Source organism: Zeus faber (genome assembly GCF_960531495.2).
Source record: "Zeus faber genome assembly, chromosome: 7".
Classification (NCBI taxonomy): domain Eukaryota; kingdom Metazoa; phylum Chordata; class Actinopteri; order Zeiformes; family Zeidae; genus Zeus; species Zeus faber.
In genome coordinates this window covers 34,190,107-34,304,212 of record NC_137203.1, presented here as the reverse complement: position 1 = coordinate 34,304,212, position 114,106 = coordinate 34,190,107, and the positions used below count along the sequence as shown (strand labels likewise).

Sequence of the window (114,106 nt, the reverse complement as noted above, 5' to 3'; positions counted from 1 at the left end):
TACACCATTTGACTTTTAGTTAAATCATTCCGTTCTGCAGCTTCCTCTGCTGAACCAATATCCTACTAAAATGACTTTTACACTCACTTTGCTCCAAGTTTCATACTAAACAAAGAATCCCAAATGCATCACTAGGAAACTTTCCCACTTTCATTGTCATTGTCTTTCACATCTCAACTTCCCTAATCCTTTCAGTCTATCATTACCTTTACAGCTCTCTCTCGCCTTGTTATATATAAAAAATATATATCAATTTTTTTTTCCCAAATTAATTTAAAAACTTACGGTATCCTTTCTAGCAATCCTACCAGATATTTTAGGTTATAATGCTACTTTTACACCAAGCACTCATGTGTGAAACTAGTTGACATGTTATGTACAGCACACATACCACGCTTATCTTGCATTTATACATTCGCTTGTTTCATTGAGATTTGTATCAACCAGAAGGCTAAACATAGCCCAAGCAACTGATAAACTGATCTCTCCACGAACTCATGTCATCTATACATTTTTCCAGAGTCATCAATCGGCCAGACTCCAATCTGTATTATACTGGAAATAGAGTCACACAATAGGCTCTTGAATGCCGTCCTTTTCCTAACTATTTAAAACTTACTGAAACTAGTTAGAAAGTAAGTCGCATAGCTGGATTATCAATACATCCAAAATAAAATAAAAAAATAAAAAATTGTAAAAACAATAAACAAAACAATTATTACAATCATAATAATAACAATTATTATTATTGTATTTGATTTGATTTTATTCCCTTTTTTTTATAATAAATTTTACTCTAGTTATTAATTAATTTTATTGTATTTCTACAACACCAGAAGTTTTACACCAAATCTCATCGCTTCTGGAGGAAACGAGAGAAACATTCTGACTTTATTTATTAATTAATCTAATGTATTCTTGACAATAACAGAAGCATCTTACCTATTCCCTACACTTTGTTAGGAGGGGTCAACAATACTCTATAATATTATGTTTTCAATAATTAGGACTTATTATTGAATAAAAAAATATATCAAAAATAAAGATACACAAACAAAAACCATGATTCTCTTGATCAATGCAATATTGGCCACTTCCACGGTCCTCCAGACCGACTATCCACTGCCCGTTCTGAACCTAAGTGGCCGGCAATAGGTCTATCTGAGGGGGGGAATTTCTGAGTTTTAACAAAGCTTCTTCAATCCTCTAGATCCGTACAATCTTTAAGCTTACTCAGAGCGTCCTTCACAATAGCTTTTCCTTCGATCTTTTTTGATCGCTACAGTATCTCAGTTAGTCCTCACCTTAATTTGTTTGGGATCTCTGCTGGATCTGCCAGTCATGTCCAGATGACTCCTTCTCGGATTTCCTTACAGTCGGTTCCTGCCTGTTGTTGTGCACACAACCTGGGCATGAAGAGGTCCAACAGAGCCAAGCTGAGATCCTGCCAACAACGCCAAAACTGTGGAAGAAATTCTTCTGCATAGATCGGTGAGTTTAATCTCCCGCTACAAGAAAACAAAAAATGAGAATATTCAAGATATTTATTGTGCAGAATAAAGAGAAAAATTCAGTACTGCTCCAAAGCAGTGTTCTGACCAGTCTGATGTTATGTTATTTCTGATGAAGAGGGCTTTGTACAAAAACAGAGGGTGTGGCTTGCGTCTGAATTCATTTACAAGTCTGTGCACCTCAACTGTCTCCCTGGCTGTTACCCTCAGACAGGGAATTCACAGGAACTTGTAAACTTGACCTGGCAGACACGGATTACAATCCCTTACAATGCACCTCCAAGCTCCCCTGTGGTTATTCTTCATCTCCATAAGAGGTAAACAGGACGAAATGTGATCTGGTTCTTCCATGTTAGAATTGACATTGTAGAGAGATGGAACATTTCTCTTTACAGAAACTCTGGGGGGCTCCTGGAAACACAGAGTCAATGTTTTAAAAAAAACCCTTCTACAGGTAGAGGCTTTTGTCCTCATTCAAATGCATTCGTATGCATTTTTTTCTCACAGAGCCCGCAAGGAAATCGGGGGAAGGAGGAGTAATCTATAACTGTATATGGAATGCATGTAATCAAGGGCTGTACCCGACTCAGAATCGGAATTCAGAATAGGAATCAGCTGTTCAAAGCAAATACAGGTACTCTTCACTTAACGACCCAGTTCCGTTCCTACAACCAGGTCGTTAAGCAAATTGGTCAATAAGCGAGGACCTGTATTATTTAATGGTAAAGGGACGCGGTGATTGTTAACGCTAGTGTAGTGAATACTGACACACTGCGGGAACGAGACTGAGAACGAGAACGGTGATGTGCAATGAGATGCTTGATGCTGGGACGCTGTGGTATTGTACACAGCATACCATACCAACTTGTCGGAGAGCTGGTCGTAAGTCCGAATGGTCATTAAACAGGAAGGTCATTAAGTGAGGAGTACCTGTATTCGACTATTCAAGGGTGCACAATGCTGGTATTAAACGTAGGGGTGCAACGGATCACAAAAATCACAGTTCGGATCGTATCACGGTTTTGAGTCACGGATCGGATTATGTTTTGGATCAGCAAAAAAATTTATAAAAGAAATTAAAAAGGGAGACAAATATAACTTTGTTTTCCAATTATTCACTTAAAGCAAGGAACTTTTGCCCATGACCTTAAATAAAAACAGCATCCAAGATGTCCAATGTTAATGTCAATAAAATCTCAAAATGTATAAAATACTCAACACTCTATTGTTAAATCAAAGTGCAATACGCATGATACGTTCTTCCTTTAAACATGGTAGTGAATGAAGAAATATGATTAGATCCGCCCCCAGTAACTGAATTTAATTCCAGTAACAGTAACATGTATCGTGTTCAATTTTTCACCTTTATAACAAACTAAATTTCATGAAAATTGGTTCAGAATAGAGCAAGGTAGTAATTTTTGTAGAGAAGTCTGCGTCTCTCAATACACAATTTGATTCTCAATTTAAACATGTATCTTTTTCAGCACTAACCCTAAACCTATCGAGTCTTGATTTGCAAAGAAAACACTTGTTTCTGAATAGAAAAGTAACTCTGAGTCCAGTCACATTAAATCATTATAAATAATGTTTTTTTTTGTGGTGGAATATATATAAACAAAAAAATTCATACAATTTCGTAAATAAAATAAATGCTTGAGAGCGTAAGAGACAAACTTTTTTTTCCTCGTCCCTTTGTTACAAACGACACACCCCCTTTCTCGGGGCGGTCCCTCCTTTGTTATTTCCCATCCCCCAAGTATCTAGTTTCAGACTCTCCGCTGTATGTGCGCCAGATTAACCGTTTCAGTGCCGGTTTCTAACTGGTTGCGTAGTTACACCAAGTGTCTTTATACATGTTTTAATTTTGGCTCTGACTGATCAATGAAACTGTATTTAATAATTACACAAAATATGAATGATGGTAATGTACATAAATGAATTAATGTAATGTATACTGTCGTATACACACATATAGTTTTGCTATCGAGGATTAGTTCAATCTGTAATGTTATAGTTATAGTAGTATAGTTATATGTAGTATGTTATAGTTATAGTATATGTATATATTTTATATTTTTTTTTTCTCACAATACTTCGCTTCTATGATCCATATTTCAAAAAATAAAAATAGCACAGCTTAGCTCTTTACATCGCCAGTGTTGGAAGACCTTCATGGATAGTTTGATGTATGATTTGTTTGAGTAAGAATTGAGATTGTTACAGCGATGTAAAGACAAGATTTTCTAGGGGAAAATGACCAAATACTAGAGTGTGTTAATTATGTGTTTTTAGTGAGTGTATGGGAGAGTGGAAAAAAACAACCTGCGAACAAATGCCTATAGGGCAAAAACTATACATGCTCTCCGCGCCTTCTTTCTTTTTGGGTGCTTCAACAAAAATCCCTGTGTTTTAATGTATAATTTATATCTGTGCGTGCATAATTGTGGCCGCTGTGGCAGGATAGAAATTTGGGTTATTTGGGGCAACAGCGCCTCTTCCACTCTAGGGTCCCATCTGCTCAGCATTGACCAAAGAAATGTAACAAACTGAAATTTCAAAAAAAGTAAAAGTCGTATAAAAACAATCTGAATAGAAACATTGAAATATTCCTGAATATGCTGAACAATTTAAAGTTCAGCATATTCACAGGTGGTTCCTGTGGAAGACGGCACACCAGAACCAACAGCCAGCACAAGTGTGTCCAAGCCAAGAAATAGGCTATAGGCAATTTGAGGCCTAAGACCAGGGCCCAGGCAAGGGAAGAAAGGAAGGAGAAAAAGAAGAAGGCATCCACTCGGACCAGTGCAAAAGAATGAGAGCTGCTACCTCCTGAGTTGACACGGGAACCAGATGCAGTAAAGGGAATAACACCAGGATGGATGGATGGATTAGAGGACATTTCCCCGGCGGGATCCCCAGCAGTGTGGGAGCCTGGAAACCCTCCTGCAAGCACTCTCGCTGCAGGAGCACTGAGGGTGTGAAGACGTCAACCCGGAGAAAAGAGCCGCTGGTGTTTCGACATAAGGAAAGGCACTGCTGCCTGGGCAGAACAATCTGTCACAGAAGAGCCCACAGCCGATCGACGGATTGGGGAGACTGATAGAGAAATCGTTTTGGAGATCATTGTCGTATCCTCGAGTCAGATGGCAAAAGCAGGGAAACCGGCTAAAGAAGAATGGCTGAAGTGGTGGATAAAGGTTCTGGAAAATAACTTTGTTTCCCGCCACAGCATCAGTAATATTCCTCATAGCACTAACCCTAAACCTATCGAGTCTTGATTTGCAAAGAAAACACTTGTTTCTGAATAGAAAAGTAACTCTGAGTCCAGTCACATTAAATCATTATAAATAATGTTTTTTTTTGTGGTGGAATATATATAAACAAAAAAATTCATACAATTTCGTAAATAAAATAAATGCTTGAGAGCGTAAGAGACAAACTTTTCAACACTACAATAAGTATGTCTCTTATCCTCCGCCCACCATGTTCTTGTCAATTCTGTACATTCTTGTCTCATCAGACTTTTTACCTAATTCTACTCATATCACAGCATCATGTTCCATTTAACATTATTATCTTATCTTTGATATCACAATCCAAATCATATACATAACATTCACTACTCTTACGGAGAGTGTACCGCAACCTCTCACAAGCTGCTGGTCTCTGTTCTGCCCTCACAAGTGGACAAATCAACTGGACATACAGTATTGTAAAATGTCATATTTTATTGAATCAGAGTGCACTTTTTCTTCAAATTAGGAGAAGGCACAAGCTGCGCTCCAGCTGAGCTCTGGCGCCTGCAGCTTTGGCTTCGGTTTGATCCCGTCCCCAAAGCTCCACTCCAGGGATACAGGACACCATTTAATTTCAGATTACGTTACATCAGAGATCCCATTCATGTCAGACAATATTACCCATAAAATTACAGGGAGAATCACAAACCTGATTGTGATTTTGAGGTTCGAAATCAAACGCTCATTTTGATCAATTCATGGAATCGTGACACTCCTATGAACATATCGTTGTGCTTCAGAGTAACACACAGCACACATTTGTCTTTATCTTCTTTTCACTGCAACTCTGCATCAAGATTTATGGAATTATTACTTTGAAAAGTAATGGCAGCTGTAAAACTGTACTTCACTATGATGGTTACATTTTGCAATTGTGCTTATTATTCCGGCCTCCTAATAATATTCAATTTCATTGTAAAGCTTGAGCTTGTTTTGACAGCATGCTGGGGAGTATCCTGAAATCTTGCTTACAGTGTAAACAAGGGCTTTTTCCGCTAACCTGGCTAACTTCCGGCATGAACATGTTCCTGAGGTCCGGCTTGAAAAGAAGCCAGTTGGGTTACCACAGCAACATATGCTTTCCTTCCAGCATCATCAAGAGAAACCTTGGAAAACGATGTTTGGCTCTATCACTATTCAGATATGTAACTGATGCTTGACTTTAGTTCCACATGATAAGTTCCTGTACTGGAATTAAACATTTTTAATCCATACATTTGAATTACCTTGTCTGAATATACAGTATGTGTTTATGTCTATCTTCCTCATTCAATTTGTCAATATTCTAGATTTCCCAAACAATTGCGTTAATAAGAAACTAAATAAAAACTAGAAAAGGTGTACATTTCCTGAAGAAAATGTGTGTGCTTGCTATAGGTTGAGAATGAGTTGAATTTGCTCGTGAAAGGCAAGGAACAGTAAAAAAGAAAAGCAAGAAATAAAGAAAGAATGACAGACAAACGACAGACAGATAAAAAGACTTCAAAATAAATAAATAAAGAAAGAAAGACAGCTATAGAGAGACAGACAGCTAGAGAGAGAGACAGATATGGAGACAGACATATAGAGACAGATCGAGAGAGAGACAGGTACCTGTATATAGACAGAGACAGGTATAGAGAGAGATGGTCATTATTGTTCAGGAGCAAAATAAGATGAGGAGTTGAGGATGAAAAAAAATAGTATTTGTTCAGTACTGGTACAAAGTTTTAGGAACGTGCACCAGGGATCTGTTTTAGAAGAGAGAGCCTCGATCCCTGGGGCTGGATGGTTTTGTAGTCTATGGCGACCTCTACAGGCAGACATCACTATAGGTGCAGTTGTGCACTTACCGTAAAGCTGAATATTGCTTTGTGACACAAGTTTGACGTTTTAACAAAGATCAATATATTCAGACATGCGTGTGCACCCACACATAGGCCAGGCACTGGTAATAGGACTAAATAACATGACCCTATATGATTACATGGGAAGTCAAAAGAAATGGGGGTAAGTGTGATGATCACCCAGCGTGATGATCACCCATCACAGCCAAGAATTGCATCATTTTACATCAAGAGACAGACAGATAGAGAGACAAATGGATAGAGAGAGAGACAGACTGATAGAGATAGACAGGTATAGAGAGACAATAACCACCGCTGCTCTCCCCTCCCCTCTGTGTTTCTATGGAGATGGCGCCAATCAACAGACACACACATCAGGTGTGTCGGTTAGAAGAAATAGCTGGTTTTCATTGCAGGACATACTGCCGTGTTCAAAATTTCCAAATCCGGAATGATGAAATGAAACTGGAACTTTGAGCTACGGAGAGTTTATTGGACGGTTTGAGAAGATAACAAAAAATAAAAAACGTAATATGTCAACGTAGTGAGTCCTAAGCTGCGTGTCTCATCTAGCAGACATCTCACCTCGGAGTCCGCCGAAATGGTGTTTCCTCGTCGTTTTGTACAAGCGACACACCCCCTTTCTCGGGGCGGTCCCTCCTTTGTTATTTCCCATCCCCCAAGTATCTAGTTTCAGACTCCCCGCTGTATGTGCGCCAGATTAACCGTTTCAGTGCCGGTTTCTAACTGGTTGCGTAGTTACACCAAGTGTCTTTATACATGTTTTAATTTTGGCTCTGACTGATCAATGAAACTGTATTTAATAATTACACAAAATATGAATGATGGTAATGTACATAAATGAATTAATGTAATGTATACTGTCGTATACACACATATAGTTTTGCTATCGAGGATTAGTTCAATCTGTAATGTTATAGTTATAGTAGTATAGTTATATGTAGTATGTTATAGTTATAGTATATGTATATATTTTATATATTTTTTTTCTCACAATACTTCGCTTCTATGATCCATATTTCAAAAAATAAAAATAGCACAGCTTAGCTCTTTACATCGCCAGTGTTGGAAGACCTTCATGGATAGTTTGATGTATGATTTGTTTGAGTAAGAATTGAGATTGTTACAGCGATGTAAAGACAAGATTTTCTAGGGGAAAATGACCAAATACTAGAGTGTGTTAATTATGTGTTTTTAGTGAGTGTATGGGAGAGTGGAAAAAAACAACCTGCGAACAAATGCCTATAGGGCAAAAACTATACATGCTCTCCGCGCCTTCTTTCTTTTTGGGTGCTTCAACAAAAATCCCTGTGTTTTAATGTATAATTTATATCTGTGCGTGCATAATTGTGGCCGCTGTGGCAGGATAGAAATTTGGGTTATTTGGGGCAACAGCGCCTCTTCCACTCTAGGGTCCCATCTGCTCAGCATTGACCAAAGAAATGTAACAAACTGAAATTTCAAAAAAAGTAAAAGTCGTATAAAAACAATCTGAATAGAAACATTGAAATATTCCTGAATATGCTGAACAATTTAAAGTTCAGCATATTCACAGGTGGTTCCTGTGGAAGACGGCACACCAGAACCAACAGCCAGCACAAGTGTGTCCAAGCCAAGAAATAGGCTATAGGCAATTTGAGGCCTAAGACCAGGGCCCAGGCAAGGGAAGAAAGGAAGGAGAAAAAGAAGAAGGCATCCACTCGGACCAGTGCAAAAGAATGAGAGCTGCTACCTCCTGAGTTGACACGGGAACCAGATGCAGTAAAGGGAATAACACCAGGATGGATGGATGGATTAGAGGACATTTCCCCGGCGGGATCCCCAGCAGTGTGGGAGCCTGGAAACCCTCCTGCAAGCACTCTCGCTGCAGGAGCACTGAGGGTGTGAAGACGTCAACCCGGAGAAAAGAGCCGCTGGTGTTTCGACATAAGGAAAGGCACTGCTGCCTGGGCAGAACAATCTGTCACAGAAGAGCCCACAGCCGATCGACGGATTGGGGAGACTGATAGAGAAATCGTTTTGGAGATCATTGTCGTATCCTCGAGTCAGATGGCAAAAGCAGGGAAACCGGCTAAAGAAGAATGGCTGAAGTGGTGGATAAAGGTTCTGGAAAATAACTTTGTTTCCCGCCACAGCATCAGTAATATTCCTCATAGCAAATGGTGAAGATGGTGGTGAACTATTTGAAAGCGGAACCACTGTTAGTGGATCTTTTGACTGAGCTTGAAAGCGAGAACAAGATCATCGTGACCTGATGGAGATGATACAATGGCTGGAGGGGGTGCAGAACCAAGAGGGAGGTGAGACTCCCAACAATCCGCCACGCCCCAGCAGCTGGAAGTGACCATAAACCACTGGAAGGGGCTGGAAGAGGCAGGGGATCTTATAGCCCTCTCGGGCATGGGCCTGAGTCTTCCCCAGACTTTTCCAGAGACTGATGGGGACCTGCAATGCAGGAAGGATGAGCAGGGGGAACTGGGAGATCCCAACACCACCTTGAGAAGACTCCCGGATCCCTTTCAAAATCCTCCCTACGGGACAGGGGGTGAAAGGCTCACTGACAAGATTGAGACTCTACTCAGGAGGACAGAAGAAGGAGAAGAACTCAGGGGCCCCTCGGGGTTCCCGGGGAAACTTTAGAAGAAGTCTAAATTGGGACTTTCAGCAAGCCTCCCACTCGGGGTTATCAGAAGGGGAGGAAGAACAAAGTCCTGAACCCGAGCATAAAGGATTACAATAGGGAAAAGCATGTGGTCTGAACCTGGGGAGGGATCTCATAGGTTCCGCGGAACGAAAATCGGCAGGACAGCAGTCGATCGGAGGACCAAAGGAACTGTCTCCGAGAGTACCATGGCGGCCCAAGGAGTACAAGGGGACCGAGTTGAAATGCCTCCCTCGAAGGATTAGATCTGCCGCTGGGTCCTCTGCCTGATGGGAGTTAGGGAGGGCGGAGGTTCCCAGAAGGTGGTCTCTATCGATACGTGGGAAGCCCCTGAGAGATACTGACAACCAGGGGCTCGAATCTCGACAGAGAAGCAGGCAGGGAGGGATGTGCACAACTCCTGTGGAAGAAATCCGAAACAAGGAGACTAGTCACTGTTGGCGGAGATCTACAGGCACACGCGGTGATACACGTGGAAACGCCTGAGGATGAACACAGTCATGATTGCAAGGAAGTAACAAAGGTGGCAGTGGACCGAGGCCTCGACGCGGTGCTCAGCCTCGAGATGAGGAGAGTGGTGATCAGCCTGGATTGGCTGAGATCTCTGGGTTTGGCTGTGCCTCAAGTTGATGCCACGTTGATGAACCATGGGGAGATATGGACCGCCGTGGAGCAGATAATCGTGGTGTACACCCCTAAGCAATGGACTAATATACTGTGGCAATGACGAGTGGGGGAACAACATCTAAACCTCCAGCTAAGCTGCCCATAGGAGCTGAAGGGCACAGGAAAGAGTTAAGACCAATTCCAGGACAATCAGACCTGGAGCCGATCCCGCAGTGGACTTTTTGGTTATCCCCAGTACAAGGTGGAGATCAGAAAAAGACGTCTGAGAGCTGGAAACCGATCCCGTTACCAGAACTGGTGGGACCACTGGATAGTTATGACTGGAACAGAGTACAAGGCAACAAACTAGCCGTGGTCCACGTCTACCTCTCAGCAACAGAACACGAGAGACTCGCAGAGCGCGGAGCACCTGGAGGGTGTCGGGGTTGGAAGAACAAGTTCCCACCTGGGGCTACAAGTCCCCAACAGGATCAGAAACGAAGGTGTGGACAGCAAGGACAATGAGGAGGAGTCATTGAAGGAGGAGAATCCAACTGGAAGAAGGAGATTACATCTCAGAATCCTCGGACGTTCTCAACCGGCAGTGTACCTCTCAGCAACACCCTGTACCGCTTAGGAGGTCATCAGAAAGAACAGCTAGGGACCTCACATGGGGTCCCTTAACTGAGAAGTATCACCGGCAGGTTGGCACATTCCTGAAATGGGACAACAGGAGTACAGCATGCCCAAAAGCTGGGCGCAGGAAGAAACCAAAGTGGGGGTGGCCGTGGACATCCCCCTGGCAGAGTTGGCAAACGTACTAGCAATGCCGCCATAGGCCAGGATGATGAAGGACGTGAACAACACCACAAAGCCATTCAAGGAATCCTATATCAGCATCGCACACAATATGATTTTGAGACGACTCAAGAAAGCAGCTAAGAAATGTACAGACGCACACCCTGATTCCCCTGAGGAGGTCACAGGCATAGACGTGATCTCTGAGGATGAGAATGAAGGAAGAACCGCACTGGAAAGTCCACTGAGGATATCTCAAATGCCTCCAGATGGAGAGCATGACTATGGACGGCCCGACCTGAGGACATCGGACAGATACTACGTAGTGCAAGCAGACCCGATCTCACGGAGTGATGCCCTCAAGGAGCTGAAGAAGATAGATCTGATGGTGCCTGGGAAAAGACCAACAGAATGTAAAGGAGTACATGATGGAACATATCCATATGATAGAAGAGAGCAATACCTGCAAGGAGGCTAAGAAGGTTTGGCTGGCAAGACTCCATGGGGGCAACGAGGAAGCCAAGACCGATTCTTGAGGATTATACCGGTTGGGAGAAAAGAAGAGAAGAGGGGACCCAAATCCAGATTGCCAGGAAACAAGTCAGGGACAACTATCCCCTGACAGTGATCGGGCAGGGCATAAAAATAATGATTTTGATGGCAAGACAACTGAGAGTGCTGAAAGCTATCACGCCAGGCTCCCCGGGAGAAGTGGAGTTCATGGGGATGACCCAGACACGAAACGGAGGAAACAAAATCAAAATCAGCTCCAACTACCCCTCATCCAGTCACGCCACCCAGCCGAACCTCAAGATACATCAAGGGGCCAAGCCAGTAGGAGTTATACAGAGAAAAGGACTACCCCGGAAAAGAAGAAATACATTCCAGTGGTGGAGTTCCGTAGCTGACGCCAGAGCAGAAGATTTCCCTCTTCAAGTCTCGTAAAGAGACAGCGGAAAGGGCCACGAAGTGATGGCCACCAAGCAGCAGGTGACCCTGGAGAATGTCGACTAGGTGGGGGACGACATCAATACCAACATTCAGGATTTTCCCTATCTACAGTAGGTGCCACTTGGAGAGGACAGCTGGAGCATGACAGAGCGCAGGCAGACCAGTGATTGGGGCGAGGCTGACCGTTGCAAGAACCGTGACATCGCGCTCGGACCCTGGCTGTAATTATATCCCCCTCGATGATGTCATTTCGCTCCGGCGCCTGGGAACACCTTCAGGCTGCATTCGTGGAAAAGCAGTTGTATTGCTTTATCTGTCCACCGCTAGCTTTGTATACGGGATATTCTTGTGTTTATATAATGAAAAATATATATGTTTTGGAATAGAACATATGTTCTGTACATCTAATACAATCAATATATACATATCCGATTTTAAAGAACAGATGGTTTGAAAGAATGGATGAATCCGTGTTTTTCTTTTTTGTAGATGTATTTAATTGAAGAAATGAAGGAAACGACTGAAAACATTGTGCAAAACCGTGTGTAACAGGTGTTTTAATTTACAAAAAATTAATGTGTATCCTGCGTTTTCGAACCCGCAGAAACTTTTGCATTGTTCTAAGGACTTTTTGGAAGAACATTCGCTCTTATTGTGTCCGCGCTGCGTGCACTTCTGTAGGGAAGATCGTAGTTCTTAGAACTCTGTTTTGAGCAACTCATTCAGCTCCTGCTCCAGGACAGGGACTGGACCTTCAGTGATGGATTTGCCGGTGATGGGACAAATAATTAAATAAAAAAAGTATTTTTGTTGTCAATATATTTATTTAATTTTACTAAGTGAATTGAATGAAACAGAAAATCTCTGCGCTTTACGAAAGTGGGAACAAAGTTTTGAATAATATCTTGTAAATCTAATATGAGTGAAGATTCAGCAACTTCATTGATTATTTGTCGCCTCAAATTTGTTCATAAATGAACTTGAGTGGACTGGTAAGGTGAAATAATTGAAAGTTACACAGTAAACAAAACACTGAGTAGTGTTGAAACCCCAACCAGGTTCTCGGGAAACTCCCCGAGGTTGCAATGCCCCTCATGTGCGAAAACACGTCGCGTCCTATGGTGAGGTCCCAGATGATATATATTCCCACTCCTATATCTATATATACAGTATATACACAGGTATATATATATATATATATATATGTGTATGTATATATGTGTGTGTATATGTGTATATAGAGTATGTGTGTGTGTGTATATATATATACATACATAATTATATATACATACACACACACACACACACACACACACACACACACACACACACACACACACACACACACACATATACTGTATATATATAATATATATATAACCTACATCTGGTTCCATACTGTGCTTGTATAAAATAAACACAAACCTTTCAGAAAAACATTCCTCTGTGTTCTCTGTGACGATTGAATGAGCTTGAGACAATGAATGACATGAAAACAACAACAGATAGCAGGGTTGTGATAGCATCATCTCCCATTGAGATGATGATTTAAAGCTTTAGAAGATTAGGTAATTCATATATTTGAGTTGCCATATTTCCTCAAATATAAACAGTTACTCAATAAAATAAATAAAAACCGGAGCTCTAATAAATCAACACAAACAAATAAGGCCGAAACCATACCTGAGATTAAGATCAGGCTTAGGGGAATATCCAAGGATGAACTACCGGTGTCTGTTACTTAGCACTTGTACAGTATGCCCGTTCAGCATAATGTACATTTCCGCTGCTTTACTGTAAATTGGTAAATTCATGAATACAATCATACTATATTCAACACCTTGTTGTCTTCAACTCATTGTGTGAGAGGTGAACCTAACTCTGAGAATTGGAGCGGGTTTATTTATGTCTGCACCCCACCCATCCTGAAAGCCCTAGGCCTATTGTGTGGTCTATGTGCTAAGTATGAGTTCTGGCACTGGGAGAGATAGGTGAATCGCGACCGGATAGATCCAGGGGCGCAGCAGGCCGGGGAGCAACCATGCAGACCCCCCACCCCCCGGACCCGACTGTGCCCTAGCATGCCCACCTCCCATACCTGGTGGTAGCCAACCTACAGCGATCAGCCAGAGGACAGGTACCCCAGCTGCCCGGTCTGATGACAGGAGACCGAACGAGGCCACATGGTGAGCCCTGCGCCTAGCGCAGCCAGCCAGGCTCAGAACCCTGGTTGACAGGACCAGATGGAACCCCTAACCAGCCCCGGCATGACGGGCCACCCCCCCCCCCCCCCCCATGGGACGCAGGAGGACACACAAGCCCAGCCCGGCGACCCCAGCAGCGCGCTGACCCACTGACCACAAGGCCAAGACCCAAACCAGCGACCCGCACCCCCCGCCCCCAATCTGAGCCCCAGAACCCACAACCACGCCCCCCAACTACCCCGTGGGGCCCCGGGATCCCCCAGGAACACAGGCCTACGAACCATGAACCAAATGATGGAGTTATGTCTGTGGTAAAGTTGATCCATTGAATGAGTGACTCTCCAAAGCCAAATTTGTTGAGGATTGAAAATAGATATGTCCAACTAACTCTGTCAAATGCTTTTTCGGCATCTAAAGAGGCAATAATAGTATTTAAGTTGTTCCTTTGAGATATGCTGATCAGACTGAATAAACGACGCATATTGCAGGATGAGTGTCTGCCTTTGACAAAGCCTGTTTACTCTGGGTGAATTATAAATTGAATTACTTTTTAAATTCTATTGGTTAGTGTTTTACTTATAATCTTAAGGTCACAATTGATAGGGCTTATGGGTCTATAACTGGAGGTGAGGGTTGGGTCCTTATTGGGTTTGAGCAAAACCGAAATGAGAGCAGTATTCATGTGCGGAGGCATGGTGGAGGTTGACTTGACCTCTGAAACCATTCTGATAAATAATGGGGAGATAAGTGGCCAGAAGTGTTTATAAAATTATTTTAAGTATAATAAAAATTTGATAGTTCAAAAAATACTCATTTCGAAATCAAGAGGCTGATGACTTGACTTTTAAGTATTGCATATGTGTTTTGTCTTACCTCTTACACCTATAAAGTTGAGGGTGGGATGCACCCCCCAGTGCACCAATACCCCCTGAACCTTGGAGCAGTAGAGGAGATGGACTTAATAGTCAAGGAGCTTCTGGGACGAGGTGAACCCTCAGGGAGTTGCTGAATCCGATCACAAACAACCCTACTCAGGCCGTTACAAAGCCTGAGGCGGGTGGGGGAAGCTGGAGACCAGTGATCAACTTCAAGGCTGTGAATCATCGGACCATAGCTAATAGAGCTGGTCTAATCAACCTGCAAGCTGTGCTGAGGACACTACGGGTCAGGAAGTACAAATCCTGTATTGACCGGGCCAATGGATTTTTTAGCCTGCTGCAGGGTTCGGACCTCATAAGCCAAGACAGTGTTCACCAATAATGGAAAATTGTATGTGTGGGAAAGACTCCCGCAGGGCTACAAGAAACAATTAAAGTGGGAGTTACGGTGACAACGGATGTTTCCTTCGCTTCTTCTTCAGAAGAAGCAAAGATAAGGAGTAGGACAGAGAATGGAAGCACTGCATGGTCACCATTTGCAATATCGTCTCCCAGAGAGGAAGGATCCAGTAAAGAAGAAAGTGAGAAAAACTAAAGGCAAGCCAGAAACATCTAACCCCCATAGAAAATAATCAGTGGACAGGACCGACGAATACAGCAGTCCAAGCCATTTTTGCAGTTTTTGGACAGAACACAGAGACCCAGTCCTAAGTCAGGTGGACAGCATCCGCCCAAGGGACTAAAGGCAGGTCCGACCACCAAGAACCCTTGGCCCCGAGCCTACAGTAACCAGCCTGGAAAGAGCCCATTGGAACCTTACCTGGTTATCCTGAATATGTGTTTCCAACGAGTGGAAGATGGGAAAACGCTGAGGATACGCTGGGGTCTCTTCTACGCCATCCCCATACAAAAGGAATATATAGAGATCAGCCTAAACGGGGTGATGATTTGGATTACTAGCCCATCCATGGGGAAATAGTCATGCATGGAAAAGCAGGATGACATGATCGAGGCTCATGTCCAGAGCCCATTGTTTAAAGTTGACTGTACCATGGAGAGGGCCCACGCAACCTATTTCAGCGTCGACCTGGAAGAGAACAACAAAGAGGAGTTTTTTAACAGTCATCACAAGGTTCTACCGCAAGTGACGCTACCAGAATAACCTGGGGGAAAGGAACCACCTCGCCATGGCTGCAGAGTACTGAACAGCTGGAGGAAGAACAATGGGAAGGACCTTGACCATGCCCAGACAGAGTGTCAGTGATGACGTGGATGTGGGTGTGGCAGAAGTTCGATCCCCCAGCCGAGGTGTAGGACAGCTACTATATAGGAGAAGAGGCACCACCATATAGGGAAGATTGGCGCAGACACCTGAGGAATGATCTTCTAAGGAGTACTGAGGTTGCGACATATTACCACAGGAGTATGATGGACGAGGTTTGCCCAGCAACAACTGGAAGGTGGATTAAAGTTTAACAGTAAGGCGACAACGAAGACCTAGATCACCTAAAGACGACCCAAGCATGTACTCACAACGGAAACTGATTTTAGGCCGCAGGGTGGTAGGGGTGACATGGGCAATGGTGGTCCTGTTCATCCCCATCCTCTGTGGCTACAAATTATGGGGAAGAAATTAGTACAGAGAAAATGTCATCAGCAACAATAGGACTACTTGCATCTTTTGTCTTTCAGAAGAAGAGAAGCCCAGTCTCCAGAGATTTGGTCATGAGAATAACATCTCTCAACTGGTGAAATTGGTGTGGCTTTGGGATGGCAGCAGAGAAATAAACAGCATGGGGAAGGAGGCGATTTTCCCCAAAATAGCAGAAGATCCCATCTACAGGCCCTGAGTGCGAGTGCTTACACATAAGACGGCCGGGTTGAAGGGGCCTGCTCATTAGGTTAGTAGGTTCCGGGTTCCTGGCTGCACTTGGGAAGTCGGAATACCTACGCTTGAACTTGGCTAACGTTTGATTTTGACTTGTAACTTTGGAAACTTTTTAATAAAATTCACTGACCATGGCTGACAATTTCTCTAGGGTGTTCAGGAGCAATGATACACTCTCGATCTTAAGGGTAAGTGCCACTATAGAATTCTTTGTGGTAGAATTTACTTGGCTTCTATACTGCTGTGTGGGAACTTGGACAATAGCTCAGCCACTGAGGATTGCCACCTTGGTGCAGGGGTTTGCTAGGGAAAGTTTTGACATTAGTAGTAGTAGTATTGGACAGACCTGAGTACACATTGTCATGGTTTATGACTTACATGTTGGGAAACATGACCTTTGGGAAGTCAGCGTTAGACCTGTGCAAAGGAGCAGTGGTAGCAACATGGATTATAATAGACCTAGTTGCACCTTTTTTTAGTTTCCTCAGACTCCTACACATCTAGTTATGGGCATTTTAACTCACTTGGTATTATTGGTGAATGGACTTCAGAGGAAGGGCCAATGGGTGGGTAATCTAGTCAAGATAGCTAGCTGGGGCCTTCAGAAAGATTAATTGTTAATGTATTGGGCCAAAATGATCACCTTATTGCCATTGGTCACATGGTTTATGCTATACCAGGCTCTCTTCCCAAGAAGGATTTCCAGCCCAGGTTCCCCTACATGCCCAGAGTCCCTGACCAGAAACCCGCCCCTGATTAGGCGGGCTAGATTTGGATAAAATTCCCTTATTTTTCAGCAAGTCTGCCTCCTGCTTTTGCTGCAATACGATCAAGTTTTACCTTTTTACCTCTTTTACTTTTTGATTTTTGGAAACAAGACGGGACGGTAGCTCAGGAGGTAGAGCTGGTCGTCTAGAAATCTAAAGGTTGCTGGTTCGATCCCAGGCTCCTCCTGCTAGCATGCTGTAGTGTCCTTGAGCAAGACACTTAGACCCCTTATTGCTCCTGAAGGCTGCGTCCGTCGGTGTTTGAATAATTGTAAGTCGCTTTGGATAAAAGCGTCTGCTAAATGTAATGTAATGTAATCTAGTGCGAGGAATGGATGGTAAGAAACTTTTTACCCTTGAAAGAGAGTCTGTCCAAATGTAGGAGCTGCGAGCAGCCTACTTGTGGATTGTCGGCCCTGACCTATGGGACAACGATTGCTACAGTGCTCGTTTTCCAGAGGATTCAGTGCAGGCTGTCTTCTGTACAGAAGAACAGGACTAGCCACAAAGAATCTAAGATGGGGCACTTCGACGTCTGGAACAATAAGCTAGGGTCATCTTGTCATCGGCAATGACCAGAGGATGGGTGGAAAGAGGACCTCGGAGATCCTCTGGTGATCAAGAACTGGGAGTTTGATGATGGACGGCAGCATACGAGCATGCACCTTCAAGATGGGCGTGTGGTCAACTATGGCGAGTCTGTCATTTCCCGGCGACCGGCCGAGAAACAAGGAATAAGTGCGACAGGGAGGTGTTCACCCCATGGAGGGGGTGTCAGCAGGACCGGGAGTATGGGCTTCCACCGCCCTAACTCACCTTATATACGTACCTTGGATCCCGAGGGATAAGCGATCGCTAGAGGATATGGTACAACCAATCAGGCTAGAGGGTAAAAGACGGAGGTGTCGTCTCTGGAGAGACCCGAGACAGGACTGCAGTAAGGAGAAGAAGGTTCCTGTGGAAGATGGCACGCCAGAACCAGCGACCAGCAAAAGTCTGGCGAAGCCAAAGAAGAAGGCTATAGGCAAGATAAGGCCGAAGACCAGAGCCCAGACAAGGGAAGAAGGGAAGGAGAAAAAGAAGAAGGCATCCACTGGGACCAGTGGTGAAGAACAAGAGGGAAATCAGAAAGGGAACCACACCAGGATTGATGGATTAGAGGACATTTCCCCAGTGGAATCCCCACTCTAAGTGATGGAGGCGGCGTAGAGTAGTAGTGGAGGCCTCGCAGGCCTATGTAAAGAACTGCGGGAGGAGATGATCATGGTTGTGGATTGGGAGTAACCGGACCAGCTGATAGACTTGCCCACACTTGGGGAGGTAGAGGAGGAGGATGAAGATGAGATTTCTTTAATTGGAAAAAATTCTGGCATATCCAATCGTTGATTTTTTTAATGCACTTGCTCAGTGATTGAAATGGACCATTGGACCACCCTGTGGATATGGTTATGTAAATTTGTGTGTCGTCTGCATAATTATGGCAGCATATTTTGTTGTTTTCCATAATATGAGTCAGTGGGAGCAAACAGAAGAGGCCCCGGAATGGAGCCTTGGGGAACCCTATTTCATTTCTGCCCACTCCGATGTGTAATTACTTAAAGACACAAAGTAGTCCCTGTCCTTAAGTAGGATTCAAACCAGTTTAGTACTGTGCCAGAAAGTCCCACCCAGTTTCCCAGTCGGTCTAGTAATATGTTGTGGTCAACTGTGTCAAATGCAGCACTGAGATTGAATAATGCTAACACTGAAATTCTGCCACTGCCTGTGTTTCAATGGATGTCATTGAAGACCTTAACAAGTGCATTCTCTTGGTGTGCTGTGGTGTGGTCGAAATCCTGACTGGAAGACATAAAACAGTTGTGTGGTGCTAAGAAATTGTTCTGAGGAAAAACAGCTTTTTCAATGATTTTACTTAAAAACGAGAGGTTTGATATGGGGCTGTAATTGTTCATGAGTGAATTGTCGAGATTGTTATTTTTTAAGAGTGGCTTGTTGACAGCTGTTTTCAGGGCCTTCCGGAAGAAACCTGAGAGAAGAACCATTTGAATATAGCAGATGATTCCATGATAGCACAATATCAAGGCAGCAGGAGGAGAATTTAAAATGTTGTATAATGTCCTACAAGGTTTTATGGGTGATCAGATCAAATTGTGTCAAAAAATAGATAAAAAAAGAGAAACAAGATAACTACAAGTGTGAGAAGCAAGTGTGAGAGCCAGCTCTCACACTAATAATAAGTGTAAAGAGTGAAGATAACTAGGTTTGATTGCTTGCAGAAATCACACAATAATTATAATAAAAACAATAAAGAGAAAAACAAGACAACAAGAGTGCGAGAGCCAGCTCTCACACTAATTAAGAGAAACAAGATTACAAGAGAAACAGGATAACAAGAGTGTAAGAGTCAGTTCTAATACTAACAAGATAAAAAGAGTGTGAGAGCCGGCTCTCACGCTAATAATGAGAAACTATATAACTAGAATGTGAGAGCCGGGTCTCACACTAAAAATAAAGACGGACACAAGCTAACTAGAGTGAATAGTTGTGTGACTTGCTGTAGCAAGCACAGAAATTAATGAATTAATGAAAGCAAACTGATAAGAACATTTAAATATACTATATACTATATACTATATACTATATACTAAGAAAGCTTGGAAAGGGGGTAAAAATGCTCGGTAACAATTCAACTGTAAGTGTATTCCATTGTACTTTATTTCTTTATAAGTAGAGTACAAATTAACAATTCTTTCCCACCCTCCCTTGTCACCCTTTTTTTGCCCAGGGCCTTCTATCTGTATGTAGACAACTGCTGAAGATGGCATCCTAATAATTTCCTCTACTTCTACCAAACTGAAACGGCTATGAACTGCCAGGAAGAGGGGTTTGGCAAGGAGATGACAGAAGAGTCAGGTGCCCCTCCCCGCCATCGATCTAGTAAGCGCGTGAGATCTCACATTCACTGCAAGCAAGAGAACGGCAACCAAATGCTGCCAATGCCCACTCCACTTGTCAAATGCCTTGAGGCCTCAGATGGAGTTTGCAGCAGAAATGACATTGGGAGCCCACATCACAGATCAGACGAGGCTGAACTGCAGTGTGACAGCCCATCTGCAGCACATTTCCAGCAGACCCCTATCCCTAGACCTGCTGTAACACGCTATCGTAGACAGGGAGACAGGGAGGCCCGACTGAGAGCCCAGCAGCAGCGGCACAGGCAGAGGCAGCAGAGAGAGAGTGAGAGGGCCCAGCAGCTTCTCCATCAGCAGGAGAAACAGTACCACAGAGAAATGGATGAAGAGGACATAAGAGACCGAGACGACTCAGCCCTTGCTCGCTCAGCGAGCACAGAGAGTGGTTTTCACACACATACAGACCGAGCAGAGGGTGACGACGGAATGGTGATGATGTTGCTGGAGCCTGAGGGGCAAACGGAACTGGGGGCTGAGGTGGGGAGCTACAGAACCCAACAGAGCTCTGAGGCAAAGGGCTACAATGAGTATACTGAGGCTGAGCAACCACACCAGTTGCTCCACGCCAGCTTTCTCCCAAAATTGTCACCTTACCTCCCACACAAAGCACTACCCAGTGCCTTAAGGCCAAAAAGTGAAGACACAATGGAGCAGGATCCGACCCCTGACGACTCTGGCTACATCTATGCTAGTTCGGTGGGCGATGCAGACATCTCACTAGGTCAGAGCTTAGACTATTTCGAGGCTGGGCTGGAGGATGTCGCTTACTTAGAACCTTACAATGACTATTTTCACTCCAAACATGTTTATAAAGAAACTGGTGACACCTCATTTGCCCTCTCCTCCAGGAGCTCTTTAGAGGGGCAAACAAAGGGAGACTACCACCAACAGGAGGCAGTAGGCTCCCGGTTGCGTCACTATGATGAGCGCTCCGATGGCGAGTCCGACAGCCCCGAAAAGGAGGCAGAGTTTGCCCTGTACCCCTGCACTGACAGCTGTGACCAGGAAGAGGATATTGACGCCATTGTGGGAGAGGTCAAAGAGAGCTTGAGCCCACAAAGCATTCAGTGTGCTGTTGATGACACCATTAGTGAAGAAAAGGAGGAAGGACAGGAAGGAGATGAATCTACACCTGTCTTCAACAAACCCCACAGGGCAACAAATCAAGTTGAGACAACTAAAAAACTGATTTCAAGCACCTCCGAAGAGCCAATTGTGATGGGGACCAGTCAACAGATGCGAGACGCCATCTCACTGGCCATCAAGGACATCAAAGAGGCGATAGAGGAGGTGAAGACCCGCACTGTAAGGTCTCCCTACACACCTGATGAGCCCAAAGAACCCATCTGGGTAATGAGACAAGACCTGAGCCCTACCACGGAGAGTGATCTGGGGCCATCACTGAGAGTTGATGTATGTAAGGATTTTCAGTACTTTCTCTTTTGTGCCTGTCATTCACATTGGCATTTTTATAATTCTCCTTGCTCCCTATAACATGACACTGTGTGTGCCCAGACATGATTTTATTTAAGCTGACTAAGAAAAGGTTTTATTCTCTGCTATCCATCTCCTCTCTCTCCCTCATATTATCACTCCACTTTCTTGACCTGTACCACTCCATTGTAGTCTATATATTTGTTTCTTCTAAATCGGACTGACCCCAATTAGTCGACTGGCTGGATCCTAAAAATAGTACATTAAATCAAATCGCAATAGCCTATTTGAAAGAGGCAAATTGTGCTCAGAGTCCTACACATTATGCATATAAATATTCATAATTAACCACCCTTAGATCTAATGCAATCAAAGCACTGTTGGGAATGATTCATTTATTGATTTTATTGATGTCTTTATTGATGTCTCCCGGCACCTTACAGTGAAGTGCTCTGGACTAGTCCTCCATCTAACGGGTTAGATCTTCAGCCTGCCAGGTATTACTACTGTACAGGATTCTAAAGATTGCTTAGACTAGATAGCGAATAGATTTGTCCAGCTGCTCATTGTCTCCTTCCTGAAACCTCCCCTGTTCCAGCCCTCAGTTATAGCCCCTCAGTAACCCTACAAACTAAAGGATATAACTCAAAAAGACCACTCCTTTTAACGGCAGCTCTATTCTAGGATCTACAGTATTGTTGGATTTTCATTAAACGACAAGTATACTATTGTCCTAAGTAGGGATGTAAATTTAAAGGAATTTCCTTAATCAATAGTTATTAACCTTAAGCAATCGTTGATCAATTTATAACATAAAAGCTAATGATGCCACCAGGGGGTGGCGCAATGGTGGGTGGTGACCTACATGTCGGCGTGCCCCTCCGTGACTTTCTTTTCCTTTCAAAATGGAAAAGTTCGAGGCAAGAGTTGGAAGCTGAGCTGGTTCACGCATCCAGGAATATTTTCGACCCATATTTGTGCAAGTTGAATATTTAAACTTTTTTGCCATCCTCCGTGATGGAATGAGTGGGTTGTTACGTAGCAGATTAAGTCTGGTGCAGATATGAACAAGGAGAGGCTGATAAAATTACCAAACATTACTAAGAGTCTTATATATAATAACCGACACAACATTTGTTTTTTCAATATATTTTATTTGGCTCATCACCATAGCAACGTATCACTTGTTTTAATTTTGCCGGCATACCTCTCCCTAGCTCTGCTTTTTTTCCTCCTGTGTGTTGTTCAAAAAGTGCCTTTATCCCGTTTCCGCCTACCGTGTTCCATCTGAATACAACTTTAGTTATATTTTATATGCACAGCCATGTTTGTTGTTTGTCGTTCTTCCGGAAGCCTACTTCTACTACTACTTCCTGCTCCACTGGTATTTTTTTTTCTCGACTGCCCCCTGTCGTTCTGGTGAGTACTACTACTACTACTACTTCCTGGCTGCATTTTTTTTTTCTTCTCAAAACGCCCTGCGCCCCAAACACTCCCGTTAATACATTAAAACAACACTGAGGATTTTTCAGTTATTATCGATAAGACAAACTCATAATCATTCATAATCAAACTCAGCATTGAATTAGCAATGAATTGATAGTCAATTAACTGTTAAAAACCCTAGTCCTAAGAGGATGTTTCTATATGGGGGCTAGGCTAACCATTAAGATCCTATAATGCGCTCTCCCTAATTTTTAACCATCTAAAGGAAGGGTACTCAAACTTAGATGACTTGTTTCTCTGTTTCTAAAGGTATAAATAAAACTATTATTTTAAATGCAAGTAAAGTGTATTAAAGTGTTGTAAAGGGGTAATTCATACAGACAGGTAATGATTATTGGTAGTGATAAAATCAAACAGTCGATCAGATAAAAATCATTAAAAAGAAAAAGAAAAGGTGTTTATTTATTTATTTATTTATTTTCCAGAGAATGGATTTCCTTCATTGAACTGAATGATTCCCCAGAAATATCACCATCCTTACTCTTGGACAGAGCTGAGGCAGTTCTAAGAGGGAGTATTATTTCATTCTCAACTCACAAGAAAAATAAAAGAGAAGAATGCCGAAATAAACTCGATCACGCGACTTAAGGAGTTGCACTCCCAACAAGCGCACTCATCCACTTAGCAAATCAGAAATGAGATCCGGACAATTACATCTCAACTTGATAATATCATCCATCAAAAGACACAATTCCTCATGCAATGATCAAGAGCAAATTATTTTAGGTTCAATGACAAATCAGGTAAATTTCTTTCCAATCAGTTACAACGCGATAGAGAAAAAACACTTATTACAGCCATCAAAGATCCACAGGGTAGGATAACATACATCACAAACATACATTGATGCAAGACATCAATTACATATTTAGAGACTTTTATAATGAGCTATATCACTCGGATAATGAATCTAATATATCAAACATTAACTCATTCCTTGGTGATATTGATCTTCCTGAACTTTCTACAGAGCAGGCTACCACCTTAGATCAATCACTTACTCTAGAAGAACTCAGGAAAGCTCTCTTCTCGATGCCCAACAATAAATCACCTGGATCAGATGGCTACCCAGTAGAATTCTATAAACACTTCTGGCCACTTACTGTATATCCCCATTATTCATCAGAATGGTTACAGAGATTAAGTCAACCTCCACCATGCCTTCGCACATGAATACCGCTCTCATTTCGGTTTTGCTCAAACCCAATAAGAACCCAAGCCTCACCTCCAGTTATAGACCCATAAACCTTATTAATTGTGACCAGCAGAATTGAAAAAAGTAATTCCATTTATAATTCACCCAGACCAAACAGACTTTGTCAAAGGCAAACACTCATCCAACAATATGCGTCGTTTATTCAGTCTGATCAGCATATCTCAAAGTAACAACTTAAATACGATTATTGCCACTTTAGATGCCGAAAAAGCATTTGACAGAGTTAATTGGACATATCTCTTTTCAATCCTCAACAAATTTGGCTTTGGAGAGTCGCTCATTCAATGGATCAGAATTCTCTACAACTCCCCATCTGCTTCTGTCATCCCCAATGGTTAAACTTCACAGTGTTTCAATCTACAACACGGCACAAGACAAGGATGTCTGCTCTCCCCTTTTCTATTCGCCATCTTTATTGAACCCCTCGCGGCAGCCATCCATCAAAACAGTAATATCGTAGGCAACTCTGTTCACAAAATCAGTTTGTAGGCAAATATCTTACTGTACATACAGAACCCAATATCATCCCCTACCGGAGATGTTCAATCTTATAGCAAAATTCTCAGCTATCTCAGACTATTCAAAAAATTGGACTAAAACCAAAGTCTTACCACTCAGTGGGGGGGGCAGCAATGCTGCAATCCAGAAACTTCCCTTAACCATCACAACGGGCATTATTAAATACCTTGGGATTGATATCTCCACCAATCTGTCAGATTTGTTTACCCTTAACTACACTCCATTGCTCAAATCCATTGAAGAAGACCTCATTCGATGGAGCAACCTAGCCATCTCACTAATTGGTAGGATAGCAGCAGTGAAAATGAATGTACTTCCAAAAATAAACTATACATTTTTAATGACCCCAGCGCAACAGTAACAGTACATTGGTTTATTACTCTAGACTCAATAGTCAATACATTTTATTGGAAATACAAGAAACCGAAAATGAAACGAGCAACACTACAGAAAAACAAAGACTGTGGAGGCCTAGCAGCCCCAAACTTTAGAAACTACGACCGAGCAAACCATCTTCAATTCATAATTAAATGGTTACAACCAGAGCAACAATTGGGCCATGGATGGTAGACATTGAACAAACGGAGGAGTTATCATTATCTGATCCACCATTCCTTACTGAATCAATAATGAAACATAAATGTTTTAAAAACCCATTTATCGCAACAACTCTGTCAGCCTGGTGGAAATTCCTCAAACTCAGTGGTCTCACTCTATCTCCAAACTAATTCACGCCAATCTGGCACAACCCAGATTTTCTGGTTCAAAAAACAGACCAATAATCTTATAGGTCTTGGCAAAGACAAGGAATTACTCATCTGGAACACATTTTTGAAAACAATTTGCTTATATCCTCCCAACCTTAACACAAAGGTATAATATCAGTGGACACAGCTTCCTTCAATTCCTTCGATTACAGCAGTCTCTAAAAGTTAAAATCAAATTGGCGAACAACATCCTACAACCACCTCCAGTGATTGAACATCTCACTCACATCGGTCACTTAAAAAAATCCCTTTTCCAGAATGTACAAACTTTTATTAAAAACAGATGACACTTTATCTTTACCTCCATAGAATGCAAAAGAGACCTTGCTGTTCCCACCGATATGACCCGCAACTTCAAAATGCAACTCCAATATAAGATTCAGCACAGAGCTCATATGACAGAACACAAAATGTTCAAAATGGACAAAACCCATTTTGGCAGTACCTGCAGCTGGCGTCCGTGTGTTGGTTTGGGCGTTGTGTGATTGCTGTTTGCTGTTGTGGGTGTGGGTTGGCTTGTAGGACGCACACAAACACACACACACACACACACACACACACACACACACACACACACATACACATACACACACACACACACACACACACATACAGGTGGTCCCATCATACACGCACACACCACCACACCTGCTGCGAGTGCACACTAGCACACTCCTGGTTGCATTCTTCTACTTTCCTCTCTCATTTACTGCCATAACTACAAATGATTATAAAAAAGTAGGAAGCAATAGATAAAACAGTAAAAACATGTGATGAACCTAATATATATAATATCATATATATATATATATATATATATATATATATATATATAAAATATTAGTGTGCCATTCTCATCTGGTTCCATACTACGCTTGAATAAAATAAAATAAAAAAAACATTCCTTTCTGTTCTCTGTGACGATTGAATGACCTTGAGACAATGAATGACATAAAAACAACAATAAATTGCAGGGTTAGCATTGAGGTGATACATAATAGCAGTGTAAGGTTTAGAAGTTAAGGTAATTCATATATTTGAGTTACCATATTTCCTCAAATACAAACAGTTACTCAAATAAAAACCGGGCCTCTGATAAATGCTGGGGTATGGTCAACACAAACAAATAAAGGCCTAAGCCCTACCTCAGATTAAGACCGGAGATAGGGGAAATTCCAACTTGAACTACTGATGCCTGTTGCACAGCATGTGTACAGTGTACAGTACAGTAAAGCATAATGTACATTTCCGCTGCATTACTGTATATTGATAAATTCATGAAAACAATCATGCTATCTTCAACACTTTTTTTGTCTTACAGTCATTGTGAGAGGTAAACTGAGAATTAGAGTGGGATTTTATTCGTCCGACGGTGTGCCGTGGGCGCACTTAATAAGTTATTATTACTTCTACTCCATGGAAATACTAATTTGAAGTATATTATTATACCTATCGATCCCCGGTACTTTTAAACGACAACTAATGCTCGCACACACACACACGTGTAATTGACCAACTGTCCATTATGACTATTGATTGTATGAGATCATTTTTATCAGTATTACTGCATCACCCTTTATTGTTTAATACGTGTTTTTGCTGTTTTGCCTCCTACTGACTACTGAAGCAGAGCGCAGTTAAAGCCTTGGGCCATATCTTTGTTTGCGCTTAATGGCTGATCATTGTCACCCAACAGGTCTGTAAGCCCTCACTCCTTACCCATACATATGCAAAAGCAGACCCGTTGATGAAAATCTCAACGTGCCAATGGGGCAATCCACCCCTTTATCACTGAGAGGTGAAAATCCCTCTCTGTAGAGGGGGATTCACATATCCAGTTTACATACAGGTCTTCTTAATAATTCTTAATTCTTAATTAATAGTTGCCAATTGATTTAATAGTTGGAAACTAATCCGTGAAGTAAACCATGGAGTTCAAGATTCAAGAGATTCAAGATTTTTGAAGCATGTGAATTAAAGTGGCATGTGAATGTGAATAGAGGAAGTAGTGTTTGGGATAATACAGCACAGTATACAACAGTACGGCGCAGCAATACGGCATCACGAACAACCCTGAACAGTGATACAGTATGCGGTACAGTATGCTACATACAGTACAGTAGGTAGTGGAGCCTAGTGTATGGCTCAGTTAGGACCCCTGGTGAGGTCAGCGTTGACAGTTATAATGGCGTGTGGGAAAAAACTCCGTCTCAGTCTCTCTGTTCTCGCTGTGTGACTGCGGAGGCGCTTGCCTGACCGCAGCAGCTGAAACAGTCCGTTGTTGGGGTGATGAGGATCCTTCATGATCCTACGGGCTCTGCTACTACACCTCCTGGTGTATAGCTCCTGCAAGGGAGGGAGGGTAGTTCCAGTAGTACGTTCAGCTGAACGCACCACCCTCTGCAGGGCCCGCCTGTCCTGGGCAGTACAGTTCCCAAACCAGGCAGTGATGTTGCCTGTCAGGATGCTCTCCACTGCTCCAGAGTAGAAGGACTTGAGGATCCTCACCGAGACCCGGAATTTCCTCAGCTGCCTGAGGTTGTAGAGACGCTGCCTCGCCTTTCTCACCAGAGTGTCTGTGTGAACAGTCCATGTTAAGTCCTCTGTGATGTGGACTCCCAGATATCTGAAACTGCTCACCCTGTCGACAGAAGTCCCATTAATCCACAAGGGCGCGTGCGTCCTCGATTGTGATCCACGGCTTAAGTCCACAATCAGCTCCTTGGTTTTGCTGACGTTCAGGTGTAGGCTGTTGTCCTGGCACCAGAGTTGTTTACCATTAGGCAGACGCCTCCACCTTTGGATTTCCCTGACTCTCCCGTTCTGTCGCCGCGGAACACGGAGAAGGCCTCGGCTGGACGTATGGCTTCATCTGGCACCAGTGGGTTCAGCCATGTTTCCGTCAGGCAGAGGACGCAACAGTTTCTCGTGTCTCGCTGGAATTGAATCCTCGCTCGAAGTTCATCCATCTTGTTCTCCAGGGACTGGACGTTAGCAAGAAGGATGCTTGGCAGAGGTGGACGGTAAGGTTGCGTCCTCATTCTGACCCGAATGCCGCCTCGTTTACCTCGGTGCTTCCTCCGTGGGCCCGCTCGTGGAACAGCGGCTCCATTTTTTATGTAGTTGTTGTTGCGAGTGTTCCCGCGTAGGATTTCCGCCGGCCACTCTGCTCCCACGGATAAAAAGTCCCAAAGTTGTTCGTTTAGGGAAATTTTTATATCCATGAGTGCATCGCGGTTGTATGAGTTAATTGTTGATGTTTTTCTAGCGTACATTGTGATAAAAAAAGGAAAAAAATACTAAAGAGTAAGAAAGTAACCGGAGCGCCGGCGCAGGCGACCGCTAGGGGCGGCGCCCAATCGCCGTAGTTTAAACTGTAAACTATCAGTTTAAACTGTTTCAACAATAAAACAATCTTGAGGGTTCAGAAGGACCCATATACTGTTTAGCCTCTCTAACATTTGTACAAATTATTATTAGTATTAGTAGTAGTTTATTCAATCTACTTTTATTGATTGATTTTTAACATTTTACTGTGCCATTGTTGTTTTTTGGAATTTGGAAAATCAATCTATTAAATGGGGGGGCTGATGGGGGACCTTTCTCAGACAGAGAGGCTCAAGAGCCGAAATTTGTTGTGATAGTTGACCATTATTTTAAATGAAATAAAAATTTGATCGTTCAAAAACCCTCATTTTGAAATCAAAAGGCCAAAGACTAGAACCTATAAATCCGCACACTTGACCACTTCAAAAAGTAGGAAAACTGCTGTTTACATCATATACCACTAGTCATTTTAATGTTTCAAGTTCTGCATTGCATACATGTAATGTCTTACCTCTTAGTCGTACATTGCAGTGTTTGTCTTACAACTCTGTGTCCATCTTGCCATTCAGTATGACGCTGCATTGTTGTGGCCCACGACAATTTAAGATGTCCACTATCAAGTTGAATCACTGTCAATATTTTCTGTATTTTATTTTGTCTTTCTTTTATGTAAATACTTTTATATTTAATATGCTACACTACTTATTTCCATTTTAGATTTTAAAAAAGTGTCTTTAAAAACAGTTTGAATACACTTTAAATTATTTTTTAAATACATAAATATAATTTTTAAATTACTATTATGCCCTTATTTCAAGATTCAAAATTCAAGAGGTTTATTTGTCACATACATGTACAGTACATACGTTGCAGTTCAAATGCAGTGAAAAGTCTTTGCAACACACCCAGATATTATGCACAATAGTTTCTAAACCGAACATAATGGCTGACCTAATTTCTACTGAGCTAACTGAAACTAACTGATTCCTAAAACATAATGCAGTTGGTGAATAGAATAAAATAAATAAAATCAAATAAAAAATAAAATAAGACTCTAAAAGGTAATACAGAGTCGGGGTACAAAATAGAAGTAAAGGGAATGGGGTATATGTACTCTATATGTATATGGGATAGGCTATTTGTATATACAGATATGTGCCGTAAAGGGCATGTGAATTAAATTTATATGGAGATATACAGTACAGTATACAACAGTACGACACAGCAATACAGTAACACCGAACAGAACAGGAATACAGCGCAGTATGCAGTAACCCAGAACACTGATAGAGTAACTTGTAGTACAGTATGCTGCATACAGTACAGTAAGGTAGTGGGGCCTATGTGAGTGACTCAGTGAGAACCCCTGGTGAGATCAGCATTGACAGTCCTTATTGCTTGCGAGAAGACACTGCGTCTCCGTCTCTCTGTCCTCGCTGTGTGGCTGCGGAGGCGACCACAGCAGTTGGAACTGCTGTTGTTAGGGAGATGAGGATCCTTCATCATCCTGCGGGCGCTGCTAATACACCTCCTGGTGTATAACTCCTGCAGGGAGGGGAGGGTAGTTCCAGTGGTATGTTTGGCTGAACACACCACCCTCTGCAGGGCCCGCTTGTCCTGAGCAGTACAGTTCCCAAATCAGGCAGTGATGTTGCCTGTCAGTATGCTCACCACTGTTCCAGAGTAGAAGGACTTGAGGATCCTCACCGAGACCCTGAATTCCTTCAGCTGCCTGAGGTGGTAAAGAGGCTGCCTAGCCTTTCGCACCAGAGTGTCTGTGTGTGAAGTTCATGTTAAATCCTCCTTGATGTGGACTCCCAGGTACTTGAAGCTGCTCACCCTGTCGCCCCATTAATCACCAGCCGCACATGCGTCCTTTGTTGTAATCCCCTCCTAAAGTCCACAATCAGCTCCTTAGTTTTGCTGACATTCAGGAGGAGGCTGTTGTCCTGGCACCAGAGTGACAGGTCAGCCATCTCCTTGCGGTAGGCCTTTCATCATCGTTGTTGATCAGGCCCACCACGACTGTGTCGTCAGCAAACGTGATGATGGTGTTGGAGCTGCACCTGGCCACACAGTCATGTATGTACAGGAAGTACATACAGGGGGCTGAGGATGCAGCCCTGGGGGGGATCCTGTGTTCAGGGTGAAGGAGCTAGATATGTGCCTCCCCACCCTAACCACCTGAGGCCAAACTGAGAGGAAGTCCAGGGTCCAGGCACACAGCGGAGTGCTCAGTCCCAGCTCCCGCAGCTTGACAGCCAGTCTGGCTGGGACTATGGTATTGAAAGCTGAACTATAGTCGATGAACAGCAATCTCACATAGGCCCCCTTCCTGCCATAAAGGTGCGTGAGTATCGTGTGCAGTACCTGGGAGACCGCGTCGTCCATGGATTTTTTCAGCCGGTACGCAAACTGCAGCAGGTCCAAGGTGCAGAGGAGGGAGGTGCAGATGTAATCCTTAGTCAAGAACTTCATGACCACTAAAGTGAGGGCCACCGACGGTAGTCATACAGGCAGGCTGGAGAGGTGATCTTGGGGACAGGAATGACGTTGCGTTGAATATCCTAGTGAACACCGGGGCTAACTGGTTAGCTCAGGTCTTCAGTACCCGCCCAGATAAACCATATGGACCCACAGCTTTCCTGGTGTTCACACGCATCAGAGCCCTCCTGACGTCATGCTCGGACATTGAGAGTGTGCGCTGATCCCCAGCGGTGTAATTCTGATTAGCTGGCGAGCTAGCAGTGTTGTTGCCAGACTCAAACCGCGTAAAGATGGAGTTCACTTTGTTGGATAGGGAGGTGTCCACACTCGTGGCTGGGGAGGAGCTGCTGTTGTAGTGTGTAATAGTCTGCAGTCCCTGCTACAAGAATCTGGGGTCCCTTTGCTCCCCCTGTCGCTCCACTCTGTCCCTGGACGTCCGTTTAGCGTCCTTCACCACCCTCCACAGATTGTACAACGGCACTTTGTAAGTGTCCATATTTCCGGATACAAGACCGTCGTCGTAAGCGGCCATGCAACCATTCAGAGTGCCACGGATGGATTTATCGATCCACGGTTTCTGGTTAGGAAATATCCAAACTTTCACCATGGGAACAATGCTGTACGCTATCGTGGCTATGAAGCTCATAACTACTTCTGTAAACTCACTGACCTCACTGGAACTTGATTGGAACATGTCCCAGTCTACGTCAGTAAAAGGGTCCTTGAGGCGCGGTCTCTGATTGGTCCAACCACGGCTATTTTATGTAAAGTTGAGTTGGCTCTGAGGCAACGGATCTCATTACTGGTCATAATGCTTGCATTGTTATCAAGTATTTTACAATAAACTTGAAACTATAATTACATACACCTAGTTTGAGTGCTCTCATTACAAAGCAATTGAACTTTGTAATTTTAAAAATGTAAATAAAAAAACTGCTTCAATTTTGAAATAAAAAACACCACATATGAGGGGGGTGCTGTAAGTTCCAGCCAATTGGCAACCAGCTGGGAGCCGCCTAGTGGTTGTCTGGAAACTGGCTGGAAGCTGGTTGCAATTTTACTGTCAACCGGCTGGGACAGCCCTCTTCAAGTGGCTCCTAAAATTATAAACTCATAGTTTGTGTTGAACTTTTATAAACTCATAGTTCTTCTTGGAATTTTATGAACTCATAGTTTCCGTTCAACTTTTATAAACTCATAGTTCCTCTTGGAATTTTATAAACTCATAGTTCGTCTTGAACTTTTATTCACTCATAGTTACTCTTTGAATTTTATAAACTCATAGTTACTCTTGGAATTTTATAAACTCACAGTTCATCTTGAACTTTTATAAACTCATAGCTTCTCTTGGAATTTTATAAACTCATGGTTTGTTTTGAACTTTTTTAAACTCATTTTTCCTCTTGGAGTTTTATGAACTCAGATTGTTTGGAACTTCTATAAACTCATAGTTCCTCTTTGAATTGTATAAATTCATAGTTCATTTTGAATTTTTATAAACTCATAGTTCGTTTTGAACTTTTATCTTCTTATCTTCTATTCTGTTCTCTCTAGATACACTTCCTCAACACTAGAAAGCTGTATGTAATTACTTTGTGATGACTCTGTCAATGAGCTGTGCATTTACTCACATCCAGGCTCTGCTCAGTCTCAGCAATTACAACATACACGCCATTGGCTCTTATACTACTCTATTTTAACCGATTATAACAAGATTCAACAGAGAATCACTCATTCTTTTCATTCCATGGTCTTTCATAAACGTACATTTACATAAATTTGTTTGCATCAGCTTCTGTTTAAGTTCCTTTTCTGATAACATTTGTGATTACAGTAATTTCTTAACAAGGTCAGTATTTTAGGTTCGTTGGAGAAGAGACTTTTTCCCGATACCTTCAACCTGGGTGAAGTCCTGCACTCAAACCGTATTCTGTAGAAAAATAACTTCGCTTACCTTTAAATGAAATGTGTTGTATTTTTTGTCGATAGTGTCTTTGATGGCCGACTTCCCCAGGTCTTCAGTCTCTGTCTTAGTCATCGCTCTCTCCTGGCTCGGCTCTGCCAAATGTCATGGTTAAATAAAGTTCCAGACTTGGGGGCAGTAAAAAATCTGGATCTCTGCCCGACCTTTCTATGTTGTTCTGACTTCAAATAACTTAGAAGAAAAAACACTGGAACCGTGTCAGAGTCTGATGCAAAAAGTTTTATTATATTTCAGAGAGACAGATACATCAATAAACCCTGAGAAGGCTCAGCGGAGCTGACTGAAAAACTGATGTCTCAGACTTCCTTATATACCTTATATACAAAGTTCTAATGTCCTGACCCTTTTCAGCGCCGGAAACCAATCCTAGTCTTTGGGTTCCAAAGAATTGGTTCCAAGGACCACCAATTGCAGTCTTGTGACCTCATCCCCTCTTCCCATAAAGACCCTGTCATGATTCTTGGAACGCTTGCTTCACATCTAACTAAATATGTGACCCACATATTTGTACTTAAGGGTCATTTGGCGGCTTTCGAGTTTTTTTTTTTTTTTTTTGCATCATTTGAAAGTTAAGAATCAAAGCTTCCAAACAAGGTGTCACTGGTTTGGAATGCTGAATGGGCCAATCATGAACAGCTCAACAACACACAACTAATTTTGTTAAAAAAAAAAGCTTTTATTTAACAGTAATAATATACTGTACGTGTTTTATAAAAGTGGAATTTCTTTGGAGTTTAAAACGTATCGTCTGTCTCCTCCAGTGGTTCTTGAAAATATTCAGTTTCATTGTCACATTAAGTTTGAAATCCGCTGTTTGAAATGTTCTCCAAGTCCGAAATAATATCAGATTCAGCATCGCTGTCGTTCTCCGCGTCGCCGTCGGAGAACCATCATCGCGGAAAAGTTCCAGTACACGCTGTTTACGCTGACTTACCGCACTGGTTAGATTAATGTCCGAAATATGATTCAGAGCTTCTGCCATCCGCTTTGCATAATCCATAACAATACAGAGAATACATTTTTCACAGACAAGTGAGACAGGAAACACCCCCGTGCTGCGCTTTAACCGTCACGTTCAGGTCACGTGTTTACGTGACCCGAAGGGTTCTTCTTCTTCGCAGTTTCACAACAATGGCTCCGTGTGTGTAAAAGTGGTATGATTTAAAGGTTGAATTCTATCAAAAACAGTTTCGCATTGTGATTTCATATCACATGGAATATGGATGAATGATCTTCACCTGGACGGTCGCTTTAAAGAAAACGATCGATCGGTGTTGTTCAGTGCTGTTCTGCGTCTCAGTAAGTGAACTGCGTTTCCCATTGTAATCTAACGGGAATATTTAACTCAACGGTTTAACATTTTTCTACTTTGATAAATCAAACTCAGTTTTAAAAATACGTTGTGCGATAAAAAAACTCCACAAAGGACACATCTAATTTTCCTTCGAGAAAGGTTTTTTCAACTTATTTGGCTGCTACTGGCGATTTTAGAAATGCATGAGATGGCGGCTTTTGCTTTGGTGGGACACATATGGGCAAGTTCCTCTGACCGACTGCTTTGCTCCAGCTGCGTCTCCCCTCCCATTTCTAAAGGAGACTTTGGCTTCCTCTGCTGGTTGCATGATTTACACTTTTTTTAAATGGTATTGGTGGTTTTAGTAAAAAATGTAACAGGTTCTTTTCATGTTGGGTTACTAATTTCACCAAAACACGTTACTAATTAACCACAACAGGGTCGCCGTCCTAGATACGTACGTATGATCCAGGGAGTTGCAGCTGCTTCTTCTGACCTCTGACATAAGCGTCACGATTGCTTTCTTCTCTTTGATAATCGGTTCCTGATGCCCCCAGGCATCAAGACAAGTAATACTATATTAAAGCGTATTCCTTCTTCTCTCTTCTTCTCTGGGGATCGTCTGGGAAACTGTTGTTACCAGGATCTAGGGGTCGAGGAACACTTCCTCGATTAATGTTCCCCAGGTAACCAGTTCACATGGGCCTTCCCATCCTCCTTCAATGGCTTGTTCCTGGTTGAATTCAGACATTCCTGCTAATCTGTCTACATGCTTCTTGTCCCCAGGTCCCGATAGACACTGAAGGCCGAGGGTATGTGATGGGAAGCCTACGGCCAACAGTTTTCTGTGGCCTGTCTCCAACTTGGCTCACAGGTCCCTAGGCCATTGCACGGTGCCACCGATGTCCATGGGACCCCTGCCAATGGTTGTGGCCGTGGTTGTTGTTGTATCCCGTGGTCCACTTCTTCGGTGCCCACTTACAGTGATGAGAGGGGTTCAACGAACCTCCTCACTTGTCACCCTGCAGCCCATGCCACCTCAAGGAGTGCTCCCACCATGATGCCATCCCCACAGTGATAACAGGTTTCTTCTCCGTCCCATTGCCATCAGCACTTCTCCTGCTCAGGTCTCTTCCTTTGGATGTCCCATTGGGTCACAAAGGTCAACATCGCGAGATGTTGTAACTGACATGTCCCGCACACATAAGCATCGAAGACCTTTATGGGTTTGAGACAATTATCTTCTGAACATTCTGGAAGTGGGACTCATTATCAATTCTTAGCCTCTTGGCCACCCCCAGAATGCTATAGGTTCTTCTTTATGTGTGGGTAGTATGCCTGCACGGACCACATTTTCATGCACTGCCTGTACCACAGCTTCCTCATCTTCTAGTGGGACAACCACCTGTCCTTTAGGCGTCTTTTCCCAATTCCCAGATTCCCAGAGAATGAAGCACCAGTTGGCCTTTCTGTCCCATCCTTCCTTAGAGTCGTACAGTGGGAGCCACTTAGAAAGGGCAGCTGGACCATGACAGGGACCTGGCATTCGATCCGAGGCTGGTCCGTGGCTGATCCCAGTAGGGTATCTGCCGGATCCCTGCTGGGATCTTGCCTATAATGAAATCTCCCTCGATGACGTAATGGATGCATCGGCGCCTGGGAACACCCTCAAGCAACATTTGTGGAAAAGCAGTTGCAATGTTTTATCTGTCCACCAGGAGGAGCAGAGGTATACCGTAGAGTATGTGGTATAGTCTTCCGTTTCTTAAATGAAAAATATACATGTTTTGGAAGAGAACATATTTCCTGTACATCTAATAAAACCAACATATAAATATCTGATTTTAAAGAATGAATGATTTTCAAGAATGAATGAATTAGTGTTATTTTTATTGTCGATGTATTATCATTGAATGAAACTAAATAAAACACTGTGCATCACCGTGCATAACAGGGCCAACTTGGCAGTTATTCCCCCTTATTTTCAAATCCCAATGTTGACAAGTATTGGCTTAGCGCACCTCTCTGCCCAACCCCCACTCCTCCACCTGGTTGAAGAGCACTTCGCTCCGCATCTATCCATTCATTTATCCCATCCTGTCTGATCCGGAACAGACCCACGGCACGGTGCAGCTCAGATAATTGAAGTTTCTAAGAGCCCTTTAGATGGACTGGGGAACAGCACCTCACACCTTAAATTAAACATTTTCTATCAAATTTTATTTTACTGAAAATAATTTGGAAATATCGCAACAAATTGCAATACTTAATGTAATGTAGGAAACTACCCCATATCGTGATAATATCATATTGTGAGGTCTCAGGTGATTCTCACACCTATTTGAGGAATATGTATATATATATATATATATATATATATATATATATATATATATACACACGTATATATATATATATATATATATATGAAATATTTTTATCTTTTATATTATAACACATTATCCCCGCTTTTGAGTCACTACCGAAGCAGGTTGCAGATAAAGCCTTGGGCTTTTTGTTTGCACTTATTGGTCAATAGTTGTGTCATCCTAAGGTCTGGAAGACCCCCCACCCAACCCAAACATATGCAAACACAAACCCCTTTATTTCGAAATCAAAACGCCAAAGACTAGAAGCTATAAATCCACACACCTGACCACTTTCAAACGAACAAAAACTGCTGTTTACATCGTTTACTACTTGTCATTTTATTGTATGAAATATTGCATTGCATACCTGTTTTAATCACCTCTTACTAGTACATTGCAGTGTTTGTCTGACAACATGTCTATCTTACCGTTCAGTGTGACATTATTGTTGTGGCCTACGACTATTTAAGATGTCCATTATCAAAAAAAACATGTCAGGTTATCAGGTTGACTATCACTTAATTATTATTCTCTGTATTTTATTTAGTCTTTCTTTTAGGTCAATACTTTTATATTATTTATACTACACTACTCCTTTGCATTTTAGATTTTTTAAATACTGTTTTTAAATACTCTTTTAATTCTGGTTTTGGGGAGTATTTTATCTTAATCACCACTATGCCCTTATTTAACTTATTATGTAAAGTTGAGTTGGCTTTGAGACGAAGAATGTCATCACTGGTAATGATTCTTGCATTGTTATTAAGTAAGAATTTGACAATAAACTTGAAACTATAATTATATAGACCTGGTTTGAGTGCTCCCATGGCAACAACTATTGAACTATTGTAATTAAAAAACTGTAAATAAAAAAACAGCTTCTATTTTCAAATTAAAAAGCTGTGCAACATGTAGATTAGAATAAAGCATAAAGACCTGTTCTCATTCATATGACAAACAAGATTGAACTTTGAAAGATTACCTCTAGTCAGGGTTCAAAGGACAATATCTCAGGTCCACTGAAATCCCTAAAATGTCAATGTGTTTTTGTGAAGTTAGCGCCATGACATGGTGACACTGCAATTGAATGAATGGGCGTGTTTGACAGTTGAAACTAAACATGCCCTGTCAGGAAGCATTAGAAGGAGGGGGGACTCCAGGCGAACTGGTAATTGTATCTGCTGGCCTTATTTCCAGGTCCGGGTCTAGAAGGATGTCTTCCCTCCCCCCCATCTGGTGTTGGTAGCTTTAATACTTTCCACTGTATCTTTCCATAGGAATTGGTGCACCTGGCTTTGGGTGAGGACTGCCCCTGGGCAAGCTCTTTCAGGTTCTTCCAGTACTTGACCAGTACTGCCAGCTCTTTCTCTTTGAAAGAGAACTTGTGCTTCACCTGGGTAAAAATATAACTCCATAGCATGACTAATCCCCCTCCTTCATTTCTGACCTTCACCACTGTATTGTCAACGCCGCAGCTAGCACGGCTAATAGGCTTCTCGGCTCGAATTTAACTATGGTCAGGATTATTCTACGTAGATTTTCCAGATGTTCTTGATCTGCTGCCGACCTGGTCCAGTTTCTGTTGCTCTGCTTTCCTTTTACGGTCTTGTCTTCTTTCATCTTTCCGGAACATAGTTGGAGAGTCCTAAAATACTCTGCACCTCGGTCTGCTCGTAGTAGGCGGTTGTATCAGAGACAGCCTCTCTTTGTACCCACTGGAAAGTCCCAAATCCGTTGAAACTTGAAAATTTGCACTTTTTTAAGTTCAGCTTTAGTCTTGCGTCGGTCAGTTTCTCAGTTATTCTTTGCAGTCTTTATAGATGCATCTCTGCACTGTCGTCTGCTATGAATACGTCATCTATACACACAGTTGCCTCCAGGCCCTGAATTGGACTGGTGATCATTGTTTTTAGTTCTTTTATAAGAATCTCCAAGGTCAGCAGCTCCTTGACTATTAAGTCCATCTTCTCCACTGCCCCTGGGTTTTGGGGCTTATGGCACAACGGAGGGTGCACCTCATCCTCGTTTGTATGGGTGTATTTTGGATCCATCTTTCCACAGTCGTTCTTGAACTACACCTCCTGCGCCTTTGACAGTATTTCCTTCAGTCTCTCCTTCCCCACACTTGAGGGGACACTCTCCCGGATCTCTTCTTCTGTGGCCTCGGGCACATTTAGAGGCTTGTACCCGTCCTTCTGTAAAGGCCCAAGCTGTACTAGTCTTGTGTGGAGTCGCTCCAATTTCTCTGCCACCGGAACTCTGTGTTACTTTTGTCTGTTTATGTCTGCTAAATCTTTCATCGTAATCAGGCTGTGGGATCCTTAGAACCACAAAGTACCCTTCCCTTCCTTAAATCTTCTATTTATCGCGGATCATGGATACCTCGGCCCCGAGGTCCCTACTAGCTAGGGAACACCCTGGATGTTAGTATAGATATCATCTTCTACCCAATAGGCATTTTCCATGGTCACCCTCTGCGTGGTTGTCACTTACCTCCTGGCCCATTCCTCTGCCTCTTTACAAGACTGGAAAAGGGCCATCTTCTGCTCTAGGGTCAGCTTTGTGAACTCCGCCGCCGGAATGTACTGTAATCCTTCCTTTCTGAGTTTGCTATTTTCTCCAGATAACTCCTTCTGGCTTGGCCTTTCAATGTGCCTTGTGGTTCGGCCGGCGGGTGTGACTATAGTAGCTGTTTTTTACACTCTCACTTGCCGCGCCATTGGAATCATTGTTGTTTGCCCTGCCAGATAGTTGTCAGTGGATGGTGGCCCCTGAATTTTTCTAGTAATCTGGGCCTGGGTCTGTTCTTCTTCCGCCTCTCCCCCGGTGTAATCCTCAAAGAACTGTCTTGCTTTCCCCGCAGCCCCTCGAGGAGTCTTACCAGCCAGAGTTTACTTGTTGGGTTAAAGGAAAACTGATCGAGGCACTCCCTTTTACCCCGGGTACACAGACCGATTCAAGACCGATTCCTCTATCAGTCTCCCAGATCAGTTCTGTCGATCGGCTGCGGACTGTTCTTTAAGAGATCATTCTGCTCAGCCACTAGTGCCAGTCCTTTGTCCCTGAAACACCAGCATTTTTTTTCTCCGGGTAAACGTCTTCACGCCCTCAATGGTCCTGCACTGAGTGCTTGCAGGTGGGCCTCTAGGCACTCACACTACCTGCTTATCCCGCGGGCCAAAAAGGGGAAAACTCTTGTGGTTTAGTTTCTTGATGGGTGTGATGTGTTGAAGAATGAAGGAGTGACCGCTGACACTGACTTGAATAAAATAATAGTTTTATTACACAAATCAGCATCAAACCAGACTTGCCATGGATGTCCTGGGAGAGACCCGAGCCGGATGGAATCTCTGCCAAGTGACGCTCTGCACTCGCTTTTAAAGCTGTACAGAGATAACATACCACATCTGGTTCCAACCCATAGGTGTCCGCTCAGCCTATGTCCTGTCATAAGTCTAAACATTTCCTCCTCTGGTCGAGCTGGAGGAATAAACAAAATTCCTCTCCCATAGGGCCTCTAAACAGAACCTTGACGTTCTCGTTCTTAAGCAATAAATCTAATAATAACATAGTTAATATTATGACCGCACTATATCTCAGCTTTGGGAGCTCAGTGACCTATTCAGCTCAAACCTTCCAGACACCTCATATTCCCCCCTTCGAGACTACACAAAGTCTCGACAGAGAGAAGAGTAATTGAACATACGATGTTAATTGGCTTATTAGAAATCACTTAATAAAAAAACACAATTGGTTATAATATACCCTTCTGACCATGCTTAGTCATAGCAATACAGCAAATTTGTGGAGTGTGAGAGCGAAAAACCCATCTGGCAGCTTCATTTCTTAGAACATCCATCAATCAATCAAGACAGGAAAATTCTCTCACGGTCCCTCTGCCCCAGGCAACCACCTAAGGTACCCCAAATCAATTAACAGAAAAAGACGAAGGGTTTAGAATACTGTATAGGATGTTACATATAAATGCATACATTTAGAGCCTCAGAAATAAATCAAAAATTTGTCCAAAGTCAGGCTGGTCGACCCATCGGACCTTCCAGTGGACCTTTCCCTGCCTAGCACCAATGTCCCTCAAAAACCGCAAAAAAGAAAATACCTCAGGTCTCAATGTATTCACTTCATCCTACTACAGACAACTCAAAGAAAACAATAGCAAATCAAAGTAATATGTCTTGCTAAAAATATCTAGCGTAGAGTACAGGATATTCATCAATAATACAGGTTACATTGTAGTAAACAAACTCCAATATTATAAAAACATTCAGGCCAAATATGTATGTATTGAACTGTTGCTTTTTAACACCATCAACTTTTAATGATATTTCACTCGACACTCCTGATCATGATGTCTTTATTCAGGGTCCGCCGTCCATTTTGCTCCTCCATTTTCGAGTGTCCATGTTTGAATGTTCAAGTCCATTAGGCTGTTAGGATCTCTGGACACAGCCATCCTCTGACTGGTCCTGAAAGAAAGAATCACCAGCCAGTATCTTGCACAAACATCAAATACAGTATAATAATTTCACTTTTGCATTATGCTTTAACATTATTCCAATATATGATTAACATTTTCCTTGTCCTCCTTTGTCCATGCATTTTCCTTGTTAACAATAGTGTTGAGTAAATGATGGAATCAGATATTTAGAATGGGATATTCTCTACTAGTGTTAGCTCCTAACTACACACCTCTACCCAATTCAGACCTGTATGCTGACAGATTTTAACAATGCGATTTTTCAGCACACCATTCATTTTTTCACAAACTCCTTGGCTTTGCGGATGATAAACAGCTCCTAAACGTTGTTTAATCCCCAATTTTTGCAGAATTAATTTTACTGTTCTATCCACAAACTCTTTCCCATTATCTGAGGATATCCGATCTGGAAGTCCCCACCTGCTTATGACCTCACGACACAAGAACTTGGCTTGACAACTGACTGAGCATCTTTACGCTTGGTTGGACATGCCTCAGGCCACCGTGAAAATCTATCCACGATGACTAGCATGTATATTTTACCTCCTATTGGTCTTATCATGTCAACAAAATCCACAACCAACTCACGCATAGGACCTGTCGGAGTTGGAATGTGACCGGGTGGACTCAACACACCCCTCCGAACATTATTTTTAAGACAGATTGTGCATCTGCCTATGACATAATCAATTTGTTCAAGCAAGTACGGTGCCCAAAAACCATACTCTTTCGTGATCTTTCTCCTTACCTCCCCCCTTGCAACATGGGCTAACCCATGTGGTTCCTGAATCATCAGACCTAGTAGGTCAGGGGGTGCTACCATCAGTCCTTCATGATTTCTCCACAGACCAGCAGAATCTTGTGTGGCCCCTCGGTCCAACCATAATTGTTTATCGATGGCTGACGCCGCTTCTTGCATCGCGATCACATCTCTGAGCGTGATTTTATCTTCCAAGTCCACTTCATGAGTGACCAGAAGAACCTTGCCTGCTTTGTTTGCTCCTGTAACTGCTTTAGCAGCCTCATCAGCCGCTTTGTTACCTTGTGTGACCCTTGACGTGTCCATTTTGTGTGCTGCACACTTAGCTACAGCTATTTCCTTTGGTTTCATCATTGCATGCAACAATTTCATTATTTGGGCATGATGCTGTATCGGAGAACCATCGGTTTTCTTAAATCCTTGATTTTTCCACACTGATCCAAATAAATGACACACATTATGTGCATATGCCGAATCTGTATATATTGTCACTCGCTTGCCTTCGGCCAATAGACAAGCTTCAGTCAGGCCCACAAGCTCAGCAAGCTGTGCAGAAGCAGGTTGTGGTATTACTTCTGCTTTCTCAACAACAAATTCAGTTCCCTGGGCTTTGACTACTGCATAACCAGCACTCAATGTGTCTCCTATTCGATAGCAGGACCCGTCAGTCCAATACTCCACATCTGCCACATGAAGTGGGAAAGCTTGCAAGTCTGATCTGAGCTTTGCATATCTCTCTACTTCCTGAATACAATCATGTGGCTCTCCATCCCCTGGTGTTGGTAAATTATCGGCTGGATTTACCGTGACGCACCTTACTAAGGTGACATCTTCCTGCTCTAAGAGCCTATGATAGTCTCTTAGCCTAGACATAGTCAATGTACATTGACCAAAGTTCAAAAGATTTCTGAGACTATGATGGGTAAGAATTGTCACTGGGTAACCCATAGTTACTGATGATGCTTTCTCATACATTAGATAAACTCCCACCATTGCTCTGTAGCACAGTGGTAGCCCCGATTCTACTTCTGAATAGGCAGTAGAATAATACGACACAGGTTGAGGACTTGTCCCTGTACCTGTTGGCTGACAAAGAACTGCACATGCATATTTGCCTCCAGTGGACGTAGCCACATACAGCAAAAGTTCTTAGAGTAGTCTGGCAGCGCTAGCGCTGGAGCTTCTTGTAGCCTCTGTTTGATCGTTTCAAATGCCATAAGACCTTCCTGGGTCCAGGTGAGGTTACAATGGAGTTGAGCTTTCCCAGTCTCTTTTATCATGGCTCTCAAAGGCCATGTTAGGCAGGCATAATCTTTGTACGTGAATCCAAACAATCCTTGACTTTCTTCGCTCAGTGGAACACTGAAAAATGCTCCACACAAATCCAACACTGTGAAGTGTGTAGCCTCTGGAGGAATTTGGGCTAACAAGGTATGTGGATCTGGTACATCTGCTGGAAAATCCTGCACCACTTCATTTATCGCTCGTAAATCATGTACCAAGCGATAGGACTCATCTGGTTTCTTTAAAGGCAATATAGGTGTATTGCTCTGAGGATCCAAACATATTTCCACTACACCTGCTTTTAACAGTCCTTCAATTTGTGGTTCAATCCCTTTGATTGCCTCCTCCTTTAGTGGGTGTTGGTTCTTCCAAGGAGGTTTGGTTCCTGGTCTCAGTTCAACTCTCACCGGTTGGGCTGACTTCACAAGTCTGATGTCCGTACTATGTCGTGACCACAAACATTCTGGGATTTGTTGCAGCATCTCCTCTCTCATGCTGTCTGAGTCCAATTTAGCGCTGAACATTGACTCATGTGTCATCTGTATCACTTGTGGTTGTCCTTGTCCTTGAGCTGAAATCATGATTTTCATGAACTTCTGTTCTTCACTTATCCAGATAGCAAGATTCTCCTTTATTGGTGAAAAAATGGCTTCCTCAGCTTCTGCCATCATTTCTCCTATATGCTTCTGCTCAAATCCTTCAGCCACTATTAAAGTCACATGTGGCACACTTTTCACAATCTCAAACTCTTTCTCAAGATATTCATTGGTGTTTATCTTCATAGCTGCTCCTTGTGGTCCCACAATTATGCAGCATGAGGTCAGCTGAACATGCTTCGGTTGACTACTCAACCATTCTTCTGGATCCAATTGGTCAGCTTTCTTGAAATATTTCAACGTGCGGTGATGTGGATACTCAGGGGGCTTAGCATCAGGCATATTTGCCACAATGAACTTCTCCCACATCTTGGCTGGCTCTAATAGCTCTGGACTAAGATTTCCAATCCAATATACTGAAGAAGTCTCGGTCTCTGGTGCGCTAAATAATTGGTGGTAGACATCAGGTGGCACATCCACCAGACAGCCGTCCGGTGTACACCGTATTGTGCAATTTAGTTTGCACATAGCATCTCTTCCCAAGAGTGCAATGGGGGTATGTTCTGACACCAAAATAGGTAGTGTGATTTTCCGATTTCTACAGCAGAGCTCAATTGGTTTTGTGAGAGGAATCAGCTGTTTCACACCCTCAAACCCGATTGTCCGTACCAATTGGTCAGACATGGGGAGATGTATAGCATCTTCAGGCCGAACACAGGTGAAACCTGCTCCGCAATCTGCCATTACTTCCAATGACTTATAATTTATTTTCACCTCTATTTTTGGATCTTGCTCCGGCCCTGATACTACCAGCTGACACCTCCCTTTCGAGTCTTCTGGGCACCCCTAGAAACCAGGTTCCGGACCCCTGTAAGGGTTCGCTGGTCCCCTGGGTGGCTGTGGTTGTCCTCTGAAGCCTCCTCTGAAGCCTCCTCTGAACCTGTAGCAGTCACGTACAAAATGACCTTGTTGTCCACAATTATGACACGCTCCTTGAGACTGTTGGAAATTTCCTCCTCTTCCTCTTCCTAAATTTCCTTGGCCTCTTCCTCTCCATGTTTGTGGTTGGTCAAAAACTGGCTGTGGAAAGGAGACAGTGGGGACCACAGGTGGTAGAACCTGAATCTGTTCTTGCTGTGGTTGTGGTGGTACTTGATTTGATTGTGACTGGCTCTGCATAACCACAGCTTGTTTCTTTTCCTTCTTCTTGTTATCCACCAACTGTATTTGGTTGAGTTTTCTGAGAGTCTCCTGGTCCTGTTCCTTCTGGTCATGCTCCTTTTTCCGATATAGCTCAACTTGATGTGCTATGTGGTCCGTATAAACACTTTTGGTCATGCTTCCAAGACCAACCACTTCTGCCAATTTGCTCCTCACTTGTAGAGGCAGCCCCTTCTGTATTTTGGCTCGGAGAATCGATTTCTCCATTTGATTCAGTTCTGGATCCTTTCCTGTGACATTTCTCCACACTTGATGAGTTCTTGACACATAAGCTCTTGGATTTTCCTGTGGGCCCAATGCCTCGATAAAGATGTTGTCCGGGTGTACGTTTGTTGGAAAAGCATCTTTCAATGCTCTCCACATCCGACCTCTGCTTGCAGCAAACAATTCTGGGTCATATACAGCAGTTGCCACGTATCTGTTAAGGCCTGCCGTCTGCAGGACCTCTTCCATAGCTGGGACTCCAATGAGGCTAGCCAGAAGTCTCTTAATATCTCCCATGGCAGGCTGTGTTCCCACCAAAACCTCTTCCAGCTTTGAGATCCATGGATGTGCTCCATCTTGAAGAGTGGGTAACTTTTCAAGTATGTTAGACATATCTGTATTCTGCCAAGGCTTGTATTCTAAATTTTGTCCTCGAATTATCACTTGACACATTTTATTGGGTCTCTTTCCTTTTCTTGGACGTAACCCATACCTCAACGTGTCTGGCTTTTGAGGCTTTTTCTTCTGGAGTTTCTTCTCTGTTATTTGCAATTCGTGTAATTGCCTTTCCAATACTTGTTGAACTTCTGGACAGGTGGAGTCACTTATGTCCTCAAGGCATCTGTCTATACTCCTCTCAATCTCTCTTAAAATCATGCGTCTGTCATCTCCTACCACAGTGCTGGCTGCTAACGGTTGAAAACAGGAAGGACCTTCTTTCTCCGATTCTTCATCGCTTTCACCCTGTTCACTTTCATTTTACATTTACATTTAGTCATTTAGCAGAAGGGGACGGTAACCGTTTCATCCGTGTCGTCCGTTCCTGGTGACATTTTCCTCACTGGTCGGTCTCCCTTTTTCTCTGCTTTAGCCAACATCCGTCTGACTGCTGGGTCGTATCCTCCAATAGCTTCGTCAGAGTCACTCCCAATCTCTTCTCCTATTTCCAGACTTCTGACTCGTTGTTGGCTTCCCAGACGGTTCCTTCTCTTGGTACTGTTGGAGCTTGGATACATCTTTATGGTTGTTGTAGCCTTGCCCATTTCTATTATTTGCTCATCTTCATCTTTGCAGAGATAGTTGCCTTCCTGTGTAATCACTGGGAGCTGGGGATAAACATCAGTGAACTTCACCTCCTTCTCATAAGGCGGGGGCTTCTGTAAAGATGCTGTATGTGAGAAGGGCGTGGTAATCTTCTCCATCAATTTTTCTGTTTCCTTTTCATTTTTCTTTACTTCTTGTCTACTTTGTTCTCTTTTTCCTTTGCAGCTTCGAACCATGTATGTCCCTCCTTTGCAAACAGTTGCAGAATGCCAAGTTCTGTTTGTCGTTTCTCCGTACGTCTCTTTCCTTTCTTGCCTTTCTTTTGATTTACTTTATATGTGGACACAAGCATCTGCATTGTTTTAATCACATCGGGGTTAAGAGTTCCTTCAACTGGCCATGGTTGTTCAATGTCCGGCCAACGCTTGCTCCATTTTCCTGATATTTTTGCAATATCTTTAATAAGGGGATTGTTCTTTTGCACTACATCAATAGGAGTGATTACTTTTGTAATTTTAGTATCCATTTTTGACATCCTAATGACTCTCTTATTTTTCTTTTATTGTAAATCAAATTGAATTATTTTAAAAATGTCTTTATAAAGCACCGTGTAATCACACTCAACCAACAACAGCTGAATTTGCCAACCCCAAAGGAGACCAATCGCTTCCTACTTGTAAAAGCCAATTCACTTGTTCACCATCTGATGCATCTGATCACACTCATTTATGTTCAATTATCAAAATTATATTAGTGTTCATTCTCAAAACAGCATAGATAAATCATACCCAGATCATGAAACCAATATTCACAGAACTCAACAATATTTAAATCAAATCAGCTTTTCCACATGATCAATCAATCAATCAGTCAATAAGTCAATAATACCCTATTAATTAGGCAAATGCCTTAATTGGTCAGTCCGTTGCCAAGTCTCTCACTAAATAATTGCAAATGCAATGTATGAAAAAGAACTACTACAAACCTATATGTGAAAACAAGCTAAACACATTTATTGTAACTAAATATATAGGCATATAGGTAAATGCAGGTGAGGTCTGTTGAAAGAGTTTGTGGATAAAACCGTACTGGCCTTTAATTGGTTTGGATGGATTCAGGATTCCAGAACGTTGTCATCCGCAAGCCTCAGAGTCTGTGAAGATCTGCCAGATGTCTTGTCATCTGCCCTATGGATGATTCAGTTCAGACTCATTCCATCTTCTCTGTCTTTCCCCCAGCTTTCACTCAGCATAGTAAAAGAGAGGAAGAAAGAAAGAAAAAGAATAACAGAAGAGTTCAATGCCTTCGGCTCACTCTAAATTCTTATACACACTGTAATACAATTCAGTGCGACATACATTATCACTTTTTTTATTTTGCGCACACTTGAAATAAAGCAATGGTTACTTTTAATCATGCAATGCATTTAAAGTCCAAAGAGTATATTAGTCAATCTGATATCACTTTTAATTAGTTATTTTTATTCTATTTATCTATTTATTTTTATTTTATTTAATTATTTTTATTCTATTTATCTATTTAATTGTATTTTATCCTTTTTATTCTTTCTTCTAACTACTGAGAGAAAAGAGTAGAGAGGGGGCTCACCAGCCCCTCTTGTCAGGAGGAGTTAACTAAATTCCACTCTTGTGTGAAGCACCACCCCTTGCTCCACCTCTTAAGTTTAGCAAAGGCTTCCAGTGTGGACTGGTCATCAGCGAGTGAACATCCTGTTTTGGCTCCCGTAGGGACAGCCCAGCTCAATGCAGTTACGCGCACTCGTAAATCAAAACTGTTTTCTCTCAGCAGTCGAAACACAAAACCTCTTTTCTTGCATCAAGAACCAGAGTCTCCCTTCACCCCAACAAGACCATCTGCTCTTTTAACCAGACAGGATTCACAGAAATCACCGCCACACACACCCCAAGCACAAAAAGAAAAAGAAAAAACCCACACGCCAATCAAACAAATCACAAATCCTCCTTCCTATTCAGAGCAGGAGATTTTCTTTTCTTTTCCGGATGTGTTCATGTATGTGTAGGCAGACTGTGGCTCTAGTCCTTCAGAAGGCTCATTTTGTTATGAACTATATAAAGTCCTGTAAAGGTTCATATCCTTTATCAAATACACAAACGTCCTTGGAAAAAATGCTCATATATATTTATCAAACGTCCTTAGAGAAAAAGGCTCATATATATTTATCAAAAGTCCTTAAAGAAAGGCTCATATATTTTTATCAAAAGTCCTTAAGGAAAGGCTCATATATTTTTATCAACTTTACAAAGTCCGTAAACAGGCTCATATATGTTTATCACTAAAGGGGCAAGAAATGTTTCTCTTTATGTATTATTCAACTGCTCACCACATATGCATACCTATTTAATAACACATATATTATATATATCAATTACACATACACAAAACATTACACAAAGCTCTTCACACATGTGGCACCTTCACACTCACACACACAAAAAGTAAAAAAGAAAAAGATATGTCTGACCAGCAGAACATCTAATCCCCAGAGACTTTAACAGCGCTTAGCTTTATGTTTTACTTCGACTCATTTATACTTTTCTAATTTCATCAAAATTTTCACTTTGGCCAGACTTTTAAAATTTTACTTTGGCCAAACTTTTAACAAATTCTTTTTAATCAGATTCTCTCATCATGCATGTTCACTAGTTCTCCAGATCAGGTTCTGCCCTGTTTTTCCTCACTTTTCTTTACAAACTTTATTTTTTCATCTTTTGAGCCTTTAACTTGTAACTGTTTTTATTTCACTTTATCCTTTTCATCTTACTTTAGCTCAAACTTTATTTTTCATCTTTAGCCTTTAACTTGTAACTCTTTTTATTTGACTTTATCTTTTTCATCTTACTTTAGCTCAAACTTTATTTTTCATCTTTAGCCTTTAACTTGTAACTCTTTTTATTTCACTTTATCTTTTTCATCTTACTTTAGCTCAAACTTTATTTTTCATCTTTAAGCCTTTAACTTGTAACTCTTTTTATTTCACTTTATCTTTTCCTTCTTACTTTAGACTTTTGACTTTTATCTCTTTTTCACTTTTCATCTTACTTTAGGCTTTTAACTTTTATCTCTGTTTCACTTTTCATATTTTTCATCTTACTTTTAGGCTTTTAACTTTTATCTCTTTTTGACTTTACTTTCACCTTTTTCATCTTTATTCATATAATTTTATTTTGAGTCAATTCCCCTGGCCAGGGTTATTTCCTCTTGTTTTTTCCTACCTAGATTTGACTATATTGTATCTTCATTCGGCCAACTTTCACACAGCATTTAATGTACACATGTCTTACTGTTTAACGAGATACGGGCCCTGTCTTCGTTTATCTTGCATGGTTATTTAAATAACTTTTGGCTACTAGTTCTGCCATTCTACAATTACTTTTTATTTCTACCTTCTCAACATCTTTTAAGCCTTTAACTTTTACTTTTAACTTCATTTTTCATTTCTCTCGTCCCTATTCTCTATTTCAACTTTTAACTTTTAGCTTTTATTTCTCTCATCTCTATTCTCTATTTCAACTTCTAACTTTTATTTCTCTTGTCTCTATTCTCTATTTCAACTTAATTCTCTTTTTCTTCACTTATTATTCTCTTATTCCCCTTATTTACGTCTTTTACATCTTAATTAACCCCAATTTAGACGGAAACTCACTTCACACATCAACACATCATCTCCATCTCCGCATAATCTCAGTGCAGTCTCTTTGCCAAAAACACAACTGCTCCAGCCCACATAACAGCTCAATTTTGTGAGGGGTCACTCACCCTGAGAGCGGCAGTTCGCTGGAGCAGGCAGCATCGGCAGATGAGGCCCAACAGATCCTGTTCGTGACGCCACTTTGTGGTTTAGTTTCTTGATGGGTGTGATGTGTTGAAGAATGAAGGAGTGAACGCTGACACTGACTTGAATAAAATAATAGTTTTATTACACAAATCAGCATCAAACCAGACTTGCCATGGATGTCCTGGGAGAGACCCGAGCCGGATGGAATCTCTGCCAAGTGACGCTCTGCACTCGCTTTTAAAGCTGTACAGAGATAACATACCACATCTGGTTCCAACCCATAGGTGTCCGCTCAGCCTATGTCCTGTCATAAGTCTAAACATTTCCTCCTCTGGTCGAGCTGGAGGAATAAACAAAATTCCTCTCCCATAGGGCCTCTAAACAGAACCTTGATGTTCTCGTTCTTAAGCAATATATCTAATAATAACATAGTTAATATTATGACCGCACTATATCTCAGCTTTGGGAGCTCAGTGACCTATTCAGCTCAAACCTTCCAGACACCTCACTCTCCTGGAAGGTTTTCCGCTTTGTGGCCCAATGTTGGCTGCCAAAAATGCCCCCCGGCAAAAGCACCTTACAGTGCTCCGGACTAGTCCTCCATCTAACGGGTTAGATCTCTAGCCCTCCAGGTATTACCACCATACAGGATTCAGAAAATTGCTTAGACTAGATAGCGAATACATTCGCCCAGCTGCTCACTGTCTCCTTCCTGAAGCCACCCCAGTTTCAGCCCTAAGTTATACCCCCTCAGTAACCCTACAATTGAAAGAATATAACTCGAAAAGGCTAATTCAGTTAACGACAGCTTTATTCTATTTGAGTGCAAGTTAGTATGGTTGCTGGATTTTCATGTGACGACAAGTATACTTTTGATCGCAGGAGATGTTTCCATATGGGGTGTAGGCTAACCATTTACACCCTATAATGCTCTTCCTTATTCCTTCCAACTTTTTACCATCTACAAGATGGGTACTCAAACTTAGATGACTTGTTTCTCTATATCTAGGAGGACAAGTAAAACTCTTACTTTAAATACAGCTATTGTGTTTATTAAAGCATTGCAAAGGTGTAATTAATCAATACATTATACAGACAGGTTATGACTATTTATAGTGATCAAATCAAACAGTCAATTTGATCAAAATCATTAAAAAGAAAAAGGAAAAATGAATAAAAACATACCCTTGTGCTATCCCTAACCTGTCTGTTTTGGCCGAATTTAATTTTGGGAGCCAGCCGAAGAAACTGATCAGGAATCTCCAAGCTGGCTTTACCAGCGGTGATGTTTGCTGCAGTGTGCTCCAGAACAGCCTGCCGCCCGGTACAAGGAGCCCAGTAGCCTTACTACGTCGAACAGTCACTTGCTCACTGGGGGGACTCTTGTGTCCTAATCTTCCAAAAACGTGGCGTGACAAAGTCCCAGGTGTCAAGTTGCTTCTTGGTCTAACGTGGTAATCCTCTTGGAGTTGTTGTCGAGTCCTCTCCGGAGTAAAGAGTGCCAATGTCTCTTGCTCATTTTTATTTTTTTTTTCTATTTGTTCATATGGCCCATGTCTCCCCCTTCTAGAATCACGTGATTGGTGCCTCATGCCTTTTACCCTATCAGTGTCTTTTCCCTCAATTCCATTTATGGTTCTATGGAAATGACCTGTCGGTACTTTCTGCGCATGACTTTCACTCCCCCCTGACTTTACTGCCATTTTAGGTTTTTCTTAAAATGGACGTCCCAGGATCAGCCCACATAAAGCCCCATATTACATGGAAATATTTTTACTCTACATTAACTCACTTTTTTGGACTTCTTCTGCTATTATATATATAATTATATCCATAGTAAACGTATCTATCCATAATTCTCTATCCCTCACTTTTCCCACATCATCACATTTATTACAATATCATAATTTCTCATATTAAGCCATTTTATTAATATGGGTACACTGTTGGCATCCGGTAATTTCTTCATATCGCGCCTTTAGGTCAATATCATAAAAATAAGTTAGGAATAGTATTTATTGTAAGTGCTTAAATCATACATCTGCTGTAAAGGTTATCAAATCAAGACCTCTTTCTTTATTATTAGTGCATTTCAATACATCTTGTCTTCATCTTCTTCCTCCACCTCACCGAGTATTGGCAGGTCCATTAGCAGGTCCTGTATCTGACAATCCAGGAGATCCAAGGGTTGATACTTCTCTCCCCACTTTGTCTTGACTATCTCTTCTTGCAGTTTCTTATATAACTCTGCGAGGGCCTTGATATAAACTGAATGCTCCGGTCTAAACTATTTTGCTAATGCACAGGGTGCTAAAAAACAGCAAGTGACATTGAAAGACAGGCATTCACATATTTTCAAGAACCGGTAGTTCTTGAAAATATGCAGTTTCATCGTCACATTCAGGGTAAAATCAGCTGTTTGAAATGTTCTCCAAGTCTGGGATAATATCAGATTCAGCAGCGGTGTCGTTCTCAGCGTTGCTGTCGGAGAACTATCATCGCGGAAAATGAAGTCCAGTACGTGCTGCTTGCAGTGACTTGGATTTATCACACTTGTCAGATTAAGGTTCGCGATGTGTTTTAGATCCACCACCCGCTTCTCGTAATCCATAACAACACGCAGATTAAAGTTTTCACAGACAAGTGAAACCGAAGGAGCCTTGTCTTGGCTACGGAAGTGACGTCAGCATTTCTTCTTCAATGGAAGACGTTGGTATACGCCCCCTCCACAATGATGTCTCCGTGTGTGTGTAAAGGTAGTACGATTTAAATGTTGAACTCTGTCAAAACGGTTTCACATTGTGACTTCACATCACATGGAATATGGAGGAATGATCTTCACCTGGACGGTCGCTTTAAAGGAAACAATCGATTGCGGTTGTTCAGCACTATTCAGCGTCTCGGTTAGTGAACTGTGTTTCCCCATGTAAACCAACGGGAATATTTAACTCCACGGTTTAACATCGGTATGTCCTCTCCCCGTGTACGTTCTTTCATGGGCAGTATTGTTAACAGCTCCTCTTTTGCAGTCATATCTGTAAACACCATCCGAATAAAAATGCTCAATTGTGCTGTATCACTTATCTCCGTAGACTCGTCTATTGCAATGAGAAACACTCAACAGTCCACGATGTCCTTCCAAAGCTGCTGTGTCAAATCATCGCCCAATACTTCGCATCGCCGTGTAATGGTACTTCTTGATAGCTGAAGAGCTTTGATTGAAGATAATATTTCTGGTTTATTTTTAAAGTCCCGAAACGAGTCAGCTGCCTCCACGAAGGCCTCTTTTACCATCTCTCCATCTTAGAAGGACTTCTTACACTTAATGATGGCGTCACCGGGAACAATGCTTCGGTGTCTGCCTTTGCTTTTGGATTCAGCTGTGTGAAAAATGACTGCTGTCCGATTAACTGCAATTTCAGTCACCTTTCTCTCTCTTAGCTTGCTCTTCGGAGGGAAATCAGTGTCGTATTTCTTAACAGCACTTAAAGTGCCTTTCCACATTTCCCTTTTTCGGAATAGCAACGGTAGATTGACAGATCAGACAAACGAACTTTGAGTATGACATGGTGAAAAAAAAAGGCCTCCTCCCATTCCACATGGAAGTGGTATGCTTTTGGTTTCTTACTTGGTCCGGCTCCCCCACTCATTTTTTATATCCTTTCCTTAGTAGATATAAATTGGAAGGCTAACTAGGTTACTTAGCTTGCTAAAGTTTTGCAGTAGCTCACACATTTTCTACGTGGTGACCCGTGTGTTAGAAGAGAGGAGATATAAGTAGTTGTGATTGTAACCCAATGAACAAAGTTTTAAGCATTAGACATTAGACTGGCCGCACTGTACGTCAATCAAGTGGCAAATGCCAAATGGAGGATAGATGATAGGCCAACATCGGAAAAAAATTCTTTGATTGGCACGCAATCTACCCGCACTACCGCCATTCAACCTATTGGTCACCCCTGATCTAAGCCATTCATTTTCTATGTCTTGTACCATTATTGAGGGCAAATATAAAAGTAGAAAGAAAAGAAGTAAGAAACAAGTTGCCCCACTTCCTCCCCAACTGAGGAAGTGCCAAAACCTTAGTCTTATTGCTCTTTTTTAATGCAGCTGTAACCTAACCTGCTACATTATTAAATGGTACCAATCCTCCTTAAAACTGAAGGTTTTTTAGCCTAATCCACATGTAATTTAGACAAGTTTATAACAAAAATGTACACTCGAAAACACACAAAAACAAAAAACAAAAAACAAAAAAAAAACTGCTCCGTCTCCAAGAGAACAGGGATCCCATGTAATAGAGTTAAGTTAAGTCAGGGCAAACACAAAAGTCTTTGGGCGATGAAAAAAGTTAAGACGGCGAAACCGGGGTAATTAGCTTGTTAGTCTTGCAGCACCGTCTGGGTGATATTTCTTCAGGTGGTTTTCAGTAGCTTGCGGCGTTGTAAAGGTGCACTTTCCTCTCTCTAAATCCATAGTACAGGTGGTCGGATGCAGCAATCTTATAGTAATGTATTTTTCTTTGAGTTTCCTTTTCAGTGGAGCAAAGGCTTTCCTCTTTTTATACAGGGCTGTAGACATGTCTCTGAAAATCATGATAGTCTAATTGTCATATTGAAGTGAGCTTTTGTTCCAGGCTGCATTGAGGATCTTGACAGCGTCGGAGGAGAAATGTGGAAAGGCACTTTCGAACTGTTCATAAGAAATACGACACTGATTTCCCTCTGAAGAGCAAGCTAAGAGAGAGAAAGGTGACTGAAATTGCAGTTAATCGGACAGCAGTCATTTTTCACACAGCTGAATCCAAAAGCAAAGGCAGACACCGAAGCATTGTTCCCGGTGACGCCATCATTAAGTGTAAGAAGTCCTTCTAAGATGGAGAGATGGTAAAAGAGGCCTTCGTGGAGGCAGCTGACTCGTTTCGGGACTTTAAAAATAAACCAGAAATATTATCTTCAATCAAAGCTCTTCAGCTATCAAGAAGTACCATTACACAGCGATGTGAAGTATTGGGCGATGATTTGACACAGCAGCTTTGGAAGGACATCGTGGACTGTTGAGTGTTTCTCATTGCAATAGACGAGTCTACGGAGATAAGTGATACAGTACAATTGAGCATTTTTATTCGGATGGTGTTTCAAGATTCAAGATTCAAGATTTTTATTTGTCACATACATATACATACTTCCATACATATATGTAGTGAAATGTAATGCAACGCACCCGGTGATAGCACACAATAAGTCCTAGGAAAAAGTACAAAAATAAAATAAAATAAAAAGTAGAAAATTCCTTTCTAATAGACCGACTAACTGACTCCTAAAACGTAATACAGTAAGTGGAATACTTATAGAATAAGATAAAAAATATATAGAATAAAATACAATAAAAAATAAATTGAAATAAAATGGAATAGGTTGAAGGAATATGGCTATGTATATACAGATATGTGCATTTAAAGTGGCATGTGAATTAAAGTGGCATGTGAATGTGAATAGTGTGAGGTAGTGTTTGGGATAATACAGCACAGTATACAACAGTACGGCGCAGCAATACGGCATCACGAACAACCCTGAACAGTGATACAGTATGCGGTACAGTATGCTACATACAGTACAGTAGGTAGTGGAGCCTAGTGCATGGCTCAGTTAGGACCCCTGGTGAGGTCAGCGTTGACAGTTCTGATGGCTTGAGGGAAGAAACTCCGTCTCAGTCTCTCTGTTCTCGCTGCGTGACTGCGGAGGCGCTTGCCTGACCGCAGCAGCTGAAACAGTCCGTTGTTGGGGTGATGAGGATCCTTCATGATCCTACGGGCTCTGCTACTACACCTCCTGGTGTATAACTCCTGCAAGGGGGGGAGGGTAGTTCCAGTGGTACGTTCAGCTGAACGCACCACCCTCTGCAGGGCCCGCCTGTCCTGGGCAGTACAGTTCCCAAACCAGGCAGTGATGTTGCCTGTCAGGATGCTCTCCACTGCTCCAGAGTAGAAGGACTTGAGGATCCTCACCGAGACCCGGAATTTCCTCAGCTGCCTGAGGTGGTAGAGACGCTGCCTCGCCTTTCTCACCAGAGTGTCTGTATGAACAGTCCATGTTAAGTCCTCTGTGATGTGGACTCCCAGATATCTGAAGCTGCTCACCCTATCGACAGAAGTCCCGTTAATCCACAAGGGCGCGTGCGTCCTCGATTGTGATCCACGCCTAAAGTCCACAATCAGCTCCTTGGTTTTGCTGACGTTCAGGTGGAGGCTGTTGTCCTGGCACCAGAGTGACAGGTCAGCCACCTCCTCGCGGTAGGCCTTCTCATCGCAGTCGGTGATCAGGCCCACGACCACGGTGTCGTCAGCAAACTTGATGATGGTGTTGGAGCTGGACCTGGCCACACAGTCATGTGTGTACAGGGAGTACAGTAGGGGGCTGAGGACGCAGCCCTGGGGGGATCCTGTATTCAGGGTGAGGGAGCTTGACATGTACTTCCCCACCTTGACCACCTGGGGGCGGCCTGTGAGGAAGTCCAGGATCCAGGTGCACAGCGGAGCATTCAATCCTAGCTCCAACAACTTGACAGCCAGTCTGGTGGGGACTATGGTGTTGAAAGCTGAACTATAATCAATGAACAGCATTCTCACATAGGCCCCCTTCTGGCCATCCAGGTGCGTGAGCGTGGTGTGCAGTACCTGGGAGACCGCGTCATCCGTGGATCTGTTCTGCCGGTACGCGAACTGCAACGGGTCCAAGGTGCGGGGGAGGGAGGCGCAGATGTAATCCTTAATCAGCCTCTCGAAACACTTCATGACCACCGAGGTGAGGGCCACCGGACGGTAGTCATTCAGGCAGGTTGGAGAGGCGATCTTCGGGACAGGAACGACGGTGGACCTCTTGAAACAGGATGGGACCACTGATTCAGCCAGGGAGATGTTGAATATTGTGGTGAACACCGGAGCTAGCTGGTTAGCACAGGTCTTCAGTACTCGTCCAGATATGCCATCTGGGCCCGCAGCTTTCCTGGTGTTCCCGCATCAAAGCCCTCCTGACCTCGTGCACGGACACTGAGAGTGCGCGCTCATCCCCAGCGGTGTAGCTCCAATTAGCCGGCGAGCTAGCGGTGTTGCTGCCAGACTCGAACCGCGCATAAAAGGAGTTCAGTTGGTTGGCCAGGGAGGCGTCCGCACTCGTGGCTGGGGAGGAGCTGCTCTTGTAGTTTGTTATTGTTCGCAGCCCCTCCCACAAGCGTCTTGTGTCCCCCCGCTCCATCTGCAGCTCCACGGTGTCTCTGTACGTCCGTTTAGCGTCCCTCACCGCCCTCCGCAGATTGTACGACGCCGCTTTGTAATTGTCCATGTTACCAGATACAAGTCCGTCGTTGTAAGCGGCCGTGCGCGCATTCAGAGCGCAGCGGATGGATTTATCAACCCATGGTTTCTGGTTTGGAAATATCCGAACTTTCACCGTGGGAACGATTTCATCCGCGAGCGTAGCCACAAAACTCACTACAACCTCCGTAAACTCGCTGACGTCACTTGAACTCGCTTGGAACACGTCCCAGTCTACGTCAGTCAGAGCGTCCTGAAGCGCAGCCTCTGATTGGTCCGTCCACCGCTTCACTTCCCTCGTCATCACCAGATCCCGCGCGATCAGAGGCCTGTAAACAGGAAGCAGCGAGATCGCGGCGTGATCTGATTTCCCGAAAGCAGGAAGCGACACGGGCTTGTATCCGTTCTTGTAAGGAGTGTAACAATGGTCCAGAGTTCTGTCTCCCCTGGTGGCACACGTGATGTGTTGGTGGAAATTCGGCAGAACTTTTTTCAGGTTGGCCCTGTTAAAGTCCCCAGTCACCACCACAGCCGCGTCGGGATGTCTGTTCTGAAATCCGCACAACACATCGTACAGAACCGACAGAGCTGCGTCGGTGTCCACTTGCGGTGGGATACAAACGGCTGTAATGATGACCGTGCTGAATTCCCGGGGGAGATAAAATGGACGGCATAGTATGGTCAGCTGTTCCAGGTTCGGCGAGCAGGAGTGGGAGAGGAATTTGGCGTTACACCAGCGGTTGTTTACCATTAGGCAGACGTCTCCACCTTTGGATTTCCCCGACTCTCCCGTTCTGTCGCCGCGGAACACGGAGAAGGCCTCGGCTGGACGTATGGCTTCATCCGGCACCAGTGGGGTCAGCCATGTTTCCGTCAGGCAGAGGACGCAACAGTTCCTCGTGTCACGCTGGAATAGAATCCTCGCTCGAAGTTCATCCATCTTGTTCTCCAGGGACTGGACGTTAGCAAGAAGGATGCTTGGCAGAGGTGGACGGTAAGGTTGCGTCCTCATTCTGACCCGAATGCCGCCTCATTTACCTCGGTGCTTCCTCCGTGGGCCGGCTCGTGGAACAGCGACTCCATTTTTGTTGTTGTTGCGAGTGTTCCCGCGTAGGATTTCCGCCGGCCACTCTGCTCCCACGGATAAAAAGTCCCAAAGTTGTTCGTTTAGGGAAATTTTTATATCCATGAGTGCATCGCGGGCATATGAGTTAATTGTTGATGTTTTTCTGGCGAACATTGTGATAAAAAAAGGAAAAAAATACTAAAGAGTAAGAAAGTAACCGGAGCGCCGGCGCAGGCGACCGCTAGGGGCGGCGCCACTATCGCCACCCTGTTTACAGATATGACTGCAAAAGAGGAGCTGTTAACAATACTGCCCATGAAAGAACGTACACGGGGAGAGGACATTTTTCAGTCTTTCAAAAACTTTATAGACAAAACCCAGCTCCCATTGTGTAAATTTATGTCAATCACCACTGACGGTGCGCCCGCAATGTTGGGCCGCTTGAATGGATTTATTACCAAGTGCAGGGAGACCAACGCTTTCCCCGAGTCCATTAACTACCACTGCATAATACACCAACAAGCATTATGTCTAAAAATGTTAAACTTGAAAGAGATAATGGATGTGGATCGATGGCAATGAAAACTGCCTGGTCTATTCAAGCGAGATCTCTTCAAAGACAGCTGTTCCATGCACATCTGGAGGAGGCTGACTGCAACTTCTCTGACCTCTTGCTACGCACTGACGTGAGATGGCTTAGTAGGGGGAAATTCCTGCAGAGATTTCAAGAGCTCTGTCCAGAGATAAAGGAGTTTCTCCTTGTCAGTAAAAATGTAGAATACAATCAACTTAATGACGATCAGTGGCTGCTAGACTTGGCACTTTTAACTGATCTGATCTGATGTTGAATGAGCTTAATTTACAGCTGCAAGGAATAGACAAAACCGTGGTCAATACGATGAGTTCAGTTAATGCCTTCAAATGAAAATTGCAACTTCATGTTTTGATACGACAGGCTGACATTGAGCTTGGACAGTTTAGGAACTTACTCACAGAGGAAAAGTCCCCAAACATGAGGAAATGTGCTACCTTGTTAACTACATTATTCGGCTCTACTTATTTAAGCGAGTCAGCCTTTTCCCACATGAAGATTATAAAGTCCAAATACCGTTCCACCTTGATGGATAATCATTTGGAAGCCAGCTTGAGACTGGGTACCAGCAGCTACTGTCCGGACTATGCAACCCTGGCCAACTCCATTCAGTGCAAGTCATCAAGGTAAGGTAGTGACCATAAATGTATTTTATTGTATTGCGCCGTAAAGGTTCATTCAGTGGTGCAAGGTACACCAACATATATTGTATATATAAAGTATATTCAGTATCTTCTTCTTATTTCGGTTGCTCCCGGTAGTATACCCAGTATATATATAAATAAATATATTCATATAGATCATTTTGACCCGGTCATTTTAAAAGTAGCTTGCAAGCTGAAAAAGAGTGAGCTTAGATAAAGCAGTGGCCTGGTGTAGATATCCTGACTGGTTTCATTGGATCTTATATTATCTCATGGGAAAAATAGATACAGGAAATGAAAACTGTAGCGCTTAGGTATTTGACATGGAACACTCATGGCATCAACAAACTATCCAAATGTAAAAAGCTACTTACTGTAACTTTCTGAAAAATCATAATAGACATAGCTCTACTATGATATGAATTTAGTTTTGGATCCATCCTTAGATCATCATCTTCTAATCCCAAAATCCTAACCCATGCAGCTAAGGCACTCCATAAAGAAATGTTAGATTTCATGCTTGTAGATGCCTGGAGGGAAAGACATAAATTGTTGCGCGAGTACTCTTTTTACTCACATGCTCATAAAAGCTATTCCAGAATTGATATATTTCTTGCTCATGCTGAAAGAATCCACCTCATATCATCATGTGAATATCTACCTACGTATAACTCATTCAGACCATGCTCCTCTTATGCTCCTGATGGCTCAGAAGAACATCGCTAGTAGCCATAGACTATAGCGATTCCCAATGCACCTTCTCAATGACACAGATTATGTTAAAGTTATCAAAAACAACATTGACAGTTTTCTTAGCATTAACAAAGGGACTGCCTCACCAACTGCTGTGTTGGAATCCTTAAAGGCCAAACACTTCCATCAGAGATTAAGAATCTTGAAAAGGAGCATTTTCAAACATGCCAACCACTCGAGTGATTGAAAATGCAATGGCCAGAACTAAACAAAAGTATTATGAACACGGGGATAAAAGTGGTAAATTACTAGCCTGGCAGATCCAAAAAGAGGACAGCTCAAGATGTACCCCCTCAGTTAAGCTCAAAGATCGTGTCACTGTAGTTCATAATCCTAAACTTATAAATGAACCTTCAAGGACTGCTATCCGGACTGCTGTACTCCTCTCAGAATGTAGATACTCACAAAATTAATAGTTTCCTGGTGGGACTCACCATGCCAGGGTTGACTGCGGAGACACGGAACAGTCTAGAGGCAGACATTACTAAACAGTAAGTTCTAGGTGCAATAGGAAAGCTTTCGGGAGGAAAATCGCGAGGGCCAGAGAGGTTTCCTATGGACTTTTACAAAGCATTTGCATCTAATCTGACTACACCACTGATGGATATGTTTAAAAATGCACTTGAGATCCACCAGTTACCCAAAACTTTAAAACAGGCTCTGATTACAGTTCTGTTAAAGCCAGGCAAAGATTCAGAACTCTGTGGATCCTATAGGCCCATTGCCCTCCTCTCATCAGAATACAAAATGTTTACCAAGGTTATAGCCACTAGACTGCAGAATATGATACCTAGCTTTATAAAGAAAGATCAGACTGGCTTAATTCAAAATCGCCTTTCCTCGAAAGTTCCTGAACATAATTCACTGTGCCAAAAATATCAATACCCCTGTAATGGCCCTTTCACTGGATGCTCAAAAGGCATTTGATCGTTTAGAATGGTTCTTTTGTTTTTGTAGTTTAACAAAAGATAAATTTTGGTCCAAATTCAATACGAATGATACAGATGCTCTATCTCAATCCAACAGCTATGATTCGAACAAATGCCAATACCTCTCCTCTTTTCCCTTGGTCACGTGACATGCCAGGGTTGTCCCTTGTCTCTGCTTCTCTTCTCATTGGCAATTGAACCTCTTGCCATTGCTATAAGAGCACACCCTGTTATAGAGGGTGTTATGGTGGAACAGGAAAAGCACATCATCTCGCTATATGGTGATGATATTATGTTGTACTTGACCAATGTGGGGTCATCTCTCCCTACCCTGTGCTCCCTATTGGGTGAATATAGCTGTATCTCAGGATACAAAGTAAACACAAATAAAAGTGTGATAATGCCTCTCAATTCAGAGGCCCGAGTATTACCAAGGGTAAACATCCCCATTCGTTGGGAATCCTATAAGCTGTGTCATCTTGGTTTGCAAATACCCAACCAATTAGATCAAATCTTCTTCCTCAATTATGACCACCTGTTTAAAAAAGTGGAAGTAGATCTGTAAAGGTGGAAGTCTTAACCTTTATCCCTAATTGGATAAATAAACTGTATAAAAATGAATACCCTACCCATATTTCTTTATACTTTTTCAAGCACTTCCAACACCAATCCCGAAAGCCTTCTTTAAAAATTTGGATAGACAGATTTGTAGATTCCTGTGGAATGGTAAAGTGCCTAGAGTCAAGCTTAAAACCCTATGTTGTCCCACTGAACAAGGAGGGCTATACCTACCTGACTTTCAGTTATACTATCTGGCAGCTCAATCCAAAACTATTTGGACATGATTAAAAACTTCAAACTCCCTCCAGCGTGGAAACAAATTGTACAGTCTCATACAGTAGAAGTTTTCCAGTATTCAAGTATTCCATTTATTCACTATCACAGTCAGAAAAACGTAACCCAAAATCCTCTGATAAAACATACATCTAAAGTATGGTATGAAGTCAGAGTAAAGTTCCAAAGTGTCAGTATACAGATCTAACCCATTCCATTTCAATCCTGTTTTACCCAGAGCATTGAGAGATGGCATTTCTAGAGACTGGTATAACAGAGGTATATGTACATTTAGACAGCTACGTATATTAGCACAACAATCTGAAGTCATTTGAACAATTGAGATCCTCTTTTGGGCTTCCTTCCGCACACTTTTTAAAATACCTACAGGTTAGAGATTATATTAGAGTGCAGCAGGGTGGGAAACTTGTCCCGTTAGATGTCCTCCAGATAGATATCACAATGCAGGAAACAAATAACTCTAAAGGTTTTCTATGCTTTGCCTATAACAGACTCATGAGCCTTACAGAAAGTAAAGTTCTTAATGTAAAGGCTAAATGGGAAATGGACATTGGCTATGCTTTCGGGGACTCTGAATGGAAGCAGATTTGTGACAGCTCTCAATCATTCTCCTATAACAGTTGACACAAACTCTTACAGTTTAACTTTATACACAGGGTTACCTGACACCTCAACACCTCCATAAGATAAGTAGTTATTCAGAATATGTCATTAGACTTAGAGAATATGTCATGGCATTAGAGCTGTCCACAAGTGGACAGCTCTAATGCCATAAACGCCGTACCCAATGCGTCCTCAATGCGGTTTGAGATCAGATTACTCGGATCACATTCGAAGGTGGTCTTTGACACTCTTTGAGCAGTGTAAAAACGAATGTGTCCTAGGCCACATTGAAGGACTGGCTACTCAACTGACGTCCTCCGTGTAAGCAGAAGTACGTACTCATTCATGCGCCAACGTCTTAATGTTAAACTATGGTCAGGAAAGTCTCCCTGTTATGGAAGTGCAGGACTTATTATTTACAAGTTAAGTATTTACACAAAAGTATCCCGTTTTTACGAAATCGAGGCCATATCAAGGGAAAGCAACGGGTAACGTGTGTGACGCAGCATTGGACACGGGTGTGGGAGTCTCTGCCCACAGGTAAGGGTTTAGGGAGGGAGACGGACTCCTTTCTGTCATGGCGAGAGTTTATTAAAGCGTTCAACAGAACGGCTAGCTGGCCACACGTATAATTAATATTTAATAATAATAATGATGATAACGATGAGGATGATTTTGGGCGCAGGACAAATGGCGTTCCGCTCTGGCTCCTGATCAGCTGACGAGCCCGTGCACCAATCCCCTCTGCGAGACAGGCAAACATTAAGAAATCTCCCCGCCTCGAGTCGGACCAATCAGCGCCGTGCGAGCACTGATTAGGCTGATTTGAGGCAGCTTGGCGGCTGCGGAAAAGGGAACCATGCTGTCATCCGCAGCCAGTGCTTGACCACGCCCCTTGGTCCGCCACATAGCCCTACCGCCCTACTTAGGCCAGGGAGCCGTCCGGCCAACAGCATACTCTCTCATCACCGCCCCCCAGGGCAGGTGAGAAAGTCAGCCACGACCATCTGTGCCGCCGGCCTATGGACCACCCGGAAGTTAAAGGGCTGGAGAGCCAGGTACCACCAGTTGATCCGGGTGTTTGTGCCCTTCATGCGGTGGAGCTACTGCAGCAGGGGGGGGTCCGAACAGAGGTTGAAAGCTCGTCCCAGGAGGTAGTAGCGGACGGACAGTGCCCACTTGATCGCTAAGCACTCCTTCTCCACTGTGCTATACCTCGACTCCCGCTCTGAGAGAATTAAAGACACTGCCTCACTTTTCTCACCACTGTATGTAAAGTCCATGTAAAGTCCTCTGTGATGTGGACTTCCAGGTACTTGAAGCTGCTCACCCTGTCGACAGAAGTCCGTTAATCACCAACGGCGTGTGCGTCCTCGGTTGTAATCCTCTCCTAAAGTCCACCATCATCTCCTTTGTTTTACTGACGTTCAGGAGGAGGCTGTTGTCCTGGCACCAGAGTGATAGGTCAGTCACCTTCTGTGGTAGGCCTTCTCATCGCCGTCGGTGATCCGCCACAAAGGTGTCGTCAGCGAACTTGATGGCAGTGTTGGAGCCGGACCTGGTCACACAGTCATGTGTGTACAGGGAGTACGCAGCCCTGAGGGGGATCCTGTGAGGGAGTGAGGGAGCTGGACATTTGCCTCCCCACCCTAACCACCTGGGGCCTGGCTGTGAGGAAGTCCAGGATCCGGGCACTAGCTTGACAGCCAGTCTGGTGGGGACTATGGTATTGAAAGCTGAACTATAATTGATGAATAGCAATCTCACATATGCCCCCTTCCGGCCATTCAGGTGCGTGAGTCTCGTACCTGGGAGAACACGTCGTCCGTGGATCTGTTCTGCCGGTACGCAAACTGCAGCGAGTCCAAGGTGCGGGGCAGGGAGGCTGATGTAATCCTCAATCAGCCACTCGAAACACTTCATGACCACCAAGGTGAGGGCCAACGGGCGGTAGTCATTCAGGCAGGCAGGAGAGGCGATCTTTGGGACAGGAACCACAACAGGAACGACCGAAACAGCCCTGTTGTCTGTGACAGAGGCCTTAAAAACTGCTAGAGCTGCTGCCAAATCCTCGGTTCTCATTCTGCTAGACTTATGAGCTGCTTTTGACACTGTCAATCACAGCATACTCCTGTCCATACTCTCAAGTATGGGCATATCTGGCAGTGCACTTTCCTGGTTTGAATCTTACCTTACTGGGCGCTCGTTCAGTGTGACATGGCGAGGCCAGCTGTCTGTGCCTCACAACCTCACCACAGGGGTGCCCCAAGGCTAGGTGCTGGGACCCCTCCTCTTTGCCATATACACCACCTCACTGGGCCCGATCATCCGCTCGCATGGCTTTTCATATCACTGCAATGCAGATGATACTCAACTCTATCTGTCCTTCCCGCCCGATGACCCCACTGTCTCGACGTGGATCTCGGATTGTCTCGCTGACACATCCACATGGATGAAGGATTATCATCTTCAACTAAATCTGGCGAAGACGGAACTGCTGGTCTTCCTGGCCAAACAAGGTATTTATAACAACATTGATATTAAAATTGACTCTCTATCTCTTGTTCCTACCAAAGATGCAAGGAATCTAGGTGTCATTATTGATGACCAACTGACATTCTCGGACCATGTTGCCGCCGTCTCCCGGTCCTGCCGCTTCACACTATTCAACATCCGAAAAGTCAGGCCGTACCTGACCCAATATGCCACTCAACTGCTGGTACAAACCTTGGTGATGTCCCGTCTCGACTACTGCAACGCTCTCTTAACAGGTTTGCCGGCCTGTGCGGTGAAGCCACTGCAGATGATACAGAATGCGGCGGCGCGACTGGTGTTCAACACTCTCTCATCACCTACAGAGTGATTGTTGGGAATGCTCCCACCTACTTAAATGCTCTTGTAAAAGCACGTTTCCCCCCACGTCACTCTGCCGGCGGTACAACCACGGCAATCCAGGTTATTCTCATTTGTAGTTCCACGTTGGTGGAACGAGCTGTCAAAAATGACCAGAGCAGGGACCTCCCTCTGTGTCTTTAAGAATTACTTGAAGACCCAGCTCTTCAGAGAGTACCTCCTCTCCTAACTTACAATTACTTAGCACTACCTAGCAGTATTTATTGTTACACTAATGTCTCTGTCGCAATGTAGCTTGAATGTTATCCTCCCTTGTAAGTCGCTTTGGATAAAAGCGTCTGCTAAATGACTAAATGTAAATATAAATGTAATGGTTGATCTCTTGAAGCAGGATGGGACCCCTGATTCAGCCAGGGAGATGTTGAATATCGTAGTGCGCACCGGGGCTAGCTGGTTAGCACGTCTTCAATACTCGTCTAGATATGCCATCTGGGCCGGCAGCTTCCCTGGCACGCATCAGAACCCTCCTGATGTTGTGCTCAGACACTGAGAGTGCGCACACATCCCCAGCGGTGTAACTGCAATTAGCCGGCGAGCTAGCAGTGTTGTTGCCAGACTCAAACCGCACATAAAAGGAGTTCAGTTCGTTGGCTAGGGAGGTGTCCACACTGTTGTCTGGGGAGGAGCTGCTCTTGTAGTTCGTAATAGTCCGCAGCTCTGCCACAAGCGTTTGGTGTCCCGTTGCTCCTTCTGTAGCTCCACAATCTCTCTGTATGTCCTTTTAGCATACTTCACCGCCCTCTGCAGTTTGTTCGATGCTGCTCTGTAATTGTCCATGTTTCCGGATACAAGACCTTCATTGTAAGCGGTCATGCGAGCATTCAGAGTGCAGGGGATGGATTTATTGACCCATGGTTTCTGTAAACTCGCTGACGTCATTGGAACTTGATTGGAACATGTCCCAGTCTACGTCAGTAAGAGCATCCTGAAGCGCGGCCTCTGATTCGTCCGAACACCGCTTTACGTCCCTCGTCACCACCCGTTCACGTCAGTAGGAGGCTTGTAAAAGGGGACCAGTGAAATCGTGGTGTGATCAGATTTCCCGAAAGCAGGGAGCAAGACAGTCTTGTATCTGTTCTTGTAATGTGTGTAACAGTGGTCCAAAGTTCTATCTCCCCTGGTGGCACATGTGATGTGTTGTTAGAAATAGACTGAACTTTGGCAAGAAGGATGCTTGGCAGAGGTGGACGGTAAGGTTGCATCCTCATTCTGACCCAAATGATAAAAAGTCCCAAAGTTGTCCTTTCAGGGAAGTTTTTATATCCACAAGTGCATCGCGGCCGTAGGAGATCACTGCCGATGCTTTTTTGGCAGACATTGTGATAAAAAAACGGAAAAATTCAAAAATGTGCGTAGTCGACATGGAGTGCCCGCGCAGGCTGCTGCAAGGATCACCGCCTGCCTGTAAGACCGTTCAACCTCATATTCGACCTTGTCAACCCGCCGTGTGACCCCAAAAGGCCCTCGCCACTTTGCGAGCAATTTAGAGCTGGACATAGGGAGCAACACTAACACCTTGTCTCCTGATGCAAATTGTCTGAGCCGAGCCCCCCAGTCTTATGAGAGGCACTGACGTTCCTGAGCCCGGAGTCAATTCTCCCGTGATAACGGTTGGCTCAGCGTGTGTAACTTTGCTCTCAGGTCCATAACATACTGTATTTCATTCTTACTGGTGCTAGAACCTTCCTCCCAGTTTCCTTTAATTAGGTCTAGCACCCCCTGGGGTCTACTGCCAAAGAGGTTTTCAAAGGGAAAAAATCCCGTGGAGGCCTGTTGAAAATCCCGCACCGCAAAACAACAGGGGGTCCAACCACTTGTCCCAATTATGACTATCGCCGTGAACAAACTTTCGAATCATGTTTTTCAGCGTAAGATTAAAGCGCTCCACCAGGCCGTCGGTCTGGGGTTGGTAAATGCTGGACCAAATTGAGCAGAGTACAGAGTTGCATAATCCACTAGGACTAACACAAAAGAATACCCCCAGGCACTGCAGTCTAACGGAGCGATGAGGTCCATACCGAGTCTTTCGAACGGGACCTCAATTAGGGGGAGGGGCCTCAATGGCGCTCTCGGCATAGCCGGAGGGTTGACTAACTGGCACTCAGGAAACGCGGCTCACCATTTACGCACATCTGCCCAAATGCCCGGCCAATAGAAGTGGGCCATTATCCGCTGTCGTGTTTCATCGTGACCGAGGTGACCGGCAATCGGGTTATGGTGAGTCACCTGGAAGAGCAATTCCCGGCTGCCCTTCGGCACCAACAACTGGGTTTTCTCCTCTCCTGTCTGAGTGTCACAGCTCACTCAATACAACCCGTCCCTAATCACCGAAAAATACGGGTGAGCGAGCACGGCGTCTGGGCGCCTCAATACCCCATTGATTTTAACTACCCACTGAAAGGCCCCACGTAGGGTTTCGTCTCACGACTGCTCCAGCGGAAAATCGTTGATAGGGAAGGTTTAAGGGACCGGCAGAGGGATGTGCGGGATCCCGCCGCCCCTGCGCCCATCGGGTCCTCCTAAGACCGACCCCTCCACGTCAGCACATGTCACGCAACACTCACATCTTCCTCACAACCTTGAGTGCACTCCCCCAGCCTCTCTCATCTACACATCAAACATTTACATTTACATTTACATTTAGCAGACGCTTTTATCCAAAGCGACTTACAATTGTTCAAACACCGACGGACGCAGCCATCAGGAGCAATTAGGGGTTAAGTGTCTTGCTCAAGGACACTAGAGCATGCTAGCAGGAGGAGCCTGGGATCGAACCAGCAACCTTTAGATCACTAGACCACCAGCTCTACCGCCTGAGCTACCATCCCCACTCAAACATCAGCCAATCCGTGCCCAAAATCAAGGAGTGCGACAGGCGGGGAGGCGGGCCATTGGCCGGTCACGGCGTGCTCCTGGGAACTCACTCTAGTGAGGAGGCCCTCCAGCTGGCAGCAGAGGTAGTCCCGCTCCTCCTCCAGGTCCGCGAGGCGTTTCTCTAGCCAGTGTATTGGCTCCAGGGTGACCTTTCCCTCCGCGCCCTGTCCCTCCCATGTCCTTGTACAGCTGCCACTTGTGGGAGGATCTGCCCACAGGTAAGGGTTTAGGGAGAGAGACGGAGTCCTTTCTGTCGAGGTGCGCCAACATGGCGAGAGTTTTTTTTAAAGCGTTCAACAGAACGGCTCGCTGGCCACACATAGAAATAATAATTAATTATAATAATGATGACGATGATTTTGGCCGCAGGAGGAATGGCTCCTGGTCGGCTGACGATCCCCTGTGCAACAAACAACCATTAAGAAATCTCCCTGCCTCGAGTCGGACCAATCAGTGCCACACGGGCGCTGATTAGCTCAATTCGAGGCAGCTTGGCAGCCGTGGGAAAGGAAACCATAACCACGCCCCTTGGTACACCACAACAGGTTTTTTAGTTTTGTTAATTTCATTCTGCAGTTATTGAGACAGTCCCTTTACCCAGTTGTTTTTAAAAAAATATTTAATTCAATTAGGAATAAAAACATCTGTCTGTGCCACTGTCTAGACAGTGCAGTGGATCCTCTCCACTGAGGGACTGATCCACAGGACAGCGAGGATGGAGTGATCCAAGACATGTCCGGTGCACCGCTGTAGAGGAGAAAAAACCCCACTCCAATTCTCTGAGTTATGTTCACCTTATATATTATTATTAGTGTGATAATCTGAATGTTATATGTATTATAAAATTCAATGTTATAGTATTGCAACGTGTGCATGCGATCCTTGTTTCCTCTCCTCCCAGCTCCCAACTCCACGTCAGTTAATTAATTCAGTAAGATTACTTGCGTAATTTGGAAAAGATTTCTGTCATTCAAATTTCTCTGTAATCCTCAAACTCTGATTGTTAATTCCTTGCGACAATTGTGTTTTTTAATCAGCATTCAATCAAAGTTTACGATTTAAACTGTAAGTTTTGGGTTTTTGCTGCACAGCAAAGTAATTAGGCTATTCAGTAAGATCCCGCACAAATAGGTGGTCGCTACCTGGCCCGCTGTGCCCCTGCGTCAATCTGGTTTCACTTTGCCTATCTCTCCCTGTGCCAAAAATCATACTCAGAATATACAACACACAATTGGCCTAGGGTTTGCGGGATGGGTGGGGTGCGAACTATGTGGGTTGGGATGTGGCGGGCAGCTTCCATCTTGCCTGTCACGTTCCTGCCCCAGCGTGCTTCTCGTCCGTCCCGAAATTTTAATCCCACTCATATTAGCTTAGAACACATACACACGCACACCAATCCTACTCCGAACAACACTCCACCGGACGAGGGTCTGCGGGGCAGGAGGGGTGTGAGTGATTCGGGTTTGACTTGCCTGAAGGACTTGCACCACGACACACCTCGCACCCGCAACAGCATACATTGAGCACTGGGGTTTTCTGGGGTGGTGGGTCGCTGGCCGGTCGGTGTAGGGGGCGTTGGCCAGGGGGGCGGCCAGGTGGGCCCTCCACCAGCTGGGCTGGAGTCCTGCTGGCTTGCGCCTGGTGGCTTAAGGTGTGTTGCGACCCTCCGGGGCCCCTAGGGGGCTGCTTGCTGTTGTGGGTGTGGTTGTGCGTCTTGTGCCTGCACTTGGGGGTGGGTTGTATGTGTGTGCCCTTGGGGTGCGGGGTCTCCTCATGCTCCCTGGGATGTGTTATGCTCATCCGGGTCGGGCGTGGAGGTTGCTCCATGGGCTTCCGGCTTCTCTGGGGGCCCTGGTGTCTTCTGTGGCTGTAGGGCGAGGTGCTTGGGGCTTTCCTGCAACCGTGGGGTGCAGCTGCGGAGCTCGGGGGGGGGGGTTCTTCAAGGCCCTTTCCACTCCTTGGAGGCGCCACGACATAATTCCAACCTTATACACCAAAACCAATTGGGATAAGTCCTGTACACTCACCGGTGGACACCTTACACACACACACACAAACAGGCAGACCCATCACACACATGCACACACCACCAATACCTACTTTGAACGCACCCCAGCACCCTCCTATTTGCATTCCTCTCCTTTCCTCTCTCATTTACTGCCATAACTATGACAGGAAGAGGCCACCTGCCCAATTGCTGTTACAGTTTTCCTGGACCTGATTTACTTTGTTTTTCAATACATGTCGTCCAATGTTTATGTTACCGTGTAAATGTTGATATGTTTAATTGGCTCATCTGTGGTGAATCTTCCCCTCTTGGAGTAGTGATTAGTTGTTTGTAGAGCCAAAAATGGTAAAATAGTTTTCCAAAGAGGGTGATTGGTGACAGCTCTGTGTAACAAAAAACTGTGTACTTGTCATCCTATAGGTCATCCACAGGACAAAGTTATTGCAGAAGTTCTTGATGATTTAAGGATCAATTAAGAGTTGCATTGCAGGTTGAGAACTTGAACTCCGTCTGAACTCTGTCCTATTTGCAATAGCATACAAATACTCCGTGTTTTATGCCTAGCATAGTTAAAAAAGAAGATCCCGCACATAATTCTGGAAAGATTTTGGTCATTCAAACAACTTGGAATTAGTTTACCTGGTCTGTGAGGGGCTATTCACAGCTGGCCCCCTGTGTGTGTGAGAGTGATTGAGGTATGGAGGGGCTGTGTGTTGCATGCAGCTCTAAGATTTTAGTCTAAATAGTCTAAATAATAATTTAAATTCGTATGTTGCGGTCAATGTTGAATGATTGGAAAATACTGCCATGCATAACGGGGAAGAAAAATTGTCTTGCGTGTTTTCAGTTGTCTAATCGGCTCTTCTGATCGGCCTTTGTACCGATCACACTATTTAGAACGAATATCAGCCAATCAATTCTATCCTATCCTCTATTCTTTATCCAAACTACAAACACACACACACACACACACACACACACACACACACACACACACACACACACACACAAACACACACACCCACACTATATAATTTGAATGGTCACGTGAGCTTCCTACATCAATTCCAAACAAGACTTGTTTAGACTCAACCAATGAGGACACTTAAAAAAAAAAGGGTAATCTGTAAAACATGATGCTAATCGTGCTTATTGTAATCGTCTTAAGTAGCTTGGATTAAGGAGTAGGCATAAGCCAGTAACCATAGTAACAGCCAGGATTTAAGGGACGGTATTTCTGCAGAAAACCAGTATAGTTCAAATACCGATTCTGGTCCTAGTAGCAGTAGAGTGTTCTTGATAGGTAAGGATACAAACAGTAAGTGCTTAGTTCCGGTAAGCAAGCCATGGAAGTGCATCACTCAGTATATAACGTCAGGCTTCAGGCTTCAGGTCATCAGTATGGGATGTGACATGGTTCACTAATCTTCTCAATATAAATCCACTGGGCTAATGATTAGATTAGTTGTATTCATAAGATAATGTTTTAGATTCATTAATTGGCTCTGGTTAAAAATGCTCAGTCATATCAGTTAAAAATGTAAATATTACATTTAATTTAATATTTTAATATAAATTATTTATTACGTATAGAAATTCATTTCAGACATGTTTTGTGGGAGTTTCATGAGAACGACCCATACAGGACGGAAATGCAAGTCGATAGGGGGTAAAAACATCATTTCATTGGACATCTAAACTCTGTCATATGCTCTCAAGGGCTGCTAGAGAATGATCCCCATGACGTGTCAGCCTCTACCTAAATGATTTATTCAGTGTCATTTTCAGTGAGCGAACGACTGGGGCTAAATAATTCAGACGGCTCAGATTACTTTTTGGGAGATTGGAGACTTGTCAGCAATAATGAACACATATGTTTGTTTGTTATTTTAGATTTCTGTTAATAACATAATCCAACATTAGGGTTATGACTGGACAACATCAATTTGATAATTTTTCACTTATCTTCAACTTCATAAATTGAAAAAAACAGGTCATATGGCGCACCATAACCTCACTGGGTGTTACCTGAGAACTGTGCTGTCTATCTAGCTAAGTATCCAGAGAGCGTTGACTATATGCCACCACTCTAACAAAAGCTACCATCTTCTCCTTGGCACCTGAAGTCGAAATTAGATTGAGTGCTGCTGACGGGTTGAACCACAGCTACCTGTTTATAAAAATCTATGGAGAACTTTTGGATGTACCAGATAGACAAACATGATGAGCGGCACGCCAAAAACCGGGGGCAGCAGTCAGAAGAAGAGCATTGGCAAGATGAGGTTAGGATTCTTTGGATAAAACATTTTCTAATTCTCTTTTTTTTTTCTGATTGCAAATTGATATGGGATTGTGTCTTTACTTTTGACCTTATTGCACAAAGAATAAAATCATAGGCATTAACTTGCAAAGTAACTTTTTCTCTGAAATGTAAACTAACAAGGTGGATAAGAAGCATTTAAATACGGTATCAGTCACTTGAAACAACAAAACAATGAATGTCGTGATTTTGGTAATAATGGACAACAATAACTGATAGCTTCTCTCATTGGCATTCGCTGCTCAGTATGGGTGAGGGCTATCTGGAAAATGATCTGCTCATTAATGCTGGACAGTTCCAGTGCTTTTTGTGATTAAGCCATTTTTAGTCATGCTTCCTCCTCCCATAGTGGATAGTTTAAAATACGCAATGGTTTGATTAAGTTGAGAAAGTGTACATAGGAAACATAGGAGACAATAACACCGGTGGAAACGGTGTTACGGTTTAAAGTACATTGATATCCCAATACTGGGGCAATCCTAGAAGTGGTTTGAGACAGGCTGAAAGGTGTTCAGATTCAGGTGAATGTGGAGAAAAACAATTTAGTTTAGAACCCTTTTTAACCAAACCTCACTTATCCATACAAAACCAGCTTTTATTTATTTTGCCATCCTCTTCTTTGGTCTGTTACCAGACATTGGAAGCTACAAGGCGGAAGTGAATATGGCTCTTATTAAATACACATTACAAACTTTATAGCTCCATGTTGATGCATTTGGCTGGACTCTCATCGAGGGTACAGTTACAAATGTATGCATATCGGATGTTGAGATGTTTATTTCTGACTTAAGCCTCGGTTACATGTTTCAATGCAAATTTGGTGATCGGATGCGCCAGATGAGATCACAGACCTAGCTTCCTGACTTGACTCTTGACTCCTGACTTGAATGCTATCTCTCTGCTTTTTGTATCTGGAATCTGATCTCTTCTTCCTCCTCTTTCGGCTGCTCCCGTTAGGGGTCGCCACAGCGGATCATCTGCCTCCAATACCTTCTGTTCTGCGCATCTTCCTCCCTTACACCAACCGCCTACATGTCCTCCCTCACCACATCCATAAACCTTCTCTTTGGCCTTCCTCTTTTACTCTTTCCTGGCAGCTCCATCCTCAGCATCCTTCTCCCAATGTAACTCTCATCTCTCCTACACGTGTCCAAACCATCTCAATCTCGCCTCTTACTTTTTTGCCAAACTGTCCAACCTGAGCTGTCCCTCGAATGTACTAATTGTTAAATCTGTCCATCCTTGTCACTCCAAATGAAAATCTCAACATCCTCAACTCTGCCACCTCCAGTTCAGCCACCTGTCTTTTTGTCAGTGCCACCGCCTCAAAACCATACGACATAGCTGGTCTCATTACTGTCCTTTAGACCTTCTCCTTCACTCTTGCTGGAACCCTTCTGTAACAGATCACTCCGGACGCTCTTCTCCACCCACTCTACCCTGCCTGAACTCTCTTCTTCACCACCTTCACCTTTGGATGGTCGACCCCAAGTACTTGAACTCATCCGCCTTCTCCACCTCCACTCCTTGCATTCTCAGTTTTTCGCCACCCTCACTCCCATTCAGGCACATGTATTCTGTCTTACTCCTGCTGACTTTCATTCCTCTACTATCTAATGTATGCCTCCACTTCTCCAGGCTCTCCTCAACCTGCTCCCTACTCTCGCTACAGATCACAATGTCTCCACGAACATCATAGTCCACCGACTGATTTAATCTGTTAATCTGTCCATCACCATTGCAAAAAAGAAAGGGCTCAGAGCTGATCCTTGATGCAATCCCACCTCCACTTTGAATTTCATCGTCACACCTACTGCACACCTTACTACTGTCTGACTGCCCTTATACATATCCTGTACCACTCTTATGTACTTCAGCCACCCCTGACTTCCTCATGTAATACCACACTTCCTCTCTCGGCACCCTATCATATGCTTTCTCTAAACCCACAAAGACGCAGTGCAACTTCCTCTGGCCTTCCCTATACTTTTCCATCAGCATTCTTAAAGCAAACATTGCATCTGTAGTACTCTTTCCTGGCATGAAACCATACTGCTGCTCGCTGATCCCCACCTCTCCTCTTAACCTAGCCTCCACTACCCTTTCCCATAGCTTCATGCTGTGGCTGATCAACTTTATTTCCCTCTAGTTACTACAGCTCTGTACGTCTCCCTTATTCTTGAAGATGGGTACCAGTACACTTCTTCTCAACTCCTCAGGCATCCACTCCCTTTCCAGGATGGTGTTAAACAGTCTCGTTAGGAAGGCCACTGTCATCTCACCTAAACATTTCCATGCTTCCCCAGGTATGTAATCTGGGCCAACTGCCTTTACACTCTCCATCTTCTTTAATGTTGTTCTCACATCATCCTTGCAAATTTGCTGCACTTCTTGATCCACTATCCCCACATCATCCACTCTTCTCTCCCTCTCATTTTCTTTATTCATCAACTCCTCAAAGTACTCCTTCCACCTTCTCAACACACTCTCCTCACTAGTCAGCACATTCCCATCATTATCCTTCATCACCCTAACCTGCTGTACATCCTTCCCAGCTTAGTCCCTTTGTCTTCCTTATCGGTACAAGTCCTTTTCTTCTTCCTTACTGTCCAACCTCTCATACAACTTGTCGTATGCTTTTTCCTTTGAATTTGCCACTTCTCTCTTTGCCTTGCGCCGCATCAGCTTGTACCCCTGTCTACCTTCTTCATCTCTCTGACTATCCCATTTTTTTCTTCGCCAACCTCTTCTGCTCTATGGTCTCCTGTACTTCCTCATTCCACCTCCAAGAGTCCTTGTCTTCCTTCCTCTTCCTGCATGACAGAATGAATACGTTCTTTGCCGTCTCCCTCACCACTTCTACAGTTGTTTCCCAGTCATCTGGTAACCGTTCAGCCCACCTATTGCCTGCCCTACCTCTTCCCTAAATTGCATGCAAAACTCCTTTTTCAACTTCCACCATTTTATCTTTGGCTCTTCTTTCACTTGCTTCCTCTTCTTGGCCTCCAGAGTCATCCAACAGACCACCATCCCATTCCTGCCTAGCAACACACTCCCCTACCACCACTTTGCAGTCACAAATCTCTTTCAGATTGCACCTCCTGCATAAGATGAAATCAACCTGTGTGCACCTTCCTCCACTCTTGTATGTCACCCTGTGTTCCTCCCTCTTCTTGAAATACATATTCTCAACAGCCAATTCCATCCTTTTGGCGAAATCCACCACCATCTGTCCTTCCACATTCCTCTCCTTGACACCATACCTACCCATCACCTTCTCATCACTTATGTCTCTGATCCTTTTGCCAACATGCCCATTTAGATCTGCTCCAACGACCACTCTCTCGCCCTTGGGGACGCTCTGCACCACTACATCCAACTCACTTAAGAATTCTTCTTTTTGTTCCATCTCACAACCAACTTGGGGAGCATATGCACTGAGCACATGCATTATCACCACATCTGTTTCCAGCTTCATGCTCATCACTCTGTCCAACACTCTAGTCACCTCCAAAACACTCTTGACATATTCTTCCTTCAAGACTATCCCTACCCCATTTCTCCTGCGATCCACTCCATGGTAGAACAATTTGTACCCGGCTTCGATACTCCTGGCCTTACTCCCCTTCCACCTGCTCTCTTGTACACATAATACATCTACCTTCTTTCTCTCCATCCTGTCAGCCAGCTCTCTCTCTTTACCCTTCATAGTACCAATGTTCAAAGTTCCTACTCTCAACTCTACTCTCCTACCGTTCTTCCTCTCCCGCTGTCTCCGGACACGCCTTCCCCCTCTTCTTGTTCTTCGGCCAACAGTAGCACAATTTCCGCTGGCACCCTGTTGGCTAATGGCACCAGTGGCGGTCGTTGTTAACCCGGGCCTCGACCGATCCAGTATGGAAATAAGATTTGTTGTCCATATGTTTGATTTGGCATGGTTTTTACACCAGATTCCCTTCCTGACGCAACCCTCTCTTTTCATCCGGGCTTGGGATCGGCACTGACGATACACTGGCTTGTGCACCCCAGTGGCTGGATTGGAATCAGATCTCTTGTTCCCGCCAAATATGAAAATGACTAAGTTTGTATATCTTAAAATTATATTTAGTGGTAGGGTGATATTAAAGAGCACGGCGGAGGGGAACTCAACACTGGGTGCTCATCTTCAGAATTAGAAAAGATTCCTTTTGGGGCAGCATCAGTGAGGTTAATGCTACTGTATAGTTGCCGTAGCGTCGTTTAGACGGCGCGCCATAAATTACGTCATTGCGGAGCTTGTGACAGCATCGCATGGTGAATTGGTGCAAGGGCACACACCTCACAATTTTTGGAACTCCGCGCCGTGCGCTTCAGGTAATTCGAGATGGATGCATTTCAAAGAAACGTTGTGCAAGAGGTCCACAGGTACAACCTGTACAATCCATGCGTGACCCAAAAGTGGTCTAAAGAAGGACAATAAGTGTTATGGGTGCTAAAGGCTCATTGATGCGCATGGGGAATGAAGACCAGCCTGTCTGGTCTGATCCCACAGAAAAGCTATTGTAGCACAAATTGCTGAAAAAGTAAATGCTGGCTATGATAGAAAGGTGTCAGAATACACAGTGCATCACAGATTGCTGTTTATGGGATTGGTGCCAAATACAACAGGACACCTTCAGAGGTCTTGTGGAGTCCATGCCTTGGTGAGTCAGAGCTGTTTTGGCGGCACGGGGGGGGAGCCACACAAGTTACGAGGTGCTTCAATGAGCCCATGGCCCTGTCGTCGGTTCACTGGTGGTCCTTCCTTGAACCACTTTTGGTGGGTACTAACCACTGCATACTGGGAAAACCCCACAAGATCTGCCGATTGGAGATGCTCGGACCCAGTCATCTAGCCAACACAATTTGCCACTTGTCAAAGTCGCTCAGATCCTTATACTTGACCACTTTTCCTGCTTCCAACACATCGACTTCAAGAACTGGCTGTTCACTTGCTGCCTAGTATATCCCACCCCATGACAGATGCCATTGGAACAAGATGAGCATTGTTATTCACTTCACCTATTTGTGGTTTTAATGTTGTGGCTGATTGGTATATATACCTGCACTGACTGCAATAGATACATACATTTAACATGTTCTATTTTACTGCTCTTTTCTAGTTATTCAGATCCTTGCCTCAGGACTTCTTTGTTATGTTTACAGTAGTTTTTTCAATTTCCTATGGTGGTTTGTGTACATCGCCCCCTGTCTTTCAGGAGTATTTTGGGGGGGGTGAAAAATGCTTTTGGTGCTATGAGTGTACCTCGCTTAGAGCTAATTCAATCTGACTAGTTAAAGCCAAGAGAATTATAATATAATTATGTACAATATAATACATGTAGCATATTGTGTAAAATTAGTGGCATGGTGGCTCCTGCAGCCGCATGGACTTTAGTGATGCAAGACTCACTAACGATTTGTTCATAGCAAACAAATATTGTTCCAGTAATGATTCAGGAGTCTGGATTAATTCCGAGTACTGAGTGACTCATAAAGGAGTCTTAAAAAAAGAGTCCAACCTTTCATCACTCGTGGAACTCATCAGAAGTTTGATAATTATTGTATTTGTGTGATCATTTTGATTTTTGTATGTTCAATAATTCAGAAAAAAACCCTCAGTGTACAATCATTTTGACATGTCATAGTTTCTGGGGTGTTTTTTCTTCATTCTAGTGAAATGGTAGGGAGCTGATTTTGAACCAGCATGATTATTCAACTTACATTAACAATGTCAATAATGTATTACGGGAAATTGATCCTGGATATGCCATAAATTATGTACTGCTATGTACAAAATGCTCCAGCTCCGTCTTTCTTGGTATAACATTTTATGTTTAGCTTGTTTAAGAAATATAATGTATAAGTGTCTGTTTCTCTGTGCTCTCTTCAGTCTCCAGGATCAAGCTCATCCTCTCCACCAGGGGCAGAGTCTTTCAGTAGACACCTGCTACAGGATCCAAGCCTCGACTCACCTTGCTCTGATAAGGAGGTGCGAATACGTATACTCGTGCAAAAGAAAGGAAAAGAAAAATGACCCAAATGATATATTGGATCATTCTTCTTTGCATCCCATCAAATAACCAGTTGTTTTTAATGTATAGATTCCTTACTCGCAATATTATCTGCTCTGCTCTCATTTGTAGTCTAGAAGAAAGCTTGCTTCCTTTCCAACATATGTAGAAGGTGAGTGTGTCACCTCATTGTACATTCATGGTGTTACAGAGTAATTGTTTGCTGACAAACTGAAGATGCTCATTGATTTGCTATTTGTGGTGCGAACTTTGCTTAAAGACTCTCCAGTATAGTGCTTGAAAAAAAAGCCACAATCACTTAAATCAATAACCAACTGCATCAAATTGAGTTCTAGCCCATTACTAGTCTAGTACTGTTACCCCTGACCAGAGTTTAGGCTTGGATTTCTAATTACTGGCCAATGTCACATGTAATGTTACACAATGCAATTTCTCGGACAAATGATGGCGGCCAAAATAAACAGTATGTATGTGAAGTTCATATTTTAACATTACCATGTGTGTCACGTTTGTAAGACAGGGGATCCCTCCAGAGTACCAGGAGTAGGGAGTGACCAGGAATACAGAAGAAGGCTTGATTGGAAGACATTTCAGAAAGAAAGTGAGAGATACCTGAGTCAGATTGATTATAATAAAGACATACAAACTTTAAATTATAAAATAAGACAAGCGATAATATTAGCTGCATTGGATTCCATTTCTAAAAGTAAAGGCAAAAAAAGAGGAAAGCAGTACTGTGGTGGGATGACAAATGTAATATAGCGGTGAGAATAGAAATAAAGCATTTAAACTAGTGAAAAGAACACATAATTTCCATCAAATTAGTCTGTACAAACAAGCTCAGGTAGTAGTAAGGAGAACAATAAGACAGGCAAAACAGATATACTGGAGAAACTGCCACTCAATCGGGAACACCACAGAGAGGTGTGGGGGATGATTAAAAGATGGGCGGAGACAGGACAGAGTTGAGTTATCCTGTATTGAGTAGTGGAAATAATATTGCAGTAACCAGTAAGGAAAAGGCTGAGATGATGGTGAATGTTTTTGTTACTGTACACAGCACAAATAATTTATCTGAGGAGAGAAGAAGAGGCAGAGAGAGAACAAAATCTGAAATCTTGGAGGCACTAAGGGGAAAGGAAAGCACTGAAGATGAACAAAATGTCCCATTTAGCGTCGGACAATAAAGTAAGGCGCTGGCTCAAACTGGGAAGACTGCACCAGGGAAAGATTAAATGATGATGATGATATTTAATTAAGTGTGGGAAGAAAGAAGAATACCAGGGAGCTGGAAGGAATTATAATTATTACGATAAGGAAACCTAGGAAGGATGCCAGTAAGCCAACAAACTACAGGCCTATTGCCTTGACCTCAAATATCTGTAAATTGATGTAACGGATGGTCAATGAGAGGCTAATGTATTTCTTGGAGAAAAGAGGTATGGTGGCTACATACCAAAGTGGAGAGGAAGGGGCACTATGGAACCAGTGTTGTGTCTGGAGGATGAGGTAAGCAATGGATGGAGATGGAGAGGTTATGGAGAGAGGGGCTGATGATCAAATTACGATTATTAATTATTTATATTAATTATTAAGATTTTGGACACTCTGTGCGGAAGATTCATCCACGTTAAAAAAATGGTCAGAACAGTCAAGCAAAAATGTTGTAGAGAATGGAACACCATCACAGAAAATAAAGTGGGACTTACAACACTCCCCTGATAAAGTCTCACTTTATTTTCTGTGATGATAAATTATATATTTGTTTATATACCAATTGATGTGGAAAGGTCACTGTTTGCAGATGACATGGCTTTGTGGAATATATGGAGAAATGTGGAACATACAGTTAAGAGAATACAAGATGGGATTTATCAAGTTAAAATGTGGGGGATAAATGGGGATTAAAATTTTCAGTGGAGAAGACAAAGGTTATGGTCTTCACAAGAAAGAAACTCAGGATTGGTAATATTCTGAAATTATATGGAAGTAACATGGCGAGAGTTGAGTTTTTGTTTTCTTGGTGTATTTTGATCCGCGATTAATATGCAGAGAGCATAGAAATGTGGAGTATGAGTGTAAAAAAGTGATAAATATTATAAGATGTCTTATAGGAATGCAATGGGGCGCTGATACTGCATATATATATATATATATATATATATATATATACATATAGCTCTAATAAGATCACGGCTAGACTATGGGTGTGTGGTATATTGATCAGCAGCAAAATCTATGCTCGCGGGTCTGGATATAATACAGGCTCAGGCCTTGAGAGTATATGTAGGGGCAGTGAGAAGCCAGTGTGTGCACCTCAAGTCGAGGCAGGTGGAATGCCACGGTGTCTTTGTCGGAAACAGCTGCTTGTAAACTACTGGATAAATCTCAGGGAGCATGGAGATAGTCATCCAACCAAACAGGCAGGAGACTTGAGTGGAGGAATGCATGAAAATGATATGTCGATATGAAATTACTTAAAATCAAGGCAAGAAATAAAAGTGCAGATCAGATGAGTGAGTTTTATTGGTATGAGGAATTTAAGTATAAAGACCGTGCAGGTTTTTACAGATGGAACAAAGGATCCAATAACTGGAAACACAGATTCTGCAGTTGTACTTCCTAGCCATAGAGGTGAGATATGCAGACGAACCACAAATTGCCGAAATGTATAAACTGTTGCTGCTGTACTTGCTGGCTTTAGAATGGGTTGAACAAACCAAACCAAACAAAGTCCTTATCTGTAGTGAGTCAGTCTCTGCTCTGTACAGTCCCATGTCAGGTATCTCCAATAATCATCAGGATTTACTTTTATGAAATAATATCGATACACGCAAGAGTAAGGAAACAAGGCTCTGAGGTCATATGCATTCAGGTACAGATATTCTTTGTAATGAAAGAGTGGACAAACTAGCCAAGCAAGCTGTTAAAAAAAGAAAACAGACTTGTATAAGTCTTTTCAATTCAGAAGGAAAGGGCATTGTACGGAAGGAAATTAATAAAGAGTGGCAGTAGCACTGTGATGAGGAGATCACAGAGGAGATCACAGAGGAGAAGAGGAAGACATTTACATTCCGTTCAAAATAGAGTTTGAGTTGGTAGGGTTTGAGAAATAGGGAAAAAAGTAGGAAAGAGGAGATAATCATGACTAGGTTAAGAATAGGTACTAAGAATAGTACCGCTTTTTGTTATCATTGTCAGGTACTGGAAACTGTAGGGCATGTGCTTGTCAGTTGCAGGAAATACGTAGCAAAGAGAAAAGACATGATAGAAGAAATTAAAAGATAAGGGCTAACAGTAAGTAAAGTAAGAGTAAAGAGCATACTGGAGTGTTGGTGGAAGTGGAAAAGGCAGAATATGCTTGGTCAGCTTTCTAATGAGGACAGGACTAATGAGGAAAATCTGACATACTGAACATTGTCGGAGTTAACTAACTCCAGAAGATGGTAGTAGTAAAAGATTTAGGATGCATGCTGCCGTTAAAACCAGTAGAAGGAGAAGAAGGTGCCAATAATTTGGCCAGGCTATTCTTGGATTTCTGTGTGGAATAAGCTACGATTTAGTATTTTTTTATTTCTGCTCTGCACAAAGAAATACATATGTGAATACCAAAATATATATATATATTTTTTTATTTCACAGTTTTCTAACCCTCACACACACACACACACACACACACACACACACACACACACACACACACACACACACACACACACACACACACACACACACACACACACACACACACACACACACACACACTTTTCAGTTCCAGGCCCGTGTGACCCAGAGGACTTGATAGAAGGCATTATCTTTGCGGCCATATACCTGGGTTCTACCCAGCTCCTGTCAGACAAGACACCTTCCAAGAATGTGCGCATGATGCAGGCCCAGGCGGCTGTCAGTCGTGTTAGGGTAAATAAGACACACACCCTGCATACACACACAAACACACACACTAAATACACAAAGACAGTCCAGGAGTTGGTACTCTACCTTTCTTTCTAGAAGTTTGACATTATTAATACAATAAGTGATACACTAACTGATATCATGATCAGGAAGAATTTAACAAAAACAAAGAAAAAAATCAATCGTTCATTAAAAGTAAAAATATATATTTTTTTAATAAAAAGTAATCTCTAAATTCAAACTAAACTTGAATTAAAACAAGGTCATCCAAAAATAATATTAAAATGGATGAAGCAAACTAAATATTAAAATGGATGAAGCAAACTAAATATTATTTATGTTGTTAAATTTTTTTTCTTCTCATGCTTTACAAACATTTTCTCCTTCATTCATGTCAATCAATGCCATGAGATCTACCAGACGGCACAATAATCTCCTCAACCAACCTTGAGTGCTGTGGCTCACAACAGGATTCAAACTTGTCCTTACTCATTAAATCACGAACCAAACATAATATACGATTTGGACTCTGCTTTTTTTAGTTGAATGAATGATTTTACTTATAATTGCTGATTCAACCAAAGTCTTATATGATGTTTGGGTCGTGAATGAGTAAGGACAACATTAGGAAAATAACAGGTAAACGATCCACTCAAAATGACATGATTTTGGATCCAATCTTTTTATGAATTTACAATGTTGGGTTTATGCAGAAGATGGTTTGAAAAAAATCTTCAAACCTTTTTTACAGGTAAAAATAAAGTTGTTTTTTTGGCGGTTTCAGTAAAAGTTTTTTTCACAGGGGAGAGTCGCCGCCTCTCTGCCACAGCACAGTAGCAAGGTGGTAGTCAGTCGGCATGTCAGTCGGTTAGTTTCACAGCTATTTATGATGGTGAAGCACAGTGTTTCGAATTAATTATATAAAAGTAAAGAGTATTGACACAAAACAATCCAGTTGTATTTAAATAAAGTCCCATACCAACGGAGACCGTGTTAAAGTACGGCAGTATGCACTGTGCTTACTAGGGATGCAATGGTACACGGTATGTTATCGACCCATTCGGTACGCCTCCTACGGTTCAGTACGCACACGTGAGTCGCGGTATTATGCCATCACGGTAGAAGACCACTGGACGCGTTGGCGCAACGTATGGGCGCGGAGCGGCGTGCCGTCAGTGCTGTTTCCTATTGAGTCCGCTGTTGCAGCTCCACTGGCCACGTCAGTAGTCGTGTAGTCTCGTAGGAACACGAGATAAAACCACATAGAAATGTTTTTGTAAAGAGTGCAATCAATAAAGGTGTCCAGTCGGAAAATAACCCCCTGGGATGGACGTGTCCCTCTTTATTACGAACTTCTCTTGAACGATTCTTTTAAACGGCTCTTTTGTAGGTATGAAGGGAACGGAGTCTCATTGGGTGAAGAGCCATTCTTTTTTTTTGTTGTCAAGTTTTACAGTTTTATGTTGTGATTCTTTAAGTTGCCGTCTCCTGCTGCCGGCAAATGTTTTCCCCACTGTGTAGCCTATGCTTCTCCCTCGCCGGGAGTTGTCCTAGCTGAGAAGGAGCGCACCCACTGTCACGTCAGGTTCACAAAGCGCACACAGGCACTGCTCTGACTGAGGTTTAATTTCATGTTTATTTATGTGTGGAAAAATTGTGTTTACACCTCTTCTTCACAAAACGAATTAACTATAGTACTAGTTTTATTTGTTTTTTAATGTGACATTTTAAAATATAAAATATATATAATTTATTCACGGAAAGTTATATTTGAATCATCCACTATCCTGGACACCTCCCCTCCAATCAGATGAACTTATGCAAATTATAACAACCTACCAATGATGAAAAATGTTCTTAAATATTCCGAAACTGACTCTTACCGTGGCCCCAAAACCCATACCGAACCGTGAGCCCACTTTACCGTTGCATCCCTACTGCTTACAATGAATGCTTGGCCTTTTTTTTTTTTTACGTCAGAATGTATTTAGCAATATTGAATTGATCTTGAATATGATATTGAATATTTTTCATATTTTATGATTGTGTCTGGAGTTCTGGTTGCTAATGAAAATAACAGCTGTACAGCCGCAGGTGCGCCTAAATGTATTTATTTTAAATATGCATTTAATCAATGAATTATCCACAAGCCTCCCAACAATAAAATGTGATCCAAGTGCTGAAAAAAAACGAAGAAAATTCCATGAGAGACCCCCAGTCTCCGGCAGAGGTTATGTTTTTTGGTTCCATAAAAGTAGGAAACTCAGAAATAAATCTTGATCCATGATAAAAACACAGTCTGAGTATCTCTCCGCATGTGCCAAGTTGCCATTCATTGTAATGCTAGCTCTGTCCTGTCTCCCCCCGTGACGTCATGTTTAAGTTCGTTACAACATTGAGTCCAGCTGTAATCCTAAGTATAAAATAAAATAATTTTAAAATCGAATTGCCACATAATTTCCCCACACAATAATTCACTGGGTATGCCAACCTGCAAGATGCCCTCGAAGGACAGGAACTCAGGCGCAGTGCATTGCACTGATGCCTCACAGCAAGAAGGTCCTGGGTTCGATTCCCGCCTGGGGTGCTGTTGGCACCGTGCTCCGGCGGGTTATCTCCCAAATAGGAGCCTTTCTCTGTGGAGTTTGCATGTTCTCCCCCTGCTCACATGGGGTTTCCTCCACCTCACATCAGTAAGGACCCCCACCAAAGACATGCACCCATCATCGTCTGACCAGCGATGGCCACTTATCACCTAGTCTCTCTATGTATGCTGCCCTCTGCTCCTGGCAGAGGGCAGCATCCCAGAGGATCCCAGAGGAAGGACAAGCCAGGATGGGTCAAATGCAGAGGATCCATTTCACTGACCGCCATCAAAGCGTGTGTGTGCAAGCATGTGTTGCGTGATGAATAAAGACTGTTTCTTTCTTTTCTTCATGTTTCGTTGAATTAGTTCCATTACAAAAGTCCAGTTGGAGGAAAATCTTTTATTGTTAACTATCCTATCTCTCTACATGCTTTGCTTTGAATGAGGTGAAGGATAAAAATATAGAAGTATAGTGCAAGTCAGGCCCTGGCGAGAAAACTGAAGGAAACACTTATTCCGATAAATAAACAACTTTCAAACTTGTTTGGAAAAATAAAAACCTATTGCTAACCGACCACAAACAACCCACATGCTGTAACCAGGAAGAACTGAAATTCCTCTCTCAGGCAACTTTCAAACTCGTTTGGAAAAGTAAAAAATCAAAACCTATTGCTAACCCACCACAAACAACCCACATGCTGTAAACAGGGAGAACTGAACAAGCTATAGCAAGGTATGTTGGGGAGGATGGCATGAATGAATCATGCATTACGTATTCGATTTTTGTGTTGCGATAACGAATGAAAGCTAATTTGACAGTTGTTGGTTGTGTTTTCTTTTTGCCTAATGCGAACTATAAGAATAAGTTAATGTACTTTATCCTTTTTTTTAACAAAGTAATAGTAATAGTACTCTTTGTGCTCTGCTTTAATATGTGATTCTTGTGATACAGTCTCACTTCCTCCAGTAATTAATAAGGTCTTATCTCTTTTTAGGGTGTCCAGAAGTCAATCCTGAACAAGGAGAAGGTGTGTTTACATTGCTGTCTTCTCTCTGTTTGCTTTGCTATTTGCAACTTCTGCCTAATGCCCTTTTTTTCTTTACTTTCTTTTTCATTGCATCGTAGTGTTGCAACTTTTTCCGCTTGCTGTATTATCTCCAGGGGTTAAATTCTACTGCCCAAAACTGGAATACTTTTTCATGGACTGTAAGCCATTTTATTCACTGTTGAACTTTTTCTTATTTATTCAGGTGTTGTGTCTATCTTCCACCTGCTTGTGTGTATGTTCAACCACCAGCTCTCACACAAGCCTGTGTGAGAGCTGGTGGTTGGCTGTGCTTTGCTGACCAGATAATCAGTTGAATGTTGAATAACACTTAAACGTTATTCTTGTTGTTTTGGGGGATTTTAACAGAGCAAATCTCAATCATGAGATTTGAAGGTCTCCAATTGCGTTAAAAAAAAATGTAAATGATGCGACAAACTAACCATTCAACCTACCAGAAGTGACATCGGTGAAGTTTTTTTATTGGAACCGGTAGGGGTGTTGCTAAGTTGCAAAGACATTGGGGGCCCAACCAGGCCCTAGCTATTTTTGCTGGGGGGGACATTACATACAGTGCTGTATATACACGGTGCTGTGAAGAGGGAGCGATCGGGGCGCAGAGTCCACCATGCGGGGCTCTTTTAGATTGGGGGCTATTCAGAAAATATTGTTTCTGTATATACAGTGTGTATATATATATATATATATATATATATATATATATATATATATATATATATATTGAATTCACCAAGCAATGTATTGCGATCGCTAATAGCACCATGAGTTGCGCATCAACTGCGGTCGCTATTTGCACCATCGTAGCATCCAATTCACAAAATATATTGCGCTAATGATATGCCAGCGCAAACACACTCATAAAGTTTTGCTGCTGACTGCAGATTGCCCTTGTTTTGCATCTGATCGCAATTTTCGATGTGTAAATAATCCATGCTCCCTTCGAGAATCATTACGCATTTACGCCAAATAGCACCGGCACACCGAGACGCTATTTATGTTACTGCGCAGTTAACGGTCCATTTAACCGCGTGCCGGGGCTTTGTGAATTTGACGCTTTTTCTAATATTTGCGCCAGTTTAGCGACCACCGAGTAATCGCTTTATGAATTCACCCCTCAGTGTGACGGCGGCTTCAGTCTCAATGACTGTGTCCCAGCCAAACACCTGTACATTCATTCAACCACTGTATATTGAATATTTATTACATTACTATTTGCAGACTCTACTTTTCTGGATATGCTGCTTGCCCATTGCACTCATTGTAAATAGTGTTTATTATAGACCCCATACATTTGTCTTAAATTTTTTCCTTACTTCTTACATTTTATTATATGTTCTGTAGGAGTCACTGACAATTGGAGTCAAATTCATTTTATGAGTAAGCATACTCGGCCAATAATTCTGAAACCTTAAATTGATGTGTGCAATTTCATGGTACATGGCAATGTGGTAAAAGTAGCAACTGAAAGAAATACTGTTTTGTTTTGTGTGATTGTGTCATAATTTGGATCGGGTTTATTGGGCATTGATCTTAAAACTTTTTTTCAAACATCAAATCACACAAAATCTAACAAAATCACAGATCCAAATTGGAGAGACTAATATCATTTACCTCTGAACTGGTGATCTAGTTTGTCAATTAGATGTTGACGCATGATGATAAGTTGAAGCACATTCAGATCAGCCCTGTTAAGGACCTGGCATCACTTAACCAGATAGATCCAGATTGTACAGTACACTGTCACATTTGGCATTAGCGTGCCTCTTAACATGTGTCTGTATTGAATGTATTTGGCTTCCCCTGCTTAATATGTAAGTAACCACGTTGTTTTCTTTCCTTTCACCCAAATGTTAGATTTTGTGTTAACAGATGGTCTGTTTACACATCTTTTGATCAATGTACACATCCGTTAATCAATGTATATGTGTATTCTTGTCTGTAAGCAGGCTTCTGAGAGTGACCCTCCGGCCATGTCTGAGGTGGATCTCTTCATCTCCACCCAGAGGGTCAAAGTTCTTAATGCAGACACACAGGTACTGCACTATCACTATCTATACTGAAGATATTGTTGCACCTGGGGCTGTAGAGCAAATTCTCACACAAATTCAAAATTGGCCATTTTGAATTTCACACTTAATTATACCTGGACTACCCCTACAAACTTACGAATCACGTTCTTCAGCTTTTTATTGAACTTCTGCACATACTAGTAAGAATTGAACCGTACGGCCAACATGTCATGTATGTGTAATATGAATAAATTGCCTGACTCCGTACATGTTGTCCCGTAGTACGCCAAAGTATGGAGTGACGATTTCTGCCTCAGGGTAAACCAACCATCAACAGTCACGTTGAGAATCAATTTCAAAGGCTGGGCTTAGGGTTTTGTCAAAAGACTGAAATCACCAAAGCAGCATGGCCCACCATCTATTGAGCACTGGCTAATCTGGCCTTAATACAAGGGGAGCTTGCTAGGCGAGAGCTAACCGCTGCCTCAACTCTATGATTTTTTTTTCCTCTGACAGTGAATTTCAACAGTCATTAGTGGCCATTCGTTGGCATTCCCATGCGCACACATTTTTACCCATGATCAGGGTCTGAAGGGAGCCTGAATTCAACAAAGCATAGTGCCAGCCTAGAGCCTTGTATATCTGTATTCTATACCTCCTTTCTGGTAGAAGAGGAGGCCAACTCACTTCTATCAATCGACACACCTTTCAGAAATGTCCGGACCATCCACAATGCCAGCACCCCTTTCCCAGACTGTGAGGGTGCTGGGCCCAGTAAAAAGGAAGGGAGAGAGGTGTTGGGTTGTGACATGGGCTGGAAGTATGGAAATGACGCCACAGGGCCCACAAGACTACTCTGTAGAAATGTCGGCCTGCTCTGTAGAAGAAAAGAAGAATAAAAAGCTCATAGACACAATGGTTTGCCACTTTTAAAAGCCTAAAAAATAAATTCTGCAATTTGATTTGATGACCCAATTAAAATCTCCTCATGATGTAGTCCCTTTGAAAAATTATTGTTGATCCAAGAATAACTCTTACAAGTTGATATAAGTGTGAGCAGCACACATTTCGCTATCTACCCAACTTGTTAGGAGGTGTGCTGAGTGAACCCAGGTGCAGAGAACAAGGCAGAGGCGAGGTGGCAAAAATAGAGGTTTACTCAAAACAAGTACAAAAACTGGGCAAAAACAAATAAGAAGTCTCGGGAGCTTGGGACAAGAGCGTTGTCATGATTCCTTGCTTGCGTGATTCCACCCGTAATGGAAGGTCCCTGGTGGACAGCCAGACCCTCTGGCCCGGACGGAGCATAGGCGCTGGTCTGCGCCGTCGGTTGGCCTGGATCTGCTGCTGCCGGGATGTCCTCAGCAGGGCCTGACGAGCCCTCTGCCAGGTCCGTCGGCACCGCTGGACGAACCGCTGGGCTGACGGCACTCCCACCTCCGCCTCCTGCTCCTGAAACAGAGGAGGTACGTACCCGAACTGGCACTCAAATGGGGACATGCCAGTGGAAGAGCAGCGCAGAGTGTTGTGAGCGTATTCCGCCCACACTAGATGGTCGCTCCAGGAGGCAGGGTTGGAGGACACGAGGCACCTCAGTGTTGTCTCCAGATCCTGGTTGACCCGCTCCGTCTGGCCATTGGATTGCGGGTGGAAACCGGAGGACAGGCTGACGGAGGCGCCGAGGAGCTGGTGGAATGCTTTCCAGAACCGGGATGCAAACTGCGGACCGCGGTCTGACACCACGTCCAGGGGCAGGCCGAACACCCTGAAAACGTGCTGCACCATGAGCTCAGCAGTCTCCAGAGCTGAGGGGAGCTTGGGCACAGGAATAAAGCGGCAAGCCTTGGAGAACCGGTCTACAACGACAAAGATGACAGTGTGGCCCCGAGACGGTGGAAGGCCGGTGATGAAGTCCACTGAGAGGTGTGACCAGGGCCGACTGGGGATGGGAAGGGGATGCAGCAGCCCCATGGGACGTGACCGGGGGTTCTTGTTCTGGGTGCAGATGGTGCAGGCAGCGACAAAGGACCGGACGTCCTGCTCCATGGTAGGCCACCAGAAACACCTGCGGAGGAACTCGAGGGTCCTGGAGATCCCCGGGTGGCCAGTGAGGCGGGATGAATGCCCCCATTGCAGGACTTGTGATCGGACAGCCTTCGGGACAAACAGGTGACCCGGGGGCCCGTTGCCGGGATCCGCCTCCCTCCTTTGGGCCTGCCGGACCTGCGTCTCGATTCCCCAGCGGACCGGAGCCAAGATGCAGGAGCTCTGGAGAATGGGCTCGGGGAGTTCAACCAGCTCAGGAGGGTCAAACTGTCTGGAGAGAGCGTCGGGCTTGAGGTTCTTGGACCCGGGACGATACGACAGGATGAAGTTGAACCGATTGAAGAACAAGGCCCATCGGGCTTGACGGGAGTTGAGGCGTTTGGCATCCTGAATGTATGTCAGGTTCTTGTGGTCGGTCCAGACGACAAATGGGTGTTGGGCCCCCTCCAGCCAGTGCCGCCACTCCTCCAACGCCAGTTTGACTGCCAGTAGCTCCCGGTTCCCTATGTCATAGTTCCGTTCCGCTGGGGTGAGGCGACGGGAGAAGAAAGCACATGGATGGAGCTTCCTGTCGTGAGTCCTTTGGGACAAAACAGCCCCCACTCCCACATCGGAAGCATCCACCTCCACCACGAAGGGTAGGGTAGGCTCTGGTGTGGCCAGGACAGGGGCAGCGGTGAACCGCATCTTGAGAGCCCTGAACGCCCCCTCAGCCTCCGCAGTCCAGGCGAAGCGGGCTGTGGATGTCCTAGTGAGGGCGGTGAGGGGAGCTGCCACTGTGCTAAAACCCCGAATGAATCGCCTGTAAAAATTGGCGCCTTGCAGTTGCTCGAAAGATGTGGACATGAGAGGAAGGGGGTAGCGATTCTTGACCGTGATCTTGTTCAGACCACGGTAATCAATGCAGGGACGCAGACCGCCATCCTTCTTACCCACGAAGAAAAACCCTGCGCCCGCCGGGGAGGTAGAAGGGCGGATGAAACCTGAGGTGAGCGCCCCCCGGATGTACTCCTCCATGGCTATAGTCTCAGGGGCAGAGAGAGAGAAGAGACGTCCTCGAGGAGGGCAGGTGCCAGGCAGAAGGTCGATGGCGCAGTCATAGGACCGATGGGGAGGAAGCGTGGTGGCCCGTCTCTTGCTGAAGACCTCCCTCAGATCGCCATACTCGTGGGGCACTCGTGAAAACTCGGGATGGATGGGACCTTGAATACGGACTGGAGCCAGGACACGGACAGGAACTCCGGAGTGGGCAGGGGCTTGGGAAGGGGCCCGAGCTTGGACACGGACTGGAGACTCGAGAGGGTGAGAAGACGGACTAGAACGAAGACAGGTGGTGTGGCAGGCAGGGCCCCATTCGGTGAGACGCCCGGAGGCCCAGTCCAGATGTGGGTTGTGACGGGCTAGCCATGGGTAGCCCAGGACCAGTGGAAACTCAGGAGAGTGGATGAGGTGGAGCTGGATTACCTCTGAATGTTTTCCCTCCAGTGACAGCCAAAGGGGGGCGGTCCGATGGCACACTCTACCGGACCCCAGTGGTCTTCCATCCAGGGCTGTCACCGTGAGAGGATGCTCTAGAGGTGCCAGAGGGAGCTTTAGGGCCTTTGCTAGCCCTACATCCAGGAAGCTTCCTGCAGCGCCGGAATCCACCATAGCTTGGAGGGAGTGATGTTGATCTCCGCAGGCGAGGGAGGCAGCCAGCAGGACCCTGGTCGCCTCGAGCTCGGGAGAGAAGGTTGGCCTCGTCGCAGTTCTCCCTACCCTGGACGAGAGTTGGCTTTTCCCGAGAGCTCAGGGCAGGAAGAACGGAAATGCCCCGGGATCCCACAGTACAAGCAGCAGCGCTCTCTCATCCGCCGGTCCCGTTCGGACCGAGAGAGCCGTGTGCTGCCTACTTGCATCGGCTCCTCCCTTGATGCTGGAGGCGAGCTCGGGATAGCCAGGAGATGCTCGGGAGGCCTCGTCCCCAGAGCCGCTCTGCGCGCTGGTATTGGTGAAGCGGGGAAAACGCGTTCCCCTTGTCTCTCCCGGAGGCGGTTGTCCACCCGAATCGCTGCATCGATGAGCATGTCCAGGTCCTCCTGCGCCTCCAGGGATGCCAGCTCGTCCTTGACCCCCTCATTGAGGCCCCCCTGGAAGGCCGCGATGAGTGCCTCGCTGTTCCATCCAGACGCCACGGCGAGGGTGCGGAATGCGATGGCGTAGTCCTCCACGCTCTGTCCCCCCTGGCGGAGCCGGAGTAGCCGTGTCGACGCCTCCCTCCCACTGACTGAGTGGTCGAACACTCGGCGCATCTCCCCGGCAAAAGCCTGGTAGCTGGAGCAGGCCGGGGTTTGCCGATTCCAGATGGCTGTGGCCCAGGAGAGTGCTTTGCCGGTGAGTAGCGTGACCACGTATGCCACCTGTGAGCGCTGGGTGGGGAACTGTGACAGCTGGAGCTCGAAAGCCAGGGAGCATTGTGTCAGAAAGCCACGACAGCCCCCTGGGTTACCATCGTACCTCTCTGGCGCCGGCAGTCGTGGTTCGCGGTGCTCTGGAGGACACGGGTCCATGGGAGGCAGCGCTGGCGTAGGGCCCATAGGTGGAGCCGGTGCCTGGCTCTGCTGGACAGCCTGGGCGAGCGACTGCAGGTTTTCCAGGACCTGTTGGAGAACCCGCTCATGTCGGCCAATCGCAGCCCCCTGGTGCGTCAAGGCCACCCGCAGGCTTTCCACCTCTGGAGGACAACTCTCTGCTGGGTCCATGTTGTTGGCTCAGTCTTGCTGTTAGGAGGTGTGCTGAGTGAACCCAGGTGCAGAGAACAAGGCAGAGGCGACGTGGCAAAAATAGAGGTTTACTCAAAACAAGTACAAAAACTGGGCAAAAACAAATAAGAAGTCTCGGGAGCTTAGAACAAGAGCGTTGTCATGAGGTTAGACAAACTCAAGACTGAGCGCCCGAGGACACAAACGACAGGGTCTAAATAGGGACGACCAAACGAGACACAGGTGAAACATATCATCTAATGAGGCAGGGTAATCAGGAACAGAAATAGGTGAAGCAGAGCAACCTTGAAAAGGCAGTACTGGCGGCATCTAGTGGCTGATGCTGGTAGGACCCGGGCGAACCCTGACACAACTAATGTTGGAGTTCCACTCTTGATTATTATTATTATTACTACGTGTTTTGCCTGGGAGGGGTTATATTTGTTGCATTTCAAGTGCGCATACACTCTACAAATGTGTGATCTTTAATCTTCACAAATGGGTCCTTTTCCGTGTCTGCATGTTTCATGTGAATCAAATCAGGAAGTCATGATGGACCACCCCCTACGAACCATCTCCTATATTGCTGATATTGGTAACATAGTGGTTTTAATGGCTCGACGACGAATGCCAAGACCTGTCTCCCAGGAGAGTGTGGAAGCCTCAGAGCCTGGTCAGGAAAATAAGCGCCAGTACAAGATGGTGTGCCACGTGTTTGAGTCTGACGATGTAAGTCCAAATGCTTTCTTTCTACATACAGTCTTACAGTATCTGTCCATCCCTTGATGCATTCTATCTCTTTTTTTTTTTTACTTCTTGCCCTTCTTGCCCTTCCTTGCCCATATCCTACAAGGCCCAAATGGTACAGTATTGTACAGTAATGTATTCTATTTATTGTGTCTTGTCAAAACTGTTTTTCAATCTGTGACTTGCAAATTAGTAATTTGTTGTGATAACATGTGCTTCACAGGTGAATTACATATAAGTACAGGTGAACCCCTGTGAAAACATGTGGAAAAAGCCACATTGTTTTATGAACAACTTATATATGACATGTGCTATCTCATGTATCTACTGTATATATCACATAGACATAGTCAGTTAGAGCCATACATGCGCCTACTGGCCCACCGGTTGTTTTTGGGATTTCTTTTTTGTTTCTGACAAATTTTCCTGATTCTGTGGCTGTATAGCCATATTATTAAAACTTGTGCCAGCCTTGAACATTTACGTAGCTACACGGATGGGCAACTGTAATAATAGTAGAAAACTGATGACATTATCTCAAGAAAACAGACCCATACTTAAAGTTGGAAGTAAAGTGATTTTAAAAATGTATTTTTATACTCAAAAAGTGCAAAAATTGAACTTTGTTAAACATAGACCTTTTTAAGTTAACCATACATCATAAATGAACTAAGGGTGCTCCGATCAGGATTTTTGGGGCCGATCACGGATTGCTTGCAGCAGTATCGGCCGATACTGATCACCAATCATGGGCTCACACACTGAAGGACTGGCTACTTGACTATGTGTACGTAATCATTCGCGTGCCAATGGCATCATATTAAAGTCTGGTTGGGAAAGTTTCACCGTCACAGAAATGCAGGATTTATTATTTACAAGTTAAGTATGCACGCAAAAACATCCAGCTTTTACTAAATTAAGTCCCATAGCAACGGAAAACCATAGGCAGACGTGTGTGACACGGCACGAGACACACAGGTTGTTTTTTTCGTTCATCCCATTACACAGTGAACGAGATGGTGGACCCTTAACTCAGTTGTGTTTTAAAATGTGCTGCAAAACATTGCAAATTCCATTCCCGGTCAAAAATGAGATTTTAGCATATTTATGTTCCTGAAGTAGTTTTCTGTCTCTCAACGTATTTTCAAGATTGATTGATTTCTAAATATTAGATAAATATTAAATAAATGTCGAGGCTACATGATCCACCAGCATAACACAAGGAATAAAGTTTCTCATCCACTCCCAAAACCAGCGCAGATGCAAACATGAAGATCAAGATCATTCTTCCATATTCCATGCTATGTAAGTCAGAATGTAAAACCGTTTTGATAAAATAAGATTCTAAATTAACCTGGACAACACCGGGTGTTCTTCGTGTAGTAAAACAAATGCACTGACAATGGCCTAAATGACACGAAGAAGAGCCTACGTCACTTCCGGAACAATGTTTTAAAGAAATAACAGCAAATAAACACCAGAAGCAAGAAATTTCACTTCTCCGTGAAAACATATCATCCCTGTGTTGTTATGGATTATGAGAAGAGGGTGGCAGAAACTCTCAATAATATTGTGGAACTGGCAGCCTGCAGCGGAAAACAATTCCCAGAATGCAAATAACTGGGAGGACCCCCCCATTTGCGTTCTAGGAATTGCTGTTATCTGGTAATAGGTTTTAATACGCTCAATCTGAAAAGTGCCACTTTCTTAAAACTATCAATGCTTCTATAGTGAGCATAAACTTAGAACAATTTGTTTTGTATTAAAGGATTAACTTGAATTATGCATTTTCCAATATATTTTTCATAAATGAATGATTCAAACATTATTTCAGAAAAACACACTCAACATCATTAAAGAAGTACAGCACTATCCAGATGTAGCCATTTAAAGCACTAATTGTGTTTCTAAATGTGTAATGCTTCTTAAACTTGCAAGCCTGATTTCTCAGAACTTATATTTCCAAAACCCTAATATTTAACAAGTCATAGTTTACAAAATATTTACTTTAATTCCACAAGTGATACCTTGTTTTGAAGTTGTGATTCTACAGTTCCATATTATGTGAAAAAAAAAAATCGAATTTTGAAATGTGACCCTAAAGTGTGTGGTGGGTCACAATTTGTTTCATTCAAGTATGAAACAAGCGGAAATAAATACACCTCTCTACACAGCTGTCCTGAGAGTGCAGTGGATCTTCTATTGTGTGCAGCACACCGCTGAGGAGAAAAAACTCCACTCTAATTCTCTGAGTTATGTTTACGTTATATATTATCATAAGTGTGATAATCACGGTGGCGCAGTGCATTGCACTGCTGCCTCACAGCAAGAAGGTCCTGGGTTCGATTTCCGCCTGGGGCGCTGTTGGCACCGTGCTCCGGCGGTTATCTCCCAAAATAGGAGCCTTTCTGTGTGGAGTTTGCATGTTCTCCCCGTGCTCACATGGGGTTTCCTCCACCTCAAGTCAGTAAGGACCCCCACCAAAAACATGCACCCATCATTGTCTGACCAGCAATGGACATTTATCACCTGGTCCCCGGGCGCGTCCACGTATGCTGCCCACTGCTCCTGGCTGTGCCCCCAGAGGAAGGACAAGCCAGGATGGGTCAAAAGCAGAGAATCCATTTCACCGGCCACCATCAAAGCATGTGCGTGTGTGTGTGTGCAAGCGTGTGTTGCGTGATAAATAAAGACTGTTTCTTTTCTGTTTCATAATCAGAATGTTATATGTATTATAACATTCAGGGGCGAATTCACAAAGAAATGGATTGTGGCCACTATTAGCACCATGAATTGCAGCCACTATCTGCGCCGTCTTACCATCCAATTCACCAAAGATATTGCGCTAGTGATACGCCAGCACAAACACGGCAATAAAGTTTTGCTGCTGAGTGCAATTTGCCCTTGTTTTGCGGCAGCTGATCGCAATTATCCATGTGGCAAAGTAAATAATCTGTGTGTCAGCGAGTGGGGGGTCTCTCCATTGGAGAATCATGACACATTTACGCCACTGCTCTACACTTGCCTGTTGCTGGGTTTAATTTAGTACTTTTAGGTTCATGTGCAGTGACTATAAAAAATGTAAATAGTATGAGTAAATCTGTAATAAAAATGTTATTACAGATTTACTCATACGTCATTTATGCACATTTAATGTGAACTAATTACATTATTAACTTAGGAAATTCTCCCTGAATCTTAATATTACAATGTAGAAGTTATAACAGTTGATTTGAATATTTTACTCAACAAAGTTCCGGCCCACTGCATGGGAAAGGCAGCGGCCTGTGGAGCCTTCCATGGTTTTGCAGGTTCGATGCTATCTGTGGTTCAATGCCAATTTTGACCACTTCACTATTACCATTACTATTACTAGCACTAATGCCTATAACTTAAAGTTTTTTTATCAATATCTTTGGAGTTAAATAGGAATAATGGGACCGTTTTTGTCAATGTTTATAACACCTTTTTTGTACAAAAATATTATTCACAATTCCAACAAGTTGCATTTGGCGTGCGTTTTGAAAACGACAGACTGCTGCCCATTACGCTACCTTCAGATGCCGTGACCAGTGGTGTAAGCAGAAACTGTATTTTGAGTGGGCTCCGGCTCCTGCAGTTCAGGCTTCACCTGCCCCACCGTACTGTAAGCTCCACTTCAGCGATACAGTACGCAGTTTATTTTCAGATATTGTTACAGAGAACTTGCCCAATCGGACAACTGCACGAGGCATTCCACTTGCCCGAATACAGAACTTACTTGCATTAACCCGGGCAAGGGTTAATGTCGAGCCGTGTGTGTGTGTGTGTGTGTGTGTGTGCGTGTGTGCATGTGTGCGTGCGTGCGTGCGTGTGTATATATACAGTGTATATATATATATATATATATATATATATATATATATACAATCTAGCATAGATTTACATGGCCGATGTATCGCAGACGAGGAAACTGGACTATCCAAATTCAGTGACCGAAAAGCTCTGTTGGAGTGTGCTAAACTTCAATCAGAGAATGTCTCGCTGGCTGACAAAGTGAATGACTTCCACTGAACCATTCGTGCCGAGCCAATCGGAAAGTGATCGGCATCCGCGGCATCAAGCGCTCTAAGAATTTTACTCATCTGAAAAACTTGAAGGCTAATATCCTGTTTTTACAAGAAGCAAATTTAAAGACAGCAGAGCATGGGAGGGCTAAGCAAACCTTTGATTGGCCAGGTAATTCACTCCAGTGTTAATACAAGGACTAGGGGTGTGGCCATATTGATAAATAAAAAAAATGCAATTCACATCCTCAAACACTATTCTGATCCAAATGGCAGATACATAATTGTCACAGTGATTCTATTTCAAACCCCACTTCTCTTAATAAATGTCTATGGCCCAAACTGGGATGACGCTGATTTTTTAAACAAGTTGCTTTCCTCTCTCACTAATTTGGACACACATCAGCTATTTTGACAGTGATCTAAATTGTGTTGTAGATCCAGTTCTGGACCGCTCTAGCACTAGACCCTCAGCACTCTCTAAAATTTCTAGTGTTTATTCACTTTCATGAGAGAAAATGGATGTGTGGACCTGTGGAGGCTGTCAAACCACTTTCAAAATAATTTTCTTTTTTTTCACATGTCCACTCTTTCTCTTGCATGGACTACTTTTTAATGATAGTAGACTCCAGTCCATTGAATATTTAGCTGTTGTTATCTCGGATCATGCACCCCTATAAATGGACGTGTCCTTTAATTTATATAGAAATGACGCCCTCTTTGTAAATTCGACACTGTGGCAGTTTCGCCTACCACTCGCCACCCTAGTGGCGTGTTCAGGGACCTCTGGCACAGAGACACAGACAACGGGCTTGTAAAAAACACACAACTTTATTGTGGAGAGGGGGCTTGATTAAACAAGCCCTGGAGCAGATTGACACAGGTCATGACAGGGCTCCTACCTCCTGAGTTTGTGTGGGGATGGGGGTTTAACCTGTTGCTCGTTAGACCAACCAACAAGCAACAGGTATGCAGCCACTCTGATCCTGGGTCCCTAATTACCTGGATCCAGGTCAGGTGTGGCTGCTCAAACCAAACCATGCTCATACCACCGACACCTTTGCTACTTTCCAACAAAAGTTTCTGTGACCAAAATTCAAATGTTATTGATACATTTAGAATTACCAATTGATCAGATTTGATTTCTCATTCACTGTTCTGGGAGACCTTAAAAGTAGTTCTGCTTCATGAGATTATCTCACAAATAAACAAAACCAAGAAAAAAAACATTTGCAGGACCTTACAGATGCGATACTTTAGCTTGACACCCTATATGACACACAGACCCTTCCCAGAGTTATACCAGCAGAGACTAGATTTACAGTCAGAGTTGAATATACCATCAACAAAAAAAGTTGAACGCTTGCTACTGCACTGCCATGGTCTGTCCTATGAATATAGTGACAAGAACAGTCGGTTACTTGCTCATCAGCTTCAGCGCCAAGCGGTTAATGGTGGTTAAAGCAGCCACACCTGTCTTGGGTCTAGTTAATTGGGCCTGGGATCAGGGTGGCTGTAAGTCTGTTGCTTGTTAGAGAAATCAATGGGCAACACTCCCCACACACGCAGGAGAGGAGCCCTTGTTATTACATGTTTTACATCTGCTCCGGGCTTGTTCCATCTTGCCCACTCACTACAATTAACTGGTACTTTCAACCCCATCGTCTGAGTCTCTGTGTTGGAGGGCCCTGAAAACGCCCCTTGGGTGGCGTGTGGCAGGCAAAACTGCTACAAGCTGTAACAACATTATCTCCAAGCCTCAAGACATTAACAAAGTCTTTGAGTGTTTTTACTCCTCTCTCTCCAAATCTGAACCACCTCCCAAGAGAAAATTCATAGATAATTTCCTAAACAGCTTGGAATTCTTCTACCAATTCCACAAATAATTTTATAAGTCTTCAGTGAGGCACTGGAAAATGGGTCGCTACCCCAAATACTCACCCAAGCAACCATTTCACTTCTTAAAAAGGATAAATACCCCACAGACTGTGGATCATACTGTACAATCTCACCAATTATTACAGAAGGAAATCTTTAAGCTGAAGTGAGAGCCAGACGTTCTGAAAACATTATTCCCCAGATCATTTCTGACGACCAAACTGGGTTAATTAAAGGCTGCCTCTAATTTTCCAATATTCGTAGACTCTTGAATATTATTCACAAAACTAATTCTACTCTCCCGCCTGAGGTTATGATATCTCTGAACACAGTGGAGGCCTTCAACCGAATACTTCGATATTTGGGTTCGGTGAAACATTTATTTCATGGATCAGGTTGCTCTATGCCTCCCTCTTGGCTTGTGTTATGACTAATTCTTTGCTTTTTGCTTATTTTCCCCTCTCTCGTGGGACAGGCCAAGGCTGCCCACTTTCGATGGCGTTAAAGTCCTCAACCCGTTTCTTGAATACAAGTATACAGCCTAGTCCACTGTTAGCCATTTTTGGAGTGCTAGCTGAACCCCTCACTGGTAATTCAAACAAGACATTTACATTTTAGTCATTTAGCAGACGCTTTTATCCAAAGCGACTTACAATTGTTCAAACACCGACGGACGCAGCCATCAGGAGCAATTAGGGGTTAAGTGTCTTGCTCAAGGACACTAGAGCATGCTAGCAGGAGGAGCCTGGGATCGAACCAGCAACCTTTAGATCACTAGACCACCAGCTCTACCGCCTGAGCTACCATCCCCATATGGTAGACTGACATGATTGCTTTTGTTACACTTCTACCCTGGTGAAGGATACTGTCGTGGTTCAACAAAGGTCCGGATCTGGGGCCAGTAAAAAATCTGGATCTCTGCATGACGTCACTATCTTATTCTGGCTCCAAAAACTTAGAAGAAAAACATTGGAACTGGACCAGAGCTTTACGCAATCAAGTTTATTGTGTATCGGAAGAAAAAAATACAGCCGCAAACTTGGAGTTGGCTTCGCGAAAACTGAATGATCTTATTCCTCCTTAAAGTCTGCTTTAAAGTCACGGAGAAGCTTGCTCATTTACATGTTCTGCCTTTTTTTGGTGTCATGATTTTCTCAAAATTCCATTTGAGCCATTCGCAGCTCGTAGTCTTGTCATCATGTGTTCTGATGTCACTTTCCAGACATCAATCGCAGCCTTCACAGCTGACCACCCTCCCCTTTCTTGGAAGAGGGCGATCTCTGTGAACTCCAGTACTTTTCCAGCCAGCTATTTCTTTCTCAGGAAAGAGCTGACTCCATGATTCTTGGCTTTGCCATACATGGGCATGTGACCTTGAAATGTCCAGCTGCATTTTGGTAGTCTTGTCTATGGAAGGCTTTGGCTCCCTCTGCTGGCCTCATGATGCCCTAGAATTTGGCTCCCTCTGCTGGCCTCATGAAAAATACATTTTTTAAAAGGTTTTTTGATACACTAAATTTTAGTTAGTTTTTATCGCATCCGATTTAGTATAACATGTAATAGGTTCTTTTTAAGTAGGGTTATTAATTAACCACAACACCCCCTTTGTGACTTCTAAACTCACATTCTTACAAAATTACGAGGATAAATACTTCAAGTGGTTATGCTGGATAACATATGGCTTAACGACAGTAGCAATGTGCATGCAGGATATATTGAAGGCAAACAAACGGCACATAGGTGTACCTGTAAGTAGATGCATAATCAAACAACTGTAGTGAGTATAGGAAACAAATGCATAACACAACAACTGCGGTGAGTATACAAATACTACAAGGATATAGGTGGTGTAAGTTATGTGTGAGGATCAGTGAATTATATGAGAAATACGGGTGTGAGGTGTGTTATGCATAAACATTGGAGTGGTCATATTTGGTTATCAGATAAAAATATTTATATGCTTGATAATATTTTTGTTGAAAAAAATTATGCAACACCATATTTTCTGTGGTATAAACAGAAAAAGATTACCAAATAAAAACCTTCACAGAACAACCATAATATAGCAGGTACGCAAGAAACCATTCATCTGTGGTAGCGTTTTGGCTGTGAATTTCACAAAGTCCGCCTTCGCAGCTGGTGAATATGCTGCAGTCGTTCATTTTATCAAGTTTATTTTCCTGTGGAGTTACTAATTAACCACAACAATACTTCTAGTCTGGAAATCATCTACACCCCTGTCATTCCCTACCTGGCTAACAGACATGATCTTCTTTCTAACGTTAGAAAAGATCAAGTTGATGCTCAGAGGGGTAGGTGAGAGATTCTTGTGTGTGTAAACAATGTGTACTAAAAATGTACTAAACATCAGAACTTCACCCATGTAAGGTTTTGGTTTATTATTTATTTTTTTTGTATTTATTTATTTTGATTTACCACCCACACGCCTCCCCCTTATATGTTTCTTTGTATCTCTCTCTAGGGGAGTAATCAGTTTTGGAATACTTTCTCTTCCATCTGTATTTTTTGTCACTTATTGCAGCATTGAGTAGTTGTTTGTCTTTGAAAATGCTATTGTAGAAATCAGTGCTGGACAGGTCAAAAGTCTCCATGGGGAAATCAATGCATTATTTATGATCATGTTTTTCTCACTAGTGTGATGACTCTATGGGGCTTTGGGTGAGAACATAAGGAACAAATCATATTCCGTATCTATATGACATTAAATTTGTTCAAAAACGGATACCTTCAAAAGTCATATATGGTTTTCACTTGTAAAATCGTGTGATTTGTTTGCAATGGTTCATAGATACAGCTGAAAACAAACAGCAGACTTGACAGACATGATTTGATTTTTGCTAATTCTGTATGATCATAATAAAAGCAATATCACCACTAGGCCCAGCTGATAGCGCAGTCCATTGGACAGGCCTTCAGCGTAGCGTACCAGGAGTTCTTGAGGGCGAATGGCATCAACCCGGAGGACCTAAGTCAAAAGGAATACAGTGACCTGCTCAACACCCAGGACATGTACAATGATGATCTGATCCACTTCTCCAAGTCTGAAAACTGCAAAGATGTAGGTGCATTTGCCTGCTGAAGCAAAATGCCATTTGTGCTGTTGTCAAAGGAGGCTGTAGCTAACATGAAAAAAGACTACGGGTGTCAGATAAGGAAAAAATAACCTAAAGATGTTTTTCTAATGAACAGCAACCTTGTGAAAGAGGTACTATCAGGAGCTAGTGGAATCAGCTGACAAGATGTCTGTGGAAGATTAGAATTAATTGTATGAATGAAATTACTCTGTTGTGTATCTTACTGACAAAAAAGGAAATACATTTTGTCCTTGTATTCCACTGATCTGCTGTCCAAAGATATAGCATTAAGGAAGCTAACGTAATGTTCTGGACAAAAGACATTGTGCTAGAATTTCGTGGAAGACAGAATTTACACAGAATCCACCAAATTTATTTGTAAAATGTAATCTCTAATATCTTCATTTGGCTTTGTCGAGCTAGTTTGACCACATTTTGACTGTTTGCTTTTTCCCTGCAGGTGTATATAGAGAAAGCCAAGGGAGAGATTCTGGGGTTGGTGGTCGTGGAGAGTGGCTGGGGTTCTATCCTGCCCACAGTCATCATTGCTAATATGATGCACGCTGGACCAGCTGAGAAGTCTGGTCATCTCAACATTGGAGACCAGATCATGTCCATAAACGGCACAAGTCTGGTGGGACTGCCCCTGTCCACCTGTCAGAGCATCATCAAGGTGCATGACACACATTAAGATCCATCTTGATCTGTGTGCATTTGTTTCGTATTACAAAACCAAACAAGCCAAAAATAAATTTTGATTTTACGTCTCTTTTAGTATGTCTTTCACGTCCACAACAGGAAATTGTTGTTTCTCCAATTTACATATGACACTGTTGTACATGTACTGTAATTGGTTAACTATACCCAAGCACAAGCATAACTGTATCTGCCTGGAAATTACCAGTCCCTGTTTAGTGAAAGGGATCAATGGCTGATCAGCTGGCTTCGGCTGGTAGGAGACCAGCTTTTTCTGTTAAGGGAGTCCTGGTTTTTCACTGCGCTACAAATCCCACGCCCCGATGGAGAAATCAGGGTGTGGGATTATGGATGGAATGGGATTATGCTAATTAGAAGTTGTGTGCAGGCACCTCTTAATTTAGAATGATTCGGATTGAAATACACACGCACACTGGTAAGAACAAATGTGGCCGGTACTTACGCGTCTGGAATCCAGCGATAACTTTGCATATCCAATTTTTTTCAGAAAGTAAGAACATTTTTATGCACATGTTAGTGCTAGGGTCTGATTATGTAATAAGATCCAATTTTTATGCAACTAGCCTCATTCACTGTGAATTTCTGTTGTCTGTTGTGTTGTGTCCTTTGTTCCCGTTGTTTGCACTGTGTAGGGCTTGAAGAACCAGTCCTGTGTCAAGTTGAATATTGTTAGATGCCCCCCAGTGACCACTGTACTCATCAGACGACCTGACCTCCGTTACCAGTTGGGCTTCAGCGTCCAGAACGGCATTGTGAGTGTCAACAACAGCAAAAGATGCTGTTGTGGATGTGGGGGGTGGTTTTGACACCATCTTAGGGTGGGGAGAGCCAATGCTGGCAAGCGGAAGGGGACACAGTTGCAGGAGATGCGGTAATAAGCCCCATCATCCCACACCTGAGCTTTCGCTTCCAGTACCTGTCTGCAAAATTTGAAGTCCCCCTTGCTCACAAAGGTAGAATTTTTGGATGAAAAAAACAGTGGGGTAGTGGGGCTGGTTTTAGCGCCATCTGCTGTTGGGGAGAACCAACACTGGTAACTGATAGGGGACGCAGCTGCAGGAGATTGAAGTCATTAGTAGATTATTGAAATGCTGCTGTGGTTTCACCTCTCTCACTCTCCTGACAGCGAGGCTGGGCTCCTACTTTTTTATTTCAGTTTAAATAAACTTCCTGCTTGTTCTACCTGCCTCCTGGTCCCTCTCTCTACTCTGCAACCGACAAGATACAGTCACAGTGGGGCATGATGGACGGACAAGCGAAAAGGTGGAGTGGGAGCCCAGCCTCGCTGTCAGGAGAGTGAGAGGTGAAACCACAGCAGCTTTTCAATCATCTACTAATTACTTCAATCTCCTGCAGCCGTGTCCCCTATCAGTTACCAGTGATGGTTCTCCCCAACAGCAGATGGCGCTAAAACCACACCCACTACCACGGCTGTGTTTCTTTCATCCAAAAATTCTACCTTGGTTAGCAAGGGGGACTTCAGATTTTGCAGACAGGTACTGGAAGTGAAAGCTCAGGTGTGGGATGAGTTTGGAGAGACCATGGAGAAGGACATCTGTCTAGCCTCAAAGAGGTTCTGGCAAACAATCCAAAGGCCCAGGAAGGGAAAGCAGGACAACACCTGAGCTGTCATCATCAAGGGTGCGGAGGTTCTGACCTCGACTGAGGATATCGTCAGGAGGTGGAAGTAACACTTTGAGGAACTCCTAAACCCGACTGAGACTGACTGACTCCGGGGATGAGAAACCATCTCCTTGGTGGAAGTCACTGAGTCAGGAAACTGCGCAGTCAGGTGGAGGAGATCTGTCGAGAAATGAAGAATGTTGTTGGCTGTAATGGTGGACACACCTTTTCAATGTGGCAAGGATGTTGGGAACAGTACCAGGGGATTGATTTATTTTTCAATTCTATACAGATCTGCAGCCTGATGCGTGGAGGCATTGCTGAGCGGGGAGGAGTGAGAGTGGGCCATCGTATTATAGAGATCAACAGCCAGAGTGTGGTAGCAACATCTCATGAGAAGATTGTCCACATCCTTTCTTGTGCCATGGGAGAGGTAAGAAATATGGTCTTCATGAAAGGGGCAATTTTCTCCAGTGCCTCAAGCAGTGCTGTCAATAATCCACATAAACCAGCTCAAAATGGTTTAGGTGGCTGTGACACCAACAACCACAAGTGCCGGCTTGAGTTATGCACTGAGGTTATGAAGTGGGCACTCTCTTTCATGGTTTTTTGAATTCCCCTCTAAGCTTTGCTTAAGTATAGTATTACTTTTTGTATAATTTCTTAATCCCTGTGGGTGAAACAATTTCTCTGCATTTGCCCAACCTATTATCTCACGTGTTAGGAGGGGTGGGCTGCCATCTAGCCGCGCCAGGGGAGCAGTAAGGGGCACTTAAGTGACTTTCTCAAGGACAATTGCTGCCAGGAGGAGCCAGGGATCAAAGTGGCAATCCTCCAATTACTATACAACCCAATCTACCTCCTGAGCCACTGCCCCCCTATATAGTGTTATATCTGTGTTTGATATACAGTGTATGTAGTATTTATGTACACGTATTAATATACATACAGTATGTACACATATCATGCATTGTCACTTGAATGTAAATGGAGGTGCCAATAATTAAGTTGACTCCCACACTTATAATTATAAACAGTACTTACATATATTTGTAAAATAGCTGGAATAGCCATTGTGAAGAGGGATCAACTTGCTCTTGCCAGCCTCCAAATCACCGTAGCATCATGTATGTGTATGTAATGTTTTCAAAGTCTGTTTTTTGTCAGACGGACATCATTACTGTATATTGTATAATACGATGTGTAATGCTCACTGACAGGCTCCAGAGAAAACTGTGCAGAAGGTTATACATTAAAAATGTAAAAATGGGAAATATTTTCTGATGAGAACAAAAATTTATATCCTGTGATCCAAAATTTATCAAAAAAGAAAATATAGAATCCAGTCTCCAAAATGTATATCCTATGTACAAAATCCCAGAAATGGAATAACAACAGACTTTCTCTTTAGTCTCTTTCTCTTTGACTTCATCTTTTTCTGTCCTTGTTTCAGATTCACATGAAGACGATGCCTGCAGCCATGTACCGCCTCCTAACTGCACAGGAGCAGCCTGTTTACATATGACTGTTTGACGCATTTGTCCTCAGTTCACAAACATAAGCGGCATCATGAAATTACATAGCTGTCCAGGACTGACTTAGTCCCAAATTTTGCAAGTGCAACCTCTCCCCAACTTTAGGTCACCTGTCTAAAGTTCTTTGCTTCTCTTTATGGATCTCTGTCCGGCTTCATAATTCATCTTCGGTCAATGTTGGCACTCTCCAATCACTCTTCTATGGCTATTTTATACGCAATAAATACGATGATGAATATCGCCATGTTATTTCTGAAACACGGAGGTAAGGAAAACACTGTCTGTGCGGACGACAGGATGGCATACGTAACGACCGTCTCCCCTATCCCCACCAGCCTTTGTTGAATTTAGTCGAGAGCTGAACCGCGGGAGATGAAAAAGTTGACTTAAAATGTTTAATTGGACAAAGAGAGATGCCAAGGGATCATCTCTGTGTTCAAAATTGGTTAGTTAGTCTGCCTTATAAGCAGGATACATTTGGACATTATGTCTAATTTGACTAATTGTGTGACATTCCTTTAACTTCTAGCAAGCATGAACAAATATTCCCTTCTCTCTTTATGTTGTGGCTTCTCTGCATTCTTATATCATCTGGTTTTCACATTTGCATGTCTGCAACCCATAATCATTTTGAAAAGTAGAAAGGCAGAGTTTTATGCACAAAATTTGGCCTCCGTTTTGCTCTTATAGTCCTCCTCCATGAATCCCATCTAGCCTTACTGTATTTCTGATTCACTGAGGGGCAATGAACAGCATATAATGGTAGCTATTGTTGTATAAAGAGAGCTGCAGGATTGTACTTGTCCGTTTTTGCTTTTAGTTTGTGTGTGGTGTGTTAACAAAAGTCCATATTTAAGCCAAAATTTATTTATATATATATACACACTATATATATGTGTGTGTGTGTGTGTGTGTTTATGTATACTGTATATCAATTGATCATTGACATAAAAAGCTGTAGACAAACAAAGTATACCAAGAAAAGTGAAAGGATATTTAAGCTTAGTTAAATATAGGAAATAGTGTGAAATGACATGAATGTATATAAAGTAGAATACAGGGTTGAGTCGTGTGATGTATTCCTTTCCCTAATGCAAAAGGGTACCGGCTTTTGTGAGACAATTACATCTTCCCATGTCAACCACTGCCCCTTGAAAATGAATGCTTATCCATTCAATATATAACAAAATAAATTCTCACTCATTTGAATATTATTCAATATTTTCCTGTAAATGTGTCTAAACTATATAACCAATAGACATACAAAAACTGTAACTCACAGTGATGTGATTTGATTTGCTCCCTAGATCTCTAACATTAGAGACTGAAGCTGCGATCCATGACGAGAGCCAGAATGATTGTAACTCAATTTGCAAATAAAAATTCTTTCAGAGGGACATAATTGCATTTTTAATCCCATTTCTCCCTCCAGTTGCAATGATCTCTTTGTTTGTGGCATGTTTATATGGACTGATCAAATTAAATATGATTAAAGTATATTCAAATCTTGGAATGGGGCACCTCGTGCAGAACAGAAATATTAACTGTATATTTCCATGGAAACAATTCTTGACCTGATGGATGAATTTTTTTGAATAATTTAAACTAGTTGAGACAATACTCACCATAGCTGAACTTCATGAATAATGGTAAATCACAATCAAAATGGTCGAACTACAAGGAATATATGAATGATGCATACAAAACACTCTTTCTAATATAAATTTCCAACCTGAAATTTTGTATATTTATCTATTTTTATTAAAAACATTTGTTTTGTTTTTGTTTACTTTTCTTTTTAATAATTATATTTTTATTATTAAAGTGAACAACACAAGAACCTAATTGACAAATAGTTTCATATCATGATTAAAATAAATATAGTCCCACTGGGAAATTCCCTTTATAGAGCCACTTTTCCACAAAATGAAATCTGATCAAAGTTGTATCTGTTGATATAGAAGCTATTGAAGGAAAAAAAAAATACCATCTACAAAATTTAGAAAATGGCCATCTGTACAGTTGCTTTATTTGTGTTTCATCAGGGAGCTGCCACATCACAGCTGAATACATACTGTAGCTCTATACATACCCACCGAAAAATGAAATATTCCAAGTCGACAGAATGTTCCATGGAAATATATACGCAGAGGCAGGCTATACAAATGGCAATAACATGAGTGATAATAACCGTTATTATTATACCGATAATAATAAACAATTACGATAATAATATTTTTCACAGATTAAAGAATGTATACATGTCTGTATACATGATCGGGTAAAAAAACAAAACTTTTATTTGGTGATTTAAAGTGGAAAATCAATGGGAAACCCCCTGAAGCGGACACATTTTAATATTCGTTCCAATTGTCTGTTTAATTCCTCAAGAAACACTGCCAAAAACACAAAAAAATAAGGTCAAAATTTGTTTTAAACATGAGAGACTTGTGGAAGTAAGGTGTAGATGAAGACACAGTGCTTCAACATACTTTCGCAACACACACTCTCATTTTCAGAAATAGACAATAGCAAACCCATTGTTGCTGGCAAACAATTCTAGCCGGTTCAGTGACCCTTATTTTTTATTTTAGACAGCGATGGGGTTTCCTCAACGTATTGTTTTCTTGATTTCTCGTTCAGAGATGTGCGCAGTATACAGGGACAAGGTTTTGTCGTTTCTTTTGGGGTGCACTTAACAGCTGCAGGGTCCCCAACCCACTTACAGGTTAAAAAAAGGCACTTTATGAACCTGATACGAAATTCCTCTTTGTAGGTACAGTATATATTCTTCTCTTTATTCTATTTATTCAGATGCACAGATAGCTAAATAGGGGCTTGGTGTTGTATATAGAATATATAGAATAATACATGACAGACATAGATACATTGATACATTGTTTTAAGATAACAGGGAGATATATGAAGAAAAAACTGAGAGTTTGTTTGTTAGGAGGTCTTGTGCAGTTGGGTGCAGTAAGGATCACTAGTGGTAACTAGTTGGAGTTGCTGTGAACAAGCTGAAATAATTGCATAGGCAAAAAAATAATGATCTCCTGATTTCCCTATACAGCTGCAGATTTTCTTGTAAATATATATTTGTGAATGTGTGTATACCCTTACATACACTGTATGTACATGTGCTGTATGTGTACGAAGTTATTCAAACATCCAGTGCTTTTATCTTTTCGAGCATAGTTCTGTGAGAGTGCACTGCGAAAACATTTTTGGCAATCAACAAAATCACATTGAGGTCCAAGGATCGGAGGAGTGTGTTGCACCTATTGCTTACTTGCACATTTCAGTAAACATTTATGGAGCACATTAAAATCATTTACATTTACATTTAGTCATTTAGCAGACGCTTTTATCCAAAGCGACTTACAAGGGAGAATGTTTAAAATTGATTCGTACACATTGCAGACTTGAATCTGTGTTTGTGGATCACTTTACAAATTGGTACAATTTTGTCTCTGTTTACAATTCAATATGACATAAAAAGAATGGAAAGGGCAAATGTGAGAAGACACACTGAGCAGATAACACTGTAAAAAAAATGTTTGTGTGTGAAGGGGTTAGTTTTTACTTCTTTTTTGCTCGGTTTCAAGTTGCCTTCTTTCAGGTTTCCTTTAAATGTTGTCCTACCTTATTTTTTAAGAAAAAAACCCTTTTGTTTAACACCCATTAATCTACAGTGGTACCTCAACTTACGACTGAATCTACTTATGGCTAATCCAAGATACGAGTAGCAATAGTCGCAAAAATTTGAATTGTCTTGCGACCAACTGCTCCAAGATACGAGCATGGAATTTTACAGTTGGCGCGTCGGCGGCCCGTCAGCAGTCAGTCAGTGGGCGACTTACATCGTGTGTGCACGTAGTTCGTGGCTTATCGATATTTTTTTCATATTTACTGTGTTTGTGCTGTGTATTTTGTTTATTTTCACCCTTCATGAATAGTCCTAAGAAGAAGGATGATGGGATAAAGAAAAAGGCAATGACTCCCATTGAAACTAAGAAGGAAATCTTAGAAAAATATGAGCGTGGTGTATATGGGAAAAATTGCTTCGACATATGACTGTTTTAACATACGGCGGGTTATATTTTTTTTGCCCAAAAAAACAACAATGGTTGAAGTGGTTGATTACAGGAAGTCGCGTTGGATTTGATAAAGCATGCTAGTTGTGGTTGGTAATCTGTCAATATGGCTGGGCATTCACAAAAAACAGAACCTTGGTCGAGAAAATATCCAACCCCCTCAAGACCAAGATGTTGCAGTCTTTCACAGCTGAGAAAGAAACGCAAATCTGAGAAGCGACACAAATGTAGCTAACTACATTTCGGACTGGATAGGTTCTCAAAAATCTCAGTCACAGTTGTAGTGTGTTATATTTTTTTATCAGTGCAAATTCATGTTAAAAAAAAACCCATTGAAGGCTAACCTAGCCCTGTGCCATTCTCTCTGAATCCTGTGAATGGTAGCTTTTATCAATTTGTTTTTAAAATATTGTGGTGTGGGGATGGTGTGGTGAGCAGCCACACCTGACCTGGATCTCAATAATTAGGTTTGCAGCCAGAGTGGCTGCATACCTGTTGCTCGTTGGTTGGTCTAACGAGCAACAGGTTAAAACCCCAATCCCCACACACACTTAGGATAGGAGCCTGTATCATGAGATGTTCTATCTGCTCCTGGGCTAATTCTAGCTAGCCCACTCTCTACAATAAACTGGTGTTTACAAACCCACATCTTTTGTGTCTGTGCCAGAGGGCCCTGAAAACGTCACTTGTTTGTAGTGTGGTGGCGAAACTGCCACACTGGCACCTGTGCAGGGACTCAGTGGCACAGGGAACAAGTCACTGTGCCAGAGACAGCCCTGAAGCTAAATCTTTAACCTGTTGCTCATTAGGCCAACCAATGAACTACAGTATGCAGGTACTCTGACCTGGGTCCCTAATTACCTAGATCCAGGTCAGGTTTGGCTGCCCACCACACTATCCCCACACCACAACTGTGTTTATACAGTAGCTCAGGAGGTAGAGCTGGTCCTTAGTAATCTAAAGGTTGCTGGTTTGATCCCAGGCTCCTCCTGCTAGCATGCTGTAGTGTCCTTGAGCAAGACACTTAGCTCCTGATGGCTGCGTCCGTCAGTGTTTGAATAATTGTAAGTCGCTTTGGATAAAAGTGTCTGCTAAATGTAATGTAACACAAGTTTGATACCTTGCTCAATATTATCATGTCTGTTGACTGTCCTGTCTTTTTCTCAAAAATACACTACTATGTTTTTGTTCTTTCTGTTCCTCCTGTTTCTTCTTGTTGCTCTTGTTGAAAAGCCAACTCATGTGTTTATGACAAGTGCATTGCAAAGACTTTGACATATTTAGATTTGACAGCTAGACTTTTAACAAAAACAAGAAAGCAAGAGAATATCGTTCAAGTTTTAGCCACATAATCATTGATTTCTCATTTGAAGTCCTCATACTTCAACGCTCTAAATGGCCCCTGGATTTCCTCTGAGCCCAGCCCCAGGTGGTTAGGGTGGGGAAGCACATGTCCAGCTCCCTCACTCTGAACACAGGATCCCCCCAGGTCTGCGTCCTCAGCCCCCTACTGTACTCCCTGTACACACATGACTGTGTGGCCAGGTCCAGCGCCAAAACCATCATCAAGTTTGCTTCTTTCTTCTGTTTCATTTACATTTAGTCCTTTTGATTATGTTAAAACTGATCTTTTTTTTTTCTTTACAAACTAGGAATATGCTCAGAGTAAGCAGAAACGCATTTTATAAAAATACATTTCTCCAACGGGGGAAGGCACACTTTAAGAATTGAATTAAAACTACCAACGCCACAAAATCCAAAAGTCCAATGGATCTTTCTAACATTGGAACATTTCCACTTTATATTTTAAATAATATTTTGAACTTCAGAAGTATGTTTTTTGTGAATTGGTTTCGAAGAGCAATGGATGCAGCAGGAAAAAATAAAATCTTTCTCCACACAGCGACCACAGAAGCTAGAGAAACGGCAGCGTGTAGACTTAGAGAGACTTAGAGAGATAGAGATCAGGAACATTTGAACTCAGTCCTTGTACAAAACTGCTATGTCACATTAAGAATAAAGTAGTAGTAGTGCATACACATTAGTCTGTGTTAGGGTTAGGTTTTGTGTGGAAGTTGAAGGTTGTACGTCCCTAAAGTTCAGTGTCTTCGGCAAAGAAGACTCGGGACCAGAACTACACCTGGAGGGAACAGACAGTATGGGAAAGACGCTTACAGCACAGCTTCAGTTCACCTCCCAATGCGCATTCGTTGTGATTTCAAGGAAACAGCTCATACTTACATAGTTGTTTTTTTTCCAACAACCAAGGAATGAGCACGCAAAATGACAACAAATGTGTAATGTGAAAAGTGGAAACTGGACTTGAACATTGAAACTAGAAATGGTAAAACCAACAAGCTTGTGTGTCGCACCT

General features: G+C 43.1%; 1 protein-coding gene across 1 annotated transcript; it reads left to right on the top strand.

The window, feature by feature from the left end:
- Positions 1-20,809: 20,809 nt before the first annotated feature.
- LOC307233128 (amyloid-beta A4 precursor protein-binding family A member 1-like) lies at positions 20,810-107,625 on the top strand (the record flags this gene model as incomplete). Its single annotated transcript, XM_080004340.1, has 11 exons — positions 20,810-21,796; positions 79,488-79,586; positions 79,741-79,780; positions 83,402-83,547; positions 89,145-89,231; positions 94,538-94,723; positions 103,565-103,744; positions 104,221-104,433; positions 105,110-105,229; positions 106,393-106,533; positions 107,554-107,625. 11 exons carry the CDS (start codon positions 20,810-20,812, stop codon positions 107,623-107,625), a joined length of 2,271 nt encoding a protein of 756 aa, XP_079860466.1.
- Positions 107,626-114,106: the final 6,481 nt, after the last annotated feature.